Source organism: Lagopus muta, chromosome 1, assembly GCF_023343835.1.
Source record: "Lagopus muta isolate bLagMut1 chromosome 1, bLagMut1 primary, whole genome shotgun sequence".
Taxonomy (NCBI): Eukaryota; Metazoa; Chordata; class Aves; order Galliformes; family Phasianidae; genus Lagopus; species Lagopus muta.
Genome location: NC_064433.1, coordinates 87,967,622 through 88,111,800, shown reverse-complemented (window position 1 = coordinate 88,111,800; position 144,179 = coordinate 87,967,622). Strand labels below are relative to the sequence as shown.

At 38.9% G+C, this 144,179-nt stretch overlaps 1 protein-coding gene across 4 annotated transcripts; it reads right to left on the bottom strand.

The window, feature by feature from the left end:
• Positions 1-71,125: 71,125 nt before the first annotated feature.
• On the bottom strand, positions 71,126-131,358 carry NECTIN3 (nectin cell adhesion molecule 3). 4 transcript variants are annotated; one of them, XM_048933453.1, is made up of 9 exons: positions 131,044-131,358; positions 108,709-109,047; positions 100,770-101,066; positions 98,621-98,738; positions 95,366-95,517; positions 83,260-83,398; positions 82,039-82,120; positions 72,938-73,000; positions 71,126-72,393 (listed from the first exon to the last, which is right to left on the bottom strand). In XM_048933453.1, the coding sequence occupies exons 1-9, from the start codon at positions 131,228-131,230 to the stop codon at positions 72,217-72,219; spliced, it is 1,554 nt and encodes a 517-aa protein (XP_048789410.1). In that variant the 5' UTR covers positions 131,231-131,358; the 3' UTR covers positions 71,126-72,216. The 4 variants fall into 4 exon arrangements, with proteins under 4 accessions (XP_048789410.1, XP_048789411.1, XP_048789412.1 ...); XM_048933454.1 differs by having other exon boundaries at positions 83,260-83,362; XM_048933455.1 differs by having other exon boundaries at positions 72,277-72,389; positions 131,044-131,357.
• Between the last annotated feature and the right edge of the window lie 12,821 nt (positions 131,359-144,179).

Sequence of the window (144,179 nt, the reverse complement as noted above, 5' to 3'; positions counted from 1 at the left end):
CAGGCCTGTGCCTAGGTTTGATTTATATAATGGATGGCACGATATTACTGGTCTGTATAATTGAAATTCATTCAGCTCCTGCTGTTCATAATACAATTTTAAAGAACTTTGTGTATTTATTGATAAACAGTCATTTTATGTGCAATAGTACTGGAAAAGGAAAGGTGTTTCCTTCATTTCCTTATTCTGTATATGCTTTATATATACGAAAGTTAAATTGTAGAGCTGTGTAAACCTTGCTTGTTACTATCAGCTTCTGCATCAAAGCCTTACATAGAATCATAGCTCCTTATAGTTAATAAAAGCAGGCTGCGGCAAAAAGTCACCATTTTAAGACTTGAAATAGTACTCATCTATATGTAAAAAATCTCAGTAATGAGTAAATTCAAGAGCTGAGCTGAACACATCACAGATAGCCTGGGTTCTTCCACAGCAGGAAAACTGCAGCTCCAATCGCTTCTCTGAAGATCAATTTTCCCCTAATCATGAAAAAAAAAACCAACAAACCAACAATCAAAATGTCACTTTCTGAGTCATTTCCTATAAGGATTTTTTCTAACGTTTGTTTAAATAAAACACTGAGGTCTCTCTTGCACAAATTTAATCAGGTGTCTTAATCCTACTGTCAGGAAAAATCACATAGTTTTTTTGCATTTCCCCTCCACTTCATAAATGCTATGTCCTATATTTATGACTGTGAAGGCATCATTTTAAAATCCCATTTTTCCTTTTATTTTCCCCTTTTCTTTGTGGCACAACTTAACAAAATCTTATTTTCCATCAGAGGTGCATTCATTCTAGTGAGGGTTGTTAGACTGACAGCTTTGAAGTAAAGAATTTTTCATTTACCCCACAAGAAAGCACAGAATGAACAACAGCGAAGCAATAATATGCTTTTACCCTATCCCTCAATGAACGACTCCTGCAGATTGGTCAAAGTAAATATCTTCTCAAGGGCCCTCTTAGTTCGTGACATTTCTACACAAGGATCAATAGTATTTCCTTTACAATGAGAATTCAATAACTTGCCTCTTTCTATAAGAGATACATCTATCTCCAAAAAAACTTATTTCATACTGGCCAAATGTAAGTCACCTAAAGGTGATCACTTTAATTCATCTCTGAATCAGGATGAGAATAAGAGCTGTTTTCAGAAATGTACCATTCTTCTGCACTAAAGCCTGGATTTACACAGTGAAGATTTCAGCTTTTACTACACAGTGGAAAAGCCAACTGATTTGTTGCATTTTGTTGCATGGCTTCAAGTCGTGCTCTTTTTGGAAAATCAAATCTTCAATCCAGCTTCTAGACCTGACAGTGCTGCACAGTGTCCTCACCTTGGGATTTGCAGCCACAGCTTCCAATGCATTCTGCTTCTCATCAAATGACAAAGGTTAATTACATGGAGGTTAATATCTTTGGTGCCAAGAAACAGTACTGGCACATACTGAAAGAGTAGGTGGTGAAAGTCACGTTTTTTGCTGTTTATTCACATTTCTTGGGTGGAGCAGAGACAGTGGTGAGGGGAGAGCAAACGTCCCACTCTATTGCAATGAAACTAACTTGAGAGCATCGGCTGTAGCACTGAAAACCAACATATGCCTTTAGCAGCACCAGCTGCAAGGTCTCTCTTTTACTGCTTCCTGGAGACCAAAAAAGAGTTTTTTAAGATCCCTTCTTCACCACAAAAACTTAGATAATGACTCCACTATCTTGATATTTCTCTGGAAATGTTCTACCCATGCATGCAAGGCAGGCAACTTTATGAGTTACTGCAGCTTCATATCCTTTGACTAAACCTCCTCTCCTTCTAGCAAGGATCGATTTATGGCGTTCAAAAGCTATTCTTGACAGATAGAGAGTCACTGTATGGCCACACAGTGCTATTTCAAATGAACCTTACTATTTTTACTCTTTTAAACATATCTGGCTATTGGATTTATGGTCCCCTACGAAGTGGTTTCAACTGCTAAGCTCACATGTGTACACAGACTACATTCCTTGCTTATTTATCTTTGATTTCTTTCTATTGAGCAAAAGATTTAGGCGGTACATGGGGGACTGATGGACAGCACTACTGTTTTCAGGTACCAAGTCCTTTTCTTAGCTTGTCTCTCCTGATGAGGTGGTTCTGTTGATTTTTTCATTGTTTGACTTAAGGAAGCAGGCCCAGGGTTTTTTCTCCCTCCTGGTCCTTGGCTGCAGTGATAACCTCATGACAGTGAAAGCCCCCAGGCATCTGAGAGATGGATGCAAAGAAGAGAAGGTCCAGAGTCAAGGAAATCTCAATAATTATTTGCTCTGCGAGAAGTACTGCTCCGGCACTGGCAAGGAGCTACCACCTCAAATGCCTTGATCAAGGTGTGCATTTGTGACTTAGCAAGCAGCGCAGGTGGTGAGAAAATACAAATTATGTTGGGGAGAAGTATTCAGGAGCAGAGTTGTGCCCTGGTGGTTTTCCTCATAGTAGCAAGGCATAACCAGCCTAAGCAAGAGGTATGGGTTTGTTCTGCTGTGTCTGGTTTCATACTCCAGACGGATTTGGTTTCTGAGGAAAGTCCATTTCTTCCTAACTAGCAAGGGCTGGAAAGTAAAAATTCCCCTGTTCACCTGCTTCACTAAAAAACAGGGATGGAAACAATGATGTTGGTTCTTATTAAGAAAACTCTACATCTAGAATGGTCTTAAAATTAGAAGGAGCTGGAGCTTAAAGAAGTGAATGGTGGTTTTCCTTTTCATAATGTATTATTATATTTCAGCAATACTGGTGCCAATATTTTCCTTTTCCAGATTAAAATAAAAGCTGAATTTTTTGCTTGCTTTGGTCATCTTAAATTACTTGGACTATTCAAACATTCATTTGAAACTTCTTCTGTATCTCTTTCTAACTTTTAATGACAAAAAATAGTTTTCCTTCTTTGGCTTCCCAAGTGTAGAAATCTCTTTCCTACACTTAATTTAATTTTCTCTTTTGAATCCTTGCATCTTGCACCTGTCCACATCATTGATAAATGTACTGTGATTTTTGTTTTGAGGAAAGTAATGACTCATCATATTTAGTGCACTGTAATATCAAGCACAGAAAATTTTAGGTGGAGCAGTGGGGAGTAAACAAGCTGGAAGGAACTTATTTTAACATGTACAGCTTAAAAAAAATTCCTGAGGTTTGTGCCACTTGTTCTTTTACACTCTTGGCAAAAATTGTTTTTTTTGTGTGTGTGTTGTAATTCAAATTTATAGATGGTAGATTTATTAATGCTTACCCTCCTTTCCCTTGCTTAATTAGCAGATTTTATTACTTACAATACAAAGAAATTCTCATAAGGTTTACCGAAATCTAAAAAAGCTTTAGGAGAAATGGAGAATTTTCTTTCTTAACTACCAAAGAATTTTAAATAAATTTGATTTCCTTATATAACCGTAGTGAAAATAACATGAAAGCTCATCTCAACAGTCAAGTACATTGTAGATTAATGTAATTTAGCATACAGTTCTCAAGACAAACTACAGTCATAGAATCATAGAATGACTTGGGTTGGAAGGGACCTCAAGGATCAAATGTATTTTAAAAATTCTGCATTCTATAGTATGTCAAAGTAAACGAACATTTTTAATTTAAAAGAGTCATGCTGCAGAGAGAAATTGGTAATGCTTAATGGTGAAAGCTTTTACACCCTTTAAAAATCTCTTATTAGGAAAGCCAATCCAAAATAAAATAAAATTAATTATGCGAAAGAGTTAGTAAGAATTCAAACCCAGTGAGTGGGCTCTCTCTCAAGTCACAACCAGTCCGGATGATTTGCTTACAAGTTGCAGCACTATATGAAACAATAATCTGGCCCTTGTAGCCCACTTGTTTAGAAATTAAGATGGAAGAGCTGAATATATTTGAGCCTTTTATTGGCACCATGACCAAAAGTATGAATCTTCCCTCTGTTCCCCATCTAACAGGCTGACTGTCTGAATGCCTTATGCACACATGAAATGGTCCCAATCTAATTGTATCTCATCAAAGATGATGAGTGTCATGAGAAACCAGGTCTGTGAATGATTCATCACTTTATAGGCTGACTGTATATCAGTTGAACGGGATACCCATTAAACTTGATTGACGTGAAAGGCCATCCATACTTTTACAGTTAAGATTTTGTGATTTTTTTTCTTTACCACAAGGAACTGGGCTGGTGACCTGAGGAAAATTGTGGCCTGCCTAAACTCAGTGACTAAATTGAGTGGCCATGGCAGAGAATGGTTATATGAAACTAAATTTACACTTGCTAGAAATAGTTGTTTGTCTTTCATATTACCAAAGCTGATTAACAGGTGTGCTAGAAAGCACTATGACTGTGAAGCTTCTTGCATTCAGTTCTCTTTGTGGATTCAAATCATCAGATGTGCTAAGATGCATGAATAGAGGTGCATGTCCAGATATGGTGTGAGACTAGGGAATGACAAGTTCAAGCAGTGAGCTGAGAAGCACATAAGATGAAAAATAAGTTGTATGACATCTGCGTGCATGATTAACTACTGACTAAGAACAATTAGAGGGAAAAATAGAATTTCAAAAGCTTCACTTGTGATTTCACAAAGGGACATTTTAATTCTCTCAACACTAAATCTGGACTCTGAAGATGACCTGGTGAGTTTCATATCCCAGCCTCTTCTGCCTGAGCTACAGCATCTCTTGAATTCTGAATGCAAAAAGGAGACAAATCCACAGTAAGAACTGCTTTCTATGAATAATTCAGCAACCTCCAGTCATGAAACCCACAACAAGCACTGCAAGGAAGATGAAGTATTTTTGCTGCCCATCATTATGTATGTTCATGCCACAGGGATTTTTCAATTATTGAACAGTGTAGAGTTGCCTTTGTTTGTAGAAAATGTCAATTTGAATTGTGTGTGGCTTCTACACATTCATTTATGTTTGCCAAAGGCTGCCTTAACCTTAGTTTGGCTTTTTATTCCTCTGCCTCATGAAGGTGTAGATCAAGAATACATGCTGATTATTAACATTTTAAGAAGCATCTTCAGTTTGGATGCTTTAGCTGTCAAGTCAGTTTCAATAGTTTCTTCTTTTTTTTTTTCTCTTTTCTTTTTTTTTTTTTTTGGTGCCAGAAAAAGTTCTGTTTCATTTGTTTTTATTCACCAACTCAACCATTTAAAATAAATCCTAATGATACAGAAGCATCTTATAAGCATAATAAGTAATAGGAAATGAAAGGTAAAGCAGTTAATGTCAAGTTTACAAGCTAATATCTTGGAAAGTATTGCTGCTTTTATTTAGTACCTATTGAAATTCAACCCACAGTTTAAGAAGTAAACGCCTGCATCATTTACAGAGAGTACAGGAATAGTACTTTGAGCAAGCAACATTTTCTGGGTGGATATACTGAGCTTCAGAGAGGTAGTGTAAATAGCTTAATTTTGCTAACGATGACTGAAATAAAGGAGTATCTGATGTGTAAGTTCAGAGGCAAGAATCTACCCCTTCTTGGGGCATCAGTGGGAATAGAAATATATGGCTTGTAAATTACTGTTACATGTGGCGAAAGCTAATGCATTTTATTTATTTGTGAGATATGATGAAGAAGCTCAAAATTCTTCTGTAATTATAATTTTGGTATAGTTGGGCATCATGGCTGTGCTTGCATGTGTAACCAGTGCCCTTCATTCCTTGGGTGCCAGGATTTTAGTATACCTCTGGATTGTCTCTGTGTAGAAGAATTATTGGATTGCTACAGCAAAACAAGAGACAAATTTTGCACGAGATTTTTGTGTTTGTTTGTTAGTTTGTTTGCTTGTTTTCCTTCAGGAAACAATCTGTCCATGTCTGCAACTACTGAATACAACAGGATTGTACACACTGTGCTGATCTGCGTGGATTCATGAGCTCAGATAAAGATTCTGCATGTGCTACAAGTCTCGTCCTAAAAAGAATATTTTATCTGTCAGACAAGTTGAGTTAATTGTGAAAGCAGCATCCCAGTTTTATAACAAAGTAGAACTGAGAAAAGTATGTAAAGTAGTAGGTTCATTGAACCAGAACTTGGAATAAGGCAACTCTATTTCATGTCCTCTGTATCTTCAATATCTATGTATAATAAATCATTCTGAATTGCGAGACACTATCAACAATGTAATGACAAAATCACCAATGGAAACCTTTCTGGAATGTCACCCTTTCCTATTTTTTTTTGACTAACAGATAATATCTCCATCACCTGAAATTCATCACTGACATTGAATCAGCTGCTAAATGTTAGGCAGTGGATCTTCATAATCACCTTCTTGTCTATATACCCACAGAATAGATCCTTTCAAAGGCAGTCCATGCTTTCCTATTTGTTTAATAACTGATATGGAACAAAACCATCATGCCTGTATATCTAAACACCATTACCATTTTTAACCCTAAAGTGAACTTCAAAATTCCTAAAATTATCTTGTTGACATGGAGACAAAGTTAATAATTGTCAATGTTGTATCCCTTGATGAGAATTATGAGAACTGACTTATTGATTATAATGAAGTTTAACTGAGCAAGATAAAATATAAAACAAAAATGCAATAAAACTATTTGGCATATTGTTAAATAGTTCTTTTTTTCTGAAAAAATAATTTCTAAAATACAGATTTTTTTGTTTGTTTGTTTGCCATCCATATACATCTTAATTTTTTTATTTACTTGATGCTTTCTGAGTATTCCTCACTATTAAATGATTAAATGATTAAATGTTAAATGATTGGGAAAAAGCCAATGAAGTAAAATTCAGAATAAAATAATAGATATTTTCAAAGGCCTACAAAGGTTCAATAAGTTACCTCACTACAAAAGCAAAGGTGCAACAAACTTGCTCATTAACCACCTTGTCTATTTCTGTGTTTAATCATCATGCATTTTTTCCTCAGTCCATAACCCCATGTCATAAACATTAGACATGCATCTTTACTCGAAGATACTTCTCTGATAACCCATATTGCATATCTGTGGTAGACATTATGGGCATCCAAAGCTAATGCACTCACTTGCTGGATGCATTTCCAAGTTACATATGCGTAATCAACATGCTCTTTTTGACTCCTATTGTAGCCATAATCTCTTCTCTTTACCTTTGAACCGTATCTTTCTTAAAGAGAAACCCTAAGGTAGCATTATTCCTTTATAAAATGAGCCCTTACAGCCATCAGCTTTACCATATTCAGGAGAACAAACCCACCAGTTGAGGCAGCACAGTTACCAGCATAGACTTTCCTGAGGAACAGACTGTGATCTCAAAACATCAGCCTGAGAAAACTAACCCAAAAGTCAGGTAAAGAAACTCACAGCACTCACACACTGGAGCCATTGCTGGCCTGTCACACAGCCCCCTGCTTTCTCTTGCTGTCTGGTGCTGTATTTATGTCCTGTTCTAGAATCAGATCTCAGCTTTGCTGTGGCAGTCCTTGCACACTGCTCTGATCATTTCAATGTATGAATGCCTCCTGGCAGTTCTTGCCACCAGTAGTAATCTATAGCAGGCTGAAAAACAATTATTTGATTATTTGACATGACAATTACTCATTGGCCTCATTTATCCTCTGAGAAGTGCATTTGAATATACATCGCATCTGAAACTGTAGCACAACTGAACAGGGAGGAATTACTATTGGTGCTACTCACCTGTGGTAGCATTAATTTAATTCATGGTTTGTTCCTTTCCGATCTATTTTCAGCTCTCTGCTTTTCTGTGTTTTTTATAAAGGTACAAACAGAACCAACGCAAAGGTATTAGGAAAGAGATTCATTATGAATGTGGGGTTGAGAGCAATCCTTGCATTATATTTCATTACCTAAGATCATTTTTCCATTTCTAATTTGCATGAGATAGATTGACTGTTACGCATCTGTCCTATCTGTGGACATTATGACAGTACATCCAGCAATGCTAAATAAGGAACTAACAAATAGCAAGCTCAAGTTAACCTGCAAATCTTGATCTTATGTTCAAACACGGATACTTTAGATTTGAGAACAAACAAACTGAAAAAAACAACAGTAGTTCAAAACTGTTGCCTAGCTTTAATGGAAGTGGGAATTAATAATAATGTCAGCATCGTTTTGGGGCTGGTATGAATGCTACCTCTGAAATTGGCAGATGAGGAATAGAGAAGAGGCAGTAAAAAGAAATTTTAGATCAGAAGGATATTTTGGTCAGCCCCATCATCCAGCCAATTTACCTGCAAGTATGTGGAAATGGGAATGATGAGGTACATTGCTAACAGAAACAGACTGCTAACTTGGGGAGGATTTAAGGAAGTGATCCATCATGTCCTCAGCTTGCTTTTTACCAAGGTTATGCATTTGGGAATGTGTACAACAACAGTAACACTGTTTTTCTGTTACTAATCGACTTCTATGAACAGAAGTCTTTTCATTAAATATTTGGTGGCTCCACTGAACAATCTCACACTTCTCTGGCTGCTATCTCAGCCATAACTGGCAGAGCCTTAAGGACATTATAGCTTGCCTAAGACAACATCTTTCCCACAGAGGTCCGTTAGAAAGATCGTGCATTTTACTAGGAGCTTCTCATATCATGATATATCCTCTCTGTAGTGAATGATAAGATATAAAATGATAAAGGGCCTGGAGCATCTCCTGTATGAGGAAAAGCTGAGTAAACCGGGTCTGTTCAGCCTGGGGAAAAGACAACTGAAGCAGGGTCTGATTCATGTTAATAAAGATCTAAAGGGAGGTGGGAAGCAATTGGATGAGGCCAGGGTCTTCTCAGTAGTGCATAGTGATAGGACAAGAAGTAATGGTCTGGAACTTGTACAAAGGAAATACCACAGAAACATGTGGAGATATTTTTTACAGTAAGGGTGACAGAGCATTGGTACAGGCTGCCCAGAGTTGTGGAGTTTCCTCTTATGGAGATATTCTAGAATTGTTTGGACTCATACCTGTGCAAACTATAGTAGGGAACTGCTTTAGCAAATCTATGATCTCTTGAGGTCACTTCCAACCCTGCAATTCTCTGATACTGTAATCTGAAATTTCATATCTATGCCAATGACTCCCAAATCTGTCTTAGTGATTGAAAATCCATGAGCTTTTGTAAGTTTTCCATTTGCTGGTAGGTCAAATAAATGCTGACTCAGTCCAAGTTTTCATTATCAAATGTGTACCGGAGACACTTTTAAATGAGTCCTGACTGTTCTTAGCCTCAGTCCATGACCATTCCTTACATTTCTGATACTTCAAAAGAACTTCTTGAAGGAAATGTGGGGAAAGATCATGTCTGCAGGGAGAAAGCTCACTCAGAACTGATTTTCAATTATTTTTTTAATTAGGTGGATCGTGGAAAAGGTGAAGCTATCTTTAAGAATACTGTATTTTTTTGATTAGGTGAGTTGGCAACTTCTATAAAATCAAGCCACACACTTCTCATTTGGACGCAATTGGAGCAATACTCATAGTGCATAAAAGCTCCATATAAAATGATCTCTCTTTTTTCCTCAATGTCTTCACAGTATGGCTACTAAAGAGCATTGGCATGAAAGATGGTTCAACTGTTATCATAACAAAGTTACTTGCAATGGATTTGAGAAAGCTAAAGGATGAAAGATTAATTTCAAGGTTATGGTGATGATGTGCAAATGGTATCACAGCTCTGATTCTATCTGCAGTTTCATATCTGGGTGTAATTTACCTATGTTATTAGTGGTCTAGCAAATCTCTCCTCTTGGGCCTTGATACCCATGTGTCTTAATGACTACAACTGGCAAGATTTATGTCCTGTACATAAAGAGCTTCCTTAGGATTTTTTGCCTCTGTGAGTGAGCTCTGTTTTATTTTTGATTCCCAAGTTGTCTCTAACTTTCTATTCATTACATTATCCATTCTAGAAGGCTGTGTTTGAAATGACCTGTTGGGTTACTTAGGGACAACTTGTACTTGCGACAAGTGGATGTCATGTGCTGAGATAACCAGACAGTTTGGAAAGACTGCAAGCTGTGATATATCAAATAAATTTAATAGCACTGAAAGGAAGGAAAATCTAAACAAAACAAAACAAAACAAAACACATAACAATTACATAAATGTATCAGATTTTAAACTTATTTTTTGCTTTTGCATTGATACAGATGACCGTAAAGGCAAATGTCCACACTTGGTCAGATACAGCCATGGAAACAGAAAATTTATGCTAGGCAGTTTGCATCAGAGTTACAGGAAGGACAGGGAAAGCATAGGCTTCTGAATAGGGCTGAAGACACATACTGAACTTCAGGGAAGTGCCACTTTCTAACTAGGAAGTTTGGGTCCAGTGATGTTATGCCTACACACTTGAAAAAGAAGATGTAGTCCTAAAAAAAATAAAGGAATCAGCTCTCAGATGTTGCTGTTGTCAGCTCTCTACATAACTCTGAGGCCAGAACTCTAGTGTTGTGAAAAAGGATTTCTATTATAGAGAAATCAAATATTGCCAGTACTGGCCAACAAGGCTAACACGCTTGGAACTATACAAATGAAGTCATATTTTTAAGCCTATATCTCAGCTGAACTTAATAATAAGTATGATATAGAAGATGTTTGCTTTCTCCATCAAACACACTAAGTAGCAATAGGAGAGTCCTTACCCTTGTGCTCATTCTGAATTACACCTCCATTTTGAGACATAGGCCAGGAGTGTAAAGAGCTCAGATTGCTCCTAATGATGCCACAAGCATTTTACAAAGAGGCAGCAAAAATCCTGTTTATTAGTTATACTGGCTTTAATCTATGAAGTATAAGATGGAATAACATTTTACAAATATTAGGATAATTAGTGCAGAAAAAATAAGCAAGAAGATCAACAGCTTCTCAGGTGTGCATGTGCATACTACTGACTGTCTAAGGCCTACAGAAGTTAGATTTCAGATCTTGCTTCAATCTAACATTGTATTCAGAGCAGTGATTTATTTCATTCAAGTCAAGCAAGTCTTTCTGTCTCTGCTTGAAGAGCGAGGATCACATGGAAGGCTTCTTTAGTTCAAGCAGATAAAAGACAATTCACAGATTTTTGTTTTACATATATACATCAGAAGCTGATTCCTCAAGCCTCCATCTTTGCTGTCTTCACAATCAAAATTCACTGCACACGTTTGAGTTGTTATTCTGTTTAAAATCCTGAAATAAATAGCCAGCACTCTTTTCCTAAAAGTCCTTAAATGAGTTTGTTCTGTTCTCCAGCATCCTTAGCTTTTAGCAAATTGCCATGCTTAAGGAAGTTATTTTGACATGTTTTTAGAAGGTTTTGCATGCATCAGCTACAAGAACAGGTTTATAAGACATATGATAACAATTATCCTCAATCTCAGCATGCTTGGAGAAGAAAAAAATGACGGTGTGTTATTAGTGTATCAGTATCAGAAAACACAAAACCAAACAGCTAGTGCATTCAGACCTGGTTACTAGGACACTAGCAAAAGCTTAGACCTTCTTTGCTCAGGAACTTAAGCCAAAAGGCAGAGACTATTTTGCCAGTTTTTTAGCACCATCTCCAAAGATGCTTGCTACCTTTAAAAAAGTATGTAACCTCTATATACATTTTGCTTAGCAAAAAGAGAAGCAAAAGTCCTGCATCTTCCTATGCTAGGGTTAAGCAGTACTAGCTTCAAGGGTTTTGTTTATTTTCTAAAAGAAGGTCATTATATCCCTTCTCCAATTCAGCTTTCCCTGTGGAACTTATACCACAAACAGGCCTTTACAAATTAACTCCAGTCCCAGCTGTTTAAACAGAGTTCTTTTTTTTTTTTTTTAAAGAAGAGAGCACAACCTGACGTATTTAAAAGACTTTTTTTTTTCTCCCCAGCATCTGTTACAACCCGAGGTCAATCTGAGAATGGCCAGAAAAAGCCAGAAAGGCAGTGGGACCTAAAGGGAGTGAATAGAAGCAGTGCTCACTAATCCTTCACTGTTCTTAAGGATTCACATCAATTAAGGAGCACAAATTTCAGGCAATGCCAAGCACACAAGGCTCTGCTGTAATGTGGGGACCCTTGGTAATATTTGTCTGTGTGTAGAAAGATGGGCATGAAGAAAAAACAGATTCCCTATCATCATCTTTGCAGAACAAAAATGTGGAAAGCAGACTACCTGAGGTACTAGAATAGGTACGTCTTCAATTTCAATTCATCTGGGCCTTGTTATGACCAAATGGCCGCAGTGTTTGCACAATCAAAGCCAAGAAGAGTCTCCTTACATCTGCTGTAATAAGAATGGAAGGTTATGGGTTTTTTTGTTTGTTTGTTTTTTTATTTTATTTTGTTCTATTTTGTTTGTTTTAAATTCAAGACATCTTATACATCTTGCATGGAAAAGGTGAAATACTCTATTTGAGGCTGTCCAATTGATTCTACAGGAGCATGAATTAAAGAATGTGATGTCATTTTAACCAAATCTGTTGCCAACAAAGCTGCCTAATATGAAATTAGGGAGAAGCTTAATGGCTGAGAGATCTTCAGTTTACAGCTACTACACTAAACTACATCAGTAGTCCACTACTGGCAGTCCTTGAGTGGGGTTACTTTTGCTGAGGTTTGGTGATAGAAAAAATGTAGCTTTAAAACTGTTCCTTTTATCTGGGTAGGAAGCTACTGTCAGAAGCTGTTTCTGACAAAAGCTGTTTCTGTTATTTCTGTCAAAACAGAGACTGTACGGTTACACAGGCATTTGGAAAAGCATCTATTTATTTATTTATTTATTTTTACAACACTTCATTTTATGTTCAGTTTCTTGGAACTGAAATCCTTCTGCTTTTCTCAGGAAAACAAAATTAATTACATTTAAACAAATTACAGCTTAAAATCTGAAAAAGCAAGCTGTCCTATTGAAACGTCTCCAGTGAGCTCCTTCAGCTCCTGTTTTTCTGAAGCTCTCAGTGCCCTGCCAGAGATGTAGCATGAATACACAAAGTGTGCCTTACTTACCACACAGTGGATAACGCTGTGCTTGGACAGCACAGCATGCCGTGCTGCTCTGTAGCTGTATGCATAGCATGAAAAGAGAAAAGCAAGACACTGAACAAAGGTATCAGCTGCACCACTTCCACAGCATGGTCCTCCCAGTATGTTACCATTTATCTCTGGAACAGAAACAAAATCAGACGACAAAAACAAGAAGTTCAGCCCTGTTCTTATTACGGAAGCTTTTGTCAGTTACCGGATGAAAGGCCCTGTGCAAATAAATTCTCCTTTATTTAACTGGCAGAAGAGAGGCTATTCTGATGCCATCTTCCATCCATCCATGAGAGCAGACTCCCTGATCCCTTCTGGAAAGGCAACGAGGCATCCAAAAGCACATTCCCAGCTTCTTCCTCTCTCCACACACATTTGTGCCCTCAGTTTACCACCTTGAGCTTGCTCTCAAACTTCAGATCAATGGTTGCTAACAGGACCGCCTGTATAAAGGAAGCAGTGTTACAGAGAAAGGATAGCAGGGAACAGACTCACATCTCAGAGAAACTGCATCAGGAGGGGACAGAAGACTTTGCTCCACAACAGGAAAGCAGCTCACATGTCAAGGACCAGGGGAAGTGAGGAAAATCTCTCCCATGTGAATGCTGACACCTCACCAGGAGTGACCCATATTTCTCATTGCTCAGGACGGAGAATGCCCCTCACACCAAGACATTTCTATTCGTACTAAGGCAATGTGCAGTGCAAGAGCACCAAGAATGAGCAGGACATGAACAAAGAATAAAACAGTCCCTCGCATATTCAGATGGTCTTGATTCACTTGCCCATTTAGCTGCTAAATAGAGGCTGACAGCTTGGTAGTGCATAAGGCTTCAGGTGAAGAAACCAAGGCTGATAATTCTGCTTCAAAATTCACCGCAGCTACAGAGATGCATATGTCAATAGTTTACGGGCTGGTTCAGCCCAGTTCCATGACTAGGGGGCAGAGGGATTTCGCAAAATCCACACCTCTGGAAAAGGGTAACAGGGGACCCCAAAATAATTAAAAACAGCGGCAACGATCTGAGGAGAAACAAATTAATTTACTAAAAATAGTATCAGAATGCAAGATAACACACTATAATACTATATAATCACAATTGAAGCCAATAAATCAAGTGTAATGAGAGAAAGAGAATGTCTGAAAGATGGATAAGCCTCACCACTCACTGAGGTGAGATGTGCAGTCCAATTGAGCAGCAGGGAGACGGGATGAAGAAGAGAGGATGAAAAGAAGTGCATCAGGTGACCTTGCCAGGAGTTCTATCTCCTCTCTGTGACTGCAAAGTCCCCTGGGGAATGTAGTTCTTCTTTTCTTCTGGGCAGGTACCCAGAACTTGAGCATTAACAGTTAAACTCCCAGTGCCCCACATGCTGTTATGATGTGGAATACCTAAAACCAAAAATCACAAATCCATGACAGCGTAATTTCAATTTATTTCCTAATCAAGACGAGTGTTTCTAATCCTTTTTTTCCAGTACTGGTGGGCTGTCAATCTATGGGCACTAATAGCCTATATATGCGTTGCTCTGCATATAGTTTAAGGCTCCCTTATTCTACTACACGAAAGCCAATCTGTCTTTCTAGACCTTGTACCATGGCCTTTTCCCCATCTCCAAGCAATTCCTTGGTTACACTGTTTGTCATTCAGAATTTCTACGCTGCTTTATGCTGTGAATTAAATTCAGAAGAGAAAGCTGTCTTCGTCTTTTGTCAGTTTATGGTGTATTTCATCTCCCACTATCTCATAAAATGACAGCTTGATTATAATGTAATTACATTTTTTAGTGAACCGAGTGCACAATTTTATTTCCAGATGGGTTTATGTTCATTATATTTAAGCTTAAGAAGAAGAAAGCTTCACTGGGAAAACACAAAGAAAGGTGGTTGCTATTTTTTTTTTTTTTTAAGCTGAACATTATCTAGGACTTATCAAGGGAGGGACAAATGCCAGCATCCCACCAGAGAAAAGCTAACTCTCAAACATGAGAGCACAGATGAGTCTGAGAGTCCTTTAAGACATTTATATGGAAATTGAAAATTTAAACATTTAATTTTCATTGCATGGAATTTGGTAAAAAATAACAGGCTGAATAGCTGCATTATCCAAGAAAAAAAAGAGCCTGAGAAGCAAAGAGCACAGAGTGGCTGCAGATGACTATGGCAGGGACAATGCCAGCTCACAAATTGATGAAATGGAAGTCTTTTTTATTCAGTCAAATCTTCAAGCCTCCCGTGGCTGGGTACTTGCCAAGGAGCTCGTTTGCAAGTCAAGTATTATTTGTTGATACTAAGAAGCACAAGCTGATACATTTTGCCAAAACGTGTGTCAAGAAAATCCATGTAAATCAACAGTGCTTTGCAGTAGAAACTGTGGTTCCTTTCTGAAAACTGTCTTAGTAAAATGGCACCCTGGGGTTTCCTGTTTATTGCATCCCAGTGACTTCCAAATCAAACATGATCAGCTCAGACACAAGTGATAATGATTTTTTTAAAAAACTGCTGCTTCTATGAAAATAGAAATAAAACTGTTCATCCAATATATGTTTTCTGGCTCATGCATAAGCAGTATAGAACCTACAACTGGTATTTAGTCAATAATGCTATTTACAACTTACATTCCAGTTTCCTTTCTATCATCCAGTTTGCAGTTTACTGGCATTACAAATACATAAAGAAATACAAATACAAAAAGAAATAACAGTAATAATAATCCGCAAGAAAACATGTTAAACTTACCCCTAAAGTGAAATTGGATCTTTGATGGAGTCCATTACTTCAGCAATATTTTTACTTTTGGTTGAGCATTTGCTAACACAACTCCTCTCCTGTCCAAACGGGAGGTGCAGTGCAGTGTACAATGTGGACTATAGCAATTTCCTGAAAGGGAAAATTACTTAAATAACCAGTGGAAGCAAGTATTCTCACTTCTCATTGCCATTTTACCACTCGTAATCCTCCAGATGTGGCTGGAGAATGGTGGCTTTTGGAACCATGTCTTGTATGACATGATCTATTGGCACAACCTGCCAATAAACCTGTGCCAATATTGGCACAACCTTAGATCAAGCTGAAAATCTCTCACGTTTTGCTCCTTGAAATGCACTGATACTCCTCCTCTTTGACCAGTCATTACTTCAAAATATACATCCTGCAAATAAGTAGTATTTTGATTTAGAAAAATAAGCATATTTGCTTATTTTCAAACAGTTCTGGTCTTATTTTCCCATATTCAGGCTACTGATATTTAACCTAATCTGCTGTAATGAGAACACTGCTCACTTTCCATGCAGTATCTATCCCACAGCTCCCCTGGGACACTTTAAACTAGCATGTAAAATTTTGATATTCCAGGCACGTATTCCACCTCATTCTATTACTTTGCCACAGACCTCGGTACACAAACTTAATTGTTCATTTGTCTGGGCCTGTCAGTTTTTCCATTTCCACACTCCCACCTCAGAACCAGCATTCTGCTAGGTAGTGGGAAAATCCAAAGATTATCATATACCACAACATCATTTGTATACTCTATCAAACAGGAACTAATGATTGATCAAGTTGATTCACTAGAAAACCTGCAAAATAATTTGATCAAGAAGTCATTTCTATGTAAGAATTGGACCCTAGAAATTCAGATAAAAGATGAAAAACACCATCACTTAATTGCTACCTTTCCAAGTGAAAAAAAAATCAACAAAAGCTAGACATCTAAAGAAAAGGGGAAATCACGTGAGAGAAAAAACAGAGATAAAAGAGAAAAACAGCTTATATTAAAGCTTAGCAGTCCTGGGGGTATTGCAAAGGCTTCTGAATGGATGAAGCATTTCTAGTAATTACGATGAATCGAACAAATACTGTTAACCTCAGGCTTGCTGCAAGACTATCTTGAAAAACAGACAATTGGTTTTTATATATACATAATTTTTTTTTCCCTCAAACCAAGTTATTGTTTCACTTATGTGAATAGGATCTGCCTACCAGAAAAGCTTTTTGCGTGGGATTTTCAACACTTAGAAAATCATCCTGGGATTATTATTATTATTATTTTTCACAGAGCAACCTATTCCCTTACTTGTCAGCCCACTCAGATGAGCTTTTTTTTTTTTTCATATGAGCTACAGAGCATCCAGAATCCAATATCGCTAATCAAACAATATTCTCTAAAATCAAATCTACTGGAGGGGGTCAGTCAGAGTTCAAGAGCCCATAATTCTTGATCAGGTTCAGATTTCCCTTTAAGGTTCATAGTAAGTCTCAACACATTCTCCCTGCAGTGATCTTCAGACTCCACATCTTCTTTGCTTCTTTTTCCCACATATTTTGGCAATTAATTGAAGAGGCATCAGACTTCTTCCTTCTGCCTTCAGTAGAGGTCACCGAACAGCACGGGGATGAGAATGCCTACAGGAGCTTGTAGTTTTTGGGGTCCCAAATCCAGAACAGAAAGTTTTGCAGAGTAAAGCCATAGATGGACCCAGAGAAGACATTAACAGAGTTGGGACTCTTTTCCTTATCCTTATATCCTTATATTTCTATTATTTATTTATAAATTATATACATAATATATTTAAATTGTTTTATTGTTATAATATATTTATATTGTTTATTTATAAATTATAAATCATGGTAAAAAGGAAGTTTGAAAGCAATACTTAAAACTTCTATTTCAGAACTATAAAGTATATGTCTTGAAATCAATGCCACAGCACCAGTCCTTCAGGGCATAATTCAAAGTAGCACTCAGATTCCTCATAGTGATGTAATACAAGAAACATATTCATAAATGGCACAGGACTAGTTAACTTTGCAGTTGTTTTTCTTCAATCAATGAAGTGGCACAGAGGTCAAAGCTTTATATGACTGAGAAGCTATCAAGCTGGTGACAGCACTAAAAAATAAAATGCTGAAGTGCCTGTTAAAAATTGAGTCCATCAAAAGAGAAAAAAATCATGTCAGGAGTCTTACTATACGACTCAATTAACAAGATTTTGTAATCAATACATGGTATGCTGTCCACGTAATTCAATTTGAGAAAATTTTAACTAGATTATATCTTGGCAAGAAGACCTTATAGGTCACTTTAAACTCAATTTTTATCTGTCCAAATAATGAACTCTAGAAGGTTAAGAGATTAGCACATCAGAGTATGTTTTAGTGCAATCAAAGTTTTCCTAAGAGGAGGCTATTGTACTGAAATTCTTCAAATCTTGCCTGGATTATCATATAGACAAGACAAAACCCAAGAATTAATATCTGCAAGTTTCCTTTGTCAAGATAAACTAAGGCATTTGCGAAGTGCTATAAGAAATGCAGACAGTCACTTCCATTAATGTAAAAGTTTACCCCCAGGTGACTGAAGGAATTCTAAAATAATAGGAAACACTGTCCCAACACATAATTACAAAGATGATACTAGTCCAGAATATTTTCTTTAAAAATATGTATATTCTTTTCCACCTCTAATCCTTGTCTCTTCATTCTTTGCAGTTATAATTCTTTGCTACCCTCGTTAGGATTTCATTCTTTTTGTGTCCATCAAAAACTGCTCTGCATTTTTGTTTTCAGCTTCTGGGGGGAACAGTGCATGCAAATCTCAGCATTTCTGTTCCCTCTGGCTTGCAGTTCCACACACACACAGAGCCAGCCAGAAAAGAGAATTAAGAGGAGGCCTGACCCACTGCCTTGCCAGGAGGGAGGCTCCGTTATATCTGTGTCATTTTTGACAGACTTGTCTCTCATTCTGCAGTGATTGCCAGCAGCTGAAATGCCACCAGATCCCCAGGCCATCTGTTCCCAGGCTTCCCTATCTTTTAGCACTGAGATATTTCTTCTTACTTGTTAACATAGGGAATTCCATTACATTTTGTCCTCTCTCTCAAGGACAGGGAGAATTGATCGCTTGCTCGCTGCCTCGATCCTGTTCCTACTGATGGACTGCTACATCTCTACTTTCAGTAATCTGTGAACTACTCATTTCTCCCAGTGCTTCCCAATGCTCTCCACGCTCTGATTTTCTTGCAGACACTGTAATATCTAACTTGCACTTCTGGCTGCTGCAGGTGCTTTGGGTGAAGAGTAGCTGCTTTGGCAGGATGAGCAGAGCCTTATCCTGGTGGGAGACAGGGCTGCCTGGCTCACTGCTCTTCTTATGCAGGGATTGCTGCACCTCACAGCTTGCACCCTAGAGCAGACCACTGTCCACCACTGCTGCAAAACACCATAAATCAGCATTCCTACCCTTCTGGGATGGCCAGAGTCTGATGGACACATCAGCACTGGGACAAGGCCTGGTAGGACTCCTCAGTGAGTATAAATCCTCCGTGCTGTGGAAACCACTACAGCCTGCATTTACTATGAATGCTAGGTCAGGATTTTTTGCTTATGCTAACTGATAAAAGCTTGCTTGATGTGTCCTGTATCGCCATCAATCTCAGTAACATGTCTGGAAGTTCTGATTTCCTACTGCTTGTTGTTGTTGCATGTGACTTGCTTACATTTTGTATATGATAAATGAGTAACTGTGGCTATCCAGAAGAAGGCTAATTGAAAAAGCAATGTGAGACTAACTAGACAGAGATAATTGAGTATTAAAGTACCTGACCTGGCCAGGTGCTTAAAGATATTGCCAAAAAGGTCTTCAAGTTAAAAAGAGAAAAAAAAAAAAAAAGCAAGCAAAAGACCACCTTGACAGATTATTAAATGCTTAAACCTTCTGGCAATAAGAGCTGCTAATAAAGAAACACTGTAAACCAGAGGACAACAGTAGCAACAGTAATTATGCAGCAGAATGATTAAACAGCTCACAGCCTTAATGACTCTAATCTATTTTATGAGAGGAAGTCAAAGCTTCAGCATTCAAAAAAAAAACAAAACAAAAAATCAATTAGGGAGCAAGGGAGATGGAAAAAAAATCTATTCAGGCTGCATTCCTACAATCAAGTGATAAATCAAGTCATGATTAATTGCAGAAATCAGTACAGCTCACCATGTTTTGATAACCGTGCAACTCCACCAGAGATGGGAGACTCATTCAATTTCTAACCATCCAAAGAGACTCCACAGAGTAATCTGAGAGAAATTGCCATGTCCCACAAATTGTGCTGTCCAGCCAGAAGAATATTTAGCACTACCAACATTAAGAAGCTTGCTTTGGAGAACTTCGCTTATTTTTATTGCAACAAAGCTAATTTCAGTTCATTTCACAGGTTACCTAACATGATCAATAACTCTCAATGACTCACAGAATTTTTTTCCTCTTCTTTTGCTTTTTCCCTATTCCAGATTAAAAAAACTTCAGGTATCATCTTTCCACAGTGTCACTAGCCATGAAAATGTAATTCTTGGAAGTCTGCTACATCCTCCCTTACTGCAGAAGACAGAAAGTTTGAAGATAGAACACTAGGAATGTGTGTGGGAAAACCAGAGGTGATTGCTGGTCCCTTCTCTCACAAAACCCTATTTGTTACATCAGGACACTGATGGTCATGGTCACTTGTGCTCTGAAAATCAGCCCTGAAGAAGGATCTTGTTTTCACTGCACTCTCACCCAATTCTTGGCATGGTGGACAGGAAACTGGGGGGAAAGAAAGGCCACAACTGGCTTTGGGTCAGATTGAGTGTGTGAGTGGGAGAAAGGAATAGAAAGGCTGGTATTATTCCAAAGATAATAATAATACATTAGTCAAATCCCCTCTTTGCCTCTTCCTTGCTCATTCTTGTGAGATTATTTTAGGTATCAAAACCAAAGTGTTTCTAAAGCTTTTGTATTTAAACTTGTCACTCTCTTCTCCAGCATCCCATTTGCAAACCCAAGTTGAAATACAGAATTTCTCATTTGCTGCATTTCTATGTATTTTCCTATGTAGTTCATATTTAAAATCAATTTATTTTTTCTTTTTTAATATCATGTTTGTACACTTCTATTTTCTGTAGTTAAAAAAATATAAAGTCATTTGCAGAAGATGATAGGAGATAAAGAAACTCCATCAGGACTTACCTGTGCAAAAGTTGCTGTGCCTCTCAACGTTTCCTTGGAAAAAATGATCACTGGTCATTACCACCATAACATCAGTTCCCATTTGCTCACTGTTTACTTTTCAGGGTAGGACAAAATTAATTAACAAGGGTTTACATTTGTTGTGTTTTTAGACCTAGAAGTTATTGACAGCCACTTGACATTAATTATTTGTTCTATTGACATCTCTGTGCTGTGGAAGGCTCTCTGGAGAAGAGCTTGGGGATACTCCAAAGGTGGTGAGGAATGTTGCTGAAGGCAGGCAGGGGATGATGTTACATATGCGTGGACTAGGAAAGCAGGGGGATTTAATTGCTGCTAATTTTTTTTCATCAGAAAGGGTCAAATTGGAATTGTTTTAAATCAGAGCACTGTGGTCAGAGGCAACAGTCCAAGTGGTGCAATGTCAGTGACAAAAGTTGGAGTGGGCAACAGCCTGAGTGCAAACATGGGAGATGCTACCCAGGTAATAGCAGGTGAGAAGGGAGGGATCAGTGGAAGACCTGTGGCTGTGCTGAAAGGAGGTTATCAATGATGAAGCTTCTTTAAGTGGATTACACAGGAATCAGGGGACTCCCAAGAGACATACGAGAGCAGGAATCAGTTTGAACAGAAATAATGTGCAAAAATTTGTGACTGTTGAAGTGACAGAGTGATAACAGGTTGCCATTCAGTTCCAGTGAGAAACTCAGAAATTCATAGGCATATCTTAGTTTTTTGTTCATGTCTAATATTGTCATTTACATTATGGGTATTGATCTTGAGTGTATATTTCATGGATTGTTCTTTATTACTTTTAATTTATTTTTTTTTTTTACAAAATCAGTAAGCTATGTTGATCCTTATTTGATCACAGGATGTCTTGGGTTGGAAGGGATATCAAAGCCCACTCAGTTCCAACCCCCTGCCGTGGGCAGGGCTGCTGCCACCAGCTCAGGTTGCCCAGGGCCCTGAATGCCTGCAGGGATGTGGCACCACAGCTTCTCTGGGCAGCTGTGCCAGTGCCTCACTGCCCTCTGAGTAGAGAATTTCTTCCTAACATCTAACCTAAATGCCCCCACTTTTAGTTTAAAGCCATTCCCCCTTGTTCTGTCATTAATGGATCTCCTGCTTGTAAGCTCCCTTCAAGTACTGGAAGGCTTGATATAATGACTTAAATTGTGCAGCTTTTTTTCCTGAGACAGCAGGCAAATCAGGTGGCACACAGTACACAGTGAGTAATTAAAGTCTGAGAAAAATAATTTCCTGCTCACCTGTAGGTGCTGAATCTGAGGTGAGCATCCACCTGATGTTCATGTGCTGCTGAGAACTGGTAAGTCAAGAGGACTGAGGATGATTGTATGTTTTTCCTTTTGCTTAGCTGAGGCAGTAGGCCAGTGAGGATTCAAATAAGAAAGGATTAAAACATTTCTACTCTGATAGAAATGATCCCCTTAATCAGATGAGCAATAATCAAGAATTTAGTTCTTACCGCTCCACATGTGCTATTTTCAGCAGCATTTTTCAGAAAAGTACAGACAGAAAACATAACAGGAGTAAGACGTGCTGCTTTTCACCTAACAGTTCATTCCCAGAGGTCACAAACAGTCCATGTAGGCATTTCTGTCCTTCAGAGGAAGACATCCAGGTCCACAACTGTTGCTTTGTTGGGTCTTTTCCTTGTCCTGTTTGGATCCCTCCTTCTTCATCCTCCTCTTGTTTTGCTTAAACACAGTGCAGATCCCAGAGTTCTGCAACTCTGACCATCAATAGATCTGTCTCAGATTGAAATGTAAGACCTTCTCTGGTGGCCTTGCTCCATTTTGCTGCCTGCTTCAATTATGGAGCAGCCAACTGGGGCAGCAAGTCACATAAGGATGTTGTTCCCATAGTAACTCATTTCCTCTACCCACTCATTAGATTAACACATTTCACATCAAAGGTAGACATCAAACTATCTCAGAAATGACAGCCCGAGACATTACTTAAATATAAACTAAACCCATCAGGCAGTGTCAAATGGCACTATTTGATATAAAAACATACGTCTTCAGCTGCTATCATTACACTGTCCTGCCTGAAAATCAGCAAAAGTACCTCAGCTTATTCACTTTGTTACTAGTTTGTGGACAACTGCTGAAGTACCGAAACAATCAGGAATTCCCTTACATCAGACTTGAGCTGCAACAAAGCAGGAAGGTTCACTTTCTCTGTGATCAACACTTTTGGTGTACTTAACATTTGATAACATTTGCAATACTGCTTTGGAAAAGGTCTAAGTCATGCTCCAAGTAGCATCAAATCTCCCATCATTTTCACCTCCCCCAATTTCAATTTTGCTATGTTTTAGTGCCTCAAAGTCAGTTGACTTAATAGAGGTTTGAGCCTGAGGAACAAATATGTGCACTAACTCTGTGCACCCAGACAATATGGAAAGGATGCGTTGGTTCCAACATCATACTGAAACTCTGCTGTGCCTTAAAGAAATCCTGAAAACTGCACAAAATTTTTGCCACTGAAAATTTCCAACAACATCTTCTGGTAAAACATCTGACAAAGAGGTAATGTCAAAGGCAATGGACAAGATATATATTTCCTACTTTCTATCATGCTTACTCTGAACTTTTACAGACTGTTTGATACTCCATCCCTGGAGGCATTCAAGGCCAGGCTGGATGGTGGCAACTGTGCCCATGGCAGGGGGTTGAAAATAGATAATCTTTAAGGTCACTTCCAAGCCAAGGCATTCTAGGATTCTGTGTTTCACTTTTCTCAGTCTCAGTTCCCCAAACAGAAAATGAGCCTTTTCTTTTTGTTTCCTTTCTTGTCATTCATCTCTCCAAAATGATTCTCGGAAAGGTCTTGTCAAATATCTACATTCATATATCCATATATCCATATATCCATACATATATACAAGTGTACACACATATAGGACACCTGCCATGTATACTGCTTGTGAAATCTGAAGTTTTATAATGGCTCCTTGACATGGCTTTAAATGCCACCTTAATGCAAGCTTGCTGAAAAACCCTGTTCCCAGCATTTTGCCAAGACTCAAGCAAAGCCTATTTACATCCAACAATTTAATTCAGAGACTGACCCTCACTGGTATTTTCATGTCAGTGTTCTCTGTTCCCTGTACATTTGTATTTGAGAAACAGCATTTTCCTGATGACAGCTGCAGTTTCACCAGTCTGTTCAAATCACCAGGAACTGAACTTTGTTCTTTTTTATTTTTCCTTTACACCTCTCCTTGTCAGAAATCACTTTTGTCAGCTGTGTGGTCTCAATGTGCCAGCTCACCCCATCAGCATCTTGCCTAACTTCTCGTAAATACAATATCTCACAAAAGTACAATTTGCAGGTGGAGAATATAATTCTCATCTCAGAAGATCACCCTAGAGCTGTGGCAAAATTCATAAAAAAGGTGTGATGTATATTAAGAATTTAGAAGTATTGATGCTGTTCAGCATTTCTGATCGCAACATCAGTGTAGCCATCTGCCTTTTGAGGTGGGAGAAAAATGCTCTGGTTATGTTCCCTCATACTGAATATCCTTAAATCACTTCTAATACCTTTTCAATATTGTCTCATTTCATAGGATTGTTAAGGTTGGAAAAGACCTCTAAGGTCATCTAGTCCAACAGCCAACCCATCACCACCAGTACTGCCCACTAACCATGCCCCTCAGTGCCACATTCACACAGTTCTTGAACACCTCCAGGGATGGGGACTCCACCACCTCCCTGGGCAGCCTGTGCCAATGCATCACCACTCTGAGTAAAAAGTTTTCCTAATATTCAACCTGAACCTCCCCTGGGGTGACTTGAGGCATTCCTTCTCATCCTGTTGCTGTTACACAGGAGAAGAGGCCAATCCTGGCCTTGCTACAGCCTCCTTTCAGGGAGTTGTAGAGAGTGATAAGGTTGTTTCTTCATTTCCCATTGTCTTGTAGGCTCCCTGATGGTTCTGCCCTTACTTGGTTTGCTCCTGCAAAGAATGGGGAAAGCTAGATTGTTGCAGAACAAGTTGCATGGACTCTGCAGTATAGGACGGTGCATGGCTGGGTCTTTGCTTTTGTACCAAAGAGTACATTTCACCCAGGGAGAAGAGGTAATTCTGTCCTTGTTTCCAAGTAAACTGCAGAAGAAAGAGACATTTCCTGCTTTGTTGTGCTATAACCTTAGGCAACTGCTTTAAAATATATGTGATTTCGGTCCTTAAATCCTGTAGCCTTTTCCTGTCATTTGTGTTCTCTATACTTTGTGCCTCATTAGAAACCTGAGAGGAATACAGGCACTCCAACATGATGGAAATGCCAGCCAACAGCCAGTACATTTTGAACATTAAAATGGAAACGGTAAAATGGTAAATGAATGTAAAGAACAAACAGTTTTTCTCTTAGCTTCCATTATTTTCTGCATTTAAAATATAGTAGTCAGAACAAAATCACAGACTTTAAAATCAAGAAAAGAAATTGAATGGTAAAGTTGGCCATGAATTCTGTAAATTACCACTGCTTAATAGCTGCAGCCCACTGTGGTTCTTCAGAAGAAAATATATGTCACTCATGTCACCACCCAGGAAATAATCAGACACATCTTAGTTCTTTACTGGCAGAGAAATACCAGCTAAGCTGCTTGCTTTCTACTGACGAAAGCTCCCTCAACCAGGTTCCATAAAGGCAGGCACAGACCCATGGGATGGTTGGGGTTGGAATGGACGTCTGGGCCACCTGGTGCACCCCCTGCTTACACAGGACCAGGTGCCCAGGAGCAGGCCCCACTCTGTGCAAGGTGACGAGCAAAGGGGCCTTCCCAGTTCTGAGCTCAGTGCTGTTCATAGAAAATACTTGCTGCCTTTCTCAGGGCACTAGGGAGGGGGAGCATACCTTTCATCATCAGATACCAAGGTGACATTGACCGGTTTTCCTTTCTCTCAGCTCTGATGTGGTGCTTTGCTGATTTTAAACATCTGAAAGAGAGAGGGGAAAGAAGAACATTTTCCCCAGAAGAGAAATCTGCAAGCACTCACATTTGCATGAACTGATTTTCTTGCCTCTTTTCACAAAAGGAGCTGGCCAGCAATTAGAAGGCAGGCAGCACTTTGGGAATAACTTCTGCAGTTTTCTGTCTTTTTACCCATGGCGGATGAATGCTCTTTCAAGTCTGCCTCTGGACCAGACATCAGCATCGTTCGCACCTGTAAGTGGTACTTTCTATTTTGCAGGTAGAAAGTCACTTATCACTAACCACTGTCATTGTGGACAGAACTGTATTGGGATCCCTGGTTTCACCACAGGAAGGATAATTCTCACTGCTATGAGGCTTGTTACAGGATAACTTTCCCTGTTATTTCTGGGTTGGTCATTTTTCAACTGTCCAGCTTCACTTCAAAGTGCTCTCAGTTCTGCCGTAGGCTATTCATTTGTTACATTTAGTTACGTATAGCTGCTAAAGCAATAATTACCTTATAGTTTTTGGCTTCATCTGATACAACTATTTTTTTTCCTAAGCAGACATTATCCAGCTGCTCCCAGCTGCTAGACCTGTCTCTGATTAAAAAATCAGGCTCTGGAATTCAGTGTTGGTATTCATACCTCAGTGCATATCCATAATCCCAATCAGTACGACGCACAGAACACGGATTACAAGAGGTGCTGCCCAACCACCTCAGTGCGAGCAGTCACTCTCTCCCTGGCAGCTTTCCCAGTAGCCCTGCAGACAGCAGACACAGCACAACCCAGAGCAAAAGCAGTTTACTGGCAAAGATGTGCACTGTCACACAAATAGCAGACAGCTGCCCTAACATATCATGACAAGGGAGCTCAGATTGCACTTGACACATACATGGTATACAGCTCTCAATGCACACACACATCCTATGGGTATCCATCAGACCAGGCCCTCATGAGAAGCAGGGGTTAACTTGCCTGGAGTTTGTCAGCACCACTGCTCCCTTGTTAATAGAAACAGCAGCAATTTGCTTTAAAGATGAAGGCACAAAGTGACCTTCGCTGCTGCCTGGCAGTCTTAAATCCAACAAGCACAGCACAATACCTTGCAGGTCTCAGAATGATTTTTAATATGTGCTGGACTGTGATAGTCCTCTCCCACAGCATCTCATTTCAGCCTATGACTTGGGCTAGTACATTTTCCTTGCTAAACCTTCTGTGGCAATGCTAACTGCTCAAGGGCTTTGTCAGCTGCACAGTACATACCCCAGAGGCCCATGCAAGGTAGGAAATAATTCTGCACAAAAGGGAACACAGCCATACTACCTGAACACACATCTGTCAGCTCCCCAGTCACCTGCGTCAGCTTTCTAATGCTACCAAGATCTGCCTAGCCAAATGGCTCAGCAAACTGTTACACTTCTAAGAAAAGAGCCAAAACTGACATGAGGGAGTTATCCAAAAGATGAAGATGCTGGTGGCTTCAGCAAGGGGCAAGGATCACAGCAGAGCAGGTGGCACATGTAGGAGTATGTCTGGCTGCTCCTGCCTACCACCACCACTACCAACAAAGGAGTAAAGAATCACAGAAGACTAAATTTCCAGCAAATCTGCAGACAGTGACTCATTTTGAAATCAAAAGGATTTAGAGAGAAAGTGCTGGAATTTTAGTTGCTGCTTATTAAAAAAATCACGAGAAAGGGAGCATGGACTTAACAGTGTTCAAGACCTTTCCATTTTGCTTGTCTCTTCTCTCTCCTCTAAACTACCATCTCGGTCTCCTAGCACTCCTGATGTAAGAAAACATTCACAAATCATGATTGTTCTTCTCCAAAGAACCAACTGCTGACCCCATCCTTGTCCCTCTGCAACCTTTTAGGATGAGAGTAGGTTTCTCAGAATAGTGCAGATCAGCTCTGTCAGCTGAAATCAGTCTTCCCTCCAAGCAATAGGTTAAGATATTTTGTGTTAAGCAGTGAAACATAGAACCATTAAGTTTGGAAATGACCACTAAGATCATCCAGTCCAACCATCAGCCTATCTCCACCATGCCTACTAACCACATCCCTCAGTATTACAACCACACGGTTCTTGAACACCTCCAGGAATGATCACTCGACCACCTCCCTGGGCAGTCTGAGCAATGCTTCACCACTTCTGAAAAGAAAAATTTCCAGATATTCAATCTGAATCTCTCCTCTAGGGCATCTTCAGGCCATTCCCTCCCATCATATTGATGTTACGTGGGAGGAGAGGCCGACCCCACCTCACCACAACCTCCTTTCAGGCAACTGTAGAGATCAGTGAGATTTCCCGAGCCTCTGGTTCTCCACACTGAACAATCCCACTTCCCTCAGCCACTCCGCATAAGACTTTTGCTCCAGACCCCTCACAGCTCTGTTGCCCTTCTCTAGACGTGTTCCAGGACTTTGACATCTTTCTTGGAGCAAGAGCAATCAACAACACACGACATGATAGTATTAGATATTGTATCATCACTGTAATACTTCTCCCCATGTGCTTTTCCAAACTGATCTTCCATCTCACAGGCTCTTAGTTGGCTGGTGACAGGTGCATGTTAGGGTCTGTGACCACTGCAGCAGGCTGCCAAACTCTCAATGATCGCTCTGCTCTGCACATATCAGCTCTGAGGAGCCTGGCCTGCTGTCCTTCACAACAAAATGCAGCACTCACCCAATGGCCCAGCTGACAGGGCAGCTTCCTACAGTGAACTGCCTTAACAACACATTCCAGTACAGTTTGACAGCTGGTAACACACGCTGACACACTTAGCATTCATTTTCCACTTTGCACCATGAAAAAAACCTGAGGTTTGGTACAGATTACAAACACTGCCAGCAGAAGCAATAGCTGGACAGCATTTTATTCCAACACAGAGTACCCTATAAAAGTCTTAGATTTATGTCTAAATATTTAGTACAGGAAAACATTTCAGGCAAGTATCTGATTGAATTCTTGTTTAGTTTAGCTTTGTTTTTAGCAAGAATGGGGGAAGGAGAGGGCAGACAGGCACACATAAAAAGAGCATCAGGAAACTAGTGTGAGAGAAATAGCTATCCACTTCCTCTGGGTACCATTTATATGGCTCTATGTGAAGCTAAAATCTTACACTGAAAAGTAACGCAGCAAAACAAGGTTTGCTGTACAAAGTTGTCGATTTTTATTCATCTACTGCTGCTAAACTGACAGTCACTTAATAAGGAAGATCTCTGGGATCCCTGTGAACAAGTTCACTAAATATACAATTATGCATAATTTTATTTCCAGTCCCACCCCACTCACAGTATTGTTTTCAAGCCTTCTCATTAGAATGGGACCAAGAATCTTCAGGCGTGCTTTAACATTAACACTAACTCTCTCCTAAATAAATCATGCAAAGGAAAGTGGTTTTTGAGTCACATTCCGTGTTAGCAATCAGTCAAGTTCAGAACAGGAAATTCCATTATCTAAAACATATTTCAAGTTAAAGCTCTGGTTGAAAAATATAAATGATTTTGGCCTTGTTCTACCGTACATTTTGAAATAAAAGGCAAGAGACTTCTCAGTCTTCACAATTTTATTTATTTTTTAAAATCAATCACCAGAAAGAATAAATACTTGATTCGAAAAGCACTTATTCAACCTTAGCCCTGTAGTTTGCCATAATCAAGCTTTTTTAAAGCATCCTGAAGAATTCATGCAGGAAATTTGGGATACATGCTTTGAAAATAAAATAAATTTCCTTTAACCTTATTAAATGTTTTAAAAACCCCTTTCCACTGAGTAAACTAAAATGAGATCATACTCAATTGAATAAGTTTAAATTGGCTTCCAAAGACTTGCTTAGACTAGTTTTATGACTTCTCTATACCATGTAATGTATACATTTGCAAGCTGTAGCAATGGAAGCTTCGAAAGTACTACTAAAGGAACACAGTGCTGCACTGGAGGGAATTTTTTGTCAAGGCAGGTTGGAGTATGTATGAGTTCTCTGCTATTTTATGAACTATCCAGACAAGCCACTGTGCAGAGTCAGGATTTTTGTTTTATTATTATTATTATTTCCCAACCAAACCCACTAAATATCCTTTAAACATCCTTCTGCCCCCCAACAAAGAAACACTGATTTCACCCTTTTGCAAGTGGAGGAGAACCCAGTATTATTCTACACCACAATGTGTGGAATGGAGGCCATCCATCTCCATTCCACTGCTGTCTTTGCCCCGGTCTTTTGGTCCTGTCATTCAAGTTTTTCAAAGCGGAGTAGATGCTGGTAATGTCCCTTACCAGATAAGTAATTTTTGTTCAGCTCTCAAAGGAGTCTGTATTTCAGGGTGTATGAAATAGAGTTCATGCCATTGCCTGGCTGACAAGCCCTGCCAGACTGAACTCTTTGAATGTCCTGAGATCGAGCTGCAGTAATGGCTGCTGTGTGACATTAAGACAGAAGAAGCCTCATTCCATCAGGAAGTGCCTCTTCAGGGCCAACTTATAGTACTGGAGGAGCCCAGCTGCCAGCTACCAGTGTCCATGAAAAGTGCAAGTCCATGCTTTTTGTGAGAAGGCCGGACTTGCCTTCTACTAGGGATTACTCAGGGAAGTTGCAATTTCAGTCTTGCACCAAAATATTATGGAGTTGTCACTGCTCCAAATCAAATCTTGCCCCATCTGCTTCCCTAGCATCGGTTCCTGGAGCATTTCCTGACTTCCTTCAGTGAAGGAAATTGGTCTGCTGCATGTTGTTGTTTCTGAAAGGATGGGAAAAGAAGAGAGGAAACAAAATTGGAACTACATTAAGCACATAAATGTTGCTTAGGCTCCTTAGATCAAATCTGCTTTGCACAGGACACAAATCACTGACAATGATGAAATTTTTCCCTTTCTCCAAGATCTCTGTGAAAGTGCCAAGCATGATTCTCACTTGTCTGGTTCCTGTGCACAATAGCAACAATACATGATTAAGCTGTGAGAAAGTCATTTATTGTCATTTGAGAATAGAGTTATATGTGTCTCACTAAAGAGCTTGAGACATTTTGATAAGGTCTAATGGCATAACTACCTTAGCAGATGTCATAAATATGTCTGCAGGGAAAAAGAGTGAAAATTCAGAGATGTATATGAACAGCGATAAAGAAGGACAGAGTGGAAAATGTGGAAAGAAGCAAATGATTTTTTTAGGAACAAAAATGAAGGAAATAGAGATGAGCCTGAAATAATAAACTAAACATAGTGATTGTAGCCAGGAGCCAGAACATGTTTTTCAAAACTAGGTGAACTTATAAATGCAGACATGGTTTAATAGTGTCAAGATTGCATGGTGAGAAGTATAAGAAAGCACAGAATGAAAACAAGGTCCCACACTTTTCCCCCCCTCCTCAGAGGAAACAAAATTTCTGCCCCCATTAAAACTGCTAAATGCAATCCTAGTGACACCCTGGTAAAACCAGGCCCAAGACAAGATTGACCAAAATAATCAGAGAAGTAGGTAGCAGCAGAGTCTGATGTAGATCTGGACCTGGAGCCATTATATAATTTAGTTTTCCCTTGCAATTCTGAACCAGGAGTCCAGGCACAACATTTAATTAGTAGCTCAATTATCATTTAAATGTTTGCTCATAAAGTTCAATAAAAATCAAGCAGCTGAATTTTGACACAAGCGACTGTGTCATCAGTGATTTCCTAGGGGGTGGCTTATTTGAAGATTAGCAATTCAGGCAGAGGGTTCTAAAAGAAATTTAAAAAAAAAAGCAAAAGTACGTACTTCTGGCTGCAGACATTACCTCTATCATTTGATCGTAATAGAGTAGGATGTATTTCACACCTCATAGCAACAGATTGGTCCTAAGCTGCTGTCAGAGATGTCACATCCATCTAAAGAGCACTTTCTAACAAGCAAATCACAATTGTACTGCAGAAAATTAGCAAGAGATTTACTAAAATGACTACACCAGCTGCTGAAGAGAAGAGGGAGAAAGGTGTGCAGATCCAGCTGCTAGAAATCTGCTTCTAAGAGGAAACAGTCTTAGATTTGCCTGGTTTTCTTTAAATAGTCACCAGTCTATTTCATCAAATATCTGACCTTGGATATCATAAGCAAGATACATGAGAAATTTCTCAGGAAGAAAGTACATTAATCATAAAACCAACAGTAGAATAATGTCAAAGCATTCCTTTCTAGTAACAAAGTTGCCTAGAATTGAAGTCTGTTATTTACCCTCTACATCTCCTAACAGGTACCTACACAATGGCAATATTCTGATGACAAAACATAGCTAAGCTTCCCAGAACATTTTTCCAATTAAGGAAATAAAGAGAGGATGAAAATCTTTAGTAAGTCCTTAAGACTGAATTGATGGAGCTCAGTTTTGCAAAGGCAGAACATAGCACATGACAAATAACAGAAAGCTAACCAGATCTGATATGAATGTCTGATCCAAATGCAGAATCCACACCACGCTGCAGAAGATATGACCCTAAAGATCATTGCTAGGGTGTCCTAACAGAAGTCACCTTCACAGCTTTACTGTGAGGGTGACAGAGCATGGGCACAGGCTGCCCAGAGAGGTTGTGAAGACACCTTTTCTGGAGATATTCCAAACCTACCTGGACACTTTCCTGTGCGACCTACTTCAGGGAAATTGCTTTATCAGGGGTTTGGTTTTGACAATTGCCAGCAGTCCCTTTCAACACCTATAATTCTGTAAATACGTGAATTCAATTTATTACAAGCTTCTCTAATAGTCTTTTTCCTAAGGAATTTACCAATTACAGAAGAGGCTCAGAATCAGCAGTCAAATTCAAGAATAAAATGGCTAAAGATTGCATGTGGTGCTAATGAAATTGAACTAAAACAGCTTGGCACCAACTGCAGTGGTAATATGAAATAGGGATATAGAAATGATTTTTCACCTTTGTTGTTAATTTAACAATTTTTGTCTAATTAGACTGGTTATTATTTTGTCTTTTCGTAAAAAAAATGAAAACAAGCAAGTTTAGTTCTGTCTGCAAATAAAGTGCTCTGTTTCCATGCTGATGACTGCAACTCAAAACAATGCAATAAAAAGAATGTGAGCATTGTTCACCAAAGAAAGGAAAGAAGAGACTGATGGATGATGTCCTTTTTCCCTGCTGTAGGCAGGTTTTAAAGGACTGGATGGGAAACATGTGAGTCCTTCTGCTGCATGCTTGAGAGGATACAAACTGAAGTTTCCCTTTGGCAAGAGAGCAATGGCTCGAGCTGTCTCTCGGTGGTTGCAAATGATTACAACATGTCTCTGAACTGGGAAGGGACTGTTTGTCCACCCCAAGTGCTTCATTGCATTGCCTGCTCTTAATTTTAAGAAACTCATTTAGGAACCACTAACCTGTGAATCAGATGGAGGTCTCAAAGGTGGCAGTACATCTCCAGCTCAGGCAATCACATATGGATGTGCATGGGGAAAGAGGTTTAGCTTTTCCAAGGAGAAAAGCAGCACATCAAGGCTTTCAACTTCTCACAGCACAGCCTGAATGTCTAACTTCGCTTGTTTGTTTGTCCTGTAATTTAAGAGTCATAGATCCATGATTCAATTCCCAAAATGCTTCAGACACTGCAGGTCAAGATCATTGTTGAGTCATAGTCATTGCAGAATGCCTTTAACTTTTTTTGCGCAGCATTTTCCTTTCCTACTGCTGCATGTACTACCTACTGCCTAAGTGTTGCAAGCAAGCCTTACAATAGAGAAATGGTTTATCTTTCCCACCCTCCAGTGCACAGAAATAATTCTCTCTCCCCTCACCCACTTTTAGTACATTAACATACAGCTCAGTCAAAGTCTGACAGCTTGGCATTCTTAGCCACAAAGTAATGTGGAGCTGGTGGAAATGTACAGTGCTGTAGTTAGGAGGAAAGGAATAAAGGCAGTAGGAGCTAAACACAGCTAGACAAATACTTTGGCATCATAACTGTTAATGCTGTCTTAGCACTTGAAAACAAAATAAAATAACTGGAGGAAGAAAACTGGGAGAAATGTACTTCCCATCTTCCCCATGCCATCCCTTACCTGCCTCAATCTACTTGAAAACACCTTTACCTAACCAGAAATACTACAGAAATAACAAGTAGCTAAAAATCAATTGAAACCTTTTGCAGGGTGGAATGCTCTGTCTGGGTGCAGCCTGCTTTTGCATTTTATCAAATTGTCTCTAGGCAATTGGAAGTGGGCTCTGAGTCACTCAGTTCTACCCATCAGCAACTCCAAGACCAGCCCAGAGATGCCCTGGTCCCGGAACTGGACAGGGACACTTCTGCCCACTCACACCATAGCTTCTGCAAGGCAGGAGCCTGTAGGCTGCAGACATTGCTTTTTTGGTCACCAGCTGAGTCCTTTCCCAGGCTCATCTAACAGAAACAGCCCACATCTGAAAAAGCCAAATATTAGTCTTTGGAAGTAATAGCTTTTTAAGGGTAGACAGAACAGATGTCTTTGTGTTACAATTCTAATACGAACATCAAGCCCATCCCTTCTGTTTCCAGGCATTTGGACTGTGACTTCAGTTTTCTCACAAAGGATAAAGCATAAGCAAAGCACAGATGGGGAAATGGTATTTAAGCCACCAAAAAAAGCTACCAGAGTGGTTTTTTTTTTTGTTTTTTGTTTTTTGTTTTTTTCCTCTCCCAGAAGCAACAGCATTCTGGAAAAAGAACATGAACATAGCTCCAAACTAACTGATTAACAGATCAGTATCTTTTAAAATTCAAATAGCTGAATTTTGTAATTAAGATTTTAGAGAGCATAAAATCAAGAAAGCAATCATTACAGCTTTTGCATTTTTTTCAAATATTTTATATTATTGAGGTGATTTCCAGAATGAGGGCTGAACCTACTCCACATTTAAAGAAATATTTAGCACTTTGCAGAATCACGGATGAAATCTAAGCAGTGATTTTTCTTAAAACTCCATTTCATGAGAGAAATGGTTTTTCAAGAGCTTTCAAAACAGAAGTAGAATTTTCTATGTACTTTTTAAAACTGTGGTCTTGTTTTTCTTTGTTGTTGTTCTGTTTGCTTGTTTTTAAATGAGATAATTTCCCTGGACTGGTCAGTCTTCAAAGTTATCTATGAACTACTAAAAAATTTCTCAAAATAAGCATCAGAAATTACTTATTAGAAATTAGAGCAGTTCAATCGGAAAGGATACACAAAGATTGAGTCCAACTGCCTGACTACCTCAGGGCTTACCAAAAATCAAAGCACATTAATGAGTGCATTGTCCAAATGCCTCTTGAGCACTGACAGGCACAAAGTACCAACCACCTCTCGAGGAAGCCTGTTCCAGTGTTTGACCATCTTCAAGGTAAAAAGACACTTCCCAGTGCCCATCTGGCCCTTCCCTGGCACTGCTCTGTACCATTCCTACCCTGCCATCAGTTCCCAGGAGCAGAGCCCAGCACCTCATCTGGTGCTGCAGAGGGCAGTGAGGTTGCCTCTTGGCTTCCTCCACGCCGGGCTGCACCCATGTCCTCAGCCTCTTTTCATATGTTGTGCCTTCCAGCCCTGTTACCAGCTTTGGGGCCCTACCTCAGAAAATTCTCAAGGACTTTAACACCCTTTTATATTGTGTAGCCCTGAACTGCACACAGCATTCAAAGTGAGGCTGAACAAATGCTAAATTACAGTGGGAGATTCACCTCTTTTACCAGTTCACCACGCTGTGTTTAGTGCATACTAAAATGCTGCTTGGCTGCCAGGGCACACTGCTAGCTCGGGTAGAGCCTGCATTCACCAGCATCCCTATATTGCTTTCTGCTGAGCTGCTTCCCAGCAACTAATCTCCCAGTCTGTGCCTGTATCTAACATTCCCCGTCCCAAGTGCAGTACCTGAGATGAGATTTACCCTTGTTGAACTTTCATGCCACAGATTGCTCAGTGCTCCAATCTTTCTTGATTCCTCTACATGGCTTCTCCACCCTTGAGAGAGTCAACAGCACCTGCCAGTTTTGTATTGTCAAGGAACTTGCTAATGACACATGAACTCCTGCACCCAGATCATTGATAAAAATGTTGACCAGAACTGAGTCCTGAGGATCACTGCTTGTGATTGCCTGCCAGCCAGATGAAGCCCCTTTAATGCTACTCTTTGAGCTCTACCATCAAGCCAGCTTACCATCCAGTATATTGTGAACCTGTTCATTTCACAGTTGCATGATTTGTCAGGTAAGATGCTGTGAGAGACCATATGAAAGGCTTTACTAAAATCCAAAAACAATACATCCACCGCTTTCCCATTCACTAAGTGGGTGAACTTGTTGGAGAAGGATGTCAAATTAGTAAGGCAAAATTATCTCCTGATGAACCCATAGTAACTATGTCTGATAAAGCTTTGTCCTTTAAATGCCTTTCATTAGCACCCAGGATAATCTCCATAACTTTTCCAGGGACTGTAGTTTGATTAAGGGACTTCTCAAGTCCTCTTTTGTGGCCTTCCTACAGTTTAGCACAACTTTGGCTAATTTCCATCAGCGGGATCTCCCAAGACTCCTTCAACCTTTGAAAAATTTTGAGAGGAATCTGCTAACTCCTTCAGTACTATAGAGTGAATCCCATCAGGCTCCATGGACTTGTGAACATTTAGTTGATGAAAATGGTCCATTACATTTTTTATGACTTCAAATGGAAAAGTCACTGCTCCTCCAGTCATAGTTCTTACCAAGTAACCAAAGATCCATCATTAATATTAAGAACTGAGCCCAAAAGAGAAAGAAAGGCCTTCACCTTTGCCTCACCTCTAGTTGGTAGGTGATTTCCTTTAATGTAGACATACTTCAAAAAAAGGCTTCTTTTTTCATTGTTGTTTTCTAACATCACACTGGATAGTATGGCCACATACAGAAAATGTGAATGTGCATCCCACAAAGCTGATTAGAAAAAAAGTTTCTTCTAGTCCAAATGAAAAAATGCATGAGCATACATAAAGATCAAACCACGCGGTACCCAGAGGAATAAACACTCAACCCCCCCCCCCCAAAACAAACAAACAAACAAACAAACAAACAAACTTTGACAAGTTTAACAAAGATGCCATTTCCTACATACCACCAACTCATTTGTAAACCTTCAACGCCTGCTGCTCATGCATGATAAAAAGTCTTCTACAGATTCTCTTAGTTTTCCACACAGGGCAGGTAATTCCAAATAAACAAAGGAGATTTATGCTGCAAAATTTATAGCCCCAAAGAACAAGTAGAATCAGAAATCAAGGAAGAGTTTAGGAGTGCAAGTAGCAATAATCAGTTTTGGGTTGGTTATTTTTAATAAAAAATCAACATCTTTCAAGTCAGCCTCAACATATGCATCAGAACTAAAGAAGTTTTTCAAGATTTGTCAAAAAACTATAATGATTGCAAACAAAATAAAGAAAGTTACATTTACATAGAAGTCAAACTTGTTTTACTCTGAGGATGATCAAACTTTGGAGTATGTTGCCCAGAGAAGTTGTGGAGTGTCCATCTTTGGAAAAGCTGAAAATCTGACTGAGAGCACTATCCTATTCTTCTGTAGCTGTAGCTGACTAAACGATAACCAGAGATGCCTTCCAATCTCAACCATTTTCTTTATGATTCTTCATAAGTGGCAAAATCATATGCACAGGGCAACATTGGTGCAGGCTGAATCCAGAGAGTCTGGTCCAAACAACAGAAATATGTGTATTTTGAAGCTCATATGAGCTGCAGTCATTCCCACCTGGTTCCCTGAAAAGCAGCATGCGCGCACAATTTACTTCAGTCACTAAAAAGTCCTTGACTATTCTGTGAGGTTTCTAATAAGTAGATTTATTATCATAAGACACGCTGACACAAAAAGCTTCTCACATCTCTCCCTAAAAGTGAGAGTAACACACATCCCAAAGTCAAACAGTAAATACTGCTGATTTGAGTCAGTTTTGCAACGCTAACCCTCTCAACAAGTTTTCCTTTTACAGGAAAGGAAGAAAGAGTGTATATAGATCCTGTAAGCACTGTATATTAGAATAAGAAGATCAGCCATTGGCTGTACATTTAATACCATGATTCCTTTCAAAAATTGCTTTCTACCTGAACACGTCCCTGATAACCTGCAGAAACCAACTGGTAGGATTGTCTGTGCCAATGGGTAAAAATTAATGAAAACAAAAAGTGCCTCCTATAAAGATTAAAAATAGCCAAGTCTAGAAACACATAGAAGGTCTCTGTTGTCAACTGTTCGGGACAGAAGATGTTACTTTCTTGAAATCTTGCATCTGAGCAATGATTAGATAAATGTGATTTCAAAATACATAAAAGTGCTTAGTGTTCCCATTGCAAGTTTATTTCTCAGGGCTTCAATCATCAGGAGAAAGGCACCCCAGGAAGTTTCAAGGATAGGAGTCAACTCACTGCCTATACTTGCAAATGGGAGCAATAGAAATCAAAGCCTTTGTTTTCTGCTTCATGACTTGATTGACTTTGCAGCAGATTAAAGCAACGAGCTGTGCAATTGTTAACTTTCTCCCTCAACATAGTCTTACTCTTTCAGGAGTTATTCTCCAGATCAGATTTTTATTTCAGTAAATACTTCTTTTCATTAAGAAATACTTGTCATGTAGTAAAGTGAGGTAAAAAGGGAGAAATAGAAATTATGCATGAGCAAATTACACATTTCCAAGAGCAAATTGGTACTATTTGTTCAGGTGGAAGAAAATAATGCTAGACACACTGTTTCATAGGATGTGTGCATGTTCATTACAGAATGACTCATTACAAAATTTTATTCAAAGATTGCATTCTTTCTGTAACAAGGAATCACTTCCCTTTGTTCACAAACAACAGCTAGATGAAAGCATGAGTGGCCATTAGTTTGGATTTAAAAGCCAGTGAACCATTTCCACTAACTTGCTCTGTACGTATTCCAGTAAAAATTCTCCTTAGCTACTTTTACATTACTACTTTTATATGCACATCGGAAGTCCAATATTCAAATGACTGTGCTACAAATGAAGACATACATATAGCAGCTCATTTATTGAAAAGAAACTCACAAATATATTTTAATTCCATTCATTTCAGTAAGAAAGAGATTCCTGAAATTCTCCAGCAAGATTTTGCTACTCAAATACTCTAGCACTCTGCAACTTTCTGCAAAGGGAAATGCATTTGTTGATTACTCCAACTCCTTAACATTCATTAGTACAGCGAAAGGCTGAGTTTCTTAACAACAAATGAAACAATGGCAGAACAAGGAATAGATCACTTATCTTCCTTTGTAGCCAACGTTGAAGCATTTAGACATCAAGACAATCTCTATGTCATGCTCCCACATGCTTTGACAGCTTAGTAAATCATACAATCATTGACTGGCTTGGGTAGGAAGAGACCTTAATGACCACCTTGTTTCAACCCCACTGGCACTGGGAGGGCCATCATCCACCAGAGCATAGCCCAGAGCCCCATCCAACTTGGCTTTGAACACCTCCAGGGGTGGGACATCCACAGCTTCTCCAGGCAATGTCTAATAAGTGGAGCTGATTTTTTTCCATCCTTGTAGAGTGATTAAGGAAGATTTTTAACTGATATTAATGGGATGAAAACCCTTACGTAAAAGAAAATACTTCGAATTCTGCTTTTAAAATTAGAAAAATTATGATTCCTGACATTTTTACTGATTCCACCAAATTAAAAAAAAAAAAAAAAAAAAAAAAAGCTTCTCAGTTCTAATTAAAACAAACATTACTTTGAGCAGATCAACGGCTAGGACAGGGATTTCTGTGCCTAGATCAATCACTGGCCTTATAAGTTTGGAGACAAATTTTAGAGGCCAGAGAAAGAGTGTTGGGAAATGCTGCAAGTGTCAATAAAGCCGAGGAATGCGGGTACTGTCCGAGGTGCTGCATCGAAGTTTAATTGTACCTACAGAAGGACTGTCTGACATATAGTCCTAAAATTAAGTAAGCTGCCTTCCCCACCTCATTCCCATCCCTGAAGCACAATCTTGCTGAGAAAGTGCATTCCTCTTCCAACTTGCCAAGACTGACTTCTATTCACCGACCCAGACAATACAAGTACTTACTGTGTTGGTTCTTAGAACCAAATTAGTCCTGTAATACATTCTTATAGTCTTCTTTTCCATATTCAGTCTGCTTGGTTGGTCAACACACAAGATAAACAGGAAGGTCAGATGGGGAAAAATTACCTTCTTTTGAAAATTAAACAAGGAAAAAAATGACAGAAAGAAAAAAAGTCAGGCTAGAAACTGCTTGCTTACTCAAATGCTGTTACACTTGATTCATGCCTGAGAAGGCCGAGGAGCAGTGAAGAAACAAGTATGAGTAAGTAACTACTGACAGCACAATGGCCCAGTTACTCACTGACCTACAACACCACCATCAATTGCTCATTTATGTTCATGACAAGCTGCAGAGAAGTCAGCTCTCAAATAGCAGAGGTTACTTGGAATGATAACATTCATCTCTGGCCCACAGCTACTCCATGTACTTTTTCACCCATAGCCACATTCTGGAGTTGCATCCTCAAAGTCACTTGCAATTGAGGCAGCATCACAGAAAAAGCAGAGGCAGAAAGATGTAGACAGTAAAGGAAGACAACATCCTAGGTATCCATGGGTCACTTTTTCAGGTATAAGTCCCTTACACTTCTTAATGCAAAGTAGGACCTAGGAGTATTGAAAAGCTTTAGTTTCTTTGGCTTGCCTCACTTCCAACTACTTTAAGGCTCAAGGACACCATTTTGACTTGGTCAAAACTCCAGTTCTGCCTGAAGTGGTACCTTGCACATGCTTGTGCCTGGCCACAATGCCTTGACAACCCCCTTAGGCATCACCTTGGGGCCACTGAAAGACTCTACAACTGCTCCCAGCTCAACGTTCCCCTCACATCCTGGCAATTTTGCTCCCCTGCTCTCTGTCTGGGCCCTCCATCAGGTAGGTAAATCAGAATAAACCATCAACAGAGAAGGAGCCAAAAAGCCCATTTTGCTGTCTGGAGTATCATACTCTCACAGAGACAGTTTATTCATCCAGCTCTAATGGAAGCCTACCTATGGACAGATTTTATTTTTTTTCCTGTGTTGTCACATCAGCCAACATTGATGTCATTCTCAGCACAGATTTCTTCTTCTTCAGAACATTTGTCATTTCACTCTCTTCTGCCTTTATCTTGCTCATACTTCTTACAATTTCTTTTGTCTGACAGCCAAATGACTATCCCATTACACAGAACCCAACATAAAACCCCCAAGACATCTGTCATGACCTGGTTTCTGATATTAGCCTTCCTCGCTCACACTCCTATGATGTTCTCTGGATGGCAACATCTTCAGAAAAGAGCTATTTGACTATCAATTTCCCCCAGAGTAATGCCCTAGGACAAATATGTTGTTGTTATAATAAAAAATTCAAGAAGAATTATTTTGCAACTAAATTAAATACCTAAAGTATGAACAAGTACAAACGAACAATGCCTAAAAGCTGTCAAATCCATGTAATGAATACTCTATTCAGAGCTAATGGAAAAGCCCAAGAAGCAGCACTGAGTTCCAGACTTCTTTATCATTGCTGGGAATTTGAAAGAGGAAACCTCACTCAAGAATTATTGACACCAACAATTGTGTGTGCATTCATTACCCAAAACTTCAATTTTTTTTTTTCAGATTTATTCACAAGCAACAGGCAGCTTTTAGTACCATTTCAGTTTATCTACAGAAAAACTTGAAAAACAAAAAACATGTGGTTTTGCTGAAACTAAATCTACTTGCTTTCTCTCCCATTTTCTGTTCCCTTCCCCACAGTTAAAGAAAGAATAAAAGGCTTTCAGCTATGGCTTCAACAAATGTACTCAATCATGAATGACAAAACCTATTTCATCAACAATGTAATGATCAATAAACACAACTATTATTATATTTTTTCTGCCAAGCTGGACTTAGAGTAGTATTTTCATCAACCTCTAAACTGTACGACAAGTTAGATCAAAACTAGAAGCAGACAGAACTCTCCCTTTTACAACAAATAGTCAATTCCTAATAACAAGACTTTTATTCAAAACCACATTATTATTATTTTTTCTTTTCCATAGAGGATTTCGAAAAATGCAGTTCAGAAATTAGTGATTAGTGAAGGTGCAGCAAGACATGTAGATTAAGAAACAAGAAAGCTGCACTGTAAATTTTACCCCTGTTTGGCAGTATTTACTCCCATTTCACAGTCAAGGTGGTGGAGCTGCCAGAGAGAATGGAAAGCTTGCCCCTTAATACTGGAGACATTTGTCTATCAGATGCTTTTGTCACTGTGGAAGATCTGTGTGCAATGAAGATACTTTGAGCAACTGAGTCTAGCTGCAGTTTGTCTCAAGTACAGACCCTGTTTGTCCACACTTTGTCCCATTTGTTCCCAAGTGCTGTTTCAGCAGCATACTGAGGCTTGCAAATTAGGCAAATACTACCTGTTAATGGTGAAAGCACATTTGAAAAGAAGTTAGTAGCCTATTCTTTAAGTGTCATCTTTGTTACAGACCTTTCTTTATAGAAGGTGATTTCAAATTGATCAGCTGATATATGCATTGGCATACAAAATGTTAAGCACTGTCCAGGTAGAGTTGTGAATTCCATATGCCAGAAAGCAGCTACACAAGCACACTTGACTAAAACAATTTTAAAAGCATAACTTTTAAAATCAGGGTGATGCAAAGAAAACTCAAATCCATCAGAGACAAAAATACCTAAAACTTCAGTGTTGTTTTTGTCTGCCAATGAACTCTCATTAGCCAGATTTAAAGGCTAAGGCTCCATACAAATTGATTGTTCTTCTAAAAGAAATTGTTGCAGTCAGTAATTTTTGCTGCATCCTCAGCTATGACAGGTTGGACAACGATGTCCCCTGCAGAGCCAAACCATGTGTAAGCACAGAGCCCATATGGCTGAGTTGCAGAGCTCTCTCTCTCAGTACTACAAACAATACTTCCTTCTTCTTATCTCTCTCAATAGAAAAAATGAGCTCAGAAATTCAATAAGCTTTTCAGCTATATTCTGCCACTATGCAGAAAGAGACCCTGTAAAACCTGTCACCTCCAGCCTTACTAGAAGTTTCTTCTGCTCAAACAGCAAACTGATAACAGGACTTAAAAGATATCTTTCAGGTCACATCTTTTTAAGGAAAATGTGGCCTTCTACAGAAAAATCATATTCTCTCTCATGCCTTTCACTTGCTTATTTCAGGCTGTAGGCTTATTAGCACAAATATTTCCTACAGGCTTTCATGACTTGCTAAAGCTCCCAGTAGCATTAAGACCTTCACATTTTAGAGCTGCATAGTGTTACTAACAGAATATAGAAGGGTAATCTACAGATAAATTACTGTAATTGAACACAATCTACCAACCATGTTCTAACTGAAAAATACTTTCTATATAATAGAGAAATACTGTATCGAATTTTAAGAAAGGAGTGAAGGCAGCAAGACAGAGCTAACAACATCTATTAATTACAGATAGTCTAGACAGAATTTTGCCTGGCTTGTTTTCAACTTTTATTAAGTTAGACACCAAAAGCTTGTCATTTTCACCAGGACTTTTCTACCTTTATCATTAGCAAGGTTTACTCAAACCTATTCCAAAGCTCCTCTGTTGCAGTATCACCTCCCCAGCTATTCACTAAGGGCATGAGGGAATATGAAGGAATATACGAGGGCTATTCCAAAAGTAATGCCTCCTATTTTATTACGTTAGCCCACATAGTGATGTAGGAGGTAGACGTCGGTGGTATGGCAGTTAAGGATGAACCTTCCCACCAACGTTCTGTTACACATTATTTCTGTATGACAGATGGCAGCAGAAGGGCGGTCTGACAGAATGGCGTCTGACATGGAAGTATGAATGAAGTAAAAGGGTGTGACTGAATTTCTCCATTTAGAAAAAAAATGGCACCCACTGGCATTCATTGATGCTTGCCAAATATTTAATGGAGACCAAGCAGTGGATGTGAGCACAGTGAAAGCTGGACTACATGCACAACATTTTCCCAGCAACCACACTGTTGTAGCAGTTGTGGGTCTGTGGGTCACCCTCTATTCCTATTGGTTGTCATGGAATTGGGATGGAGTTATAAAATATGTGTCTGATTTATAAATATTCTGTTCCACACTTATTTTAAAAGGAAATCCATGACAAACATCTGGCATGTTTTGATAGGCCTCAAAGAATCACAGCTGCTGCTAACATGGTATTTTTATCTTTAGAAGATTAGGTGGAAAGATTAGTACCTTCTGCACTTCAAGCAAAGCAGATTGCATTAGAACATAGCAGTGATAGCTGGAGGAGCAGAAACTGAACCAGAAGGAATGACAAAGAATAGAACAAACACCTTACATAACATAATTTCTCAGAAAGGAACCAAGAGATTTTAAAATATCAAAGTTACTACAGTAAAGAATGAAGGTATTTCTGTTGATATATGCCCATCTCTTGGTCAGAGATTCCTTTGGCTTCTTACAGAATTTGCTACTGAGTTAAGATTGCCTCATGGTGACTGTACAGCATATCAGACTCTCAGTGCCCACACAGCAATATGTCCAGTAACTGTCATCTACTGGAATTTAAAGCTAATGGTCAGCCCTGTATTGAAAAATACTTCATCTCATCTTCCAAAACGTTATCAGAACATAATCAAATGATAAATCAATGGTATCCCCAGGCTGAAGACAATTTTAGACCCTAAAGGTCTGTCTCCCTGTAAAGTAGATTTCTTCCAAGAAATTACCTGCAGAGGGGATAGATATTTAAGTTACTGCAGCCTCCAGGTACTAGTGAATACCAAATACATTTACTCCTGCTTTATTTTTCAGTATATTTTTCATAAGCATTCCTTCATCATGTAACCCCATCCCTTTCCAATTGTTCAAATTTACTAGACAAATTAAAATGAGCCAAAGCTTTAAGGCCTCCAAAACCATTATGAGAATATGTACTGATTTTTCACTTTGGAGCAGAGATAAGGGGTGTTGTGTTTTTTTTTTGTTGTTGTTGTTTTAATGTTTCAGCCATCCATCTCATCTGGATACAGAACTGTTCAGTGCCTGCCTATTAATTCTAACATATCTGTGAATAATTCATGCAGTGGAGGAGATCAAATTACCACCTACCTTCACCTGTGGATGCCAAAAGATTAATAACCATTTAGAGTCCTTTTACTCGTATTTTGCATTCCTGTAGCACCAAATAACACGATCACTGCAGCTCTCAATACCAAAAAGTGAAACAGATGCATCACTGGAAGGCAGAATTCTTATATGGATTAAAGAAAACGCATGAGGAGGCCACTCTGTAGATCACCTCACATCAGGCTGAGGTTGGCATCTCATTTCATAGCAGAAGAGCAATCACTTACCTCAGAGCTTGGGCCCAGAAATCCATCTCTGCTTTGGGGAAGGGGGTGAGGGGAATACATGACAAACAAACCTGCTGTGTCATGGGGCTGTATATAAGGTAAAAGCAAATCAGTGCTTTCTGTTTTTTTGTTTTTTTTGTTTAACCTGTAGGTGAGGTGAATCTGTCTGGCCCTCCTAAAATTGAACAGATTCCACTGTGCAGAGCAGAGAAGCACCATCTACTGCTGCCAAATCAGATAAATTCCTTTGTGCCTTAGGCAAATGCCTGCTTTGTAAGCAAAGAAGAAAATCTATATTTTAGCCCTTCTGTTCCAAGTGTAGAGCCTCAATCCATGGAATACAACCTAAAGCACAAGTATCTTCTCTGGATTTCTCTACTTCGTCCTGTTTGCTTATGCTGCTGGGGCATCACATTTAGGTCAAAGCCATTTCCTTTAGCAGGCTCAGCACTCAGAAGTTCATGCTCCTCCTGGTGGATGCTTGTTTCCTTCATGCCAGAGGATAGCAATACTCCTAGGGGTCTCCATGCCTGGCAGCAAGCTCAGAAGCCACTACCACAACCAGAAGGGACTCTCAGTACTATTCCTGACAGCTCCCCAAAGCACCAGACCCAGCTGAGCACTTGGTGCTATTGCACCAGTCCCTCCTCCCATATCTTGTTTTTCCCCTAAGCTAAGGGCTGCTGGAACAAGATAATACCACGTGACACACCCAGGGATACTGGGCATCATGGCATGGGATCAATCTCACCTCAGCCTGCCACACATCCCTGAAACTAAGCTGCCTTCCACCGCAGGACAGCCAAGTTCTCCACTCCAGACCACCCCAAGCTGTGTACACTACTGTTCCAAAGTTAGCAGTTGGGCCTTTTGCTACCCCAAAGCCTACCACAGCCAAAGCAGAATAAGGACATTATCCAGGCATCAGCTGTGCAGGCCAAGAAGAGACAGCCACCTTCTTAGAATCATACAGTATCTGAACTATGAGCCCTCCAAGAGCAACACCAAGGCAAGGTCTGAAGCAATGCTTATGAAGAACACAATCTAAACCTGTTTCTTCCATACCAGTGTGTTCCGGAAGAGACATGGGAGCTTTGTTTGTACTATGTCCAACCTCATTTCTCCTTCTGCTTGGCAGTTACATGATGGCTTACTGTTCTGCCTCTAGTGCTGCTAGCTTTTACTGAAAATCAAAAGCCATGAGAACTATTGAACTACGGAGGGGTTTCCATCACTGGTAAAATGAACAGTATTTTCCTGGGGGTGAACAGAAAACTGACTTGAACAAATTAAATCATTTTAGATATCTTTCTTTTCCTAAAATTTGTTTCAGAAGAAACTGAAGCTTCTTTCATAGATATCCAAAACAACAAAAAACTTTCTTTCCTAATGCTACCATGAGAAAATTAATTCAAATTAAATATTTAAGATTTTAGTGAACTAATATGAAATTTATTTAACTGCAAGCACCAAGAAAATATCCACATCTATGCAAGTTAGTCCCAGGTTGTGCTTTTGCTTATTAGCCAGCACAGTTCCATTTGTCTTCAGGTTTACTTGTTCATTTTTTGAGTTTTCATGCTATTGTTTGTTTACTTACATATTTATGTGCTACAGATAAAGCATTCCCCAAATCCAAGATCAGATATTAAGAATAAAAAGGCTGGTTTCCAAATACTTGCAAGGTAAACAAGCAACCTTTCACTCCTCATGGCCTTAAGTCATACTCTACAGTTTTAGAGGAGTGTCTCAGTGAAAGCCAAAAAACCTGTGTAAAATTAATCTTCTGTGTAAAGCTTAGAGCGTTTTATTACATCCAAGTAACACAACAGGCTTTCACTGCTGCTCAGGAATTGTCAAAAATTGTTTGGTACAACTGATTGATTACACAACTAATTTCTGGTGCCAGAATCAGGTATGTATGATTTAAATTGTCCTAAAGCATTGTGGCTATTATAAGTTGTATGATCGTGCTTCCATGAAAAAGATATGGCCTGGAATTTCAGCAATTATCAAGAAGGTCAGATTATGTATAGATGATGCTGGATTGAATTTCCTTCATATCTCCCCACAGTCTTATTACACTATGGCACTGAATCTGTCAGATGGTGCTGTTTAGGTTTGTGGCTGGCACTACTTGATGCCAGCTTCAAAGCAACTTCCCAACTCCATCACATTGCTGAAACTACCCAGCTGGAAAAAAGTTACCAAGAATAAACAGGGAACATTAAAGAAATAGGTCTTTAGTGCTTCCCCTCCTGCAAATGGTACAAAGCAAATCAACTGTGAACAAAACTAGCAGCAGAAATTGGAATGAATTATGCAAGCTATCTCAACTGAGCATTTCTTCCCCCTCATCATATTCCTGCTTTACCTAATGCAGGAAAATTCTTTTAGACAGCTGTTATTTCTTTTGGTTTCTTTCATACATCACCAGGAATACCTCCCACTGGGTTTCTCGGGAGATTGCTAAAATAACATAAGTAACACAGTGCAAGCATTCTGTCATTAGTCACCTCAGATGAAGATCATTCTGGCTTTGTCTATTCCTCTCCGTGATTCCTTTCAGCGCATCAGCACAGCCCTTTGTTTTTCTGTGAACATGCTCATCGTTCCTCAATTCGTGTAGCACCTTTGTGACAAATTACTGCACTCAAAACCTTATTATGGCCAAAAGGAGAAATGCTTCATTTAGAAAGCCAAGCACTTATTGTTAGACTAATTAAAATCTTAACAGCCTAACAAAAATACAATAAATTGTTATTAGATTTCATTTATAACGATGCTAACGCATAGATTACAAATTATCTAAATAATTCAATGCTCATCACAGTAATACAGTAAAGGATTGCTACACAAAAGCATTGTTTGGTGCTATTTTCCCCCTTATCCTGCTCCTTCAGCTCCTAAGTGTGACAGTAACTCATCTTGAAGAATAAGCTGTGGGGGCAGCAACAAATTTGCTAGCATCCTGACTCCTTTGCTAGGAAGAGCATGATGCTCATGATGTTTTGGGTTTGTTTGTTTGCTTGCTTTTTTTTTTTTTGCTGAGCATTATGTTGGTGGTAGTTTCTTCTCTCTCTCTGTATAAGCCTATATTTAAGAATTTTTCTACGTTTCCTAACACAATGTTACTTATTAACCTTTCACTCTTGATTTTGAACTCAGTACTATAAGCAGACTCCAGTATATGCAGATCTAAAATATTTTGTGTACCTACCCTTTTTCTTTGTTGCCACTAGAACTGCTTTTGTCAATCTATGCAGTTATTTAACCAAGTATTGTTAAGTTGCTGATAGCTCTGAAGGCTCCAGACTCATCCTCTGACACTTTTATCTCCTTATGCCTCTACACCACTTCCAGTGCCCTTCCTGGTAGCATCTCCTATCACACAATGACTACATTTCTCTATGCTACATTATGCTAAAGACAGGTACTTCATTTTAATAATTACTTGCTATAATCATCAATATAAAATTATGATAATTCCATGTGCTTATAGAAAACTGAGCAAGAGCAAATTATGCAATAGCCTCCATATCCTTAAAAAAATCTTGCAAACTAAACTAACACTCTATGCTGGCAAAGACAAATTCAAGTAAAGCCTGATGAGGATCAGTTTTGAGGTCTTGTAAAGCAAGCAGTCTTACAAAGCAAGTGGACTATGTGGCTGTAATGATCAGGTGATGCCATTCCCTCCAAAGCATAAAAACTCAAGCCTCAGTCTTATCAAGTTTTGTGCACAACTGCAGTCATTGAAATGCAGCGTGCACTTCTGTATGGCTTCCAATTCCACAAGGCCTATTACATCACTACATAAACAAATGTTTGGGAGATAATTAAAAGATTATTTAGAAAAAATACAGATCCAGCTGTTAAAGGATGCGAATGCAGAGTTCTGTGATTAGAAACATTTGTTCCAGAGAATTGTTGGTTTTGTTTTTTCTACAAGCGTACATGAGACTGAAAGTGATGGAGATCTTAAGTTTAGCAGTTGGAAATGGGAGAATTGTGCAGCTCTTTAGAATTGTTCTAGAAACAAGAACAAGTTGATCAGATGTATGCTGTTCCTGACTGTACACCTATCACCACTATTACACAGCCGATTACACATTTCCTCTGCTGATGGGTGTGTTGAAATGCACCACGGAAGACTGAACTGCAGCCTTAGTAGAGCTCTTCTTAAGCATCCCCTCAGCGTCCATCTCCAAGCATGAGTGGGAGCGGAAGCAGCTGGGCTGCTTTACTGATTACCCTGGTTCTTCCTGGACAATATCTGAAATCTCTGAATTACTTGTGTATTTTTTTCTCTCTCTCTCTCTTTTTTTTTTTTTTTTTTTTTTTTTTTGCCTAGACTAACCAGCTTTCCCAGCAAATATAGTAGATCCTAGTCCACTACGTTGTGAAAGTCTGTCAAGTCTGGAGAGCCTAAGCCAAATAAAATATATATTTTTTTTCCTCCCCAAACCATAAGATAGTTTAGAGAATCAGATGTTACTACTTCTTGGCAAAGAAAAAAATGCATATTCTGGCAAAAATGGGTATTCTGGTAAAACAGAAAAAAATGCATATTCAGGCAAAAATCATACATATCAAGAGAGCTGCATAGTAGAATACTTGGTGCAATGCATGGAAGTCTAACTTGCAAAAACATATAATTGCCTACAACTTTCTTGTGAGATCTCCAAGGAGATAGCCACTGAAGAACATACTCTTCTAACACCCAGCAGGGGCTGCAGAACATCCTCAGGTCAACTACCACAGAGTATTGTTTGTAAAAGAATGAAGATTGTAAGAAAATCCTCTACTGCTTTATATATTCACAAAACAAGACCAGTTGTTCTACTGTAAGCTAAGCCTATTGCTCCAGATGCATCTTTGTCAGTGCTGAATAGAAGAGAAGGTTCATTTCCCTCAAATGGTCATACTATTCCTGATAGAGTTCAGGATGCTGTTGGCCTTCTCTACCATGAGGGTGCATTGCTGTTCTGTGCTTAGTTATCCATCTAGACTTTCAAGACTTTCTCTACAAGTTGCTTTCCAGTTCGATCTGATTTGAGCCTATGTGTGAACACAGGGATGCTCTCATTTCTGTGAGCACTTTCACAGTGACCATGCACACTCAGAAGATGCAATGTTGTATCTGGCAATGACACACCACAGCTGGATCAGCAAATATGCAGTGCTACAACTGACTTGTGTTGATTGTCATTCAGACATTCAGTATAATTTCTTTTCCCCCAAAGAATGGTAGAGAGCAGCTGGAAACTGCTTTCAGCAAGTCTGAGAACACTCAGACGTCTGCATGTCTGGCTTATGTACAGTAATGCATTGAAATAGCATAGTTAGGAGGGCTCTTCCAAGATCATCTAGTCCAACTGCCTGACCTCTTCAGTGCTAACCAAAACCACAGAATCATTAAAGTTGGAAAAGAGATCTAAGATAATCTAGTCCAACCATCAAAGTTAAAGAATATTCAAGAGGGCAGTGTTAATGAAAGCACTGTCCAAATGCCTCACTAGGAAGGTGACTGAGAGCTGACTGACTCATAGAGCCCAAACGGTTGGGTGGAGAGGAACTTGATGAGATTCAACAAGGGCAAGTGAGAGTCCTACACCTGAGGAGGAATAATCACATGGATCAGAACAGGTTGGGGGGCTGACTTCCTCAAGAGAAGTTCTGCAGAGGATAACCTGGGTGCCCTGGTGGACAGTTGGTTGGCCAGTGGTATCATGGGGTGCACAGCCAGCAAGTTGAGAGGGGTGATTGTGCCCGTCTCCTCTGCCAGTAATGGGAAAAGAGGCAGTGGGCACAAACTGGAACACAGGAAATTTCATCTGAACATGACAAAAAGCTTCTATATTTTGAGGGTGACAGAGTACTGGAACAGGCTGCCCAGAGATGTTGTGGTGCCTCCTCTGGTAATAGTGAAAACCTCCCTGGATGTTGTTCTGTGTGACCTGTTGTAGGGAATTTGCTTTAGCAAAAGGTTGGACCACACGATCTCAAGAGGTCTGTCCCAATCTCTATTGGATACTGTAATTTCGGGAAGCTTGTTCCAGTGTTTGACCATCCACACGATAAAGAAAAGTTTCCCAATACCCACCTGAACCTCCTGGTGCAACTCTGTGCTGTTCCCACCCTGCCATAAGTTCCCATGAACAGAGCCCAGCACCTTTCTCTGCATCCCCTTCTCAGGGTGCTGCAGAGAGCAATGAGGTCATCTCCCTCACTCCTTCAGACTAGACAGCACAAGTGCCTTCAGCCCTTCTTCCAGTCCATTTTCAGCTTGGTTGCCTTCCTGTGAATGCACTCAAGTACTTTAACATTGTTTTAATAGCACAAAGCCCAGAACTGCTTACAATATTAAAGATGAAGCTGCACCAGTGTTAAACGTAGTGGAATACCTTGATGTAGCACATCAGTTGCAACCTCTAGAACCAGAAAAAAGAGAGCACACCTTGAAAATTCCAACAGCACCACCTTCAACCTCAATTTGGGAACCCAGAAGGTGTGCATTTCAGCCAATAACTACTCCTGTTGGTATGACTTTACACCTGCACTGTACTTAGCTCTTGTGCTTCAGGATCAAATGCAACAACAGGCTGAAAGCATCCATTGCTGACAAAAGCAGGATAATTCATATGAACGTGCACTTCCATTCATCCTTCACTGTAAGAGTCTCCAAATACTTGCCAAGTAAATTCTCTCTTCATTTCTGAGGAAAGTAATGGGGGAAACACACATGTTGTAATATTATGAGAGTTCATAGTGTAAATTGCTCAGCTGGAAAAAACAAACAACAGCAACCTTGTGAGACAGTCAAGCTGTGTGGACCCTCCTACACACAGACAACACTCACCCTCCAGGACTGCTTTGCAACTGGGCTGCAATCCATCACATGCTATGTGGTCCAGATCCCATGGTATGATCCAGATGCAAAAAGCTTACAGTAGTCCTACTTCTACAGTTTAAGAGGAAAAAATTATGCTTTTCCTGCCTATTGGTTGTGCTGAGCCACACATAAGCAAACTGGAACATTTCAGAGAATTTTCCTGCTAATGAGTTAACATTTCCAAAGTGGGATCAGACAGATGCAGCTATGAAAGTACTGTAATTCAATTCATTGGCCCCTGGTGGAAATGAAGCAATGAATGAGACATTTGCTTAACGGTGACCCAAGACAGTTAAGAATAGCATTTATCTTATTGCCTTAACATTTTCCTTTTTTTCTTTATACAAGGCAGTGTGTGCTGAAAGCAACATTCAGAGGAAGTGTTTTAGTACATATTTTTCTTCCCCTTATCTACAATGCTGAATATTAAGTACATATAACAAATGTCTCTGCGCTACTAAGGCATGTGGCTGTCCAAGGAGTACATTTTGTCTCCCTTCAGCAGAGAGCTGTCAAAATTATCACACCACCCACAAGTCCTTTGATACTTCATGTGATACTCACAGAAGTTCCTCCATGATGTGAAACAGTTTGGTAGGAGTGATCATTCCTCCTCTCCCTCTTTCAACCCACTGGTGTGAACAACACTACACGAAATAGCTACAACAAACCATTGACATATTGGAATGCAATCAGTAGGCTGCTCAAGGAAATCTCCCATTGCTTTAGCATCTATGGCCCTGCTTCATTTGCTGTTTACAGACACATGTAGCACTTTATTCATAGCATCAGTTATCATCTATTTTGGGACTATCAGTTTTTCAGCAAATCTGCTCCAGCTTTCATGAGTGCAATCTCTGAGCGCCAGCCCACTGTGTTACTCTGTCATGCAGAAAGCACCCATGCTGTTGTAGCTAAATCATATTCCTATTCAGGAGGCATTGCACAGATAACTTTCTGGAGACCAGTTCACTTTTAGTTTGATTCTTCCCAAATTCTTCAGATGCTGTATCTCAGGGAAGAAAGACTTGGAAATGCCACTCTCAAGCAATAGAAATGGAGACACAGGTTCTGGAAAGTCCTATTGTCTACCTGAAGCTTTGAGGGATGCATCTCTTTCTTCCCGCACTTAAAGAACCACTGAACTGTTCTGTCAAACATGTTCACGTCAATTTATCTTGGGATATTTTCTTGAAGCAAGGGAGTTGCTCTGAGCCATGCCTGGGCTAAGCTGCACAAACCTTGCATCTGTGCTGGATAATTTGAGCTAACGCACTCACAGCAAAGTTTTTCCTACCGCTGCATATTTGTCTTATAGCCATTTAAGCAAGACTTAAGGTACTGTTTGGTAATATTTTTACTTGTCAAGACAGTTTCAGATTTACTCTTGCTGAGGAGTATTATATTTTGTACTGAAGTCTCAAAGGTTTTCTCACTTGCACTTGTCATACTTTATAAAGTTCTAAACATACATGGAAACTAACCTTTTGAATTACTTTCTCCTTTACAAAACTGTTGATTATATTCATCCCTTTAAGAACTTAAAACAGAAGTATCGACATGGCTGCGTCTTGTGAATGCCACTCTAAGTGCAACACACTCAGGACATGTTGCCCTTCTTTTCTTGCTTTTCCTCTCTGCCCCAGTACTGGGGTATAACACTCCAGTCTGAGTGTGCAAGCATATAATATAAACCCTGAGTGTGCTCAGTGCAGAGGAGCTGAGGAGAGGCCTCATGGTGGCTGCAGCCCCTCTGCTCTCTGTGACAGCAACAGGGCCAGAGGGAACAGCATGGAGCTGTGCCAGGGGAGGGGCAGCTGGGGGTTACGGACACCAGAGAGCAGTGGAAAGTGAATGGGGTGCCCAGGACAGTGGGCACAGCCTCAAGTGCTGGAGTTCAAGGAGCATTTGAACCCCGCTCTCAGAAAGATGATCTGATTTTGGGTGGTGCTGTGTGGAGCTTGGAGTTGGACTCAATGTTCCTTATAAGTCCCTTCCAACTTAAGATATTCGATGATTCTATTTTTCTATGATATTCCCAATCCTTTTTTTTTCTTTTTTTTTCCCTCCCCTTTATAACACACAGCTACCAGCAGAGTAGCTTGCACAAGGAGCAGGTACAAATCCAGGATAATGCAGTAAAGGATGCTTTATGATTAGAGCTGACTTTTTTTTTTTTTAAATAATTAAGTGGAAGTACAAAAAACAAACCAGGAAAAACAGTTTGTAAGTCACCAAACAAATTAGTAGCAGATCTCTTAAGAAATAACTCCTGAAAACAAGGCTTCTCCTTGCTATTTATATAGCACCTAGCCAGCCACCTCTATTGCAACGATGCCAAAGGTTGACAGGCTGCAACAACATCCAAAGCAACTGTGCAATTAACTTCAAAAGCCATTTATTCCCTTAGTTTCAGGAGAATGGTTTCCATATAAAGTCCTTGGCTTTTATGTGTGACACTAAAGAATCAGAAGTATCATCTGGATCCAAACAACCTCTTTACTTAGAATACTGGTGAAGAGATATTTCATTTTAAAATGTATTGATTTCTGTAATGTTTAGTCAGGTTAGCAAATATGCATTTGCTAGAGTAAACTGTGCATTTTTCATGTTCTAGCCTCTTGATCCTATTGCTTGCACAGGGACATTCTTGCACCCAGTAGTACATAGGAAAACATCAGTTCATCATTCCAGTCTCCTCCCTCTATTTACGAACTGGCCCAGCAGCTCAGCTGCTCCTACCTTTAACCAACTTATATTTGGATTGTGTTTCTTTGAGGATTTTTGCTTTAATTTTAGTATCTAGCACATCTTTCTTGCTCTTTATCCTGAGGCCATCAGGTTTTGTGTGACTGATCATTAGCAGCCACATTATCTGTGACCTACAACAGCTGATTAAGACCTATGGCTAGACCTTGTCACTGACACTAGAGAGCTACTTTCTAGATTCAGTGCTCCTTCTGTATGTCTAAGCCATACCAAAGCCAGCAAGTCCTCCCTCCCATGCATTGCCTTCACTCATGGCTGTACACCAGACACCCTGAGACATGCTCTGAGGTTGGGAAGTCTCAGAAAGGTGTCTTTATGCCTCTCTCCCACTAATGGTAAAAATGAGATAGAGAAGGACCTTCCACAGAAAAAAAAAAAAAAAGAACATGTCTACAGCAAGTGGAAAACCCTGGCAGTAATACAGATTGAACAGGTAAAATGTGTTTAGCATGAAGTCACAGTTATTTGCCAGATTAATCACTGTAAGAGACAGCAGGATTTTTCATACTGTAAACAAATTTTATTATAGTCCTCCACATATTCCAACAGCTGTGTTAGCATGCCCCTGGTAGTAGACTTCAGATTTTTCAATTTCTTTGTATCTTTTATATTTCAATTTGTTGTTTAAACCTCTTGATCTGATTATTGGCATGACTCAATGATCATCTGCATATTATAACTGATCAGCATCTTCCAATTAGAGACAGTAGCTTATGAGTAAGTTTAGTTGACTGGAATCCTTTTGAGCCCGTCAGCAAAAGCCACTAGGAAAAAAAAAGCTTTACAATGTCTAATTTGGTGTTATTGATCTGTAAATGCAAGAGATGAAATACTGCTGGAAAACTTCCACAAGATTATGTCAATACACAGTGGGAGCATTAAAACAATCATTTTTAAAGAAGCCAGACACAATGATTCACCCTCTCCAAGATGTGCCTGGACTTTGGAATGACTTATGATTTCCATATTATTTACTTCAACTGAAAAGCTTTCTTTTCTCCCCCAGAAGTTAGTTTTAAGGTTGAAGAGGAAAATTCATCTTGGCCGGAGCATCAGTTCCCTGAATAGTTTAAGCGTCAGGCTCTATTTGACTTCATAATCACACAGGGAACCGCACGCATGAACACTAAGATCTGCATTTCTGGCAACTTGCTCCATGCTGCAATTTGTTCCAGATATAGCTTCAGAATAGAGATCAGTCACAGCAGCCTCCAGGCTCCGCTGCCACCAGCACATGTGGCCAACAGACTGTGACAAGATTGGAGTGACATTGCAGCAGTGGAAGCTGTGGCATGTGGGAAGAGGCAGCCGCCTCCAGCTTTCAGCCTGCTCTGAGCCTGGGTCAGAGGGCACACATTGCTGGTCACCTGCTGAGCTGCATTTTGCCTCTCTGATCTAACGGCTTCCTGTGTTGCTTACAGGCATGCTTCATCTACAACTACTTGACCAAAAAAGAAGAAAAGCCACTAACTGCAGGTAGAAGCTGTTTCAAGATGCTTTTATGCCACTATTTTCTCCCATATGGAGTTCTACCTGGGTATCATTTTCTTCTCATCTGAGCTAGAAAATATATCACCTTGCTATCTGTTTAGATTAAGATTGCTCAAATGGGAATTCAATTAGAATTATATAAAGAACCTCTGCACATAAGCCCAGCATACAAACAGGTACCTCAAGAGCGCTGGTAAAATTTAACAGACAGCATCACCTTTCCCAATAGGCCAGGGAGTCTTCAGAAAAACAGTAGGAAATCTGAAATACCTTATTTTTTACAGTATGCTTTTGATGCTATTGATTATTAAAGTCTTCATTTCAACTCCTACTCATGCAACAGAATATACTGCTAGCCAGCTTACTGGCTGTAACCCCATCTACAAGCATGCCAGGCAGCCCAATACCACAGCAGGAGGCTATTTCAGCCCCTACACCAGCATGGGCTGTCAGTCCAGGCCAGCTGGCCTCTCTCAGACTCATATTTTAAGCCCACTGGGGTTGTGAACATGTCCAACCATTAGACACACTCAATCAGTGGCTTAGGAACTAGGAGAGCATCGAGCCTGCTGCTTCCCTCCATTTTCCTGCCCATGCCCTAACACTGACATTTAAGCTAGTCTTGTCCTTGTCTTTGGTGGCAGAAGTTTGCAGCAGGGTAATGAAAAAAGGTGCAGCCCATTCTTAGGCCAAGGAAATGGAAACAGAACTGACATTGCAGACTCACGGGTATACGTATATAACATGTTATATTAATGATAGGAAATAGATTTGGAAACTTAATAGGTACTTAAGCTATCACAATGTTTAAATGCACATTGAGGAAAGCAAGGGAAACAGTAAGTGCACCTGTTTCCAGTCATAAACAAGCAGAAAACTAGAAAGCAGGTTCAGAATTTCAATCAAAAACCATGAGGGCAACCTTGTGGTAATTAAACACCAGACAGGATTCACAACAGTAACACCAGTTTTAACTTAAGATTCTCCTGTTACCCATTTACCATAATAATTATATGCCACACAAGGGTGAGTTTCTGAATATCTGGTTTCATTCTTCATAGCTATCCCTTCTCTGACACTTCTATGCTACCATCATGATCACTCCACAAGATTGATGCACAAGAATTCACCAGGGCCTCAGCCTTGTGCATGATCCAACAGTTCCATTCTGACTCCAAGTCCATTACTCTTCTGTGCCGTGTTTTCTGCTCAGTTTCCGAACTGAATTAAGAGACCTGTGATGTGGGACAGAGGAACACGCTCTTCCAAAACATCCTCCCTCCCAGGAAGAACACATGGTTGAACACTGAAAGTCTGAGTAGTTGCTCAGAGAGAACAAAATACAGGTTCCTTGATGAATACATGAGACAGCATAGGACTTGAAATGAGCACGTAAATGCTGGAAGCGAATAAATCATTCAGTGAGAGAGGTGGCAAATGTACAATTCGGCTAACATCTATTTAAATTAAAAAGTAATAAGGCTCATTGGAGACTACAGGAAAGTTTCTTTGGAGGTGTACCAAAGCTACCTGCACACTTAACATATTGCACCGTTGCCACAGGTATCATCCGTGGGGTCCACCATGTAACCATACAGAGCAATCACATACTTGGGTCTCTTGAGTTCTTAGCAGACCATTCTGCTAAGCTTTAGGAGAGATTATTGTTACAGGTTCAGGCCTACATAAATAAAACAGATTCATTTCTTTTGTAGGAAAGATTAAGTCAAATTCAGAGGTATTCAAATCCAACACGTGTGCAGACAATGCATTATCTGTTGCCACTTTTGTCCTCTAAAGAGCTTTTCTGTGATTTCCAGTGAGTATTAACAGAGAATAAATCTGACCTGTCAACACATGCTTAGCTTTTCTGCCTCTCACTCAGAGAATAAAGGAGCCAGAGTTTCCAGAAATCCAGAAATTTTTCAGAAAAGGAGTTCAGGGCTGCCCACATAAGCTTCCTTCTTCTCCCCATTTCAAGCCTGACAAATGACCAGATCAATGACGTTTGTTTACTTCAGGAAGCAGAACAGCTTTTAGTTGTTTAAGATTTGAAAATATAAGGAATATTTTCAAGTTCTATCAGAGATATAGATTAATTCCTGCCTGTTTAACTAGCTGAATTTAACTCAGACATTTATTGCTGAAGCCCGTGTTCCATTTCTTTCTACCAGTAATTACACATCTCCTTAGTAGAAAGATTTTGAAGACTAGACATCCCAGTGACAGTGTCTGCTCTTTGAGAAGAAGTAGCAGTGAATTTTCTGTTTATCTTACTGAGATGATTTTATATCACTTAATTCTTGAGCGAATATGGATACAAGGCTTAACTTTCAACAGCTTAATATTTCAGATTGAACATGTCTAATACACCCAAACAGGAGGATGCTGCCAGACAGGTGATGCATCTCACTAACAACACCCACTCTTACCTAAATATTCTCACTACTTCCCATTAACTGGATTCAGCAGCCAAGTGACTGCAGTGCATACCTTTAACCCAGCTGAAAGATACAGCCCCCTATGGTGTCACAGTGAGCATAATTAGTTTGGGGTTGATTCATCTTCAGATTCCTGAAAGCAAGCAGGATCAACAGTTGGATTTCTCGCACTGAAGATGAAAATGACCAGGAGACCGGACCAGCTCTGCACAGCTGAGTTAAAGCTACAGTTTCTTCTTATGCCAAGTAACCAAATTGAGAGGAAGGAGAAGAAACTGACAGTTTGTTGAAGCAAAGAAGAGAGAAGAGTTTCAATTTGGGTCTGAACACTTGACAAGAAATAGAAGCACAGGAGAAGAGACTTAAGTTCTGAGTAGTCCCACAGTGTTAATCACAACTGTACCTGACAAAGACACATGAGCAGTGTCAGCAGTCTTACTTCACATCGTAATACCACATGCAGCTGCAGGACTTCTTTTGGGTGAGGTAGTGCTTAGCATTCCCATTACTATATTCTCCATGAGTAGCTCATCCAAAGGAGCTGATTCCTCACCCTGAACTCAGAGCGCTGCAGGCAGCACAAAGGCTGCACTTTAACACCTCTAGGTAACAGGCCTCGGAACACTTCCACCTTGCTTGGAAGCCTCTGATCTATTTCACAGTCAGAAACATTCAACACTTCCTATCCACAGATCAGCACAAACACAACTTCAGCTTTCTTATATCTATTCATTTTCATTCCTTGCTGATTTGACTTGTAACAGTTCTTTAACCGCAAGCAGTTGCTTCTTGCAGATTAACTCCTCCGTTATTTAGTCATCTGCATTCAAGTGCAGTGGCCATAGCTGAACTAACACAGAAGTGTTTCAATGACTCCAACAGCTTTTCACTAAGACACAAGCATCACCCTTTGTGTCGTACCAGAAATGGTTACTCTAGTATTTGAGCTCACTGCTACAGACAATAAGAAACAGTGACCCTGTGCAAATGAGCTCCCTTGGCAGGGTTCCCTTCGGCACTGCTTCAACAACTGGGTAAACAGACAACTAGTAGAAAGAAGCATCTGCTGCTCTTTCGTTCAGTGTCAAAGCAATTTATTAGAAATAAGATAACCTACAAATAGGAAGGTCTGCTGCTGCGCAAATGCTAGCTCTCCTCACGCGCCCCCACAGCTGTACTTCACTGCAAACACATTCATTTCTCAAGCACTAATACAATGAACATCCTTGAGTTTTGTCCTCCCTAGTTCAAGCTGCTGGTCAATCCAGTCCAGTAACCTCACAGTCAGGTCTCCCCACTACAAAGGAAGACAGGATTAAAACCAGTTCATTCAGGCCAGTCAAAGCACATGATGCTGAGCTCCCAGAAGCAGCTTACCAGTGCCAAACACAGTCCACACAGTCATGTCTGCTCAAGATCACATCTCCGTGCTCTTCTAAAAGGCATTTCTGAATGTGAGGTAAGAAATGCTCTCTGCCCTTTTTGATGCTGACTGATGAGCTTATGCGTTCTGAGCTGCAGAGGACAGCAAAAGGGCATCCCAAGTCCCCTCTGACACACTACTGATGTGCTGTTTGTGGCATCACCCATCTCCCTCTTCCCTCAGCCACTGCAGAACAAGGCAGGATGTCTCTCATGCTTAATTGCTCTCCTTAACAGCTACAGGTTGGTTTTCAAAGCCAAAACAACTTTATCTTCCCTGTCTCTAGCCTTTTGAGATTTCTGTTATGCTCTTGGTAAAATAGTGATCAGTGACTTCATGCTAACCAGACACAATATCTTTAGAATTCACACTTCATATGCAGCCTCTCAAATTAACTTCTTTATGAATTTTGGAAACCATTTTCAATCATTTCTATTAAAGGTGCACCCCTATTTAAGCATGTTAAAGGCTGCTACTTAATACTGCACTTCTTCAAATGGCTTAGAGCTGGAAGACAAGACTAAGGACTCTTCTAGCCAAAGTGAACATGGTAAAAATGAAAAATAAGACAGAGATACATAGGAAGTCACAGGGCAATCAGCAAGTTAGTTTCATTCAAGTACCATACTCAGGCCAATGAAGTATCAAGCAATTAACATTTCTTACAAATCTTCAGCTAAATGACTTGTGAACCAAGCACATGCATGTTTCTGGGTGTACCTGAACCTTTCCCCCACTTACCTCTTCTAACACCTGTACAAGACACAGCAGAAATCCAGTGTGGCTGGTTATTCATACCTAGCCAGGCACGTGCATTCTGGGTTACATCCACTGTTGCCTTAACTTCCACTTGTAACAGCTGATCAGACAGAACTACATTTTATTCAAGGAAATACTGGCTCCCTAAAAATGCTTATTTGAATTTAATGGTAACTGTTCTATATCCCAGGGGTATTATCAGTGTTGCAGTTGGATTTCTACAATTAATTAGTTCATCGTCTGCCCTTCACAATTACATGGCACTTCTCCATGGCAACATTGATTTATGTACCTTAGCTCCACAAAGAGAAGAAATCCACAAACCATCAGATTTCAAATTTTCTGGCAGCAGCAGCAATGAGAGCGCTCAAGCTGCAAATTTTAATAGACATTAGCTATTTGCTTAACTTCTGCTGTGCTTCAGCAATTGCTGAAATTCGCGTTGACCAGTGCTTAGTTGGCCCTTGCCTAGGGGGCTTGTAGCTGATTAGTCTTCTGTTGGCTTGCTTCAAACGTACTAGAAAAAAGCTGAAATGAACAGCATGGGCTTTATAACAACCCGGGGTCCATCCTCATTTAATCAGATCTGGGATACTATGAAGGCACTATCGTAACCTCCTGTGTTATAACAGGATTTGTTTGTTTTCAAGCTTCTCCGTTGCCTGGTTTAATCATGCCTCTAACACCTCCTACTCTGTAGTAATAAGAAATAGCAGCATCTATGCCTTAGATTGTTTTCTAATATTGGAAGATCCCAAGACATTCCGTGCATTTTGTGAAATGCATTCAAGATATCTAATAACTTACCCAGCAATGAAATACGGACACCTCTGAGCTGTGAAAGTTGTGCTTAGCAGTGGATACTAAAACAGCCACAAAACATTAAGTGACACAGCAAAATCAGGTAGAGCCACCATTACCACACCTGAGCTGTAAAGAGTTTTTAATGCTCCAAAATTTAAGTTGCCAGTACTTTGTCATTTTTCAAAGAACCAAGGACACATTGCACACGTTGATATTTTGTAAGATGACAAAAACCCAGGACAGTCAGCAAATCAAGTAAGAATACTTAATACCATAAACAACCTTAAGTCACCACTTTCAAGCTCCTGTTTCACCTCTGTTGTACACAGACGTTTCAACGTGAGAATTCACAGCACTTGTTCAGTCTGTTTTAGGAGCAGTGACAGAAACCTTACTTTCTCCCCACCAAGATAATAAAGACAGTGAACTTTCTTATCCAGTGAGCAGTTTATTATTTGTCCAAAACACATCTCTACCAGAAAAAAGCCTTTGGATCTCTGATCACTTTCCATTATCAATCCTACAAGACTCTCATAGTAGAAGCAGAGAGAGCACAGGTGACCAGAAGGACCTGGACAGGCTTGAGAAGTGGGCCCATGCCAACCTCATGAAGCATAGCAAGGCCAAGCCCCGCACTTGGATCAGGGCAATCCCAAGCATACATAAATGTTGGGCAGATAATATCTTGAGAACAACTCTGAGGAAAAGGATTTGGATGTGTTGGTTGATGAAAGATTCAACCTGCAATGAGCCAGCAATGGGCTTGCAGCCCTGAAGGCCAATTGTATCCTGGGTTGCATTAAAAGAAGTGTGACCAGCAGGTCGAGGGAGGTGATTCCGCCCTTCTACTCTGCTCTCATGAGACTCCACCTGGGGTGCTGCGTCCAGTTCTAGAGCCCAAAACACAACAAGGACATGAAGCTGTTGGAGTATATCCAGAGGAGGACCATAAGGATGTTCAGAGGGTTGAATCACATCCCCCACAAGGACAGGATGAGGGCGTAGGGGCCCTTCAGCCTGAAGAAGAGAAGGCACAAGGGGGACATTATAGCAGCCTTCCAGTACCTAAAGGGGGCCCACAGGAAAGCGGGAGAGGGACTTTTAATAAGGGCATGGAGCAATAGGATGAGGAGAAATGGTTTTAAACTAGAAAAGTGTAGATTTAGACTAGATATTAGGAAGAAATTCTTTACTGTGAGGGTGGTGAGACACTGGAACAGGTTGCCCAGAGGGTTTGCAGATGCCACCCCCTTCACTCCCCAGAAGGCATTCAAGGCCAGGCTGGATGGGGCTTTGAGCAACCTGGTCTAATGGGAGGAGTCCCTGACTACAGCAGAGGGTTGGGAACCAGAAGGTCTTAAGGGTCTCTTCCAACCCAAACCATTCTGTGATTCAGAAGACTAAGCAGAACCTGGTGGCCCCGTGGCAGTCAAAGAAGAGTCAAAGTCCAACAAATTCAGGGCAAATTCAGATCACAGCAGTGCTCTGACAGCATCTATACAGAGCTCCCCATGTCCCTGAAACCTACAGGTCTGTATAATGCTGGATAATCACTGCTCTTCACTCTACCTATAACATACAGAATGCCAGCACGGGTAAAAGGGAAAACTCATTTTAGCTCCACATTTAACAGTGCACATTATAACCTAGTGAGTTACAGTACAATAGGGTTCTGCTTTGTTGCATTCTATTTAGCTCTCATCCAAAACCTACCAGAATTACTGGTTTCACATCCCTCTTGTTGGTAAAGCATGAAGTATTTATTTCAGGAAAAATAATTAGGCTTTTAAGAACAGCATAAACCACTAACACATCACAAAGCTATCAGTTAGGAAAATACAGGCCATTATATCTCCAGCAACATCTGACTTAAATTTGAGGTGTTCTGTTCAACTAGCAGATTTCAAGGTACTACTAATTGGTAGGATTTCAAGTGCAACAGATCACTTCCCTGCAGGACTTCCTGGTCACTCTGATGAAATTAATTTTACCCCAAAGTCTCACTGTTCATACTATGCAACCTCCTCCAAGAAATACAGCATTTCAAGTGGTTAAAACCAGGTTAATCATTCTGCCAGCCACTAGAAACATGTACAATGCCACCACGCATTGCAAAAGAACCACCTGCAGCTAAGGAATCACACTGTTTCCCACACATCTGAATGGGCTGAAGAAGCAACTCTTTACATTTTAAATAAGCAACACTACTAGTTTAAGTATAGATGTTGGGTGTGAGATTTGATGGTGATATTCAGTAAGAGATTTGAAAGCCTAAGAAACACTCATGACAAAGGAAGAGAGGAATGGTCAGGATCTACGCATCTCTTAATTAAAACCATCTCTGCGGTTACATACAACAGTTAGGCATTATTAAAGATCTTGACTTTAAGCACAGTGAAGGGCAAGGAAGAAAACGGATGTTGCAGATGCACTGAAAGGATAACAGGGACTTCACAAAAGCTTCAAACTGACAACAAATTCATCATATAATTAAGTGATATGGATTTACCAAATATACCTGTATACTGGAAATCGGAGATCCTTAGCAGAACTTTCAAGCATTAAGTATTTTATTTAGAGCAGTGAGCACTAAACCACAGCTTCAGAGATGAAGCAATGTCAGTACATTAAGGTGAATATAAGACCAATGAGATGTGACAGCAGGGTAACTTAATTTCATAGCCTGAGATATACCTCCATTCTAATACTGAAGTTCTCAAGTACTCCATATGTTCCAGCAGATTTCAGTGTGACATTTTACACATACCCACCTAAGTTTCAGAATTCAAGCACTGTTAAAACACGGAAACATTCCGCTAGGCTTTTCAGCAGCCTATTACCTAAAACAGAATATGAAGGCATTTGAACTCTCTGGCATAGATGTAGGTAAGTAGCGACCACATATTTTCTGCAGTTAAAATAATGTAGGAGCAGACAAAAAGATTCAGAAGTTGCAAATAAGCACCTGGCAAGAGTTGAGGCAGACGTAGTGCAGCAATCAACAAATCTAACACAAAAAAAGTTGCCTATCCTCCAATTTCATTTACAGCTTAGGTCATTCAGCTGCTTTACTTTGCCACTGTCATGTCAGACAGCATTTTTCACCAGGTTCATAAATATTTCATAAGTTCAGTTTCTAGTAGAAATAAGTCTGTTGGGCATTAGGATATTTAATTGCTGATAAATAACTGTCATCTTTCACCATCCACCACATTTACAATCTTGTTAACATTGCCAATTTTAGGCAGCCCCGGTAAAGTCTGGCAACTGCTGTTTCCCACAGTTAGCATTACAAATGTGGTGGAAGCTTCTATGTCAGATTGTATTGAGCTGCTTACTCCTAGAAGCAAATAGCACTTAAGAACTTTGTCTTTCCTAGCAGGTCACAACTGCAAAGCAAAGTCTTGCATTTTCAGAAACTGCAGATCAGCAGCTAACAGAAAAACAGTTTAAAGTTACACTGTACAGAAGCAGACCATGCTTTCCCCCTCCTTTAATTCCTTCTGAAGCCAACAATTCAGTATTTGTTAGCAAATCCCATCATGCTACCATCTGGGGTTGTTTTCCTTGAGATGAAGGCGAGAAGAAAGTGAGGTGGAGGGTGTGTGGAACACTGTTTCAAATTGTTTTGCTTTTTTTCAATTAGACTTGCCATACATGAAGAACTGGTCTACATCCTGACAAATAGTAAGCAGTATCCTCTCAGCCATAACCCTCAATATGACTTCCTTTTCCACAAGCCCTAAATCTGAGTGCTCCATTGATTCAGAGGGCAAAAATCCATCCATGCTTTAATCCCATACAGATAACATCAAATTCTTCCAACTGAGAAGGACAATTGCAGGACATCAGATAGAATTCATTGTAACAGACTGCTGTATCTTATTAACACCTTTCCCTTCTAGTTCCAAACACAACAGTCAGGCAGATACCAGGATTGAATTGTACACATCCACTTAGGAACACCTTCCTGAAAACTGAAGATGTTAGTCCTCTAAGAAGTGTTTATTAGATTCATTACCTAATAGAAGCCACAGATAAAGGCAAATGACCAGTTAGAGTCTTCTGTTGTCAGTATCATTACTAGAAGTTGGTCTCTATTACAAAATATATGACAACTCACTGAAGTGATTCTGTCCTTATATGGAATTTATGGAGAAACACAATTAAGTTTTCCACTTCATACGAGAGACTGTTTTAAAACTGAGGTCAAAGTTTAGTGAGGACTACCTATCTTAATTATGTGCAGAGCACGGATGTATTAAACTCAGTACACTGAGCAGTATTCAATTCCTCAGCTATAGAAACTTTTAACTTGAGCCACATCTTCACAAAATACAAGATGAAACTAAGATGAAGTTGGCCTCTACAGAAAAGTATTTGGGACTGCTGATGAGTAACAACCTGAGCATGAGCCAGCAGTGTGCCTTTTCAGCAATGAAGACTAACTGCGTACTGGGCAGTGTTAGGAAGACTGTAGCCAGAAGGTCAAAGGAAACGATTACTCTTTGAAATTTGTGAAGCCTCACTGCGTGCCTTAGCAGTCCCAGTACAAGAGGGAGGTGGCCCAACAGCAATGATTCCCAGGGAGAGCCACGGGGGTCAAGGGCTGGAGCACGCAGTGTACAGGGAACAATTGAGGGCTTGAGGCTGTTCAGGTGGAAAGCTAGCCCAGGGGTGGGTTATAGCAACGGCAGATTAAATCTTTACATAGGCAGTTTTGCATTGTACAAGAAGCAACAGTAGCTACAAGTGAAAGTCTCATTACATTTAAGAAGGCATTTTTTCTGCTATGACAACAATCAAACACCAGAACAGGCTGTACAGAGCCTGTAAAACTGACATCCTTGCACTTGCTCCAAGTTCTACTGAACAAGGCTCTGAACAACTTGATGCAATTCTGATGACTGCTCTGACTCAAACGGATAGTTAGACTAGATTATCACCAGTTATTCCGCCCATTTTAAGTTATTCATATAATTTATAAACCTGTGAACTTGGTCATTAGGAGGGTTTCCTCTTCCATTTGATTTCTATTTCTAAAAATGCTTTTATGACAACCAGTGCTATTACAGCATTAAGAATTAAACTACATTATCCTCACCTGTTCATTCCATTTATTTTTAAAGCTGAAACTTTTCACACAACCATTATCTTCCAGCAACGTTCTACAGTAAGAAAAGAATCTTTGAAGCTTCCATTGCATATAGTTACAGAGGTCCAAGAAACTAGATCTGCAGACTAATTGCAAAGCCCACTGCAATATTTTCAGCTGCTGGATGTACCCCCATTCTGATGCAAAAGACTTTTTTCAAAAGACACTTCTTCCTAAGTTCACCCTTGCATCCTAAAGTGCATGTCACACAACAGCAAATGGAGAGAAGTGGAACTATCAACAGATATATGATTAAGGAGACATCTATTCTCTGTCTAGACTACTACTATCATTTATTACCAAAAATCCAGTGAAACAAAACTCAGAATAATGTCCAGCTTATTGCAAAAAATCACAGCTGAATTACATTCAAGACAACTATTAAAGGAAAAAAAAAAGTGTAACAATATTGTGAGAAAGAACAAATTTGAAACAGGACAGAAATAATACAAATTTGTTCCCCTTCTGGGATATTTTTTTCTTGTTATCTGCAGGATATGAACAAGAAAATGCAGGATTAGAACAGAAGCTTGACTGAGATGCAACAATGCTTCACTTAACAATTAAACAACCATGCATCTTCAGATTTCACAAAGGCTAAAAGGAAGCCTAGGTTTCTTTGGAACAATTTCAGATTGCTTCCAGGCACATTACAATTTCATTTATCTTTTTTCAAAGGGTCACAGCTCAGGAAACAGAGTGTTTCCATTTCTTCTGTCCCAGTCAACGTCACAGTATGTGCAGTGTTCTCTCAAATAGCAAATAACCAAAAAGCAGGGAGAAGTTATTCTTAAGGACACGAAAATCATTTGAAAGGATGCAGCTGCCAAGACATCACAATGGTCATAACATTTTTTTTTATTACTCAATGTATCCTGTAACCAATTGTACAAATTGAACACCACTCAACAGTTATATCACAAACGCAGACCTAATGAATGTATCAGTAGTGACCACTTACCTGTCAGTAACCTTCAGCTTTCTTTAACTGTTCAGTCCTACTAGGAAGACACCTTAATATTTACTGTTTCAACTGAAAATGAAATAATACTATTGGTAGAGCAACTAGCTGCATGTGTTTTGCTTCGAGTTTTATTAACGAAAAAAAAAGCATTTTAATAACAGCAGAACAAACGAGGCAAAAACAAAGCAAAAACAAAGCAAGAAGGTGTTTCTGGTAACTTCATGCCTTATCAGAGATTTAAGATTAGGGACTAGCTAGAAGATAAACATCACTGTTAGGGTACTGAGCATGCGGAGTTAAACAAATTTATTGAACTGTAATAAACAACGTATTAGGCTGAATTCCATCTCTTATCCCTTGACGAGCTCTCTTCAGATACTAACCTTTTGAAATTCCAACCTTACAGAAAAGCTGGTCTTTTTCCATGTGTCTGTATAAATACTCATAAGTTTTCACTCAACCTGCACTAAAACAAGTGTGTAGTTATTCTGATTTCAGAGGCCAGCACATGAGAAGAACAGAAGGCATATTCTGTTAGCTTATGGGAACACTCAGTAATTAAAACAGTTATTTGAAAGGTTTCAATAATACCTCTAATGAAGAGAGTCTGTTCATATTTTAATTACTTACTGATGCGAATCAGAGCAACAAAAGAAGCTCTTTAATAGAACTAACACAACCCTGAGAGAGCAAGCACTACCCAGATGCACAGTCCTCAACAATTACTACTCTTTAGCCTCATTTCATTCCTCCAGCAGCACCTCAGGTAGCCTCAGACTGGGCTTTCAACACTTGTATGGAAGCTCCTATCAGCTTCCTACTTGGTCAGCTTAGACACGTGCAACAATCAATTGTTAAATGCACAGATGTATAGACAATACAAAGCTTGCTAAATAGACTTGAGGATCAAAAGTTGAGTTTACATGAGTGCTCCTATTAAATAAATGTTGACAAAACATTCCATTTCATTATCCATCATCATTGACATTCACAAGTGGGACTGCTAGAAAAAAGTCTTAAGATTTAACTACACAACCAGAGATGAAGAAATATATCATGCCAAGAAACTGGCTGCATTTTTAACGCCTTAATCTTAAATCCAAACAACAATAAAAACTTTTATTTTGTATATTTTTTATTTAAGCCATAATCCAAAATACAAACATTTGAATATATACAAAAATAAGACATTTTCTAGACCTTAAAAAGGCAGAAACTTCTAAAGTGTGCAACTTCTGTGCAAAATCCTACCTATTATATACTTTCATATTTAAAGAGCTCTATGCAAAATCTCCACCTCACAACACCTAGCCACACACAAGACTGTAGGCAACATCTCAGAAAACTTATTCTAAACATCCCTGAATGGATTACAAAAAAGTCCTCACAGATAATAACCATAGTAATGTATTTTATGACTATTTTAGGGAAAAGTACATGCTAACAGGCAGCTTGCAAGACTTTCTATAGGTTCCCCCCACCCAGACCCCCCATGTAACTTGAGGAACACAGGCAGACAACATCTTCCTTAAGGATACTCTCACATTCTTAGTATTCTTTTCAAATAAAATTAAAAATTTTGTTGACAACATTATTCTCCCCCTCACCCCACCGTTCCAAACTCTTCATAACAAAATACTTGCAAACAAGAAATAAAGTGTAAGTTCAGAACCACAGCCTGTCAACATAATAGGAAGTTATCAGCTACTGCGCATCACATTGAGCTAACAAATTTAGTGTAAGATTACTATAATACAAGTTTTGAACCACCTGTAATGCATATTCAAAACATTTTCGTATGAAGTTTTGCTCAGTGATTTGTCTAATTATCAGAAAAAAACTGACACTGGAAAAGTTTGTGGATGCAAAAGACCTTATTTGAGTCTCAAATATAGCAGGTTTCAAGTTGAGAATAGTTCAGAATTCAAATGAGCACACTCATTAGTCCATAAGAGAAAGTTTTCAGTGGTTCAAAACAGCTCCCAAACATCATCTTTACCAACAATTTACTCCATCACTCCTTTAGCTATCAACTTAAACTACATCATATATGAAGGCTGCACCAAAATAATGCCTCCTATTTTATTATGTTGACCCATGACATCAGAGGCAGATGGTGGTACGGCAGCAGAGGGGCAGACTGACAAAATGGCATCTGATGTGGAAGTTTGTATGGAGTAGAGGTCTATCACTGAATTCCTCCATGCAGAAAAAAATTGCTCCCACTAACATCCATTGATGCTTACTAAATATTTAATGGAGACCAAACAGCAGATGTGAGCACAGTGAGGTTGTAGGTGGTTTGTTTCTGCAGTTGCCACAACAACATGAAAGGCAAGCCACATTCCAGACAGACATGCACAGCTGTCACACCATGAAATGAAGAGTGCCTCCATTAACTCATCCATTAGCTCATCCATGCTAATTAGCTAATGGTGATGACTGTTGACAAGTGTTTTGTATCTGAGAATTTGCTTTATCAAATAGAATTGTTCTGCTCTTTTTATGTGTCTTAATTCCCATGGAAATTAATGGGAAACATTACTTTTGGAGCAACTTATGCAAAAGCAAGCTGCTTATTAAGAAAAGAATGAATATCCAGTTCCAGAAAATGAACATCTAAGCCATCAGCTTCTAGCTGCTTCCTGTAACAAACTAGACATATTTACCTAACGCTATTGTAATTAGTGATGTCATTAGCTTCACTATAATGGAGATGAATACAAGTTTCATAAAAGCATTCTGCTTGCAGCACATTTAACTATACCTATCAGCTTTCAATTCTATTGCTTCTACAATGGAGACTCTTTCCGGTCTTAAAAATTTTGAATGCCTTTGAGAAAAAACAGAAATATTAAGAAGCAGCGTTCAATCTGTTACAACAATTAGTTCAGAAAGAGACATACTTAATGTTGTCTTAAAGTAATCTGACTGAAAATCATTGTTCTGTACTAATGTGCAAGTTTCTCTGAGTAATTCCAGTCAGCAACATGAAGTATTTTAAAACAGCAAGAATAGGAAGTCCCATGAGTTCATTTTGGCATTAATACAAATATACACTTTGTTACTTGCAGAATATTTATTTTACTCTGAAAGTTTTGTTTTTTTTTTTTCCCCCTTTTTAAGAAGATCCTGAGCAAGTTTTTTCAACCATTACCCACAATGATAAAAATTTATCTGAAATAATGTTAGCACTGGAGGCATCGGGACATTCAGCAGTTATTTCATAGTACTGGCTGAGATTAGAAAATGGTGCTGGAAACTTCAAGACTACTAAAGCTCTACTTATCTTGCTAAGACATGAGAATGCCTCATGGCAGTAGTTTTACCACAAAGAGCATAAAATGTATTAACTGCCAAGCAAGAAGAAACTCCACAACACTTCACTGAGGAAGAAGGCCAAACAGTAATTTGTAGTTAAGATACACTTAAACGTAAGACACTTTCAGATAGTTTTATCTCCTAATCTTCGTCCAGCAAATAAATTTCATATAGACCTACTTGATTCATGGCCAAGATCCAAATAAAAAGGAGAAAACCTTCTGATGATGTAAAGAAATCGCATCTATTTTTTACAAGGTGAGAAGACACCTAACAATTTATAAAACAGTAATTTAGTACTTGAGAGGTAGTTTAGTTGCTCATTTGACTCAGAGAGGTAGAGGCAGTGGAAAAACCAGTTGCTAAGGCTAGTCAAAATGATAATTATCTCAAGTTTTCAAAGATGCAAAGGAATTGATTCACAGCCTGAGATTACTCATGTCACCACAGATCCAATTCCCTTGACAGTATTTACCTTACTTATGTAAAAGTTAGTAATTTCAAAATATCCATTTAAAGGGAAAACATTCCCTATGGAATCATACATAACAAGGGCAGCACATTTTGTTGTCTGTCAACTAACTGAACTGTAAATTATACTTCTGAAGCCTATAAAGGATAAATAATAAAGCCAGATAGCTTTCTCCTCTTTCGACAGGTTGACATTGTGCTGTAACTACTAAAATACATACAAAATGCTAGAAGCAAGTTTAAGTCACAAATTCCATAACGTTTACTTATACAAAACTGCCATGCAATTTCTTCCCACAGGAAAAAAAAAATGGTTTTAGAAATGGAAGCCAACAAGACTTACTGGTCCTATGGCCAGTAAGTATGCAAAACGTCACACCTTGAAGTATACATAATCATACATAGTGCTCCCTTGGATTGATGTAGACTCTCCCAGATCCGGAGTTTTGAGGGTGCCCGCTGTTCCAATTTTTGTAGTACGTCTGCTGATAAACAGGGTACATATGCTGAAGACACTGTTGTTCCTGTAGTTCTTCAGCCTCGTAGATAAGTTGCCTTTCATTCACAGCTTTCTAAGCACACACAAGAAATAATCAGTTTTATAGTTCATGTATAGAGCTCACAGTACCTAATCTTGTTAGTTTTAATGAAAATGAAAACAGTATGATCTCCAAAATAATCCCAAAAATTCAGAAGCATGAACTTAAGAACTCCAACCACTAAGACTGTTAGATGACAAAAAATGTTAGTAACTATTTAGTTGATGTCAAAATATGTTTCAAAGGACATAAATTCTAACTCTAGTTCAAAACACAGAATTATGAAAGCATCTGTCAAACATTCCTGTATTTTGCAATGTTTTTTCCCCTCAAACAAGAACTTGGAAGTTCTAGTGTTCATACATTTGAATTAGTCAGCAAAACTAGGACATACCGGATATTGAAGTGATACTGACCCATTTCACTGAGGGATAGCAGATCCACGTACCCAATAGTTACTGACTAGGATGGCCAAATATTTTGTTTTTCCTAGCAGGAAATATCTTCCTACCCTTATTTTAAGAAACATGATGAAATCAAGGCTTTGATTAAGAATTCAAGCTATCTGAATATTTACCATGTGCTGCAAGTTTCCAGTATCTTTCTCTCCATACTGACTTTGCAAAGCAAGATGTTCTTTCTGGAAAAAAACAAGTTATAGTGGAAGCAAGTCAAAACTCAACACTGTAGAACAGATTCATTTTACACAAAGAACACTATTCATTACAAAATGCATTCTGCGTTGCAAAGTGCCTTAACTGACCACCTTTTAAAATACTTCTTACCAACTCGTCTCTGTTGGGAAGCAAAATGCTACTGTCAGTTTAGAAATATTGTTTTCATGTATTTTATTCTTACTTTCAACACAAGCACATTGAAGAAAAATTATAAAGTTTTAATTTATGACATCGATCTTAGACAAAACAGGCTAATGTGAAATTCAAAGCATGGTAAAGTTTCCACAGCTATATGGATAAATGCTGAGTTTGACAACGCGCAGAAGTAGTTAACAGAAAAGCAACTTAACTGTATACTACTGAAAGTTGAAGGGGACAACATATTTGCTTCTCAAGTTGATGAAATTAAGTAGAGCCTTCTCTTCAGAAAAACACAGTTTTCTAGTGGCAGTATCCCCCCCCCCCAAAATTAAATTGTGTTTTGTCTTGTTGATTAAAGCAGCATAGATGTATTTGTAGCTCATCTACTTAAGTCTGTTTTGCTGACTAGTTTTCCCATTGGCAGTGCATGCTGCCTAGATCTTTTCTTATGATCTTGTTACACAAAGCCAAAACTTGTCCCTTAAAGTCTGTCTTCAAATTATATGCTTAGGATTACCCCCACCCAGCTGCAGGACCTTGTACTTGGCCTTGCTGAACTTCATGAGGTTGGCATGGGCCCACAATTCAACTCTGTCCAGGTCCCTCTGGATGGCATCCCTTCTCTCTAACCATATGCAAAGTAAGAACTTCTCTAACTCAAGAGCCCTCTGCTTAATTAAACTAACCAGTCCTTTGGAACACTGGTTATGTAACAGAAGAATATTCACAATTTTATCCACCTGACTGGGTCTGATTTGATCACTTGTCCTACGTTCAAAAGTAGCTAAAATCAATTTTGCAGTTCTGCCCTTCATTGGTTTAAGAACAGCATCGTGACTAAGACTAACACAGTTTTTTACAGACAGCTTAACACTGAAGTTCCCAAGCTCATCAGCACCACAAAGACATTACAGCAATAAAGCAGTCTTATCAATCTACTCATCAAAGACTTGGAGAATTACTATTCTATTAAACAGTTTTCTCCAAGACAAGCAGTGAAAACAGAGCTTCTCTGATAGCAAACAGTAATTGCTCTCTGCCCTACTTGTATCTCATACATTTCATAACACAACTATTGCTGCACAGGGGCTTTGTAACTGTTTAGTTTTGATACTTTCAGATGCAACATACACAGCAAACAAACGTTATCAACAGTCAGCACGCCTCGTGATTTAAGTGTACCTGCTAGCAGACAGAACAAAAGCATCAATAATTACACAAGCACAAAAAAATGCTAGAACACAGATTTTACACCTGACCATTAGAATATTCAATAAGGGATAAATGACATCTTAAAGATTGAAGATGTACCAATGATAGAAAATACTATTTTAGCAAGTTCCTGTGTGTTATACTGCTTTTGAAACAGATGGTGACTATTACTACTGCCGATACTATAAGTAGGACATAATTGTGGTTTATTTAGTGTATGAGTTACATATTAATGATAACTAAAACCATAATGAAGTACATAAATACTCCATAACAAGCTATGCTTAAAGTCACCTACACATCTGAAGAAAAAACTAAACGTAGCTCATTATCAGTAGTTAACATTGTACGGTTAACATGCACATATAGAGCAAGTTACTGGTATCATCTATTATTAGAAAACCAGCACTACAGGCTGATATAGTGATATAGCATGCTATTGAAAACAAGCTAGAAAATGATAGAACTGAACTTCCAGAGCTCCTCCAGACATCTGGTTAAAGTACAATCACCTATATCTTGCCTGAATAGCTAGTGAAGGTGCTCTCTTCAAAATCTGCTTGGACTACAAGCAATTTTCCTACAGTGGGCTATCTTATTTTTCTATTTGCAAGCTTTCTTAATATTTAAGCACATTTCTGCAAATACATATTTTGTCTTAATCAACAGGCAGAGAACATTCTATGTAATGCTTTGTCACTTCGTAAGAGAAAAAACATCTGCCCTTCTGTATTCTCTCTCAGAACAGTCAACCATTTTATTCAGTCATCATTCATTTTGCTTCAAGCACTGATCATGCTAAACAATGCTCAAGTGCCTTGCATAACTTCTGATGTGCTCAGTGTTTAAAGGGGAAATTTGCTTGCATCTCAGAAGTGAGACTACTGTTAGATTCAGCAGATATGAATGAATTTATCTGAACAACTCAGCACAGATACAGGAAGAAACAAGAGGCATGTGCGTGGTCTTGATGTCTCGCCCACGCTAAGTCTTACAACTTCTACCATTAAACTTATAATCCAGTAGCAGCACTTCTCACAGAAATTGTTCCACCCCACTCCAAAATTTAAACCTTACTCTGCAAAGCTCTAGATGAACATACATTCTACTCTTGCAGTCACTTTCTGTTTAAAGAATCAACCCTCTATCAATCTCTAGGGTTGTTTTGGAAAAGAATCATTATGTCTTCCAGCAGTCTTACTATGCCGTGTAAAGACAACAAGTAAAGGGAGATTTCTTCATAGTAACAACTAATTTGTCACTGAAAGCTATGTAAACTTGTCAAATTTATTCAGAAAAGAGACAACTCTGCACCTTATGACTACTTGCTTTAGTTCAAGTCTGTCACTAGTCCATTTCATAGCTTTACTATTGTTTGGCCATCAGCAACCTCAAGGGGACCAAGCAGGCAAACAACTGAAAAACATTATTGGAACATGGAATAGGCTACGAGGCCAAAGGCAACCAGAATGTAGCTTGAGGTTATGCAGTCAATGGCCTGAGAAAGGCCTTGAAAAGTGAAACTTTGTGGACAACCAGAGCACAATCTTAGTAATTATAGGATTAAATGACAAAAAGAAAGAAACAGCTGACAAAGATATGGTGCCTATAATTATCTCCACAGGACGATGGCAACTGCATTGCATTGGGAGCAAAAGAACCATTAAAAATCAAAGCTAACAAATAACCATCAAACTATATAGAGCTAATATCTATAAAGGTGTTCACTGCAAAACAAGAAACAACAAGGCTATAACTGTGTACTGTTCATAAAAAACTACTTAGTTGGATACAGCTTCCTCTTCATGACTTCAAGTAAAACAGTTCACTGTTCTTAGCACCTGCCTATGAGAGCTGCTCCGAAGGTGATGTCTGCATTATTATGTTGCCTCACTACATCAGAGGTGGGTGTCAACCACGTGGCAGCAGATACTGAACCTTTCTGCCAAGATTCCATTATACGTCATTGCCATGTGACAGATGGCAGCAGAGGGGCAGTCTGACCAAATGGCATCTGACACGGAAGTGCATATGAAGCAAAGATGTGTCACTGAATTCCTCCATGTGGAAAATACAGCACTCCTTTACATTCACTGACAGTTGCTGAACACTGATGAGACCAAACAGTGGATATGAGCACAGTGAGGTCAAGGGTGTTGTTTCTGCAGTGGCAACAGCATGTCACCTCTGCTAGTACCTATACTACATACCTATACATGACAGGATAGGCACACAGGCTCTTGTTCATTGCTAGCAAAAATGCATAGCTAATGGTGCCACCTATGCTGAAAGAATACTATTTTGTAGTGAAGAATTTGCTCTATCAAGTAGTGTTACTGTGCCCTGTTGCAGTTTCCATGGCAATAAATAGGAGGCACTGTTCAGAGCAAGCTATGCATATATGCAAGTTAAAAAATATTCCCATGCGGTTACTAGTTACAGCACTCATCAGCTTAAACACAATGTTCATAGAAAGTTAGTTTTGGTCTAAGAAAAAGAGTCCACGTCTAAAAACACCTGATTTACCCCTAAACAAAGAACAAAAGCACAAAAAAGGAAAGGAACACTTTATTCTAAGAGGAACATACAAGAAACTTCCAAACAAACTGATGAACTAAGACTTAACTTAGAATACTTTTCAAGCCAAATGCCACTTCTCTTCTTGTGTATTTTTGTATACTTGCCTTTAATTTGGGAGACTTTGGGTTCTATTATTTTACTAACAAATGCTTACTTGCCCCTTTTCTGTGCTTCACCAAATACATTGCACACGTTACAGAGAACACATCTGCCCAGATATTTAAGTCCCATGGAACCCCATTCTTCAAACATTTACAGATTTAAAATATAACAAGTGATACAGAGTATCCAGAAGTTACACCATTTTTTCCTTTTCCCTCTTAATCTTAGGTTTACAAAAATAAAACCTGTAATGCCCTTCTAAGCAAGCAATTCAACTCTCTATTATTTCCACGTTTAGTGGAAATCACTCCTTTAGTGATATATGATACTTCAGTGGTATCACCACTCCTTACTAAGTTCTTTTGAGCTACTTATAACCTAATCTGCAAATGCATGGTGAAGCAAGCTGATAAATATCTCATGCTTTTTTCCCCTATTCCTTCACTATTCTTTTCCACTGTCTTCACAGACCTATTTTTTCCTCAAACTTCTGTCAAGTTTCCTGCTTTGTATTTCCTATTAACTCTTCCCCTCCCACCACCACAAAGTCATACTTTTTTTTAAACTTAAATTCTCAGATTGTAATCCATAGTTCAATGCAAACTATGATGTATCACTAACTAGGAAATGCAGTACTCTTTCATGTTAGTGCAAACAACATGAATTCACCACATAAAGAGTGGTTCTAGGAGAAGTCCATGTGCCCTAGAATTTCTACCAACAGTGGATTTAGACATGACTGAGGCTAACTCTAGGAAGCCAAAACAAAGTTCCACTGGGATCATTTATTCAGTTAAAATTGTTGACAGAGGAAATATTCTCGAAGGGCATGAAAACAACACTCTTACTACAAGAGACTGGAATTCCACATGTTACTGCCAAGGAGCAAGTGACAGTTCAGAATCATATTCTGTCAAAGGAAACTAGTGCTGATCTACCCAACAGTGCTTACATACAGAAGTACACTACATACCCGATGCTTTAAGCTCTTCTATGTACACTAGCTTCCATTTGCTTATCTTCATGTATTTCAGTGTTTCGTAAGAGCACAGAATTTTACTCTAATTGTACTCTCTCAAACAGTTCTTTAAAGAACTAAACCAGTTATCTCACTACCATCTTCATCCTGCACTTCTGATTTAGATTATAAAGATGTCCTATCTAATCCCAACAACATTTAACAATTTTAATTTATGGGAATCCATCCCATACAGCATAAATTGCCTTCATACATTCGAAGTCCATTAATAGAAGACTCAGTGCTTCATCCTACTCCCTATCAGTTTAATATTTTTCTCCTATTTTAAGATCCTTCATCAGTATAGATAACTACCTATTTACATTTCCCATTTTCTTCTATTCTATCTTGATTGCCTAAACAGTTCTTTCTGCCTAAAGCAATGCTTGCTTTTCCCTCAAGGAAGACCCACCTGTATTAAGACCATCAGGAAAAAAACTAGAAGAACACAAAAGAGTCAATCTCTAAATGAATAAAGATTATGCTATTTAATTGAGACTACCGAGAATTATTTATTATTTTTTAAATTTGATCCAAAAATATTGTCACCCATTCAAGGCCATTACACAATTTTATGCTTTTAACTGTGTTATACAAGCTCACAGTCTGTTTTTAGGTGTCCTAATTCTGTTCCTTTCCAGCTCCTTGGGCCCCTCATTGAGAATAGCCTTGGCTCTGAACCACACTGCTTAGCAGTTATAAACACCAATGTGTTATCAACATTGTTTTTTCTCCTAGAACCAAAACACAGCATCATGCCAGACTGTATGAAGAAAACAGCTTTGTGCCAGCTGAAATTAAGACACTAAGCTATCCAATCAAAAGTTAAAGTTCTTTAATGGCAATAGAAGTATTCCTTTTCAAAATAGGGGAAGAGAGGTATTCCATACCATGACATCACACAGAAGGAGCTTTGAAGGGTCTTTGAAATTCACCTCTCTCTCAAGATGCTTGGGAGGCAATGGCTTAACATCACCCTGTGGGAGGTCAGCAACTGCTTTTGCATCACTTGCTATATCTTTATTTTTATTTGTCCTATAATTATCCTTTCCTCTATTTTAGTAAATAGTTTTTTCCTCAATCCACAAGTTCTACTTGGTTGTCTCCTCTCCGCATCCCATTGTGGAGTGGGGGTAGAAGTCAGTGAAGAACTGTGTGGTGCTGAGCCACCTGTCAGGCTAAACCACAATACTTAGCTAAGTATATTAGGTATTCTTAGATGTTTCAAGTCTCAAGCCAGACTCCTCAGGTAGAGAATTACCTACTGAACTGTATTTCTTTATTTCTGTTGCTACAAGAAGCCCAAATAATTTCTTGGTACATCAAGATCTGAATATTCATGCATTGCATTATAAAATATACTTCATTTATGATTTTATATCTTTCTTTTGGAAAGATCTGTCAAGCCAGACATAACTACTATTTTCACAAAGAAAAAAAGAGTTCCCGCCTCAGATGTGTTTTTTAAGTTTACTTGAATATATTGCTAGGAACAAAAAAAAAAGTCATTTTCTTTGTTCCATTTAATATCCCTTCGATTTGGACTCCTCTCTCCCCCACTCTTTTAGGGCCAACCATAATTCCTCAAATTATTAAAGGAAACATAGGAATATGTACACATTGGTATCCACAAATGTCAGCATAGAAAAAATAACTTCCAATAATACTGCTCCAATATAGATAAAATGTAATTCAAAGACCTTCTATTGATACACAAAGAGGATAACTTCAGCTTATTCAGTTACATCTGAGACACTTCATGTGACCCAAAACACTACTGCGCTTGACTTGAACAATAACCATAGAAATAGTTTACAAAGCTGCACATTATATCAATTAGCTTAAATTGATGCTCAGCTGGTGGAGCATGCTGAAGACACCATTTCAATTCACTATCCTTCTATATTTGCACTTTTGTGTGGTCTATGATTTCTGCTCAGATTTCATGTGCTCTATTGCTGTCATCAATACAGCAACACTTAATCCACCATTCCTTTCAGCATTACTGGAAGCTTTCACCTGAATATATTTTATGTAGAGGCTCACCAGCACACTTCTCATGTCTGTCCAGATACTGCAGCACTTGGAACCAACGGCATGGCTAGCACAGACACTTTGTCAAACAAGACAAGGCACAGTAACAGGCTAACTTGTTTTTTTTTCCCCCTCTTGACAGCTATTCAACTATTGGCTTCCTAAACAAAACAATACAACCAATCACGTCTTGACTACAGGTAGTCTTTTGACATGTCTGTTAGACTAAGCAGAAGCACTTGCCTCAAAAGCATAACAGACAGAACATGATTATGAGTAGTATCATTAACAGCTAGGAAGACAGCCTCCAGCTTCAGTTTTTTTTCCAGCTTTACAGAATTTCATAAAAGAGAAACAAGTATGCTAACAATGTTATGCCAAAATCTCTTGCTTTTAAAGTCAACATCTGGTTTCAAAGAAAACTAGATCTCTCCCCACTACCCCAAAACAACTTAAAAGCATACCTAGTTTGAGGAAAATGAGTATTTTTATATTAAAATGTATTTGAATAAAACATTTTGTTCTTTGAACAAAAATTACAGTCAACTGCAATTTTTCTTAGTTCTGAAATACTCACTAACAGAATCCACAGCAAGCATCACCATAGAGAATGCAGATAGCAGACAGTTCATAAAAGGAGTATAAACTAAACTCTGTGAGTATCCCTGTAGAGGATAAAGAACTGCATTTCTTTGTTGTCACTTCACTGTTTGGCAGCACTACAGATGGGCTGGTAACTCAAAATAGTCCATACCTGTGATTAACTACACAAGATAATTTTCCACCATAATTCAAGTATAGGACTGTATTAACACAAGTATGATCCATCAGTATTGCATTCACTAAGATAATGTCAGAAGAGTTACATCATTGTAAGCACAAGAAGGTACTCAACCTGACAAGAAAAAAGCATTATTTTTGTTACCTTATGTTTTACACCATCATTAAGACCAAACGATAAAAACTCACTACATTTCTTGCCAATTAAACTTTCTGGACTATCATATCAATATAATTGTACTAGCAATGGTAAATTTCAGATTCCCACTTCACTCAGCAACAACACTAGGAATTGTTACTCTGCTTGTTATCTATAATGTACAATATTCTTTTTATGCATTACTTACAATAGAGGAAAGCTTTTATTGGCAATTCATATTTGGAAGGTTTAGTATCTAGAAATCACTTGTAGATCTTATTCAACAGAATTTCCAGTGCTATTAAGAACATCAATAACTAAGACTTCCATGTCAGACTACAGCCACGTGCTTTAAAAAACACAGACCACTGTCATTTGTATAGCACTACTAACAATTTAAATACTTGTCATGGAGTTAATGTAAAATCTTTTGTCACTGATTTATATATTCAAGTAAAAAAGGAAGCAGATAGATAATTGCAGACACTTTAGTGATTTTGTGATTCCCAATGAGAATCAAAAAAGCATACTCTGAGTTAATGACAGCAAAGCCACAATACCAAAATATTCCAACAACTCAAACCATAGTAACTTATAAAAAAAAAAAAAAGCAATTGTTACCAGCAAAAAAAAGATCATGGTGCTCAAGTCTTTTGTTAAGTCCAATATGTTTCTGCTCCTCATACAACAGGTGCTTTTTTTAAATCAAGCTACATGTATTACCTGAATCACCACAGAATCTCAAGCATAACTTCTACTTCAATAGTAACGAAGTCTATCAAACAGTATTAGAGATACAAAAAGGATCTATCCACCAGCTCCCAAATCTTTGAAGACTACATTAACACCGAAAACACAAACATTCAGATACCACATCTGTAGAGAAACCTTTTAGTTATGAACCACCAGTCTCTGTACATTATCAGCAAGGAAAATTCAAAGTAAAGTAACCCAAAGTTAACACTTTCTATCTCTACGTATAATCCCTTACTCACCTGAATCATAGTTTCTTTCTGTGGTAGAGAGAATGCTCTCTCCTCATGTGAAGATGGTTTGTGAGTGGGCGGAAGATCAATCCTGTATTAAAAAAGATCAAGGTATGAGAGGATGACAAGCCATATTTGTAAATCATGCTGAATGGTCAGAAAAGGCTTGTAACTAAAGTCTTGCACATAATCGGTTATGAGTTATCTGAGCAAAAGCAAAAGGCTAATAACTTAAATGCCTAAGACTTCATGTAAATATTCTTTAATTATAAAAATCTAATAGAAACAGACGCCAAACAGTTATTTTAGTCACTTTAGAAGTTTCTCATCTATAGGGTAACACCTGACTCTTCCAAGATCGAGAGATTCAAGCATATTATTCTAGTCCTCAATAAGCATTAAAAGATGAGGGACATTCCTTTCCCATACAATTTAAGTGTTAACTGTGTACAGTATATGTGGAAAAAAACCCAAGAACTTATTTACAGATATTCACCACCGTCACTTTTTAACGCATGCTCCAAATCAGGTCTACATGGTAGCCACGTGGACTAAATCCCTCCAGAATTTGTTAGCTTAGTTTTGCATGTCCATATCACCTATCTGGACACTTCCCTGTGCTACCTACTGCAGGGAATCTGCTTTAGGAGAGAGATTGGACTAGATGATCTCCAGAAGTCCGTTCCAACCCCCACAATTCTGTGACGTCTGGTGCTTAACACAAGAAACCATGTGCTGTATCAGAAGCTTAACAACTAACATGCCAGGAAGCACATTAAGTCAGTTGTTCCTGAGCATACGTACCTATAGGTGCTTGCTTCATTTCACATGCGCAGTAAGATAAATGTTAGTGGACCTTTACTTCTACAGAGCAAAAATTTACTTTCATATTTGGGCTATGGTTACAATAAACCAGTAGTTCTTATGCCTGTGGCAAGTCAAGATGGATCTCCCTCTACCCTCTAGCTCAAACTCTAAGCAATTAGAAAAATATAAGAGAAAACAGAACTAAGATGAAGAATACGTAAATGAATATTTACTACCTTTGAAACAAATCCTTAGCTTCTTCATTAAAAAAAAAGCAAATGGTTTTTACATGATTACCCTGAATACAGCCCTAAAGTCATGACCACGTACAGACTCTAAAGAAGCTCAGTCATTTGAATTATGATATGAACTAAGTATTTTCTACACATTGTGCTCAATTAAAAAAATTCAGTACATACTTACACTTTGTCAAGATAGGATGGCCTTCTCTTCCTTGGGGTCAGCAGCACTGTCACAAAGATGGTAATGATAAAAAGAGCAAGGACTGCTCCAATCACAGCCCCTGCTACAGCAACAGAAGATGTCTGCTTAAATGGCATATCTGCAATGTGATAGCATAGATTACACTTTTATGAAGTTCACATACTTTCAATTGTCAAACAAGCTACTTCAGTGTTGCTCTGAGGAAGGCCTCTTCTCTCCATCACCAGAAAGCCACTTCCCGTACTAGCTAGCACTCTTGTGATCCTTGCTCCAGTCGCCCATTTCAAAAATTGGTGAAATTAAGCAAAATCTTAAGTCATGAATATCAATTTCACTGACTACTTTTAAAAAATACTGGCTACGTGCTCCAATTTTAAATTTCAAGGCAAGATGAAGATGAACACATACTATTTACATGAACGAGGTATGAATTAAAAAAAACTGGAAATACTATAATATTACTGGTGATCTCTTCAAATTAAGTCTACAGGAAAGAAAAAGTGAAATATACAATCAAGAAAATAAATACTATGAAGAACAATGCAAACTCATTTATGCTTGGCTCACACTTAAAGCAACTGCTAGGGTTATGTTTCTCTACTACCTAAAGCTAAGAGAAACAGCCATTTGTACTAGTAAACTTTATAAGGGGGGGGTATGTGAAGAACAGCAACATTTTTTTCTTTAAAAAAAAAAAAAAAGTGTTTTTCATTTGACTATAGCCGTGCTACATCTTATGCTTAACAAACTGTCATACTGAATGAGCACACGTCAGTCATTAAACATCACTTGTTTTGCTACACCAGGAATTCACTAAGTTGTAGAAGATTTCTAAAAGTAATGTGAACCTGCTAGCAAGCTCTGCTTCAACATTAGATTCAACATTCCCAACTTCCAGTAACCTATCCGAAAGTTGTGCAACAGGAATAATTCACACGGGCTTCATTAAAACCACTATTAGTAAATTACCAGTGGCATACAGCAACAACTGTTCAGATCTGTATTGATACAGAATCAGAAAGACAGCAATGAAGGCGTTTCAAGTTAACACAGCTCTACAGTTACATTTCTAATGCAACATACCCCATTTATTTCCCTTCAGAAATGTTCATATCCTTTCTCTGAACATTAAACAATCCTCCTCAATTTAGCTTCCTAGCTGAGGGAATTCTAAGAGCCTTTTCAGCTGCCTAAACATCCAAGAACAAAACAACTATATAAGCTGTTTTATTAATTACTCTTCAGCAGTTCAAATGTCATTTTACACTGGACTAAAGCACCCCTTTCCTCATCCCTGAGTTCAAAAGAAAAAAGCATATGAAAGTCCTGGCAACAATAACCCCCTGGAACCACTGACATTTTTAAGCAACAGGAAAAAACTGTATTAAAAAGAACTAAGATGGTGTTTGTTGTTGTGTGCTTTTTTTTTTTTTTAATTTTTGAAATTATGAGTTTATCCCTTAATTTTAACAAATACGTTACAGAAAAATCAGTGTAATGTATCGCTTTAGGTGACAACTGTTTTTACCATACAGCTTTCCTAACACAAGCCTTATTTGCCAGTCACATACTAGCATATATGCAAGAATCATATATATGAAAACTTTAATTCCCCTCTTCTCATAAAAAAAAAAAAAATGGGCACATCAGACAACAGAAAGATCAATTGCTGCATTTTAAATGGCTTAAATATAGATTACACACAGTGCCATCTCATTTAAGGAAGTGTTGTCAGAAGTTAATACATAGGACTAGGTTCAGTAAAAACTTAGACACAGAACTCTGTTTTTGCCGTGAGAAAAGTAGCCACCCATTCGCTTCCATCCAGGAAACACCGCAATATCCAAGTAAACGTCAAGTACACAAAAAGCAAAGTGCAATTATTGCAGTGCTCACTTAATTTACTTTTCTGAACTGCTTTGACCAGATAACAGATTTTCAGTGTAATAAGATGAACAATAAGAAAACCCAGACTACTTTGAGAAGATAACAAGCCAGAGAGCACTTCAGATGCATAGCATCAGCTACATCGTTCTTTGATCACCAATAGGTGTAAGCAGATGGGAATGAAGTTACAACGCATAGTTAAAGAAGAACTACAGCAGCTGAGTAAAGAGGATGCCTTTTCTTGTGGTGGTTCTTTCCCAAATTCTATCCTACACAGTGCATCTACAGTGTTTGAAGTGCAATTGTATGGAAAGCAACTGTCCCTTATTCCTAAGGTTCATAGTCTTCAAGTAATTTCTAAAGCAACTCATTTTGAAAGGTTAGGGTTTCCAAGAGGAGATGCAAAAAAGCTGTTTTAACAGTCTAATTAGAATAGCTCCTAATGCCTGTGGTTTTGTTTTTAAGTGCGTCTGTCAAACTTTTTAAACACTACCTATATTCGAGAATGTAATAAAAAGTTTATTCACACAACAGCCATTTATACTTACAATCTTTTTTTCTTTAAACAGCAGACATAATATACAAAAACATAGCAACACTTGTATGCCCTCTACCTATTATCAGTTTCAACACCAAAACACTTCAACTTCTTAACCAATGGGAATTAAATATATATTCTTTTCTTTAAAAAGCAACAAAAAACTCCACAGAGAAAAGATAAACCATGTGGAGAAAATGTTTATGGTTGTACGGTTTTTAAGTAACACCATCTTTTAAAGATGACATATCAAGTACTGTTGTTTGAAGAGAGGTATGGTCTCTTTATTCCAAAAATAATTTGCATCAGAACCCTTAGCTAGAAACAAACTCTGAGTTTGCTCTCTAGCTACTGATACACAATATAATTTTCTAATGTTCTTGAGACTTTGGTTTATGTATCAGTATTCCATTAATCCAGATGTGAACTTGAGTTGTTCAGGGAAGGTTTTCCATTTGAATTTCAAATACAACTGTTTTAATCCTTTTTTTTTTTTTGAAGACATGCAGTCATATGCAATCACAGTGTATTGTCTACAACACTCAAAACAGCTATTTTTGTAAAGCTTTAAATGCTTTAAACTACCAAAGATCATGAGGATAGCAAAGTAATTCCAGCAACAAACTCCACTTATGAAGTAGCTGCAAGCATGTGACCCATTTCATTTCAAATTTCAGTGGTTTTTTTTTCCATTTTTTCATGCTTCAAATCCTAAGACTTCTCAGCTTCATTTTTTTCCATGCTAGACATTTTGAAATGGCATTTGCACACCATTCCTTCTTATTCTGAATCCATTTTTCTACAATTCAAGCACACTGTTAAAACACTAAATTGTTTGCAGTGAAAACAAATCCACTGCAGTACAGAGACTGCACATTTTTATCTCAGTTGCTGTCTTACAAGATTCTGTAGTTGCATCATTGCATTGCATGTTTTCACTACATAAAGCAGCTGTGCAAGTGCTCACTTCCCTAATAATAATCTGAAGTTCTAGATACTCTCAAAGGAAACATTCTAACTTACACAGAAGCAGAGTAAAACCATTGTTTTAGCTTCTGGTTGTATAAACTCCAGCAAACATTTTGACACCTCTTGCACACAATGTTTATTGGCATCCCAGAAAATATTCAAGTTGGCTTCCACCTCCAGCTTAGAAATCCATTGAACCTTTCTTACTAGCTGCATCCAGTTTAAATTTGAGATACCCATTTCAGAAAGGGTTCACTGTACTTGCAAAAGGAGACTGATGTTCAATAAAAGATTCTGACATCCCGACAAGTACAGGCTTAACAAAATACCATATTGTATGTATATATACACATAAGATTTATAAATCAATGACTATACAAAAATAATTTTCTTATTCAAACAAGCCTTTTACTAGTTTACAGTTACTTCTCAAAACCTTGTTCATAGATAAGTTACTTTCAGTGCAATGACTTCTATTAAGTACATCGTTACAAGAAGGCTCATTAAAATGCTAAGAGGTATTCATTTTTGTGCAGAAAGAAAATGAAAAATAAAGCTTTGATTCCACTGTAACTCATTGTAACTGGTAAATTATTTGTTATATAGAAGCATTAAGATTACCACAGATGGCAGCTAGATTTGAGTAATTCACTTACTACATCTGCAAAATAAATGCCCCACAAAATTTTATTCGATCACTACGTAAACTTTTTTTTTTTAATTTTAAATCAGAGACCCAAGACAGCCACTTCATATTCATTAACAAGTTTGAATGATAACTTTAATTTAGCTTTTTCTTTTTTAACCTCTGACATAAACCGTATTATAAGCATTCCGCTTTCAAACCCAAATCTAAGACAGTAGTACAACATAGGGAAAAAAAGCAGCTCAAATACATTTCTCCCAAATTCAATATTTGCAGTTGTCAAGTCACAATATAAAAACCTTCCAAAAAAAATCAGTTTCAAAAAGTTTATTCCTCCCCGTAAGTATAAACAATCTGAAAGTGATCAGCCAATGAAATGAACTGTGAATACAAGTTTTGTTTTCAGTGGCTACTACACATACCACTCCCTTCGGGATATTACCGAGCCATCTATGTGAGAAACAAAGTCTTCTTCATTGTCATCGTAACAAACACCACCCATATACTTCATCCCCAGTGTTCCACTTTCATAGTAATCCATCGGTCTTTCATAACGTTCCTGGTACCTGTTAATATTGTCTATATTGTTCCACTCTGGTTTTTCAGGGTCTTCTAAATAATCTTTAGATATTAAGCTGTTCATTGGATGCTTTATTTCTTTTTTTATACTGTCAGGGTAAGAATCCACATCATCTGACTGAAGAACATCTATTTGAGACTCTTTTTGCATATCTGATGGTGGAATGTAGTTCTTAGCAAAGTAGTCACCACGGAACGTCCGTCTTCTCCTATAGCAGATAATTCCAACCAGAACACTGACCAGTATGAGGAAGAGGGCCCCACCCACAGCACTACCGATGACAGTACCCCAAGTGTCTTCCTGCATTGCTGGCAAAGTTGATGATGGGAAATCTATTACTCTAGGTTCTGTTGCTAAACCTGTGATGCCATCAGTCGAAGGATGCCAGGGAACCGTGGGCAGTCGAGTGGTAGTAGTAGGAGGATCTAATGAAAAGAGCAAAGAAGTAGACAAGACACAGAAAAGGCACAGAATGTCAATGCAAGCTAAATCAGTTAAGAAAGCAAAGTTGATGGGTATGTTCTACAAGAATAGTTTTTCATTCTCAAGTTCATGTTACTATGAAGTCTTACACTTTCTACAAGCTTTGAACCACTTCAGTATATTTTGGTTTGATCTGTGCTGCAGGGTAGGAAGTTTCCTTCAAGTGTGCCAAGAAAAATTATATTTAAGTAGCTATCTTGCACTCAAAGCAAGCTGCTTTTCTACTCAGATGTTCATGGTTCAGAATTAACCTCCCTTGTGGAAGAATGCTGTCTATTATATAAAACCCCCATCTCCTACCTTTCCAGACAGCAATTAGGAATATTCAATCAAATTGTTTATGCCATAGAATAAATGACTCCAAACTCCCCCATTACATATTGTTCAAGGTACTAAGTATTATAAGAATGAAAAACTATGAGTTGTGTACTCAGCAGCACATGAACTACTGATTTCAAGCTATTCTCTCCAAAATCTGTTGCATTAATACCTTACTCAGCTTCATCTTCGGGTTAGCATAACCCTAGGAAGCATGATTTAAAATTGCACGTATTAAACTCCATAACACTACGTTGAACAAGGAGCTTTCAGAATTTCAAGATAGAAACTAGGAGATTTACAGTGAAAAAATGTTCTCTCCCATTCCTCGTAGAAACCAATTTGACTCCTCAAAACAATTCTACATTCATTCAAAAAAAAAAAAAAACAACAAATTTTTTGTCAGACTGCAAGAAAACAAGAGACTGCCAGAAACTGAGTGCTTCTTGAGCACTAAGTTTTTCCTTTGCTCTTTAAGTCTACTGGAGGAGATGTATGCAGCTGTATTGAAGACAAGGTTTCAAGTCTTGGGCTGTTGACGCAAAGATGCTTTCTGAAATTAACCCAGCCAACTTTGAGGTGACATGCAATACCTGTTTCTACTTCAGCAGTGAAGTAAATAAAAATAACTTTCTGCCTCACCCAATGTAAGGTAGCTTTAAAAAAAACTAAAGCAATTAATTCTAAACATATTATTACAGCTTAAGTATTTTAGAGAGAATATTACGCTGACAGTCAGGTAGCCATGTTATTTAAATGCCCATAAGCAAGATTCATCAAACTACTAAATATTACAGACGCACCCTCAATTTACCACCGCAAAAAGTAAAACTGCTACAACTGGAAATTTGTTAAGCATCCAGTTATCTGATGAAACATAAGCTTAAGAATGCATGATTTGTAATTTTACTATTCAGAGACTGTGACAATTCTCACATTAGTCAGAATTGCCTTATTGATCATCATTGCATATTGTATTTCAGACTGTATATTGTATTTCAGACAGATCTCATTTTAATTTAACATTTTAAGCTTGACATGTTACATTTTATATAGACTTTCAAAGCAGATAATCATATTACCTGATTATGTATAAGTGGTGATTTGTTAGGGAGGCATACGTAAATGAATTAATTTGACAGAAGACAGGAAATTGAACAAGGAAGATGCACTACCAAAATGAACAAGAGGAGTTCAGATTGTGATTTTAGTTAAAATGGATTTAAAGTGAGTTTCATAATTTAACAAAGAAGTAGAGATTAAGTAATCCAAATTTACCAGGGTTCCCATGTCCTACAATTCCACAGATCAAGAAGTTAAATTTGAGCCTCTCCGTCTTGAAAAATGTACTTTAGATACAAGATGTTAGCTTAGCATACAATTTCAGATAGTACCAGCAATATTTACTTCCAGGATGTACGTACACAGAAACATACACTAAATTCTTTACCCATTTCCTCTGATAATGAGGTTAAGTCTTATCCTGCACATTCACAAGTACATGCATCCTGGAAAGTTTAATTACCACACATAATTGTTACTGCTGTTTCATACTGTTATTAATATAAAAGATTTTTGTACATTTGTTAGATCTTATTCACAAGTTATCAAGTTGTTGAACTGCATTATCTACAAACCCTAGTTAGCATCTTGATCTGCAGATGACTACAGTTGTAGAGGCAATTCAGCATTTGTTTATATGCATTCCTGGAGCGTATAATCATAGCAACTTTTATTGTCCATCTGCGTCAGTATCTTCTACCATAAGAGAATGACAGCTCTCCTTACTTGTAAGATTAATTACGATCAGGAACATGCAGTGTTACCTTCTTATTTTACACAGAGCTTTCTGAAAACATACAGATAATTTTTCCATACTTTCCACTCTAAGCATATTTCACAAATACAAAACAACACTGAAAACAAGAATACCGAAGTTCCTTACCTCCACTCCATAAAACTTCATTTGTATAACATCTTAATTTAGAGAGCTTGCTTCGGACAATTCTCCCCAGCATATTTGACCACCACAACCTAGAAAAACTAGATGCTACATGCCAACTAGTTGTCTTCACAACGGTAATATTTCACCTCATCAGCAACTTGTTTCTTTGCATTCCTTATGCTTTTCCACAACACACTGTTTAACTCCACATTAATTATTTATATAGTAATTTAAAAACTATTTCCTACTGATATTTTTCTTAACCTCCTAACTTATAACATTTTACGTTATCTCTTTGTCTCTTACTGTGGTGGGGGCCCTTGTTCAAATCCTTGAGATGTACGTGCTGAAGTAGTAAGGACAAGTGAAGAAGCACAAAAGTATTATTCTGTTATATATGGCTATTATTCTCATTAAAATAGGAACTATAATTGATTAAACCAGGAAAAGTCAAAAGCCTGTATTCTACCACTGCTGAAAAAACTCACTCAATCCCTTGATGCATAAAACAGCATACTGTAACTTTTGCTTGAAATTCATTTCTACTATGAAAGGTGAGATGAACTCTTTATATCAAGCATAGCTCTAGTACCTTCTCAAAATGCACCACAGTCCTGATACAGTTATAGTTTGTTTCTTCTCCATTACTTGTCTCCAAATATTCCCTGAGAATATTGGTAACATCTTTCAGCAGTGGTTTTGCTTTATTTAGGTCATGCAATTGTTATTCTTCCCTTAAATTAGGTTCTTGATATGGTTTTCCCACCTCTTCCAATACATGAACCGTACCTTAGACAGGTAAATTTATATAATGAAGTTCAGTAAACTACATGATTCACCTAATACCCCAAACACTGTATCTGCCCTTCTCAATCCCCTTGCAGCATATCCCTGTTCAAATGCTCTAGATTTATCTTCGAAGTCAACAGAAGCTAAGTCCTAAAGACATGTAAATAAAGAGGCAATCCTTAGAATCAGACAGATCATTACCTTTAAAAAGTTCTGTTTTAGTACCAACCAGTATATCACTGCAAAAACAAACTGCAGAGCACAATATTTTTCCACAATAAGTGATGTGGTATTTAGCACAAGGGTTGCTCTGAAATTAATGACTCCTATTTTATTATATTAGTCAACAGCATCAGAGGAGGATGATGGTGGTAGAGAATTAAAAGGTTGAACCTCCCCATCAATGTTCTGTTGCTTTGCAGCAGGTGGTAGCAGAGAGGCTGCCTGACAAAATGGCATCTGATGCATACAAAGCAAAGGGGTATAACTGAATTCCTCCATACAGAAAAATGGCACCCACTGATGCTTGTTGAATGTTTATGAAGATCAAGCAGTGGATAAGAGTACAGCAAGGCAGATGGTGGGTGGTACTTTCAGCAGTGGCGACAGTAACATGAAAGACAAGCCATGCTCTGGATGGCCACACAGCTGTTACCATGAAATGAAGAACATCCTACCTCCTTCAAAGAAAAACCTACCTCCTTCAAAGAAGATTTGAAATTGTTAGAGAGAAGATTTGAAGGAGGTGACAAAGGAAGCAAGTATGAGCTTATCTGAACATAAATCTCACCAGTCACTTCTTAAATGCAAAGGAATTAGGCCACAACAATGTAAGCAAAGGAACAAATTGCCAGGAAAATAAGAATCCTGTTTTACATGAAGTACTGGAAGTCAGTATGTTTTTACCAGATTAGGTGGTTGACACATTAAGCTGTAAACGAGTTTTGGAAGTCTTGTTGTTGCAGTGCTAGATCAGGAACTTTAACAATACTTGATCACCTCCAAATCCCATAAGCAGCATGACTTGCTCTGTATAGTTGTTCAGCAAAGGGAAGTATCTTCACATCACCGAACAAAATACTGTGAAGCTAAGATATCTGTACCAGTAAATTAAAGAAACCCCCCTGGCTTTAGATACCATTTTAATGTTGCTCAATTCATCAAGACAGATCATTCACTGTAGCTACAATCTAACGTATCTACCATCTAATCCTTGTCAACTACTCTTATAGTCTCCTGAATTCAAAGGTATTAAGCTAAAGGTCAAAGTAAAACAATGCCTGTAAACTATTTTGAAATACTAATGCATATTAAGGCAAAAAAATATTTTTGCTCAGGTTACATTCCAAACCTATGACACATTTCAAATCAATAGCTATCTACTTTCTAAAGCTTTACAATTACCAGTACCATAACTGCTCAGAAACATTAACTCCACAAATCACCCTTGACAGGCTCATTATTAAAGTTTGAAAGATAATATGATAACATAGCTTCGTCCACTAGCTTCCGAGCTTCAAGTAACATTCTTGCCAGGTCTTATACAGAGGAAGATAGAGAAATAAAGATAAAGAAATTGAGATAGAGAAATAAAAAATTAAATTATGACTCTACATGCTTGCATGATGAGAGAAGGACATTCACAGGCGTCACTCATCATGACTAGATAGTATCTGATCAGTTAAGTACAGAATTAAGAGTAAAAAGGGAGTAAGCAGCTTGCTTTAAATTTTACTATTTCAGTCTCGTTTTATGCTTATCAGATTGTCCCCTCCACAAAGTAGCCAGGATGGTTATTACATAAGAGACATTTCACACAATCTACTCACCCTACATAATTTCAAGCACATTTCAGTTGTTTAATAATCCAGTTAACACACACAAGTTACTCTCATAGTCACGGTTAAATGAGATTGATATTAATTTCTGAAAGCAATACAATTTTTGGACTTGATGAACACCTCACTGCTTCCTTAATCAACTCTTCCATAAGTTGATACACATCGCTTTTAATTGTTTTGTTGTTCTAAGTAGTTTAGAAGAGATTACAGATATGTCAGATACTTAGTGTTAGTTAATGTGTATGCATTATTTGAACACTATATGCACTGGTGTAGCACCAGATTCTCGTTTGCCTGAAAAGTCACCCATATTTTCTTGGATGTTCACGATGCTGTATGCCCCAAGATTATAATGATTATGCTTTTAAGAAGCAAGATTTAATTTGCCTCAACTGAAGTGTTTCTTATTACTGGTTCACATAACCTGTAGAACCATAGTCTTGAATGATCTCTAGATAGGAAGTTCCAAAATTGAACCTTACAAAAAAATTTAAGATTTGCACTGTAGTTGTTGCAAAAATAAGTAGTACTAAGTAAAACTGAGAAACAGGCACACAAAAAACATTAATGCAGCTTAACTATCTTTGCTGTGAACTAGTTCTAGTTGTTTATCATGGGCTAGAAGAAACCTTAAACTACAGCTCAACTGGCATGCATTTCTATTTCACTTTTTCAAAAACTTAGTCTGAGAATTCACGCTTGCCCTTCTGGTATGTTAGTAAATTACCATTCAAATTATATTTGCAGTCTTATATTTTTATGCGTGACAGTCATATGAAAGAAGTTCTACTGACAGCATACAGTATTCACAGAATTGACAACTCCAACAGTTACAAAGTTGGGTCAAGTTCTCCCCTCTGTAACATTAGTACAGGGCTCATGACAGAGTATTGGAATGCTACATTCCAGGAGCATATTTCATCAAATCAAATGACAATCTGCTAATTTTCATGATTTAATTCTCACAATAGAACAATATCTTCAGACTGTTGCATAGCCACGAATCAAGTTCCATGTAAAATGTAATGTTCTGTTTTTAAGTAATTCCATTGTCTGCTAGTACTTCGACATTTCTAGATAACTAGCTCATTAAATAGTTATTTAGAACAGCTCTCCACAAAGGCCCTCCATGGAGCAAAGACTGACATGCAGCATGATTATGTCAGTATGATTAACTGAATCACTGTCCCTTCTAAAAATGCTGCTAGCTACCCAAAATGAATTTACAGACACTGCTTTAGGCATCCTCTATCTTCAGTTTTTATGTGAAGCATTCATTCTCATCTCAACCTTTTGAGCGCTTGTGTTTAGTTTTATGTTTTTAGGAAATCATTTATGTTTCTTTTCATGTAGCTTGTAACCTGTCAGAATACATTTTAATGCTCCTTCATATTGTGAAATAACTACTGTTGGGAACTTACTGAAAAGCAATAACACACAAGAAGTGAAATACTAGTTTTTCCTGTCTTATTTCCTTAAGTGATAACTAAAATTAGATCAATAAGTGCTAATATATTAATTTAAACAATCCATTGTTGAGTTTGGGAGAGCTTTTTCACATTTGCACAATGCTATTCAAGTATACCTTGTTAAATCATGGTGTTCTCTTACAGAAGGTGTCACGGTACTTTGTTATATAGATACGAGTATTTTTCACAACAGAACAAGTGCTAAAAAGAAAAACCAGTTTCCTGTATTATGCCACGCAGATGAGCAAATAGGAGTTCTGCATCGTTGACTTCTCTGAAGACAGGTGTTCCCCATTAACATTCATTATGGACCAGGTATTATTTATTGTAGTCAAAGTCTTACTAAAACACAAGGTAGAATTGGATAAACCAAGTTAATCTACCAAGAAGTAAATCTCAGATGCACTACGGCAACAAACTCATCCATAAGAACTTCTACTCTTTGCTGCTATTATGAAGAGCCAGTTTGATCCCAAGTTTCACTGTAGCTCTGAACTCCATACTTACCTTACATACACTGAAAAGACTCATATTGAAGCGCCACTTGATGCCTGAAATTCGCTATTTCAACTGCTATAAACATTAGAGTCAACACATTGTTGTCGCTAAGTAAGACTTACCTAATATGTAGATAGTCTTCTGATCACTTCTCTGACCAAGGGAATTAGTCACCTTACAGATATAAGTCCCAGTGTAGTTGTAAGTCAATGGGCTGTTGAACTGCAGAGTATTGTTGACAGACAGCAGTCCTTCAGGCCACTGTCCATCCAGCCTAAAACAAAAACAGTTGGCTATACTTCAGCTGTAAATCCTTAAGACCAAAGTCCTAAAGTAATTAGGTTAAAATGCACCTAGTACTAGGCTAGTAAGGCACTTGCAAGATACCTACAAATTAAAACAACTAAGGAAGCCATCTCAAAACAAACGATGGAGGAACAAACTAAATCAAGCTGTAGAAGTTATTAGTTAAACTAGGATGAATTTATACTGCTGTCAAGATAATATAACAGTCTTTTTCAGCCATTTCAGCTATCATACTAAAGAATATTTCTGGCAGTGCAAGCTTAATTTACAGGATAAAAATCACTAACATTTCCCAGCAGGAGCTGAAACAGATTCTTCTCTCTCAACCTGCCTTCCCTAATATCTATCTCTTCTACATTACAGCATCTTAATTCAGTGTGATGCTTAGTGATCCACTTCAGGAATCAACTGGATAAAAAGCACTCAAAAATCAACCAACTTCTCCAAAACTACTATTTTCCCAAAGCATCCTAAACATAATTTCAATAACAACTATGAGAGCACAACAAAAGAGAACAGAGACAGAAATTGGAACTATTTTAACATAGATGTCAAGTGCCTATTGAAACATGCCTGATCTAATGCCTAAATCAATCTTGTTGCATCTCATCTTCCTTTCATTTAACCATTAAAAAGTTAACTAACTCCATAATCAAGCATGATCACCAGGCCTGCATACCATACAAGCATTTAGCAAATAAGATTTGATAAACAGCATCAAAACAAAAGCCACCTCAACACCATACTAGGTTTGCTATTAACCTGTGAAGTTTTCCTTCTTTTTTCTGAAGATTATTGCATAGAGTTTCTACAGCTATATGAAGCTGATACAAATGATTAGCAATATATTTTAAATTATTCATTTTGAAGAATATTATAAGATAGTCAATTTGTTACAAATGTAAACAGTAGAATAGAGCTTTCAATATACACAGCATTTTAAAATATTCCTTACAACCTTAAGCTGCAAAGACAACACTGCACTTGCAGCAATTAAAGCTTCTAGGATACCACACCAAAAAAAAAGTTATAATTTGAAAAACACTACAAAGCACACACTTTCAATATATCTAGTTTGCCTCCTTAAACAACTCAAGTTTTCCTTACGCATAATTTTTTCCTCCTTAAAAGTTCAACATTCATTAGTGTTACAGCTACTCAGGTCAATTTCATATTTGCTAAAGCAAAAAAGCACACTCCTTTTACTCCAGTAAATTAAGTCTTTCATGTATAAGTTGACTTACTGTTTGCCTTAGTGACTTAATAGTGACTTCTAAAGCTTCAAGTGCTAAAAGCTATACATATTTTTTCTGTAAATAATAATTGTATTGCCTAGTTCTTAAGCTTAAATCAAAGCAGTGAGTACCTAGCTCATCTGAAGAAAAAGGCAGTAGTACTTTTGAAGTCCTGGCATACTACTTTAAACAGTTTTTTTGTGATGAAATCTCTCATCATACTAAATTTAAGTTAAGCATATAGATAAAACATTTAAGTGTAATCAAATTCTTCAGTACAACACCATTCTTCAATACTGACTCTATACGCCTATGCATACGTTTAGGATCAAGTCTGTTACATGACTGTAATGCTTAGTTTTCCCATCAAACCAGCACTCAGTTATTGTCAACTTATCATTTCCGCTTTTTCTCAACACTACAATGATTATCATTTTTATATGCTAATTTTTAACTGCCACTGGGAATGCAGGGAAAAGGATTACAACTGAAGAACAGTAAATATTCCAATGATTTTACCAACAGAAACACTTTAACACTGCTGCATATGAATTCATATTGTCCTCACAGAAGTTATTTCTTTGATTTCTACAAGCATCAAATGAATTTCAAGTAGCTTTATTTCATTTATCCATCTCCATCCAGTGCCAATTTTGATCTATGTTTACTTCTATCATCTTTTTCTGTTTCTTGCCTGATATACAACCACGGCTGCAAAAGCTACACAATAAATTTCAGAGTAGGGTCACCCCATCCACTTACTCATTAAATTAAGCTATTATTTCAGAACACCCATCTACATTAAGTTTTATTTATTTAAACTAGAGATATACATTCAAAGCTTAGCTTCCATTAAGCTGAATATTGCATTTATTAGCCTTGACAATTACTTAAACACTCTTGAAAAACATGATAAGTTCCACAATTCAGTAAGAAGTACTTGCCTTCTCAACTGTAGTTTACAGATTTTAAAATGCAGGTATTGATAAGTCTTTTCACATATCTAGAATCTACTTCATGTAATATTAAAATGGAGCTAATCAAATGGTCGATTCCCTACTAGATGTATCAAACTGCCCAATATAAAACAACATACAGGCTATGCTAATTTAACTACCAAAGATTTTATTGTAATAGTAACAATAAATTGTCCAGGCTCATGAACTTCAAAAATATATACCCATCCATATCCACAGAATCACAGAATGGCCAGGGTTGGAAGGGACCTCAAGTCAACTTTGATCATGAATCTCCAACTCCCCTGCCACATGCAGGGCCACCAACTTCCCTATTTAGTACTAGACCAGGCTGCCCTGGGCCCCATCCAACCTGGCCTTGAACACCTCTAGGGACAGGGCATCCACAACCTCTCCGGGCAACCTGTTCCAGCACCTCACCACTCTCACAGTAAAGAGCTTCCCCTAGAAGTTTTTCCACCAGAAGACATCCAACCCAGATCTTCCTTCCTTCAACTTAAAACCATTTCCTCTTGTCCTGTTGTTATCTACCCTTTCAATGAGTTGACTCCCCTCCTGTTTGTAGGCTCCCTTTAGGTACTGAAAGGCTGCAGTGAGGTCATCCTGCAGCCTTCTTTTCTCTAGGCTGAACAAGCCCAGCTCCTTCAGCCTGTCTTTGTAGGGCAGGTGCTCCAGCCCTCTGATCATCTTTGTGGCCCTCCTCTGGACCTTCTCCAACACACAAATCCTCTACCCTATTTTTAGAAGGCTGGTTAACACCATTACATCCTACAAGTTACATAGTCTGTTTAGTTTACAATACCACTTCAGATTATACCACCATAATCATGTCACAAGTCCTTCTTTCGTAAATATTTACCTGGTCCACATGAATTCCATAGGTAATGGATTTGCGTCAGCATTACATCTGAGCTGAACATTTTCTCTTCCAATGAACCAGTTTCCATCATATCCAGTTACTGAAACTTCTGGGGCATCTGCCAAAAAATAGTTTACCTATCAGTAACCACAATATTTTCTTTCAACACAAACTGAGAGTAATCATCAACTTGATGCAAAAGGTTTTCATTTTTGCTGTTTTAGTTTTGATTTTTAAGAGCCACAACCACCACAAAAAAAATAAAATACAGTCCTAAACATAAGCACAATTCATAACGGTAAATTAGAAAGGGCATAATACAGTTGTTTTAACTGGTGCAGCTGTTCCACTCATTTTTGTTTTGTTTTCTTAACAAAAAAAAAAAAACAACAAAAAAACAGCACTTAAGTAGAAGAAATTCTAAAGGAAAGAATCAATTTTGTGTTCCTTTCATTTTCCTTGGTAATTCAAAGCTACTTCTCACTAGTAAGATACAGCAAATAATCAGAAGCAGTGTTTTGAAAAGCAAGGTAATTAGGAAACCAAGAAGTTCACACCTGCCAGTTGAAAAGGTTAACCATTATCCGCTGCCATTGTAACGTGCAACTATGTTGTTTTGCAACTAAAAAAGCAAGCGGACCACTTCAGACAAGTCAGAGAGACCCTGAGGAATTGTTAAAAAAAAAAAAAAAACAGCAAAAAAAGAACCATCGTTATGAGTTTGTAACAGCTCCTACAGCACAGGCATAGCAATATTTCTAAAAGCCGCAAGCGGAAGGGAAGACTACAACACACAGAATCTCCGATTCTCGTTTGCTCTTAAGCTGCTTATATGCAGTGCATTACAGATTCTGAATTACATGCTAGCAGTAACTTTCAGCTATTAAGGTCCATTTGCTTCTCTTAAATACAGAGCCTCAATCTCATTCATTGTCAAGGCAAGTAGTCCTTGCTTCTGCTTTTTTGGTCTCACTTAAATCTGAGACATCATTTCAACACTGATAATAAAACAGTGATTAGAACTGATCTGTATGTCCAAATGAGCAATTGCTCATTTCTGCTTAGAAAGAGAAGACATTTGTGCACACAAGACAATATGCAAACGTTCATCCTTTACAAGTTCAAAGCCTTTATCAAGTCCTAAACTACCAATGCAAGAAAGTTGTTTCAAGTCTCAAGTCCCAAATAGTAAACATTACTTTCAGAAAGAGGGGAATGAGGTGCAGCAACAAAGGCTACCTCAGTTCAAAGCAGTATCCTTACACGAACTGAACAAAGCTTTGCCAAATAGAACAAACGCGTAAGAGACTTTAGTTACACACCGATGTAACTAAGTTCATGTTTTCCAGTCATGAGATGTCTTCCCACTAAACTGTCAGCCTTCAGCTGTAAACTGTTTTGAAGTCCTTAAGTCAGAACAATATCAAAGAAAGAATTAAAAACAGCTTATTTTGCTGTTTAACAAAATTGCTTAACAACGACAAAAAAAAAAAACAGATCACACACGTAAGGCTTATTTTCTTCAGCAGTTTTAATCTAAGCAGAGTTGTAAACCAACTTGCTTCATATTCATATCTTCTAGAGACAATTCAAAACAAATTTGTTAGACAAACCCAGTACCTGAACAATTTAAAGTTGAGTAACAAGTACTGGTACTGAATATATTACAATCTTGGTTTTTTTTGTGCAAATAAGAAAGGAAAAAGCTTTATGTACAATTTTAAACTTACTGAATGCCCTCCTCCCTTAAGTCATACTTTAAACTCGTCATTACAACCATAAAGTGTTATTTGATTTCTTTAATACTGCTGAAATCATAGGACACCGTGAGGTGTTTATAGACCAAACTTCATCTGTAATTTTTTCTTTATTGACTACCACCATGAATACTAAGTTCACCCATGAGCCACAATCTCAAACAGCCATAATGCTATTTTAGCTTTGTTACTAGACTTTTTTTTCTTTTTAATTACAACAGAAACCTTAGACTTCTATTCCTGGCTGATCCCTTATTACATGCTTTTCTAAGCAATTTTCTCTTTTTCTGAAGAATTACATGTTCAACATGTCCCTATCAAACCTAAACACAGATAAAGACAGTAGTTATAGTAAATTCATCAAGTAGCAACAGCTACTTAAAAATACTTACACTGTATATCCAACACATGAGAGAATCTTATCTCCTTTTCCAAAGCTGGGTGCCTCACAATACAAGTTATTCGTCTTCCTCTTGCAAATCGTGTAGGGACAATATTATACTGACTTATGACTGTCACTGTTTCATTTGGAAACAAAGTGGAGCTGGATTCCATTTCACCAAGACCTCCTTCCCAGTCAATCTCCGCAGCAGGCTTTCCAGTGGCTGCTGTACAAATGGCTGCTATTGTTTGATTTGCACCATCAATCAGAGGGTTTGGTCCTTTTGTTAAGCTGACAATAGGTTCAACTACGGGAGAAAAAAGGTAAATTTAAGCCAGAAAGAGTTCAGAACTTTCACCTAACTCTCTTACATAGCAACACTCATCTAAATCATTTTACAGAGCTCACACTGAACAGGCAATATATAAATAAGATCAAATGATTATCAAGGATAAGAACTCTGCAGTGCTTTGGCCCACCAATATTGCATTTGCTCATGACTTGAAGTTTAGTGCTGCTCATTCCTTATGCTTAAAGCACTGACAGAGAACTCCAGAGTTGTTAGGCTCAAAGCGCAAACCACAGTGCTTCAATTCCAATGTCTGACAACAAATAGATATTTTTTTATGTATTAGATTGAAAATACACTCCTATATTAAAGAAAGCCTGAATTGTACTGCAAAGTACAGTATTGTATTTAAAGTATTAATCTACACTGACAGTTTTGGTCATTTCAGCACTACTTTATTCAGTGTTCTAACACCAGATATTAAAATTTTAAGTTTCTTACAGTTCTTAAATGCAACAGCAAATTCCAGGCTAAAAGTAAGAGCAATCAAGAATTGCCTTTTTAAAGATTTAAAATGTAGACATACACACAGTAAAAACTTTGCATTAAATTATTCATGTATATAATTTACAGAATTTTTATATATAAAATTAAAAATGTATATACAGATGTTATCAGCTATAGACATTAAAAACTTGACCTCAATACTTTGTTCAAGACTCAAGAAGCTCAACCAAAAGAACCTGACATCCTTGTAAATCCATTGCTTTGCCACACGTTTAGGATTTAGAGAGCAAACTTGTCTCTAAAAAGGAAGCTATGTTACTGATCCACAGGTCTGCCACAGGCTGTAAAGCCTTTAAGTACTTCTTCCTGTTTTACTAGTATAATCTTGTTAAGCTGGAATAGACACCAGTTACGACTTAAGTCCCCAGACCATCTCTGCTTCTGATATGAACTAAGGCTTTGTGTTTTAGGATGGTTCATTTCCCTTTCTAATACTGAGACATCTGGGTTTCTCAGTAGTACAGTACCCTATTACAAAATCCTTGTGCATTGATTCAGTTAAGATGAGCTCTCCGAAGTATCACTACACTTCAGAATCCATCTCAGTGGATCAGTCCTCAATTACAGAGCAATGGCAATTCTTTCCACTTAGACACTTCTCAATACCCCATAAGAAGAGATTTAGTTCACAGCGTTTCTTCCAAAAAACCTGAAGCTAGCACACATTAAAATGTAATAAAGCACACTTCACAAGAGCTGGCAAGATTCTCTCAAGATCACAATACCTTGAAAGAGATAACAGTAACAACTTATTTTTGTGTGAGTGGATTCTAGAATCAGTTTGGCTGATTTCTGGTCAGTCTATACCACTTCTCCATCACTAAAAAAGTATGATATTTGTCCAGTTACACTTAAATGAAAGATCACAACTAAATGGATAACCTTATAAAAAAAATCTGTTCTCTTTTCTATGCTCAGGATATAACAAGTGCTTGAAGAATATAACTCAAACTGAAGGCTGGCTGTTGTTTCAGGAAGACCACCATCAAGACTGAATTGCTTTCTGCATCATTTATCTGACAGCCTTTCCTGCTGTGCTATGTAAATGACCCTACTGTAAATAAACCAACAGCAACAGCTCTTCCACCAAATTCTACATTCAATGTTTCTAGATTTGCAACATCTGTAATAGAGCTCCTCTTTCAGTTTGATGCCCTACTCTCTAACACTACTGAGAACTGAAGCTTTCTTTAATGTACTTTCCTCCAAGCCCCTCTCATCCCCCCGATCACACCAAAATCAAAAAGCTTCACCATTAGTATTAGGTTTCTTCACCAGAACTTTCAGGTGCAACAAAAATGTTCACCTATTTCATCCCTTTGAACTTTTCTTGAAGGTAAAGACTCCTTCAAAAAAAATTTTTCCCCACTGTTTATGAAGGAATAGTTATTAGTTCACATGTTTAATAGTGCATCTCTAAACCCAGAACAGATTACTCAGTATGATGCTTCACTTAGTAAGCTCATTAAAATAAATTGTCTTTGAATATTAAGTGCCAGAGAACAGGATACAGGATTTTAAAAGCTTAGTTTCTCCTAATATTAACTTTCCTTCAGATGGTAAGCCTCCTTTCTCAGGTGACATCTGATATTTTTAAGATTGAACAGCCTCGGCTGATAGAGTAATTCTTAGACCTTCATTCACCAGAAAGAAAAAATTAAACTGATAAGTAACTCATCTTGACAAAATATAGCTCCTTCTAGTCCAAAGTGCTTTGGTGCTTTATTGTTGCATACTTTTAAAGTGTTTAGTTACATCTTCCATAAATCATGGCTTTTGAACTACATATCAACTAAGAGATAAAAAGGAGTTAGCTACTCATTTGGTTATCTTTCACAATTACTCCACTCCAGCAACTGAAGCCAATTAACAGTAGAAACCCAGCTACTCATTCTGTAGCCTTTCAGGTTGTTTTACCTATAGCTTAAGAAAATTATCTTCTGAATGAATCCTTAATTACAAGGGTCTACTGCCATCTCCCAGTCATGCTTTTCACATTGGGAAACTTAGAAAAAAGATGACCAAAAGCAAATGTGGCACAGAAAAAGCTAAGAGAATATTAGAGAAGCTGCTTTCACCATTATTAGAAACATTATGCTCCATTATACTTGATTCTATGATCACGCTCTGCTCAAGTGAAACAGAAAATATGGTGGAGGCAATATTTACCTGGGGAAAAAAAAAAACAAACATTTCTACAAAGATTCAAATGCAGAATGGACTTGTTTCCAAAGTATAAGAGTGAAAGGGAAGTGGCAGCTCCCCATTAGCCCAGTTAAATAATCAAGGAGGTTAGAGACACTGATTGATAGAGGGCATGGGTTACCTTGCTTGTGTTGAAGAGTGGTCACAGATATTGGGAGCCATTACACAATCTTGATTACATTTCAGTTATAAGCCACTGTCATATTTAAACTAAACTTGCACCTATTTAAGAATGCTCAACTCATTTGCACATTCATGTCAATCCTTCTCTCATAATTGCTACCTAATTTAAGCCTACCTACTTTAGCTTTGTGTTACATACACGAACCATCAGATACCATTAACCAAGCTCACACTTTACAAAAAGATAGCATAACACAGTGTCTAGAGAAAGTGTACAAGGTTTTTTGGAATTATAAGGAAGTTGAATTATTTGCTTTTTTTGGAAGAAATACTTCTATAACTGTATGCAGGAAGTCTGGATGTAACTGGCATGAATACAATACAAACAATATTATTTCGACTGACCATTAAACTCACTAATTAATTAGTCACAACATGACACTGGGAAATGTCAACCCATTTTTCATCATAACCTACATGTACCTAGTAACTTCTGTAACTTTTCAAAAAAAATATTCTTAATATTACTTCCTGTCCACCTCCACATCAGCTAGCTTCCTACAGACATGCATCTTCCTTTAAATTTTCATCATAATAATTTGTACATCAGTGTGCCTGGGGATCTATCCAAGGTGGCAGATGTAAATTCACTTTCAATACTCTGTGCTGTGCAGCTCATTTGATTCACAGGTTTTAAATCCTGCCTGTCATTCTTAAGAGTAAGTCTCTAGAGGCACAAGAAGTACTTCATTACTCAAGCTTAACATCATAGAATAGTTTGTGTTAGAAGGGATCTTCAAAGGTCATCTAGTCCAACTTTTCCCAACATCAGTTGGTTCTAACCTCTCCGCTATAAGCAGGGACACATCCTGCTACATCATTCTGCTCAATCCAATCTAGCCCTGAATGCCTCCTGGTAGGGGGCATCAACATTGCTGGACAACGTGTTCCAGCATCTCATTCTCACAGTAAAGAATTTCTAGTATCTAGTCTACACCTACTCTCCTCCAGTTTAGAGCCACTTTTCTTTGTTGCTACATGCCCTTATAAAATAAGTTCCTCCCCAGCTTTCCTGTAGGCTCTCTTCTGGTACAGAAAGACCACTATATGGTCCCCCTACCATCTTCTCCTGTCTAGGCTGAAGAGTCACTGCTCTCTCATCCTGTCCTCATAGGGGATGTGATCCAAACCTTTGAACATCCTCATAGCCCTCCTCTGGTTCCATTCCAACAAATCCATGTTCTTCTTGTAATGAGGGCTCCAAAACTGGATGCAATAATCCAGGTGAAGTCTCATGAAAGCAGAGTAGAGAGGCAGGATCACCTCCCTTGACCTGCTGGTCACACTTCTCTTGATGCAACCCAGGATACCATTGGCCTTTTAGGCTGGGAGCACACAGTTGGTTCCTGTTGAACCTTTCATCAGACACCCCCCAAATTCTTCTCAGGGCTGCTCTACCCAATCTGTAGGTGTGCTTGGGCTTGCTCCAACTCAGGTGCAGGATCTTGCATCTGGCCTTGTTGAACTTCATAACTTCACCTCTCAAGCCTGTCCAGGTCCCTCTGGACGGCATCCCTTTCTTCCAGGATGTCAATTGCATTGCTCAGCTTGGTCTTATCTGCAAGCCTGCTGGCGGTGCACTCGATCCCACCGTCTACACTGCCTACAATGGTGTTATTTAATACCAGTCCCAGCACTGATCCCTGAGAAATGCCATTTTTCACCTCCATTTGGATACCGATCAATTGACCACAGCTTTGAGTGTGACCATGCAGCCCATTCCCTATCCAGGATGTCATGCAGGACAGTGCAAATGCTTTGCATAAGTGCAAGTAGATGGTTTCTGTTGTTCCCCCTATATTCACTGATGCTGTAACTCCATTGTAAAAAGTCACTCAGTTCCACAAGCACAATTTGCTCTTGGTGAAGCCATATTGGTTACCAATCACCTCACCTTAATTTTCCATGTGTTTTAAGTAGAACTTTCAGGAGGATCTGCTTCACAATCTTGCCAGGCACAGAGGTGAGACTGACTGGCCTGTAATTCCCTGGATCTTTTTTCCTTTCTCAAAAATGGAGGTTATGTTTCCCCTTTTCCACTCAGTGGGAACTTCAGACTGCCATGACCTTCCAGATATGATGGATAGCAGTTTGGCAACTTCATCCATCATTTCCTTCAGAACCCATGAATGGATCCCATGGACTTGTACACCTTCAGGTTCTTTAGATGGTCTAAAACCTGAACTTCACTTACAGAAGGCAGCTCTTCCTACTCTCGGTTCTTGCCTTTGCTTTTTGCAATTCTGAACTCTAGCTTTGCAAGACAGTGGGATAAAAACCAAACCAATTATTTAAATCATTATATGCAGTATTCAATTAGCTAGCAACAGAAGTACCTCTGCTATACACCATCTCTTCTTTCTTCAAAGACCTTTTTGGCCAGTTTAGTCACTATCTTGAGAAACGGAAAGCACAGAACACACAGTCTGACATACAAATTTCTTTTTTGCTCTAGCTAATAGAAGATGAACTTTAAGAACTATAGTTTTAGATAGATTAATTAGCCTCTGTGACCTGAAAAGCATTTACATTTCTTCATCTTACCTCTCCTCTTACAGTGCATTTCCTTAAAGCAACAAAGTACTAAGCTAAGCAAATAGACTAAGCGAAGTCACTGCATTTATATCTGTTAAGCTTAAGAACATAAGTTGGTGTTTAGAACCTCTATCTTAAGTGACCAATATATTGTGGCAAAATACGACATTACCTTGTAATTATTTTTTTCCTCAGCCCGTTTTACATTTTAATAGCACCTATTACTAGATTAATGTGCCTACTACACATAGTAAGCAAATCAACTCCTTACTAAATAGGAACCAGCAGGTAAAAAGGTGACGTTTCTACTGGAAACAACCAGTTTCAACCTCAGCTGGACTTTCATCACTCATGGGACAATTTTTTAGAACAGCAGGAAAACAGTCAAATAAAGCTGATTAAGTCACATCAGGATTTCAAGTTCTGATTGGAGCTATTCTATGTCTTAAAACAGACCTGAGCTTCTGTTGTTGAACTCAAGCTACTGAAACCCCAAAGACCACTACGAAACACCACTCCCCTATTGCTTTTACTACTTAACTCTAGATTAAATAACTCTGTAGCAAAAAACTGTCAGAAGAATAGAAAATATTGAGGCAGTCAATCCCAGTTTACCCAGCTCTATGTATAAGCTAAGCACCTGCTAACCAGGATGGAAAAGCAAGCAGTTAAGATTGCAAATTAAAGGAAGAAAAATAATATTTAGATTCACTTCTGTCAGGAGAGGCTTGACCTATATGTTTTTTTAATCCTCCTAATACCCCTATCCCACTTCCATTCAGCTTGTATTTTGCAGAACATTTACTATTCAAATATGCATGTTTGTTACTAACTTGGAAAGAATTGGTTGAAGTTTTGAAGTTCAGAGGTTGACATCACGCCACTGACAGGCTTATAACTCCCAGTACCTATCTACATCATTAAGAAAAAAGCCATGACCAAGAGCACTATACCTGACATACTATACTTCATCTATTCTAACAAACGTTGTTGTATACAACTTATTAAGCACACTGCAGTCCTACATTTTCAAATGTAGAACAATGGGCACACAAACCATGGATTTGCTTTCCAAGTTGCAGGGACTCTTCATGCTTCAAAAAACAAGACCCAATGGGGCAAAAATAAATAGCTACTAGTAAGGTGCAAAAAAAAAAAAGTCTAAGACTAAACAGAAGAGATGAGGAATAGCAATGAGAACCTCCCAGTGTTTAATGATAGAAATGAACCCAAAAGCTGAGAGACTGCTTTAGTAACCATGGACGTAACTGCTTGTCACAGACAAAAATCATAACAGGTGAAATAGAGGCAGGAAAGAATCAGAAGACTACGTGTTTTGTATCAAACAAAGCTTCCTTAAAGAAGTTAATGATATTAAACTGGATTAAATCAGTTGCTTTGATGCATCTATTTTGCCCCACCTTGTGGTGGAAGTCAGTTCACATACTATGTTACATCCATCCAATTTATTTCATAGGGCATTCTACTATTTTGGAAGACACCAGAAACCAAGAATATCCTAAAAATCAAAACTTCTGTACAGAAAGAGTCACTGAAGGTCAGCTCTGCTGAACAAAACAGCACTTGACTACCTGCAAGGGATATATAAATAACTTGACTGTTAGAAGATAAAAGTTATGACAAACAGTTAAGTCATTAGGCCAAAGTAATTGTTTTACTTCATATTGCACAGCTATCTAAATTAACCTGGTATTCAGTACTGGTCCTTCCAACAGAACACAAGCACAACAACACAATTCTCAGTGAGGTAGACAAAATTACTTTTTAAGTTCAAGTTTCATATAAGTTTCACATCAGATAACTACATAACTATACAAGGGCTTGAATTCCCAGAAACAGTCTGAATAATTCTACTTTACACTTGCAAGGTGTAGACTTTTTTTTATTTATATTAACATTAATTAACAATTTATATTACAAACCCAACCAATGTCTTTAACTTACCATACTAACAGCAAACTTAGAAGGTAATGAAGACTAACACTGTCTTCAACAGCTTTTCAGCAAGCACACACACAGATCCCTAAAATCAGTATTGTTTCCAAGTCTAAATTCTAAAAAGCAAAAGCAAAGTCTAATTGTCCAAAAAAAGCAATATATTAATAAGTTGATGCTACTAATTTCAATTCTTTTCCTTAAGTTTACTTACCTAATACTGTTACAGTTATTGACGACTGTGAATTTCCAAGAGGGAATGTAACTGCCTTACAGATATATTCTCCTGCATCAGAAAAGCTTACATTTTTTAGGATGATTGTTGCATCAGTAAGTGAGTAGTTTTTAAATGACACTCTTCCTTGGTATTTTTCTTGAATAGAAATTCCATATTCAGGATGATGAACAGCAATAGTCTCTGAGATTTTACCATGGATCTTCTCCCAGGAAACTTGTGTTATTGTTTCATTTACATCAATTATGCATTTCAGTGCAACCTTCTTCCCCCAAACTGCTGTCACATGTGGATCAACAACTGGTCCAGCTAAGGCACCTAAAAAAAAAAAAAACCACCACAAAAGTATTAGTTGGTACATAAGAAGGTCTTCACATTAACTCTTCATCATTTAGCTTACCTTTTACGAAGAGAACTCTACTTTCCTCTGAAAAACCATATTCTTTTACCTGATCCACAGCCATGTGGAAACACAGCTTGAACTTACAAAAGCTTGCCTTAGGAGAAAACCAAGCTGGATACAGATCGGTCATATTTCTGAGAACACAGATGTCAAAATGCAGCACTATATCAAGCAACATGAAGATCACGTAACTAGTATACTGATTTTCCAGGAAGTTAACTAGTTATAAGCACCATATACGTTCATGTTTACTGGAAAACATTCCAACATGGTATTTTTGCACCTTGATTACTGATCTAGAGCATCAGGTAAAAATTTAAATACTTCAGTTACTTCTGCTTTCTTGAGATAATGCTAATGAAGACCTCCTAACAAGAAGGCATAAGTTAAGACTTTTATCACCTATGATGCCTACAGATCCTAGATCCTAATAAAGATAAGCATCATCATACAAATGCAATTTTTGTCCTACACTGTGGTGCTATGTCTTCATAGCAGATTTGATTTCTGTTTAAGGCCTTCAGTACTTTCAAAAGTAGCAACAGCACTTCAAGCTCCAGACAGTGTAGTTTCTAACCATGCAAAGTACATTAAACCACAGGTTCAACTTCTTTTGCTAAACAGATGCTCCAGCAACTTCAGTCATCCATTCTTCAAGTGAACTAATGAAACCAAGCCGCAAAGTCTTAGTCCACAGTTTATTTTTACTGAGCTCAAGTTCTAAAGGCACTATTTTAACTACTCTGCATTTTTCAATTTTTCTTGTCAAACCAGTACCTGGACTATATCTTGATTAACTTTCTCAGTAACAGCTCAACTTTTAATAGCCCAGTTTTCACATGCAAAGAAGTCATTCAAATGGATACAATAACCACCATTTTGGTCAATAAGCCTTTATAAAATAGAAATCCTGTTTCTGGAAAAAAAAGCCATCTATACACCTATACGTGAATCCATCCTTGGAAGGATTCTATTTCCCACCAATTTCTCAGTGCTCAAGTCATAGCTAAGTCAACGAAGTAACAACAAACGAGTAATTAAAAGATTCAGATAAAGACTTCTTTCGGTATACTACTGACATTAGTCAGGAATTCTATGAAAACACTGAGTAGCACAGATAAATCAAACTAAAACGTATCTAGAAATCAAGACAGTTGATAGGCCAGTCACTGGGAAAGGATGGTAAGGGGAAAAAGTAGTCGGAAATCTCAAAACGGCAATAAAACAACTCTCAAGAAGAGAATATTTAATACTTTTAATCTACAAGTAATGAAAGAATGTTCTCTCTACTCTTTCCACACCTTTGCAACCAACATGCAGCACCGAGAATGCTGCCCTTTCTGAAGTGCCTATGCAAACACTTAATTGAAACTTTTCTTCAAATCTTTCTCAACTTTTCATTACATCTAAGCATGAATATTAGAAAGTGAAAGATAACAATTTTACCTTATATAGAAAGCTCACGCTTTATTTCTGAAATCTCAAAATACAAACTAACGTATTTCAGAATATACATACCTGTACTGCCATTAATGTAAGAAAATATTTTTGTTCAGAAATTACCCATTCACAATTTCTAGTCTGCACTGAATCTTACTCTGTACTGAAGATTAACAGAATGATCAGCAGTATTAACTGTAACAAACTACTAAGACAGAAAAGCACCTGAAGGAAAGTTATATGAAAGCTGCTTAGACTTCCAGCAGCATTAAAAAAAGACTCATTTTACTTGGTAGCAAACAAGCTGTTTTGTCTCCATTTAAATTGGGTTAGGATTTTTTGTTGTTTTGTCAGGATTTTTTGTTGTTGTTCAGTCTACTTCTAATAATCAGAGGTATTAGTTACATAAAGATGACCATGGCACTTTAGGAAAATACATATTACATGTTGGTACTCAACCAGCCATCACTCCTTTGGAGTAGTGAAAAGGAACCCCCCCCCTTTTTTTTTTTTTTTTTACTACCAGTACTTCTAACAGCTCATTTGTGCACAGAGAACACTGTGTCATTTCTTATATTGATTGCACAGATATTTTCAGCAGTGAAGTTTTGTTGCTACTGCTCTCAAGATTTAAAGGCTTTCAGGAAGATACTTCAAATAGAGCTCCAGCCACAGAACATTCATCAGTTATATTTTGTTCTTCATTTACCTGTTCCATGAAAAGAGCCAACAGAACATCGCCCTCAATTTTACATTTATTTTGTCTTTTGACACATTCTAACTCCAAATACAAGACCAACTCACCTATACTAATCCAGTTCTTCTATTAAAATTGTTCTAGAGATTTCACATACAAGGCTTTTTCTTCTTTTCCAGACTCAGCAATACACTGCTCAGTGCAATCCAGCACAAAACTTCTCTTTGTACTTCCACACGCATTATCAAACAATATTCAACTCTCACTGTAGATTGTCACTCACTTCAATTGCAAACACCCATCTTACAGCAAGAGCCTACGTGCATTTACTTTGGACACGCTCCATGTTTTCATGGCTGAGAATACTGAGTCCCAGGGAAGCCAGCAGGCTCTCTTCAATTGTAACAAGGTTCATCATTATAAACAAGTCACCCAAAACCTAACAGTTAATCCATGATTTTAGGAATATATCTAACAACCTTATATGGAACAAGGCATACAGTTGCACTGGAAGTTTTGAGCCTTTTACTGGAAAACTGTTAAAACATGAAAAACTAAGTGTCTCTCATTTAAATAGTCTTGATAGTGTTTGAATGCTGGGTCTGAGCAGAACATGAAAGAAAAGTCACACTGCATGAGACTCGCTGCTCCCAACAAAGTAATAACTCATGTAGGAAAACCAGACTTCAGTTACTTCATCACGAGGAGGATATTACACATAGTCAGTTTCATATTTCAAGCAATTGTAACTTTTATTAATTGCCAAAAGCCAAATTCTGAAAGCAGCTTTTAGATACCACCGAGGTTTGAAAACACTGTAATGTCATGCAAAACTTTTTCAGACAGAACTACAGATAAAGGAAGAGGTCTTTATCATATGGACTTAACTTTAAGTCATTTCTTACATGGTTCCCTAAAGTAGTAATGATCCATTGATGACCATGTGCACACCAGTTTAATTCTCAGTACTAAAAGACAAATAGGAGTAGACAAGAATCACACAGATTCTATTCTCATACTTCAGAAACCTCAAGGTTCTGGCCCACTTTTATTTGTCACTAAATGTTTTCATAACTGTTCAGGGTCTTAAGTTCCTTGCCAACAGTATTTCCCTTCCTATTCTTTTAAGGTTATTATCTGATGATGTCCATCTCCTCTTAGCTGAAGAGAAAAAAATAAATGAAAAAAAGCACTTTCAGTAAAATGAATCAAAGCAACTAAGAAAGTCATAAATTTTGTTCAGTGAAGACGTCCTACTGCCTACTAGCAGGCAACTTGCGTTAACCACAGAAACACAGATTTGACACTACCTCAAGCATTTCCATGCAAGAAATCCCAAGTCTTACTGAAGCAACACGTTTTAAAATAATTTAAAAGGAAGACAATCACACATCCAAGTTACTGTCAAAGAGCACTTAAAGGTATCAGAAGCTCTTATTGTTCACCTTCTCTGTTTACAGAACAGATTAAAACAGAGTATGCATACTGAAGGCAGTTTATTGAAGTCAACTGAAAAGATTCTGAAGTATGCCATCCTTATATGCATCACTTGATGTTTTGATACTATGCTTAGGATGGCTATAAAACTTGTTAAATAAACCAGTAGGCTGCCTCCCAAACAGACTGCACAGAGGTAATGGAAGCAATTACTCATTAGAGTTTATTAGAATCGACATGCATTCTTTGTTGCAGTTTCTCCAAGGCCAAGAAATCACTTATTTAAAAATTACTTTGGTAGTTCTCAGAATCATCCTCTTTTGTATCTGTAAGCCTACTTTGTCCTTCCCAAACCCAGGTGAAAACAACCACATGGTCTATCTGCATTCATATCTCTGGTTATCATTATTTAACTTCTTTTGGTTGCTGAACAATCAAGGTAAGAGTTTAAACTAGCAAGTTAATTACTATGTTGATATTCAGGGCTCTCCATGACTCCAAAGTTCTTCATTAAAGGTTGGTATTTCCTTTGACACAAATACCTTCATTCAAGAATTTGTTTTGCTCAAAGACTGTAGCTAAATAGTGAGCAAGTCACATGTCTACTCCAAAACACAGTTTTAGAAGCTTATAATGCACAAGTCACTTTAAGGCCACATTTTTTTAATCTCCTTAATTAAATCCAAGATACCCACACACAAGACACAGTGTTTTAGTTTAGCTATTCTCCTTTCAAAACTTAAGACTGAAATACAACCTTCTTTGCTTGCACACTTGAAATGCTGGATTTTCACCATTCCTAAAGAAAAAAATTAGTACTCAAACTGAGATCTTGATTTGCAAACTATCAGCTCAAATCCAAATATTACTGTGTTCATTCTTTATGTTCAAATCTGTTGCAGCTAAGTTTTCTTTTCACTCATTAGTTCCTTTTCTATCACCCTTCTGAGTTCCTCAATCATACATACTGACAAGTTGCACATTCCAGGATGTCTTTTGAGCACAGGATTTTTTCATGCAACTCATCTAATTGAGGACACTACCAAACAGATAACCTCTACTGATGGGTTACGAAAAATTTCTTCAGTATCTTATTGTGAGATGGCATCCAGTGCTGTTAATGCAAAAATTTTCAAAGTAATTGCATCATTTGGCCTGCACAAGTGTTGGAAAATCCCTTGTTTGCACCAGTCAGACGTGCTCTTGCTAGCTAGACTTTTGCCTCCGTGTTCATCCTTTAATGAGTGTTCTTCCTACTATTTAGATTGCACAGGCAACAGACCAAGAGCTTACCTTGTTCTCATCAGTTAGAGATTGTCAGTAATGTTTTCCAGTACTGACCCATGCTGATCAGATTACCTCATGTCTAGCACAAAACTACCCTGTCTCTAAAACCAACAGCATTTAAGCAGCTGAGTTTCCCTCAAAACTGATTTACAACTTGAAGTACCCGCTTCCCCAGTCTACTTGTAAGTAGGCTAGTAAGCCTCTCAATCTACTTCACAGATAACTCAAGACACATGCAGGAATTGACAATCAACTGAGCTTCCCAAACTACTAAAGGCCCTCTGATCTCCAGTTTTACAACCTTCGAGGACTTACAAATCAGTATTCCTTTACTACTCATGGTTCTATACTTAATAATACTCCAGGACTGTCCTACCTCAGACTGAAGCCTCAACATGCACATGACTGCAAAATTGAAGCTACGGACTTGCTCCTTTGTGAAAGCAGGAACGGAAAGCATAAACTCCTTGTTTAAATACCTTCTGGAAGAGCACTTTGGCCCTTTGAGATCTGACACTGCTCCCTTCCCAAACAAGCTGCAGTATCTCTCTTCATTCTTCCCATCACATTTGGTATCACATTTAAATTGAGGGCAGATTTCAAGGCACAGTACTGCAAGTGTATTAGACCAAGTTGCATAACCTAGTTGTGTCTGGATATGTTTAAACCAAGATAAAAGAAAACCTTGACTGAATTTTAAAATTAAGATTCACATTCAGTTCAACAACTCTCCAGTTTCAGGCTGCTTAAAGAATCTATAACTTGCTTTTAGTTTTAGGATCCACAGAACTTGAGGCTACCAAATATGGACCATAATGACAAAAGCTGATAACTCCTAAAATTCCTATCAGTTAAAAAAAAAAAAAAAAAAAAAAGGACAGACAATAGGGTCATGAAAGTATAGCAACCGTAATACACCAAAGTGCTCATGCTATTACATTAGAGGTTAGTCTCCACATTTCCAACTTTGTTATTCATAAACAGAATAGAGATGTTTCTATATGGAATGGTCATACACAATTACAGAAATGCTCATTTTTCATTTAATCTGTTATAGAACAGTGGCCTATTACTTAGTAGTCTGACTCTAAGGAAGAGAGACAACCTTGCCACTTGCTAGCCACTTATTCTGCAGTAGCTTTCAACTGGCTGCACAAGACAGTAGACTCAAACACTGCAAGACCAGAAAACCTACAGTATCTCCCCACATCAGCAAGTTATCCAGAAAGTTAAGGATGTATCCTGCTTTAGCACCCACTAACATATGGAGCAGCTAAACAAGAACTAAAGTCAAGAGTAGAGCAAAACAATAAAGACATCCTATTTCAGTGACACCAAGCTGCTAGGTCAGCAAAACTTACCACAGAACAGTTTCGAGGTCAGACTAAACATCATGAGGTCAACCTAATTTCAGCTAACATGAGAAAGACCAGTTTCATTCTTCCAGTCATTCCCCCATTGCATCACTGTTTATCAGCTACCTACGAAAGCTCACTCTAGAAAATAATTAAAAAGTCACTTCTTTTTTCTGAACCAGCTTCCCACACCGGGTTCTCTCTTGTTTAGTCAATCACAAGTAGCAACATAACAGGGGCAATGATAGCACAGCCACACATTCTGGTGGCGTTTTAAGATTTGTTTAGCTAGAGATTCAAAGCACTTAAGGACTCTACAGAAAGTAAGCCTGAAATCACCACTTGAGGCTTTATAAAATTATATGTTTAAATTGTTGGGAAGAAGTCTGTGCACATCTTCAATATAGAGAACACAAAGTACAACGTCAAAAAAAGATCAGAACTAAGGCAGCACAAAATTTTTCAACATCAGCTTGTGTTTCAAATTGTTAACCACGTCCTCAGGAAAAAAAAAAGCCCTGAATGTAGACCAATGAGCTACTATTTTGACATAACTTTATTCCTCTTTCAGCATCACTTGTTTTGTCACAACCCCTTGCTTGAAGTAGAAAGCTACTTTGTAAGTGAAGTTTGGTTTTTTTTTTTTTTTGCAACAAGGTAGGTAGAGAGCAGAAATGAAGGATGAGGTAGACTTCTATGACCATTATGTTCACTACCTAAGTTCACCTTCCCACCTTCCTCTTTTTGAAGATTTTTCTGAAAAAAAAAAAAAAAAGAAAATACAGGTATGCTATTTCTGTCTTTAAAGAATTCTTAAACCTTGCTCAATGTTGATCAGAACAGTGCAATACATATGGAAATGCCTGTTATAAGACAAAGACTTGGAAATTTGGCATAGGGGAGAAAAAGTACTGGGTTAAGGCAAAAGTAATTCACTCTACCCTCATCTACCTTCACTAGCTATTTTGCCCCCTCCCCCCCCTTCATTTTAATAGGGTTCAAAGGACCTTTTGAAAATAATGGCATATTCCTAGATCTCTCCTACAGCACTGATGTATCAGCACTAATGCAGCTATCCACATTCTTCACTTTCAAGTGTGTAGATTAAGTTCTAAATGTTCATTTGTTTTATCTATAATTGGACCCAAACTTAACTCCAGTCTTAATTCCAACATGTAAGCAGCACTCCCTAGGAACTACAGCCCACATGCTTACAAGGGCTACAACAAAAAGGGGAACGTCATGTCTAATTGACAAGTGTAGCTCAAGAGACAAACTCTCAGTTAAATATTACCACAGAATGTTCTGAAGAATTTGTGGCTACTTTGAACCTCCACCTTCTGCTCCTAAGAATAGAGCTGACAATGCACCACACCACTGTACCAAGAGACTGGTGTTAGCAGCTCCTTTCAGAAGGCCAGATAATGCAACACTGGACAAAAAACATTCCCTACTATACAGATAGCTTCATATACAGACTTGATGACCTTGATCTAATATTTTTCCCCCACGTCAGCAAGTTATACAGTTATACCCCTCTCCAGCACTCACTAACCCATGAAGTATTTTGTTCATTAGATGAATATCTTCCATCGCGGGAAGCAAAGTAACCTACTGCTAAGTGCTGTTTTACTCCAAAGAAATACCAAGTCATTTTAAACTGTTTAACATAATATGTCTCAACTTACACAGTCATAGAAGTTCACATCTAAGCCACCATTCTTATTACACGGGGCTTTTCTTCACATAAAACTAAAGCAGAAGCACAAGTTACACTAACTCCTCATACAGCCCTTTATACTGCTTTCTACCACAGTCTGAAGATCTTTTGTATCAGGCAGTAGAAAATTAAATGCAATCTAAGAAACTAGCTAAGTTCTTAAAAAAGGTTAAGCTCATGATTCAAATTGAGTTGTCAAGGACATTCTCAGTAAGCCAATTTTATAAGGTTAAAGCTTTAAGTTCAACTACTCATAAATAATGTTTACAGAGCCCCAGCAACTTGAAAACTTGCTCTGGAATTTCAACTTAAACTACATTAACTTCACTGTCTGCTTAACACACTCCTGAACTATTGTCTTCTGTGTATGTTAGTATACTGTAAATTCAGACACTTGTGTTTACTCTGATACTAAGCATTCAGATATTTACAAAACTAATGACTGAGGCAATCTACAAGGCAGCTGCATGTTCTTCCACAATAAACATTCCAACCTCAGTTTAAAACAGGCAAAACTTCCTATTCCACCACTTTTAAAGAGGAACAAGCAAAACAAAACACCCTTTTTCCAGGAACTAAGTCAGGCTCAAAAGCAGGACTAGAGGAAAAGATCTCATCCTTAGTGCTGCTCCCTCAAATACACTAATAAGAGTGTCGTTGTAGTTGTGTACTCCATTTCCAGCCCAAGAAATGAATACTTCATAGTCCCATTTTAAACTGATTTAATCTCAGGTATAGCATTTAGGTACAAACACTAAATAAAAAGCAAGGGGAATTACAAGGGAAGTTCTTCACATTACTACTCAAATCTTTGATGGCAATGTCTAAGTACTTCTACATCTTCAAAACCTTTTAAAAGAGCACGAGTTAACAGCCCTGACAAACCAACCAGAAGGCAATGGCTGAGGTTCTCCTACGTGGCATCTAGCTTAAACTGAAATGCTAACAAATACAGAGGAAGGTCAGAAGTAATGTTGTGCCTCTGTTCTGTATCTTTGTGGGGCTGCCAGGAAACCGTGTTAGAGACAAAACACACACATTAAGTTGCACATAACAAGTCTTTCTCAGCCAGTCTAAAGAAATAAGATAGAACTCCAAATTCTAATGGGGCCAAATTAAAACAGTAGTCAGCAGGAACAAATACAAGTAAGAGGGGATTGCTGGAAATTACAGCAAGTTTACATGTACAGTAGTTATTTTCAAGAATTGCAAGTGCCACTCCAGAACATTTCATGTAAACACTCAGCTCTGAGTAGCATCAGTCAAGATTGATCTGAAATTCACCTTGAACACTGTACTACAGGTATTAGCCGTTTAGGGAGTCTCAAAGCAAACAAAGCACGTTCAAACACCTCACATATTACCTACAAGAAAGCACTGCAAGAATTCATTTTTGTTCTCAGGGAAGGCAACCCAAGAGAGGTCCTGAATTACATACACTGCCAAATAAGAATGTTTATATTACTGAGTATGCCTATAAAGGTTAAAAAGCACTGACACCATCTCCATAGTCTCAACTTCCTATCATTACAAGAAATACTGCAAAAACGGGACAACCATTTGATAAAGATGGCAGACTTGTACTGTGACTGTTTCCATTCACTCCATGTGTAGTTTCTCATGAGTCAGCAGCTTAGTAGCATAGTTTTATGCACCTGTGTTTATGCACTCATCCAAGAAAAATTACCAAGAACAGTCACAGACAGAAGCAATAGTCACTCAATATTTCATTGATACAACAATAAACCTTCCTCTCCTTTCTCCCACCTCTTTTCCTCAACTGAGAAGTCGTCGTTTGCATAACATAGGGACTCACTTTCATACTTCTGATCTTTCCCCTGAAATAACTTCATAGAATGGTTTGGATTAGAAAGGCCCTTTAAGACCACTCACTGGGCGACCTGTTCCTGCATCTCACCACCCTCACAGTAAAGAGTTTCTTCTTGATATCTAGTCTATTCATTCCTAAGGTGTTTTATTTTTGCTTTTTGTTTGCTTTTAAGACCAAGGGAGCAAAACTGAACACAGTATTTGAAGACTGGACAAACAGCCTATTTCTATATGTAAGCATGTAACATACTGGTAGCCCTGCCTGCCAACACCCTTTTAATGATAACGCAAAGCCCCTATTTCAAGGAACTGACCATCACATTCTCAAGATCTTGTTTCCAAGTTCAAAAATAGTTTGAAAGCCATAACGTATGCAAGCCTTCTCCTCCACTCCATGAAGGCAGCCTCAGTTGCATCACTCAACATTCATCTATATTAGCCAACTTGTTTCATTAATCAATCACTGTTTCTTAAGGTCCTCCATAATTCTGTGCAATGCACTTTATACAAGTCTAACTACTTGTTGTCCATGCCAAGTGACTAAGGGCAACTCCAACTCAAAAAAATTAAAAAATACAATGAATGAAATCCCACTGCCTACCAGCACCACCCAGCACTACAGTTTCCATCATAAGAATCTCTCTAGAAAAAACAAACAGCAGTAACTGCTAACTGAAGGCTTGGTCAGAAAAATACCCTTCCAACTTTTTTTTTTCCCCCCTCCCAAGATTCCAAGCATCTCCACTCCTTAATCAGAAAAGGTATTTAATGCCATTACAAATGCCTTTTTTTTTTTTTTTTTTTCAAACCTTACCATAAACATGAGAAGTCCTAGGTGCAGGTTTCTTCATAATATACTGCTTGTCAGAAAAATCAGACAACCTCTAATGATGATTTAAAGTTATTTCATATATGGAATCTCATCCAGTCAAGTTTTGCCTATTACCACAATCATACTCTTCAAGCACTTAGTGCATCTGCTTCAGTAACTGATTGTCCTTTGAGATCTATTTTTCCTCTTATATTGACTTAGAATTTCACATGCTTCAGCACATCTATTTCTTCTCATGTCACATCTCTGAAGGGAGCCTGGATCCATCTCTGCCATCCCCTCCCATCAGGCAGCACTGAGGCTCCCTCCCCTGCTTATAAATTGTCTTTAGCATAGCCCAAACACCTCTGGATGTTTTTTGGCCAGCCATATTCTTCTTTTGGCACAGATTTACAATTCATCCTGTTTGCTTTCCACAACGGATGTGCTTGCACCTAGGCAGTAGGGATGGGGTCATCCTTTGTGCTGACTCAAGTGGGAATTAAAAAAAAAAAAAAAAAAAAAAAAAAAAAAGAGCCTCTCACATCACATCCCTCTTGAATTATTTCCTTTTTGTCCCTCATGTTTGCACTTCAGATTACAAAAGCATCATGTCCTTCAAACTCTTGGTCCAGAGAACAACCACAAAGACGATCAGAGGGCTGGAGCATCCCTCCTATGAAGAAAGGTTGAGGGAGCTGGGCTTGTTTAGCCTGGAAAAGAGAAGGTTCCAAGGAGACCTCAGTGCAGCCTTCCAGTACTTAAACATAGCTTATAAATGGGAAGGAATCCAACTTTTTTTTTTTTTTTTTTTTTTTTTTTTTTTTTACACGGTCTGATAGTAAAAGTACAACCGGGAATGGTCTTAAACTAAGAGAGGGGAAAACTTAGTTTACATGTCAGGTAAAAATTATTTACTCAGAAGGTGACGATGCTATGGCACAGGCTGCCCAGAGAAGCTGTGGATGCCCCATCTCTGGAGGCATTCAAGGCCACCTTGGATGGGGCCCTGGGCAGCCTGATTTGCTGGGTGGCAACCTTGGTCACAGGAAAGGGAGTTGGAACTAAGTGATACTTCAGGTCCCTTCCAAACTAAATCATTCTATGACTGAGGGTCATTCTATGCTTACAGTGAATATCTGTGAAAGAATCACTAGTGACATCACTAGTGACCACAGGGATATCTGCAGTGAATGTTATCAAAAGTCCAGACATTCTCTCCACAACATCCTGGATCCAAAAGTGATGTCTCCAAAGGCTTCAGATCATGTCAGCAAATGCCTACAAAACCTACAAGAACTTCATTACCTATCATATTCCTTCCAGTGACACTTTACACAAAATGCAAAGGTATTATGATGCACAGAACAAAATTAAACCATAAAATGAAATCATAAACCAATTTTAATGTCTTTCATTTGACGATTAGAAGTTCTGTGATCACAGTTTAAGATATATCCCTACCAAGACTAATCCCAGTTAGCAGCCAGCAAGTTAATAAGCTTTCTTAAGCAAGAAACAAAAGCTATCCCAATGCCTTTCAGTTGACATTTTTTTCAAAGGACAGGTGAGTCACCAATACTCTGACAGGTTTGTCCAATACTAATGGAGTTAGGCACGTGGAATACTCAGAACGCCAGCAGAATTTGGTGTTGAGAGTACATAGTACTTCCAGAAAGTTTAAGGATAATCTAGCAAAGAAACCTGTACAAAAAGGATTTCTGAATTTCTTAAAATAATCAATTGAGTTTTGGCAATAGCAACAGTTCTAAGCACTCAGCATTCTAAATATTCAGCATTCCCTGTTCCCATAACTCTGCCTTCCACATGGATTAGAAAATCATTAAAAAAAAAAATGGTGAGGAATACTGTGTGCAATGGCTTTCTAGATGAAGGAGCAAGACTTGCAATCCTCAGGAAAGTCCCAATTCCCTTAAGGAGGAAACTATTCTCCAGTCCTTCCCTTTCTATACACAGTCTTGTCAGTTTATGGGCATATAACATCTATTCTAGGAAGAACAGAGGTCTGGGGAAAGAGAAATTAAGTTGTATTTTGTACTATATTAAGTAGCTAAATCACAAGTTCATGAAGACAGCTAAGCATTGACTCTGCATTTCTACCTACTTAGAAAGTTGCAGCGTTATCTGCCAGTAGTTAACAACTGCAATCCTATTATAAAACACAAAGTGAACACATTCAACAGCAGCAAACTGTAAAATATAATACCTAGATCTTCTCTGTTCATGAGAAGATCAGATGAATTACCAGTTACATTACAGAGCTATGAAAATGCCTGCTGCCCCCTACATCGCTGACTTGAAGCTCTTGAGGCCACTCTCAACTGCAAATTAGTCCTGAAGTTAACCCTTTTTAGACAGAATATACATCAAGACAGTAAGCTAAAGTTAGTAATAGCCAAGCAAATTAATGCTTTATAGCAACTGCCAAAGTGCATTTTCAGCATCTGTCACACTGCCAGTAATACTTGCAGCTGTAGTATGTCTTACTGGCTACTTACTGAGCTAACAGAAGAAATACAATCAAGTGGCGAAAACAACCCTTATAAGTTGTTACTTATTTTAGGGGTTAACAATGAGAACCAACCTTCAAGTAAGCTTTTAGCAATTCTTAACCTACAAGTGAAAAAGCTTTAAAAGAAAATCTTGTTTCAGACTTGCACTTGGACATCTCAAGCTTAATAGAAAGAGACTTCTAAGCACTTCTACATTACTTCAAGGGCTAGCAACTACACTACACCAACTCCTGCCTACTCATGCACAAAATATGAGGCTCTTTTAGAAGGCAAGGGACTTCTGGAAGTTATCCAGCCCTATCCCCAACTCAAAGCAGGGCCAACTTTGAAGTCAGATCATGTTCTGTGTCATACCATAGTCAGGTTCTCAATATCCTCAAGGACAGATATTCCACAATATGTTTCAGAGTTTCATTTGTGTTGTAGAAAGAAAAAAAAAAAGCATTGCTAATAATAAACAATAACTATTAGAATTTCTCTTGTAGATTGTCTGTTGCCTCTTCCTGTTTCCCTGGGCACCTCTAAGGAAAGCCTATTTTCCTGTCACTCCTTTTTTTCCCCCCCTCACACTCTGCCACTGCAGCCAGCAGTTATTATTTCCTCCCACCACATACTTTTAGACTTCTTTGAAGGTTGAGAAAAAAAAAAAACAAAAAAAAAAACACACCCTCACTTTCAGTCTCCCTTCATATACAACACACTGCAGTCTCCTTAATGGACCTGCACAGAGGCATCGGCACCTGCCTTGTACCTTAGCACACAGAAGTGAATACAAGTTCCAAGTTCAGCTGTTCCAAGTACAGCTTCAGAAGCTTAGAATAGTAGGGAATTATTACTTTTTGCAACTGACTGGCTATGCTCAGTATGCTCTTCACCTTTTACACCTCAAACACACACTGCTGACCTAGAAGCACCCCTAGGCTCTTTCTTAGAAAGCTACTTTTCTGCCAGTACACACTACACTTCTGTTGCTGCATCAACTCATCCTCCTCCCTCTGAGAATTTCACATTTGTCTTCGCTGAAATCCATGATGTTTCTGCCAGTCATTCAGACATAAGGAAGAACTTTTTCTCTCAGAGAGTGGTCAGGCACTGGAATGGCTGCCCAGGGAGGTGTTGGAGTCACCGTCCCTGGCAGTGTTCAAGAGGCGTCTGGATGACGTGCTGCGTGATGTGGTTTAGTGCTTGTGGTGGCAATGGTGATGAGGAGACAGTTGGACTAGATGATCTTGTAGGTCATTTCCAACCTTGTGATTCTATGATTCCTTCAGCCTGCAGACTTCCCACCTCTTCACAGTTTAGTCTCAAATCACAGCGACTCCATAACTCTTTTTCTTCACTTCCCTTAGTTTTCACCTTATTTACAACTACACTGGGCTTAGCACACCTACACTAAGTGTAGCACACCTGCCTCTTAAATCTCTGGAAACACAATTACAAAATGGCTCGAGATTTATCAACCAAGGGAATTTCCACTGCATTTCCATTGGGTTCTACAGTCCTCACCTCTTTCTGAGAGACAGAACACTCAGAATTTTTATAATGTCCCACATGAAACTTACACAAAACAATTTCTTCAACAAGACTAACTTATTATTTGCCAGAAGACACTGTAAATTATTAGATGTTTGTGAAAGCACTGACATATCAAATGATAATCAAGACATTTCACAAGAGTCAAAAGCCTATACTCATTGAACTTAACACTTGTCTTAAACATAAGCTGGGTGCACACATCTAAACTTCACCTGATACCATAAACTGCTGAAGCAGCAGAATACCACCTACCTTTAGTCAACTTTTTCCTACATACAATATCCTGAATAAGTTGTTATATTGCATGTGCTGGCTAGCAGAGGAGGCTGTTCCATGCTATCTCAGCTACTGACAACACACTGAACATTCAACAGTGTGTCCAAAAATCTCATAAGAAATGATTAGTAGTATGCCCATAGCCAAATTCTCTTGTTTATTTTCTTTAGCTCTACTGATAAATGCTTACGTATCTTAATAAAGAAATACTGCTTCTGTTTTCAAGAGACTGTATCTTAGGAAAACAGAAATACATCAAAAATGTTAATGCACAGAAGTAGTACTATTTAGACTGCCTGGTGCATTTGTACAGTACAAATATTATCTCCAACATCCATTCATCCAATAGAGTGTTCATAACAGTGCTTGTCCCAACAATAATTAGTTTTCTGCTTAATCATATGCAACATGGGTGGTACTGCAAGTAAAGCAGCAACAGAGGTAGGGGTAAAGAACAGCCATAAAAAACTGGATTAAGAAAGAAAGCTCAGACTAATTGCAGAAAGATACTGAGGACAAGCTTGAAGTGTCACTTCAAAAACAACTTTGACACATAGAAAAGGGGGAAATGATCATCTGTATCTTAAATGAAAATTTGATACAGGAAGAACAGTAAATAATAAGGAAGAGCCATTTACTGCTCTAAGAAATTCTAGTACTCCAGTCAATTCTAGATAAACACCATTTGACTGGCTTTAGTTCTGAGAAGGTAAGGACATGCTATCTTATTCCATGTATTACAACATTAAAAATTATTTTACTTCCAATACTACTTGAGAAAGCTGAAAAGACAAAAATATTTAAGAATGGAGTAGTAATTAAAGAGGAGAGTCTGAAAGCTTGTTATTTCCACTACTGAATTCAACGGTGACCTTCTTGCTAATGTCCAGATGTAAAAACTTGACTGCACTGGTTTCCCACACTTGGGAAAACACTGGGAGCTGGATAGAAGACAGCAGCATTTAAGAAGTGCTTTATTGTTCCTCGTATTTTTTCACTCTACTAGTAACTCAAACTTGACAAGCTTATCAGTAAGCATTTGAAGCAGCCCAAAGTCTAAAAGCTAATTAATGGAAAAGAAAGATGGAGGAAAAATAACATTTAGGATTCATCTATTTGATAGCTTCAGGAAGTTGTTTGTTTCAACTTGACTTGGAAGTTATTGGGCTGCGCGTAAAGTTCTTTACCATAAGAATACACGCTAAGTCACGCGGCAGCAATCACAGGCCTAGCTTTTCCAGACCCAAAGTAGCTACTAGCAATGAGTTCCCTAGAAGCCTGACTTATGCACACCTGCAGCACGTTGCCATCTGCTATTCCACACCTACACTTCTTGCCCTCCACATCCAGGAGAAGACGACAAGCTCTTAGCTAAGAACTTTTACAACTCTTCTTCCTTTATAGGCTGGAAAGAATTGTTTTCACTGATGTTGCATATTACTGCATGATTTGCTGTTTATCTCATTCCCACGTAATTCCCTCTATTTCATCTACATTCATATATTCCTACATTTCCCTTAACTCTTCTTGGAATTTTTTCCCCAGACTTACACAACGCTCTCTCCAACTCAATCATCGCTCTCTCCAACTCAATCATTCTGCTTCCTAATCAGAAAACAGGAAGAGTGTTTACAGTCCTTCTAGCTTACAAACTGAAGTTTGATCAACCTCTCACGCGCCTAATTCAGTAACTCACCATCCTCTTGACAAAATATATTCCTGGTTATGCTCTCTGAGGCATTGAATGCCACTGCTGCCTATATAAGCTCCATTAAAAAACTGATTTTAAATAGGTTACTTACACAAATACCCCCCCACACACACACACATCCCCCTCTTCACACAAGAACAAAACCTTGTAACAAGTGACATAACAAAATAAGAGTAACGAATTAATTGCACCTACAGCTGCTCTTTAAGTGCAACTGAGAAAATCTGGCCAGTTAGCATCATTTACAAGGTCCTAAGGAAATTCCTCATGAGAAATTCTATATTAGTATCTATATGCCACAAAGTTAAGTGGTCATCAGAAAAAAGCATTTAAACAGCCTTTAACACAACATAGCCATTCAAAGCTGGAAAGCAGAAATCAGATTACAAATAGCACTAGCAAGAAGCAGTCTTATCACAGAGCTTTTTTAAGATGAAATAAACCAGGATTACAGCACAAGCACACAACACAACCCACTCACAGAATGGCTTGGGTTGGAAAGGACCTCAAGGATTAAGTTTCAACCCTGCACCACATGTGGGGCCACCAACCTCCAGATCTGGTAGAACCAGACCAGGCTGCCCAGGGCCACAACCAATCTGGCCTTGAACACCTCCAGGGACGGGGCATCCACAGCCTCTCTGGGCAGCCTGTTCCAGCACCTCACCACTCACTCTATGGTGAGCTTCCACCTGATATTCAATCTAAATCTTCCCTTCTTGAATGTAAAACCATTCCCTTGCCCTATCACTGGCTACCCATGAAAAACGTTGATTCCCTCCTTTTTCTAATCCCTTTTAAATACGGGGACCAATATGGGCTCTCAGCTCATTCAGATTTACCTACTCAGTCTGTAGTCATAGATTCCAGTAGTGCAAACCAGATTCTCATGAAAAAACCAACAAAGGTTACCTTCTATTACAAGACAGCATGCCAAGACTAACTCTATAGCAACAATATGTAATGCTTCTGAGATCTACTGCTATCCAATAGATAACTGAATTAACTCAAAGAAACTCCACCAACATTTACTTGGAGCACTACAAGCACTCACTGCTTCGCAAGACTACCTTTTTCCAGTTTGTATACCAAGTATTTCAGCTGCCTTACTGTGGATTCACTGTGGATTTTGTTTCAAAAATTGCAACTTAGACTTCAAAATTGAAAATTTAGAGCTTTCAACTTCTGAGCAGGCTCTAAGAACACCTTCTCATTAGCCACACACACTTAGTAAAATAGAATACCCCCATACCCTCTCCTGAGCCAACGCACTTAAATCTGCAAGGCTGTGTACCTTAAAAGCTACTAGCATCTAAAGCTAATCAGCTGGTACAGATACTCTGTGAAGGCAACAGACTTCACTCCTCCTGTCACAGAACAGTCCTGTTTCCTAATACCATTCTGTGAGCAATGCTGCACAAATAGGTGGGAAATGACAACCTAAACCTGACTATTTCTGAAAAGGTTGCTTAGTCTTACAAGAAAGAAGTCCTGCTAGAATCCTCTTTGTTCAACATAATCTTCATATTCCATGACATAAGATTAAGTTACTTAAGCAGGCAATGAAGAGAAATACGCTGAATCAAGAAATGAGTCAATTTTTAATGGGTAAACAACCATCACAATATTTTTAGAGTACTCAGTGTTCAGACCTCAACACCTCAAAATAACATTAAATTGCACTTCAACAAGCTTAGAAGTGTTCTTGCACACCAGAAGCAAAAAATGATATTTGGTATCCTTGCTTTTCATTCATCCTAAAATCTGTGATTGCTCTGACACTGACAGGTATAAAGCCTACCACTTGCTTCCACCCTGTCCACACAAATTTTATAATCACTTCCTTTAGGTAGAACAACTCAGACCTACTTCATGAAACATTACAAATATAAAATCTGCCAAAATTTAAATAGCAGTCAAGTCAATATTATATATTCTGATGTTAGCATCTACTTTTACTTATTTTGCATTCCTTTTTTCATGAGTTTAATTACCATGCTGCAAAAGTGTTCTTCAATAACAAACATACAGAAACAGAACAGAGCTCAGGACTATTCCAAAACTGTATACTGCATATTAAATAGAGTTCTCCCCAGGTAGGAGCTGGACAAACCTCTGGTTCCACCTTAACTGATTCTAAACAAACCAGATCATCTCTCCCTCTACTTGAGGTAAGTTACTTGTCCCAGCGCAGTTGTTGCTGTTTCCTACTCATGTAGGAGTTTCACACCTCCATACCTACAACATAATTGATCAATATTTCATCCTCTGCAGCCATTATAATCCCTTGTATGCTATCCTTACTCCTCTTAACATTGCCTTATTGGATCTACTAAAACACATCTCTCTCCACCTTCAAAAAAAAGCACATTCCAATAAGAATTTCTAGACTACATTGTCCTTTTCCCCTTGATGTACATAAAAGGCATTTCATTGTTTTCTTGAACTCACCTCAACAACTTACTGAAAGAGCAGTATTTACTAATGCAGCTCTATCTGTAATCAAAAATCCACAAGTTGTTTCAGATTCCACGCGCATTCTCTCCTTTCCTTCCTATTTGAGGGGGTAATTTCTCTAAGGAATTGCAGATCAAATCATCACCTCTGACTGTCAAAGTGATTTCATAAAAATTTGGTTTTATACTGGAGCTTTTCCACTAGGTTGTTTTGGCGGTGCTCTTTCCAATTTTGCCTTTTGCAGGTACTAACAGCACTGACCAATGAGAAAATAAGAACAGTGATCAAATGTAATCAGCAGTTTTGGGTTCTGTCAACACCTCATCATACTTCAGGTGTACTCACACAAGATGACACAAGCATCCTCAAAAGCCACATTCACTGTGTAGACTTTTCTCCCTTCATACTTACCTGTGACAGTTAGGCAGATAACAAAAACTACTGGGGGGAATTTTAGGGGCAAGAAGAAAAGTTATCTAAGCAGTAAGAAACTGACCAAAATCTGTCTTCTCCTGCTCCTGACTTCACAGTCCACAGGTCGCTTGTACTTGAAAATTTCCCCTTCTGTCCACAGATCACACATCAAAACCCTCTGCTTCAAGAGTATTATTTCAAGACAACATTCCAACTTTTGACAGATGTTCTGAAGTATTATCGGTCAAGTTCACATATGCCAAAAGCAATCTGGGAGGACTGACATCTCATTTACACTCATTAAGATTAAAATAGTAAGCTGCCACATGACACAGCTCTCAACTTCATTGTTACAGCTATCTTCACATTTTTACACGCACAATTAGTTTGGCAAGGTTATATCAAGCCAGCAGCTCCAGCTTTCTCACCTCCAAGGAGCACAAGTCACCCCAGCACCTGCTAGTGATGAGTTGTTACTTGGATTAGATGATCTTGGTGGTCTTGCTCAACCTTCACAAATTCATGAAAGGGAGAGAGCAGTGTGCTGGTGCAAGATATTTGCCAACTCTCTGAAAGCTAAGTCTTCAAATCTTAGAGTTTTTGAGATGTGGCATCTTATTAATATAGGAGACAATTTGCAACAAATACAAGCAAATAACTAATAAAAGCATCTGCTATTGATCAAGTACTCAAAAGTCTTATATATAGAACATTTAACTGTTGAAGGCACTTCAAAGCTGAAGCAGTTGGGTCTATAGCACTTCTTACAGTGTTCAGCCAAGTAGCTCCAGAAAACACAGCGTAAGGCAGCACATCTTGTTTCAGTTACTTTTGCAGCAGCGTGGTACAACAGCTCATGAACCGTTAAAAAATAAGACAGACACTGATACAGACACTTAACTCCACAGCCAAGACATATTCACTGTGCGCAATACAAGAGAAATTTCTGCATAAGTGCTTCAACTTTTAGACTACTTCTGAAAAAGCATTTCATCTTCTCTAAGGAGGAAGCATCCCAGTGATCTCGCCTGAGCAGTCTCCTAGCCATGCAGAACTCCTGTGTCGTGACGAAGCACTGCAGTTGTTATTCAGCCCAACAGAAAAGCATGCAAGCACATTAAGTCTCAACAAACTGTAACGGCCACAGGCTCACCGTCAAAGCAAGAAGCGCTGGCAAACTGCTTTCCTTCCTCTGAATCAACCCACGATACACTGAGACCCACCCTTCTGTCTTTCCCACAGCCGCCTTTCTTCAGGGATAGAGAGAACACATGCAATTTCCACATAGTTTCTTCAGCAAACACATGTTTTTAGGCTTAAATTAGTAATAATCATCTATTTCAGAAAGCTACACCATTGCCAGAGGGGGGAGACTATTCCATGCGAGAGCACCATCTCGCAGCAGCACTGCCCCAACTCCCTCCCTGAAAAAGCATTTCTCAGCTCCTCCACAGCTGCTTTATGATGGCACGACTTGCAGGCTGCTCGCAGTATTTTTATCACACCAACCTCCAGAGGCTTCTTCCTAACTTGTTCCTCTTTCCTTCAAGAGGAGAAGGACACGGCACATCCTATAATAAAACATCCTTGCCAACTCCTCATTGCCGCGTTGGGAATACACGGCAGAACGACGGTTCTCAATGTGCTTTTGAAGGAGAAGAAAAAAAAACGGCCCCGCCGCTCCCACTGCCATAAAACCACACCGCGCACACGGGCTCCCATGCAATAAAAGAATAACCGCGCCGTGATTGAGTTCTCAACTTCCTCAGTGCCCGCAAAACAGGAGGGCACGGGGGGAGGGGGGATGTGAAAGGGGGATTCTAGAAGCACAGGGCCCCGCGGCACCTGCCCGGAGGGGATGAGCCGTACGCACACGGGATATCTGGAGCTGAGGGGATCGCCGACTCCAACTCCGGGTTGCACGCACCCAAGGAGGCCAGAAGCCACCTTACACCATAACCAGCACCGGCTTCACCGAGTGAAGGGGAAGCGACGCAAGCCGGCAGCACGGGGAGACGAGAGGGCACCCCACGGACACCGACGCCCCCGCGCCGCCCCTAGGATGACCGCCACCGCCCGCAGGCAGCGGGGAACGCACCGGGGCGGGAAGTACCGCTCCGAACGGCGGCGCACAAACTTCCCCACCGCGCCCGGGGCAGCGCCGCCCGCGGAGCAGACAGCGCCGCAGAGAGGCTGCGGGCAACCGGGAGGGGGCCGCGGCCCGCGCGAGTAACGGTCCTCACACTGCCGGCGGGGCCCAGCAGCCGCCCCGTTTTCCTCCCGCCGGGATCCCGCACGAAGTTTCCCCCAACTCTCCCGTAGCCCCCGACCCCGGAGCGGCTCGGGTTTCCCCGCTCCTCCTCTCTCTCCGCCCCCCCGCCTCGGGAAGGAAAAAGTTGCACTTACTGCAGCAGAAGCGGGAGAACACCAGTCCCAGCAGCCCCAACCCCGGGGGCAGCGCCGAACCCGCCCGGCGCCGTCTCCGCTGCCACCGCCACCACCACCACCGCGGGGAGGCACCGGCCGCTGGAAAAAGTTCCCCACGACCGAGAGGAGCCGGCGAGACGCGAGAAGCGGCTCCGGTCCCTGCCATACTCCAGGCTCGGCTGCTGAGTCGCTCCAGGTCCGGCCACCGCCTCCCCGCGCCGGGCGCGTTTAGCGGCGAGCAGCGAGCGCTGCGCCGCCCCCCGCCCTCCGGAGCGGGCCACACCACCCCGCCGCGGGGACAGGGGGACCGGCGGGCCCCCACCTCCTCCCCCGCTTCCTTCCTCCCCGCCCCGGGGCGAATCGCCTCGCCCCACGCTTCCCGCCCCACTCAGAGACACCGCGAACCGCGCCCGTCTCAAGGGGGGTTCCCGTTAGCGATGCGGCGAGCGCCGGGAGCCGGTGGGAGGGGGTGAGGGCGGCCTCCCCCGGGGGGGTGTTGGTACGGCCCGCCCCGCCCCCTCCCTCGCCCCGCCCGCCCACCCGCCGCCGCCCCGAGCCGGGCCGGGGGCGCCGCGCTCCTCAGCGGGTGGGGCGGTTCCACTCGGCTCTTGCCCGCCTCCCCCGTCCCGCCCGGTCCGCTGGGAAAGGAGGAGACTGCGCCGCGCGAACTGCCGGCTGCAGTCCGGGTGCTGCGCCTGAGGGTTGCGGTGCGGGCAGGCCGTGCGGGAAGGGAAGGGAAAGGCGCTTCCTTCCTTCCTTCCTTCCTTTCTTCCTTCATGGGTCGCCGGGGCGGGATCGCGCCACAACCCTCACGGTCCACCACAAGCCCTCAGCGTGTGCCCACAGGCCTCTCGACACAAACTTCTCCCGGAGCACCGAGGGAGTCCTGAGGGGATGAACAGGCGGGAGCCTGGCAGAACGAGGGGGTCCGGAGTGGAGGCCGAAGCCCCCCGGGGCTGGGCGGGAGATGGCACCGAGGAACGCCAAATATGGCCCTACGCAGCCCTCGAGGCCCTCGGGGAGTTTCTGTCACACAAGCGGCAGGGATCCTGGGCTGTGGCACGGTGCCCGGCTGTCCCCTGGGTCAGGCTGGTGACGCTGAGAAGGGGGAAAGGGCCTCGAGCCCCTGCCTCAGGTCCTTGGGGCCCGTCCCAGGGCTGGCTGCCACCGGGTCGGACGGCTGGAGGTGGCTCTTACAGGCAGTGCAGCTTCACTGCTGCATCCCCACACCAAAGTGAATGTGGGCGCAGTGTTGCTGAGTGCACCCCTAAGTCTGGTAGCCATGTGCAGGAGCTTGAAAGAATGAGGCTGAGAGTGGGGTCTTTACAGTCTGGATATGCTTTTTCATCTCAAATGCATTGTCATTGCAAGAGTGCAAGAAAAGTACTGAATCGCCAGTTATCCTATACCTGGTGCTAAGATATCCATTGGCAGTGGGTTCCCTATAAGCCCGAGAATCACAATCACAGAATAATAGGTGTTGGAAAGGGCCTCTGGAGATGATCAAGTCATATGCTTGATGCAGCATCCTGACAGGAAAGCATTTAGGTTTGTCTTGAATTCACCTCCAGAGAAGGAAACCACCATACAGTGTAATATTCAATCATTTTCTTCAGTGGTGGGCACAAACTGCAGTTTCTCCCCGAGCCATGCATGGCTAAGCTTATCAGATGCTCACAAAGGAATGTTCATCCAGTCCACAGCTATGCAGAACGTTTGCCAATTAACTGCCCTCATTAGTTTGTAGCTGTGAAACAAAACCAAATTCAGGCAAAGAGTTACTGAGGCAAACTGTTAGCAGTGATGAATGTTGTACATTCGTCACCATTTTGGAGGGCAAACAAACATAACTGAGAGTACTCTCAGAGTTTTGTCGAATCAATTTGATTCCCTATGTCCGGAGCTCAGCTCATATGAAATTCTTCTCAAACCAGTTTCACCTGGGACTGGGGTTCCAGTCTATGCAGGTGGTGCATAGGATCTTGTCCAAAACTGTGTCAACAAGTTTCAGGGAAAGCTTGCTTAAAGAAAGAAGGAATATGCAGTGGAGTGGTCTTACCACTGCTGAAGCTTCAAAGTCTGATCATTTCATCTGTTGCTGGAATCTTTGCCGTTTTGATTCCATGGAAACCAGTATATCCCTCCACGCCAATAAATCTGGATAAATATAATACTGAATTAATCATTAGAGTCTAATTTGTTTTTATACTTACAGCCTTTTTGCTTGGGAAAATTGATGAGCTATCTGCTATAGCAGAATAATTTACGTTAATACAGCTTTGCTGATATAACATTCCAGGTAGACATATTAATTGTGCATAATTATTCCATTTCCCTGCATAGACAAGTCCTATATAGATAAATCCTTAAATCCCCCTTTATACTTAACAATCGAATCAAATTACATCTCATAATTACATTTACACCAAGTTCAAGGCACTCTTAAGCCGGGCAGGAAATATAATGGGGCCGTACTATAATTGAAAGTGCAACCCTTAAAATCCTATTTGTGGCAGCTATAATCTAATTGTCATCTGCTATATTATTTTCATTTCTACTCATTCCAAAGTAAGAAAAGGTATAAATTCCATTAAAGTGAAATGTTTTGAAGGGCTAACATGAAAATATGTGCATCTATTCACCGTGGCTAAGGAAGCAAATGCAGTTTGTCATATTTCAGCAGAACTGTGCCCAGTCTGTAGGTAACTGCTGCTAGTGCCAGGTTCAGCGCAGTTGTAATCAGGCGTCCTGGGGACTTTGTGATAGGAAAGGAAATTTGACTTCATGACATCAAAGCTAAATTTGGCTCTCCGATGCTTAGAACACTCCTGAAGGTATGATGCTCCAAACAATTAATCCTGCATATTATTGAATAAATGCATATAGGACACACTGGCTCACTTTTTGTAATTCCATTGTTACTGGCATATTTTCTCATAAAGAAATGTTTTTTCCTAAGCTGGCAGCCGTCCTGTTCGAAAGCATCTTTGTGCTGCAGAGACACAAAGGACCAGACTCTCTTTCCAGCCTGCTTTCCCCCCTTCCCGTTCCCCTACCCCCACCATTGTACACCCACCTGCCCTTCCCCCCGTGAAGAAAAGCCCTTCCCCTTCATTTAGGCCGGGTTTTTGGCAAGGCTTCTCCTCTCTGTTCTTAACCCTTGTGGTCATTTGAAAACAAAGTTCTGAAGCAGTGTGAAATTAACTTATATGCATAACATTTGAAGTGACGGCACAAATTCCCGCTGGAATGAAGGGCCATTCACTTCAGTGGGAATCTGTAAATAGATTTGTAACAGAACCAATGCGCTTTTCTGAAAACTCTCGCTGCCATTCTCATGGATGGAACCGGGCCTCCCTAGCAATGTTTCTGCACCACCACCCATTATGGCCTTTTAAAATAAAAATACAATGAAACAGCCCAACAGAAAACCTGCCCTTTTCCCCACACCGTCCACAAGATGAGACATTTTGCCTGCTGCTGGGTAGAATGTCTGTGATTTGCTATCAGGTGCTTGTATTTCCACAGAGAGTGAGAACTGCATCTTTACCCAAGTTGGAGTCATCGTGTCTGTCCATGCAAAACTTCAGACGGGGTTAACAGCGCTGTGTGGAGACAGACGTCTGTCCAATTCCTGCTCCGGGAAGCCACGGAACTGCATCTCTGCGGGCATGATTGATGCCAGTTCCAGAAGGGTCAAAGGTGCAGAGAACGTGGGCTGCATATTTATCTGCATGCATCTCCCGTTTCTCAGTGCTCTGGTCGTCCATGAACTTGTTTGGGAAGGGGTTAGAAGGGCTCCTTGCAATGCACAATGTTTTGTTTATTGCTTTTGAAATGTGCTCTTAATAGTGGTGGGTATGCTTAGGAATCTTTGGGCAAAGGATGCTCTATAACCACACTTCTTACTAAGAGATGACTAAAACTAGAAATAAATTCTAAAGTTGGATTATTCTTACTTTTTTTTTTCCTGCTTTCTGCATATAGTGTGATGCAGAATGGTTTGTTATGTCATCTCATAGAAAATTCAATCACAATATTTTGATTTAAATCATAAGCAAGCTTAGCCAAGAACAACATACATACAGTTGTATTGTATATGATGTTTAAAAAATCCATTTGCCAAATATTTTATTAATTGAAGATGGCATTTAAATCTTGTACCTTTAAGGAGAAGTCTGAGAGACTGATTCCCTCTGTACTGCTGAGTGCGATTAAGAAAACTTCGGTTTTCCTGCACACAGAGCAACCCAGCTCTCATCTGTTAGTGCAAGACCTTTTCCATGTCTCGGCAAAGTCTGAGAGCTCATTCTTCATTTCACAACATAGTAAAGTAGGTCTCAACAGTAATTATCCCTAACCTTACGTTTCATATCCGTGGTCAGATGTACACATCATCCCCTCTTCAATTAAATGGAGAGCTCCGTTGTCTCAGCCAAGAGGTTTTAGACTCCCAGCCAAACAAGCAAATTCCTTATCCATTTCTGACAGGCAAAAAAAAAAGTAAGCAAGGAAATAGTCCGGTTTGCAGTTACATCTCTCTGATTACCGCTTACATCCCTGAGAAAGAGGACAGAAAACATAAGGATTCCTCTTGGAAGGACGCTTGCAAGCCAGACAATGCTTCCTCTGTTTTCTTTCTGCTCTGCTTCCCTTTACTGTAATCTCTTACGCTCTTTCTGTGAGCCTGTTTTCGGTGCTTTCTCTCTCTTCATCTTTAACTATTTAGGTGTACTTACACAGATACGTACATGATATTTTACATTAATAAGTACAGAAATACCCCTTGATTAATTTGTACCTGTGTAGATGAATGCACAGCTTGTGTATATCATTTTGAAACGATCACATTTCCTTCCAAGACACAACCAGCAGATATTTAAGATTATCAAAAAGAGGACGTGGGAAGTTTGTCACTCAAAGTAGTCCCGATGCTACGTGAGAGGATGCTTGCCATCCCTCTTAGTGTTTTACTCATGGCTCAAGGAATCTGCTTTCTTGCTGGGTCAAAAAGAGCAAAGATTAGTTCCTAGAAAAAAAAAGTTTATCCCAGTGAGGTCACAATTTCATCATGCATGTCGACCTTTCACAGTGATCTTCTCATTGTTTCTATTCACTGACATGGTCCCAGCTCCAGCAAGAACTTAGCTCTTAATTCAAGGAAAAAGCAGTTTTTGCATTCATTTTAATGGGATCTTTTATTCATTTTTAGTATCATTACTGTTACACCAGCTTTACTTAATTATGAGAGAAGAAGCAGGCTTACAATTCCCCAGAGAAATTTTCTGTGTTTTTTTTTCTTCTTAGACTTAGCTTCTTTGTCTTCTCAGCTTCTCCTCCCCTAGTCCTTTTAATTTTCCTTGAGTACTTATACTTAGCTTAGAAATAAGCACATTTTCATGAGATTTTAACTGCTTTAAGTGGTGCAATCTTATTTTTTTCTTTCCCATCATCTTTTCCTCTGTGTTCTGATCTCTAAATGCAACAGATATTCCTCAGGAGCGGGGTCCACGAACCCAAAGGTTGTGCCTGCATGTGTCCTAGGGACACAGCTTGTATATGTAATATAAGAAAAATGAATCAGGGTAAGGTCACAAGGCAACTGCAGCAATATATATATTCCTGCTGTTTACATCCTCGTTTTATACTTGTAACCATATTCACTTCTGCAAATTCAAAGACTTGCAAAAGGTTGAAATTGCCATGGTTCACTAAGAAAATTTCACCTTAACCATACCTGTAGATTTCTGCTATATAAAGCTTAAGCCCGCATACCTTGCAGGTTCTACGATGGCATTTTTGAATGTATGTATGTCAGAATTAGCGTTGGCCTGAAACTAAATTAAGGTTTCAGTCTCTGAATGATTTTTAAGTATATTTTCAATCCTTTACCGATCAGGTCTTTTAAAACTTTGAGTGGGAAAGAGAAGTGTGTATTAATTTTAGACAGCTATTTTTACACTTGCGTAATTGAATTCAGAATTTGCCCTTCTGCCTTCAACCTGAAAAGAGCAGCCTAGAAGGTGCTGACATGCCTTTCATCCTTTGAAAAAGATTAGTAAACTGAAGAAATCGTATTAAACTTTAAAAACTAGTCTCTGTGCACTGAGTGCTTCATTTCTATATAGCTTTATAATAGATGCTCTTATACACAATTCTCAATATGATATGATATGATATGATACGATATGATAATCTCTACTTTAACATGAGCAATTGTTGGTCTGTCTCAAGGTGTGCCTTTGAACCAGGGGATGAACACTGGTCCAGATCACTGGTCCAGATAGAAAACATTACTGAAGTTGAGGTCTTCATCTACATTGTATCTTCTACCACTTAAATTATTCCCATGTAGAAAAGAAAGATGCATTTATACAGATATGAATAGCCCTTTTTTTTTTCCTGTACAGAAAAGCGTGCTTTTATTGATAATAACTGCATCTAAATTGCATTTATGTAATGCTTTTACCTCATGATCAAACCTGTTATGCAACAACCAAAAATCTGTGTAGATTAAGGGCTTGTGGGCAGTGGATTTTTTCCTTGGTGGTCCAGCCAAAACATGGAAAGAAAAAAAACCAACAACAACATTAACCTGTGCAAAAAAGAGAGTATGGCTTTTTTAATGAATGTTTCTGCCCTCTTCAAATTAGGCCAGTTTCTGGACAAAAGCACTTTTTAAATGTGAAGTATCAGTGTTTCAGTTTGGAAATATTTACTGTCTCATTGTTTCAATTCTCCAGAACTGGACACTTCTACCATTTGCTGGAAGCTGTCCCAAATTCACATTTTCCAATTCTGTAAAAATTAGGCTCGCCTATGGCAGCAGGGGTGGAACTAGATGATACTAAAGCTCCTTTCCAACCCAAGCCATTCTGCGATTATTTTGTCAGAAGCAAGGCGGGAGGAGGCAAGGATACATCTACACCTTATAGAAGGGTTCACAAGGTCTGAGAGTTTTTTTCTTTGAATTTATTGTAATCTGCTCAAAAAGGATTAAGTAACCCAAAAGAGGCTATGCTGCAATGAAAATACAAAAGTCTATTTTAAGCTGATGCTGAACAATCATTCTGAAGGAATATTTTATTCCAGGTGTACAATACTGAGAGACCCAACTTGTTTTTAATTCTTCCTTTAATAGACACGATCAAGGAAGAATACAGATTAAACTGGTAGAAAGCACACATGCAGCTTTAGGTAGGAGAAGAACCCAATTGCAAAAAAAAAAACTTGCTCTAAGTTGTATGTGCATGTAAATACCTTGCTAAACAAGGACTGTAAAATGTATTTTTCCTGCTCATAAGCTCACACCTGCTAAGACACCTTGTAAAATTAGTTGCATCCTCAATAATACCCTTCAACAATGAGTTCCAAGGTCTAATTATATGTTTGATTATATATTTTCTGTCAGCTCATTTACATCCAACTACAATCAACAGCATGTCAGCTGGGATCAATTCTTTGACAGTGATTTTATTATAGTTTCTGTGTAATCGTACTTTGGTGTATCCACCCTGTTCCCACCCGTGAGCATATGGTATCTTCTTTTATGCATCTGAATTAGAGACAAGCACCAGCATTAAATATGAATCTCTTGGCTTTTGACGGTTGCCAGTCCTCGAGTTGTTTGCAAATGTTTTTGATATCAATTTCACTTCTGTACCACAAGTGCTTTGTTAACATCTGCCCTGCAGCAGATGATCATTTTTATTTACTGACTTATTCATATATCTATATTGTGGTGTGAAAACATATTCATAACTCTTGGGCTTTAATCTGTGGAAGGAATACAACACAATGAAACGCAGCCTTGCTTTGCACTTGAGAGGAAAAATGCATTATTTCTTTGTTTTTCAAGGTAATCCCAGATATAATAGGTAGTATAGCCATAATGAGTTCAGTTCTTTGTTGAAATTCTCCTTCCCTAAGCCAAAGAGCCATGCTTTCTCACACATCTATAGTCTATCAAATGTTCTTGGAGGATCTTTTTGCACCAGATGCTATCTTGTTTCTCTTTGTGCTTCAGATTAGCTCCCTAAACATTTTGGCGCACACAAAGAATTACGCTAACTAGTAACTGACATGTACTGTTTTTCAGACTTTTTCTTCCAGAGTTGCCCAGTTGTGCAGAGCCACAAGAGTGGCTGAGTTCACTTTGTCATTAGTGAGAGCTTGAAGTCCCACTGTCTCATGCTTCTGCAGTGTATGTGTGTGGATTAAAGTGCATGACTTTGTGTTAGCTCTGTATACCTAGATAAGTGACAAAAGTCTATGAGTATTTACATCTTGGTTGTGTAAATGATTGCATGTGGTCAAGGAAGGGCAGCATCCAGCCCATAAGTTGTGTTTTCCAAGACTCCATGATCCTACCAAAGATTTGCCTGTAGCTTTGAGTGAGCTGGGATTTTCACTGAATTGTTTCAAGCTGAAATGATCATTTTATATTAGTTTTAGTGACGCTGTGTAGTTTTTGGGGTTTTTTTTAGTCAGAAAATGAGTGTGAATTTAAATCAAAACTTCCCACTAAAATGCATGTACCAGTTTCAGAAAGACTGAAATTTCCAGTGGGAGTGGTGTCTAAGAGTGAACAGCAGCTTTGCAGGACGGCTGTGCAAACCCCTGTGCCTTTTTGTTGAAATTCACTTGCTAGATGAGACCTCTTAAGCAGACAGACAAACATGAACTGATAAAGCAAGAAGTCACTGAAGTGTTCACGTGAGGATTCACATGCCATGTGCTACTTGAAGTCCATGTGCAGCTTCTGGCTTGGGCAAGAAAGGAGCTTGAAGCTGAGTGGTGAAGAAACATGGAAAACAAGTGGCAGGAAGGCTGGCTTTCAGAGGCAGCACTGTTAAGTGTAGATATTCAGTAGACAGACTGAAAAAGGCCTACTAGGTTACTTCCACTAAAGTGAAATACTGTTATTCAGCTGTTATGACTGTGTCTATTGTTCCTGCTCCATTTTAGAGTGAATATTTTTATATCTTTTATTGTTATAACAGCAAGGATAGATATTTTTTTTTTCAATTACTGGAGAAGCTACTGAAAGTGTAGTTGTAAAGTGACCAAAATTGTTCACACCAGTGAGTGTAATTTGGCAAATAATTATGACTGAAAAAATATGGAAGCAGTATAAAAAGATCTGAAATGTTTCATTTCAGAAACACCAACTGCTTATTTTGACATTTTTTAATGAATCATTTTGGCTTTTCCTTTCTCTTTCAAACAACATTTTTTATTGGTAAGTCGTCTACATTTTTTAAGGTAAGAAAGAATTAGGGGTACATTTTCTGAGAACAAAATGGAACATTTAAGTGAAAAACACATATCTAACAAAAAAAATCATCATTTTCTCTGCTGTATTATTAATGATTGTAGATGTCAATAACCCAATGTATGCATCTCAATTTAGACCTACTTCCTTCCTCTCGGAAGGAAGAAGAAAAACAACAGAACTGTGTGTCAATGCCATTGTATATTTTCATAACGCTGCCGTGCCACACAGAGAAATAAAGGTAGCTACGCCATTTGTGAGTGCATGACTGTCCAGACAAGATCCTGAGAGCCGATGCATGTTAGCAGAAGAGCTCTGAAGAAGCCTGGTTCTGCCATATGTGGCAGCTTTGCAGGAACAGCTGTCATAGCAAGGACCTCATCAAAAACCCAGAGTTCATTGCAAGACTGGCTTAAAGCCGTACAATATACATAGTTATAAGGAAAGGCGTGGGCTTTTTTTATTTCCTCCAGTCTTGGAGATGTGCTGAAGAAGCAGAACGGGACAGCTGCAGAAGTAGAAAGCCTGATGTGCTCAAGAGTGAATTTCTGGAAGATGTGTTTGAAATACACCAGAGCCATGTTTTAGAGCTTTGGCATGGAAGCACAATATGCAGAACTCATAAACTGGGCAAAGAAGAGTTAAGATGCATGGCACAATTCCAGGGTATACAAGTGTTAAGTATTAAAGAAGCTGTGCTGATGCAGAAGAAAAAAGGGGGCTGGACCACGTTCTTTCAGTTATTTTTTTTTATAAATTGTTGTAAAGCTGATCCAGTGATGCTCCACCAAGCATCTGTTGGCTCCTGGTACAGCACAGAAACCCCCATGCAGAATTCTCATGAAATGGCGAGGCTCATGGACCCTGTGATAGGCCCTTGTGCAGAATGCCTGTGTTACCCTATTCTACTGAGAGTCTCCATACTGCATTCTTCTAGCTCTTTCTCCTGTATTATTGAAAAAAAAAAAAAGATATTTTGTAACTGCTTATGCAAGCTCCTTTGTAAGTGGAAATGGCTCTATATCCCCCTGGGTTATCAGTAGTAAATTGAAGTTTGCATGTGCCAACTCTTTCACATCTGTGTGTAAAGAAAACTGAGGGGATTAGACTTAATACCTTAGAGCTAGATAAATATTTACTGAGTTTGATTCTGTCATCCTTTCATGGCCAACACTAAGTACAAGGTGACAGCAGGACTACTGAAAATGTACAAACAGTATTAATTATGTTTTTTCTCCATTTTCCAACCACAGAATCCACTTGCATGGCATACTTTGATTCTACATTTATCTCAGGTGAAATAATGGCATCTTGTCACTTGTGACACTGTCATGTCTTGTATGTGTTTCTGAAATATAATGCTCAGTTTCCCTATTTAGATATGCCTTTTTGGAGAAATTTACTGCTGCAGCAGCCGCAGCCAAGCATCTTCTGCAAAATTCTTCCCATTCTGGAACTCCAAACTAACCATTGATCACTCCAAACAAGCAACTGAACGTTCAAAATCTGCTCTCCTGCTAGCAAGAAGAATTTACTTTTAGCTCCCCACGTGAGGTTCAGCTGATAGTCAGAATCATTCAGAATAGATACTAGTGGTATCCAAAGTCCCCATAAATGCATAACTTTCTGATACATGAGTAAAAATCACAAACTTACTGAAGAAACAGAGAACAGTGACTTTTGCATTGTTCACTTCCATGCATGATTACTATAATTCACTGAACCTGCAGCTTTATGTAAGGATGACAAGTAGAATTACTGTGTTGTAAATGTAGCACTTATGCTGATTAGGATCAGACTTTTGCAAGTAGAAGAGATTCTTGCCTCTTTCCTTCCTTTGGCTCCAGACCATCTCCAAAGTCAGCTGAAGGCCTCAGACATAATCCTCTGAGTAATTAATGGATCAAGTCTCAGCTACACAACAGATCTGGTTGCAGTATTTGAATGTCTGAGACAGCTACTTCCTTGGGGGGGTGTGGGGGGGGTGAAGGAGAGCTGCTCTCTAGCACCTATGGACTGTATTCCCATGCCATATCCAGATGTCATTGGGAGGTCTTGCAAAAGTGCTTGGCAATGCCAATGTAGTTGATGGCTAACCTCCTTTTGGAAGGGAATGGCAATCTCCCTTAGGTGACATGGTTTAATGACAGCCATGTAACAGATAATCACTTCCAAAAAAAATTTTTTTTAATAAGCAGTGCAGCCTCCCCTCTTCTCCAAGTATTCTTGGACTTAAAAATCATAAGAGGATTAATCTAATGAAAAGCAAATATATTTTCACCATGGTGGATCTTCTCCATAGATGCTGGAGAGGAAAAGTTTCTTCTGTGGTGGTGTTTACTTCATCCTGAAGTAAGGTAGATAGACTCACACTTAAAAGTGTCTGCTTCTTACTTTGAATAACTGGAAAGGCTGAGCTAACTAGCTCAGTTGTGGCATTTGCATTATAGGCATGCAAATTAGGGAAAAGGAAGTCCACTCCTTATGAATGTATTTTGGACTAAGACTCATCATAATTAATGCAAGACTATATCATTTTCTTAAGTACCATGTATGCATTAAGCAGACTTTATGTGACTGGAGGCACAATAGTGTCCTCCATACAGGAAAAAAAAGGAAACTGTAAAGTGCTTGAACATACTTCAACTAAAAACTGGCACAATGACTTATAGGACAAAAGTAAGAGACCTTGCACAGTCACTGAGTAAACTGTTACAACCACATCTGTTCATTCATTGCTGACTGTATCACAAGGCCAGCTGTAGGTACCATTCATGTTACCCAAACTGAGCTCAGAACAGCTTCAGAAAGGAGAGTCCAGAATTTTATTTGATATTGTTCCCAGCACTGTTCTGTACCGGAGAACTAACTCCACTAACACTGCCAAAAGTGACTTCTGTTTTCTCAGCTGTAAAAGAGATGTGGTAGAACTACCTCTTGTAAATCCTGAATTTGCTTACTTATTTCCACTTAACTTAACTTACTTATTTCCACTTGAAGTTAAACTGCTGCCAGATTTTTCTTTCTTTGCTGTCTCCTAGAGCGTATCACCAGCACCAGGGGAAGCTATTGAGGCTGACAAGATCACGGACTGCACAAGAAGCGACTAACAGCCTGATGTTGAAAGCTCAGAGGCTTTAATAGCAATCAGTCTTTATGTGTTGAGGTTTTCTCTGACATGTATCCCAAACATAGCTGTGTATAGGCAGTGTTTGTATATGCACCTTCAAAAATGAGAAACACTTAGGGGAGTTGGGCTTTGAAGCATGCACAAGCTTGTTTGGGTGTTGGTGTAATTAATGATGTCCACCAGTACTGTATTATCCATGTGTATGAGAACATAAGCATAGAAGTAAATGTCTGAAGTCATTCCTTCCTCAGATTACAAAAATGGTACTGCAAAGCCATTTTCCACTCCAAGAATTCTCCCTTCAGAGGCTTCCATCTCAAATTTGAAATCTCATGGCTTTTTTTCTTGCTCTATGGTACTCTACTAGCGAAGTAACTTGCAAAACATACTCCCACATTTTTAATTAATATGACAAACACTTTAGTTCCACTGAAGGATGAAGTTCAGGAGATATTAAGATTTTGAAACCTACGCACACTGACATACAATCATAGTAATTTTTACTGACCTGCTGTTAATTTCTTTTCCAGCTCAGTGCCGTGCAAAAATACTTCTGTCAAGACACTGAGTTACAGGTCCTGAACCTGAGCCATGTAATATTTGTCAAGTTATTCTGAAAACTTCATAACTGTATCAAGGAGTAGCTATTCAGTGTTGACTGACTTCACTGCTGATTTCACATCTTTTCTGAATTTTCCGAAAGCAAGTATT

What these genes read in the sequence shown, in the direction of transcription:
- NECTIN3 (XM_048933452.1), bottom strand. Translation starts at nt 131,230, where the DNA reads ATGGCAGGGACCGGAGCCGCTTCTCGCGTCTCGCCGGCTCCTCTCGGT. An exon ending in ATGGAATTCATGTGGACCAG is followed by an intron (nt 95,518 to 98,620) that starts GTAAATATTTAC and finishes TTTTTGTTTTAG; the next exon opens with GCTGGATGGACAGTGGCCTG. An exon ending in GAAGACTATCTACATATTAG is followed by an intron (nt 88,326 to 95,365) that starts GTAAGTCTTACT and finishes TCTTTTCATTAG; the next exon opens with ATCCTCCTACTACTACCACT.